This window comes from Pan troglodytes, chromosome 15, assembly GCF_028858775.2.
Source record: "Pan troglodytes isolate AG18354 chromosome 15, NHGRI_mPanTro3-v2.0_pri, whole genome shotgun sequence".
Classification (NCBI taxonomy): domain Eukaryota; kingdom Metazoa; phylum Chordata; class Mammalia; order Primates; family Hominidae; genus Pan; species Pan troglodytes.
In genome coordinates this window covers 93030779-93152674 of record NC_072413.2, presented here as the reverse complement: position 1 = coordinate 93152674, position 121896 = coordinate 93030779, and the positions used below count along the sequence as shown (strand labels likewise).

The window sequence follows — 121896 nt, the reverse complement described above, 5'->3', positions numbered from 1 at the left end:
GGCCGCTGCGCCGCGTCCGGAGGGGACGAAGCTGGGCTCTCGGTCCCTCCCGGGAGGGTCCTGTGTGATTACTGTCAGGGGACCAGATTGGGGCCCTGGGGGGCGGGCAGGGGCCGAGGCCATTCTTTTGCCTCTCCCCTCAGATGTTTTTGTGCCAAAATGCCTAGACCCTGCGGAGGACCCTTTCTTCAGGGTTTTTGATTTTGGGGAAATCAGTGTATGTTTTAAGTTAGCACATCAGATTTCTGTAGATTGTCCAGAAAAGCTGAGTTGCCCTGATGGCTCTGCCTGGAGGTCAGAGCCAGCAAACCACCGAGTGTGTCCTTAGGAACCTGAAGATCCGCGGAAACGTGGAGATGAGTTGGAGGGTCCTATTTGTGTAGTGTTAACTCCGTGCTTTTGTGGAGAAAGTTGTGGTTAAAGGGACACGTTACTGGTCTACACGATAAGTAAGTGTTTTTAGGACTTTCAGTTTTAAAAACATTCATCTGATGAAAGAGGATCACTTGGACGCCTATGCTTCTGTCTTCGAATATTCTGAATCTTTACAATCCTGATTGTCAGGTGTCTTCGTGGTGCTTGTTTTCAAACAGTGGAAAAGAACTCAGGTTTGGATTTAAGCAACTCGGAAAATATTGTTAAAAATGTGCTTTTAAAACAGGTTAGCTATATTGGATATGTATTGGTGTAAACGTTAAGTTTTCTAAATAAAAATATACATCCTCACCAAAAAACTCAGCTTATTAAAAGATGGGTTCGGGATAAGCCAGGTCCTAGAGAATAGTAATTTTCAATATTATTGATATCTTTGGAAATTAGGTTCTGGAATAGCCAGTTTATTTTGCAAAGTCTACTTTAAAGCTACCTGTGGCACGTGTGTATCATATGTAATATGTGCTATGTACATGCATATACATACATATACAATTATTTCAAAACTTCATTTTAGGGCATATTCCATAAAACTCAATAGATAAAAAAACAAAAAACTAAAGATTGCTTTTAACATGTTCACTATAAACATTGATCATGGTAACATAGGTTTATAGATTTACCCACGGCACCAAAATGCTGTTTTAAGAAAAGAACAGTTAGTCCATTTTAATTTGGGGAGAAAAGACATTTTCCTACAATCCTTTTTAGTAAGGGCCTGCTTTACTTTTTATGCTTCCATCTCATGTTTGAAGGGTAAGCCCTGACTGCTGTATTTTGCCCGTGGCTCAATGTGTGAGTTGGGTAGCTAGGTTGTTTTGCTATTATTGAGCTTTATTGTCTTGGTTTTAGAAGACATTGTCTTTTGATGTGGCTCATGATTCTTATTTGACAGTGATTTTGTCATATAGTGGGTTGTACAGTACTTGTAGTGCTATCTTCTAGAGAGGGTGACTTTTATGGCGTTGGGATGTTTTATTCTCTACCACTATCTGACACGTGAGGTGCTTGTTTCATTTGAGAAAGTAGATATTTCGTAGACAGTCTCTCACTTGCGACCCTACCATGTCATGATCACGTTTCCACTTGCTCATGGCAAAGGAGATAAGGGAAACGTGTTATTGAGTGCCTCCTTGTTATGCGCCGAGATGTTTCAGGTTCTACGTACATTCTCTTCTAATCCTCACTGTGACCCTGCGATCAACTCGATATTGTCCTTGTTTTACAGGCAAGGAAACTAAGAGTCAGTGATTATTACCCCAAGTTAGGAATCTCGAAGTGGCAGAGCCGAGATCGAATTGTGGTTTGGTTTCAGAATCTTTGGAGGCATGCTTTTTGTATTGCATTACTGTTCCAAATGGATTTCAGGGCTGCATCACGTGTAGTGACTCCTCAGTTAAGACTTGTGGAATGAATGAAGCTGTGTCTAACCTTAAATGTTCAGGTGAATGAATGGTTATTTGAATATTTCAGATAGTTTTTTTTTTTTTTGGCATGGTAAAATATACATAACACAACGTTGAACCATTTTAAGTGTACAACTAGCTGGCATACAGTACATTCACATTGTTTTTAGTCATTACCAGCATCCATCTCCATACTTTTTCATCTTTCCCAACTCAAACTGTCCTCATTAACACTAACTCCTGATTCCATCCTACCTTCAATGCCAGGGAACCACCATTCTACTTCCTGTCACTGACTACTGGAGAAACCTCAAAATAAGTAGAGTCATACAGTATTTGTTCTTTTGTGTCTGGCTTATTTTACCCAGCATAGTGTCTCCACGGCTCGTCTGTGATGATTTAGATGTCAGAATTCCCTTCCTTGGAAAAGCTGAATGGTATTTCATTGTATGAATATACTGCATTTTGTTTATCCATTCATCTGTCCATGGCCACTTGGGTAGCTTCCATCTTTTGGCTACTGTGAATAATGGTGCTGTGAACGTAGGTATACAAATAATTCATTGGAGTCCATGCTTTCCCTTCTTTTAGACATATACCTCAAAGTGGTCACATTGTTTCTTGATCCTCAAAACACTAGACTAGACTCAGAATTTATTGCAGTATGAGTTTTCTCAGGGTTCCTCCAAGCAGTGATAATTTCCTACAAACAACTCCTCTGTCAGTAAAATCTGTAATCTCTCTGAAGCCCAGGATTGACTCCTTTTTACGATCTTGGTTCCAATCATAGTGTCTGGCAGGTATTCAAAAAACTGATCAAACATGGAGTGATGTGCTTTATTGAATGCCAGAGGAAGATATTGGTGAGGTCTTTAATTTGTATAAAGAGAAAGTTGGAGCCAAGTGACTTATTTTGTTTACCTTTTGCTGTGCTTTTTGGACATTCAAGAGCTTAGTTCATCCTGAAAGCCTAATGTATGTATTATACTCGCTCTTATTCACAGGTTTCTTTGCAATTTACGACTTGCCAAATGACTGTAGTCTTCTGAGGCAGCATTATTTTCTTGGTATTCCACCTCCTTAGCCTATGGGGCTTGGATCTTTTGATTTTTTGATGGCTAGTTTTCACTTCTTCCAAATTTCTGCTAAGACTCTAGTATTAGTACATTTATTTAATAGTTTATGATGTCTATTTTGAGAAAGGATTTGAAATGGTCTTATAATAGGAAAGTATTAGAGTACTATGAAAATGGTAAAGGTTGGTAGTATAGAATGTGGAGGCAGAGAATTAGATGAATGATTGGGGCAAGGAAAGGTGAGTGCTGCATGTAACTCATGTTGATTAATGAAAGGAAGCATACCAATTAGAAGCAGATTTTTCTCTTGTATGAAGAATAATCAGTCTTTTGGATTATTACATTAAATAACATTAGCAATATATGGAGAAAATGTTTTACATTTTACAAACGATAGAGAAACATTTTTTCACATGCCATTTTAGAGAAACTGGATAAAAGCCTCAGGCATAATAGAAAAGCTTTAGTAATACAGATGTTCACTGTTCCAGTGGTTTGATTCATTAATTTCTTTTGGGTGGTGTCCCTCGAATATCAGTTGTCTCATTCAGGCTGTTGACAGATGCTGAATAACAATCCATTCAGGAATAAGCTCTCTGGACAACATGGGCAGTGAGGATTTTCCAAATAGGAATTCTCACCCAGTCTTTTTTTTTTTTTTTTTTTTTTGAGACGGAGTCTCACTACGGCGCCCAGGCTGGAGTGCAGTGGTGCGATCTCAGCTCACGGCAAGCTCCGCCTCCTGGGTTCATGCCATTCTCCTGCCTCAGCCTCCCGAGTAACTGGGACTACAGGTGCCCGCCACCACACCCTGCTAATTTTTTGCATTTTTAGTAGAGATGAGGTTTCACCGTGTTTAGCCAGGATGGTCTTGATCTCCTGACCTCGTGATCCTCCCGTCTCGGCCTCCCAAAGTGCTGGGATTACAGGTGTGAGCCACTGTGCCCAGCCCTCTCACCCAGTCTTTAGGAACGTGTGTTGGTCTAAAAAGTAAGACTGGTTGTATCGTGGTGTATACTTGATGAATTAATACAGAAAGAAAAACATTATTTTTGAGATGTAGCTGGTGAAATTGACATTTTCAGTTATGTAATAAAGCCTTTGTTAAAATAATTCTGAGTACAAAATGGCTTCCTCATCTAAAATTGTCAATGAATTGTTGGTACTCCTTTAACATGCAGTTACCTCAATATACATTTTAAATAAGTGACTAAGAAGATGCTACAAAACATTCTCTGAGGATGTCAGTAAGACTGTTACTAGAAGTAAGACATGACAGGCTTAAGTTTGGCCTTAGAGTTTTTTCTTTTTTTTTTTTAGGCTTATAACAGCATTACATGTTCTTGGCTGTGTTAAGGTTTATGGAATAGTAAGGATTAGATTCTTCATGCATGTTCATTACCAGACATGGTGCTTGACATATAGGAGACACTCCGATTTGTTGAGTGAGTAAGTTAATTTATAATACTTTTTGAAGTATTTAGAAGCTAACACAGTTTTGTGGGGAAGAATATTGCTTGCATATTAAGGCTTTTAAAAAGATTATTACTATTCTGCTTTTGGACAAATCATGCTACTTGGTCCTTTTTGCTTTGTGAGGTACGTATGATTATGTGCACAGAAACATTGCAGACTGAGGGAAGTGTTAAGAATCATGGGAGAAAATCGCCGTCAAAATTGGAGTTTTAACTGTATTGCAGACTTTCTCCTTGTTGGCACAGACTAACTCTGTTGTGCTTGTTCTTTCTTTGACAGCTCAATGTATGCCGTAAAGCAGGGGTTTTAACAACACATTTGAACAATTCTTGAGGATTAGAAAATGAGGTCTGTTAACCAGTTCAGAATTTTAAGAAAACAAACCGGTTGTACTTAGAGAACTTGAATAATGAGAGAAGACTCTTAGTTTAAAAACTGATCTTTGACATGATGTAGGAAGGTTCTTTGATTAAGAAGTTAAATGACCCTGTTAGAAGGGAAAAAGAAAGGTAGTAGTGGTATTTAGTCGTATTTAGTCGTATTTAGTCCTCTGAGATATTTCGAGATTGCAGGATTTCTGTCTTTCCTCTTTTGGTAACATCCTGGGAGGTGAGATTAACATGATGAACTCACAGCCTGTCCGCCTCTTATGCATCCTGCTGCCCAGCCATCACTGTCAGTTGCTCTGATTCATGGTATTTTAAGTTCTTTCCACTTTGCAGAGTTAAATATTAATGTTTTATCATAGCTTTTTAGGGATGCTTAAGAGCAAGTGTTTGGTGTCAGAGAGACCAGGGTTCAAATCCTGATTCTTCGACTTTATAGCCGATGAGCACTGGGCATATGGCAACGTCTCTGAGTCTCAGCTTCCTTGTCTATAAACTGTCGTAGTGGTGTTTGCCTCTTGAGGTTTTGAGGAAAAAAAGGAGTTTCTTAAACTCTCATGGTACGTGACTAGCATTTGATAAAATTTATGTAATATTTTTCTTTTAAATATGTGTATTAGAGAAAATTTTAACGTGCAATAGTCTTAATGTGATTAGATTATATTGTGAGCCCCCAAATTATCAATATTGAAATGTATGGTCTAGTAATATAATGGAGGATGAAGGAAAAGAGGGCTTGAGAACAGTATTTTACAGACAAGTTTTCGAGGAGGATTATCTATACTGGTTCAGCTATCTTAGTTGGTCTCTGTAGTAGTGATACCAAATATAACAGTGCCTTAAACGTCTCTTAACTTTCCCTAAGTAACACATTCTTCATCTGCTATGCATGAATTAACACATCATCCTTGAAATCATACTTCAATTCAGTGTATAAAGCCAAGTGTTTTGTAAAATAAACCTCAAGTTAGGTTTTATGTTTCCTTATGATTAGATTCAGGTTTCAGCTGGGCACAGTGGCTCACTCATGTAATCTTAGCACTTTAGGAGGCCAAGGCAGGAGGATCTCTAGAACCTAAGAGTTTGAGGTAGCAGTGAGCTATAATTGTGCCACTGCACTCCAGTCTGGGCAACAGAGCGAGACTCTGTTCCCCTCTTTCCCCCGGCAAAAATAGATTCAAGTTTTGTACTTTCAGTAGGAAAACTACATGAGGTATGTGTTGTCAGTTTGTCCCAATATTGGTGATCTTAGCTTTGTCACTTGGATTAAAGGGGTATCTATCAGGTTTTTCCACTGAATAAAAATACCAGTTTTCATTTGTAATTAGTAGGTAATCTGCAGAAAAGCTTTCAGGCTATGTAAATATTCTTTAGTAACCTTCACCCAATGGTTTTAGCATCCATTAATGATCCTTGCTTCAATCACTAATGTGATGGTTAAAAATGGTGACTTTTCTGTCATTCCTTCTACATTTATTAGTTGACATTCAATAGAGTTTCGCCTGAATTTTAAACCTAACAAAATACGATTTCTTTTTTGTTGTTGTTAATGCTGAGTCTTGCTGTGTCTCTCAGGCTGGAGTGCAGTGGCGTGATCTTAGCTTACTGCAACCCCTGGCTCCTGGGTTCAAGCGATTCTCCTGTGTCAGCCTCCTGAGTAGCTGGGACTACAGGTGCAAGCCACTACATTGAACTAATTTTTGTATTTTTTAAGTAGAGACGGGGTTTCGCCATGTTGGCCAGGCTGGTCTCGAACTCCTGACCTCAAGTGATTCACCTGTCTCTGCCTCCCAAAGTGCTGGGATTGCAGGCATGAGCCACCGTGCCTGGCCTACAAAATACAGTTTGTAAAATGAGAAACTAAGTTGAGAAATAATGTCTTGAGTTTTTGGGTTTTCCCAGTTGCACCTGTAACTTTAAGAACTTTAAAATTATTTCTGAAACATCTTCAAGGTTAGAGTCAGATTAGTTTGCATTAATATGGAAGAGAATTTTGTAGTGGTTGGAAGTTACCTGAGAAAACTAGGATGGGTATAGTCAGATGATACCACAATTATCATTGCATTAACTGATACCTCTCTAGCTTTGACAGTTTCTAGTTAGCCTCGAATTATTCTTTTGGACGTGGGTGCCAAGATCGAGGATGTTAAGCTTGTTGAAATAATTTGGGCTGTTTAAAGTCTTTTAAATATAGAAAGTGTCTAATTTGAGTTTTATATTTGACCTATAAAAAGCTGCTTTAATTCAATAGTTGTTAAGATCAATAAAGCTTATTCTCAACATCGAATTAATTAATAAAAAATTATTCATGGATATTTACTTTCCTACATTCCAAACTACCTAGTCATTACAAATTTACAGTAACATGAAAATCAAACAAATCATGAACTATGTAATATGAATGTGAGTATAGTATGAGATTATCTTTCAAAGATCTTAATACTCTTGAGGGAGATGGCAATAACAGCTAATATATGGGGCAGTAATATAATGAAGCCCGTGATGATTTGGGTGTTGTAGCTAGCCCATGTGTGCTAAATGAGAGGGGAGGGGACTAAAGTGATAGAGGTTTTTAGGGAAAGTTGTGGGGTGGGGTTCGTGAGAGGTGGCGAACTCTGTTGGTACACACTTGTTTTGGTGTTACGGGAAAGGCAGATAACATGAGATGTTGCACAGAAGCTATGATGATGTAGTGCGTCACACTCTTGCCTGGACCTTTTAATATATTTGCTTTCCTGTCTCAATAAACATCCATCTTAACTCAGTAGTCTCTTATGTTCATTTTGTCCCTGGATTGACCTCCCTTTAGTATTTAAGTATTCATGTTATATATCTTAAAACAGCTTGACAAAGAGAAAATTGTGGCTCCTTTTTCCCAATGGATGCTCTTTCTTGGTGTAAAGGTAGAGGATAGTCATGAATTGAATAAAATTCTAGCACTCGTTGCACAGTGTTAAGAGTAAAGTATGTGCCTGTAGTCTCAGCTACTCAGGAGGCTGAGATGGCAGGATCACTTGAGCCCAGGAGTTCAAGGCTGTAATGTGCTCTGATGGTGCCTGTAAATAGCCATGGCACTCTGGCCTGGGCAACAGAGTGAGACCCTGTCTCCAAAAAAAAAAAAAAAAAAAAAGAGTAAAGTACAGAAACTTGGAATCAAATATCAACCTTAAAACTCACCTTGAAAGCTAGTGATGTGTTAAGTATTTATGTCTCTTGAAACAAAACTGTAGGACAAATGTCATTATAGGTAACTTGAAGGGGAGGGGTGGGTATCTGTGCTGTTTTGATGTGTTGAAATGTCATCTTTCTGAGAAGTACTCCAAGAAGTAAGCGGACCTTTGGCTTGCAGCCTGGAGACACTTCTTAGATGGAGATCTTTGATGGGTGGAATTTGTTAAGATGGTATTTGACCTGTGTTCCACTTCAATTTTGGACCAATCTAATTTTAGGCATGATTATGTTGAAATCTAAACATAACATATTTATGTTAGAGATTTAGAGAAACCCAGAAATTTATTTGGTTCAGATACAGTAATGCATGAAAAGAAGGCTAATGAATTTGTGGTTTAAATTGTAGATACTATGATACTGTAAAATATATATTTGGTCTGTCCTCTACCCTATTCTTAGGCATACAAGGCTTGAAATCCTTAGAATCTCCAAAGTGATGTGTTTTTGTATGCTAATGATTGACTGGTGGCCAGTAGCTCCTGGTAGCTTCAAAACGGGGGCTGGTTACTGGGAAGACTAAGGCGTGATTAGAGGTTTGGACTCAGACCCACCCTCCAACCTCTGGGGAGGGAAGAGGGGCTGAAGGTTAATCATGCCCAGGTAATGAGTCTTCATAAAAACCCTGAAGGACAGAGTTTGGAAAGCTTCTGGATAGTTGAACACATGGAGGTTCCTGGAGGGCAGTTTGCTCTGGGAGGGCTTGGAAGCTCTATACCCCTTCTCCATACCTAACCCTGTGCATGTCTTCATCTGGATCTTTGTAATATCCTTTACCTAATTAATTTACTTATTTTTATTGAGATGGACTCTCGCTGTGTTGACCAGGCCGGTCTCGAACTGCTGGCCTCAAGCGATCCTCCCATCTTGGCCTTCCAAAATGCTAGGATTACAGGCGTGTGCCACTGCACCCAGCCTGTAATATCCTTTATAATAAACTGGTAAACATAAGTAAGTTTTTCCCCAAGGACTGTGAGCTGGTCTAGCAAGTTAAATCCCAGGAGGGCGTTGTGGGAACCCCAGTTAACTGATTGGTCGGGAGCACTGGCAAAAAATAACCTGAGGTTTGCAATTGACACGGAAGGGTGGGGGAGGTCTTGAGGACTGGAGCTCTCAACCTGTGGGATCTGATGCTATCTCCAGGTAGATAATGTTGGAATTCAGTCATTAATAGAAGACACCCTGCTGGTGTCTGCTGCAGAATTGATGGCTTGCTTGTTGTTGGGGAGAAACCCCACACATTTGGTCACAGAAATTTTATGTGGTGTGTGAGAACAAAGGAAAAACAGTTTGTGTGTGTTTTTTCCCACTCAGATATTCAGGTAAATGTTACCACATTTTGTGCCTTAACGGGGGAGGTTTTTACTCATTCATTCATTCATTCTAGAGACAGGGTCTTACTCTGGAGTGCAGTGGTGTGATCATGGCTCACTGCAGCCCCCCGGGCTCAGGTGATTCTTCCGCCTCAGCCTCCTGAGGAGTTGGGACTACAGGCACACACCACCACACCTGGCTAATTTTTATATTTTTAGTAGAGATGGGGTTTTGCCATGTTTCCCACGTTGGTCTCAGAATTCCTGGGCTCACGTGATCTGCCCACCTTGGCCTCCCAAATTGCTGGGATTATGGGTGTGAACCACTGCACACGGCTGGGAGGATGTTTTCAGTACCTAAAACAGAATTGTATGTCTCTAGCTTATCGTCACACAAATCATCCACAGTTTGAAAGTTTGTTTTCCAATTCCCAATTCTGTGTGTTCAAGTTGTAGGAAATTTAAAATGCTGAAAAGTTTAAAGGAAAAATACTCATCTAAGTAATTCATCATTAATTTTTGGGTAAACTAATTTTCTCTCACCTCCTTCCTCTTTTCCTTTTCCTTCTTATCCTTTCTCACTTCCTTTTCCTTCTTAGCCTTCCTCACTCCCTCCCTTTTTCCTCTCCTTTAGTTTTAAGACATAATTATAGTCTCACTGTAAATAAAAGTGTTCTACTTTTTCATTTAAAGCCATTTACACAGGATTTTTCTCAGTCACTTTACCAGCCGGGGACCTTTGGCTGGTGACCCCCCTGTCCGGGCCTTGCTTGGCTATGCTACCCTCCCACTTGGCCTGCCTGTGCCACACCTGGCTTGTGCTCTGGCTCAGCTAGTGGCTGGGCCAGTCATGCCCCAGCCTACCTGTGTTACGGCTCGTACCCGCGTTCGGCGGTTCCCGAGTTCTTGTCCTGCATCTAAGAAGAATGAGGATATGCTGACAACTGAAGGGTGAGGAAGGCAGACGTAAATTTTATTGAGCAATGAAACAGTTCTCAGCAGAAGGGGGATGCGGGGGTGGTTCCCCACCCGAAGTTGTGTGGTTTTTCCCCCAGTGTGGCTGGGTCCTGGGCTTTTACAGGCTCAGAATAGGGGAGTATGTGCTGATTGGTTTGTGAGTATGCAAAAAAAAGTTAAAAGCACCACTCAAAGGTGGGCTTGACAGTGTAAGAAACCAATTAGGGAAGTGTAGGTATATGTAAGATAGGTGAAGGGTGAGGATCAATCAGAGGAAAGTGTGCCAAATGGCAAGACAGGTTCTCAATCCGGTCCCTGGATTTATCTGGGACTTGTAGTTCTCTTGAAAAACAAACAAAAAATACTGTGTATCTCGACCTTCAGGCTTTAAACTGTCTTTGATTTGAAGGTGGGGTTTCACTGGGGACCTACCCCTGTCCGCCTAGGCATTTGTCTGCCTGCTGCTGCTCTCAACATAAGCATTTTTGTTCATTATAAACTTACCATTTTAAATGGCTGAATTGAACTTCACCATGTAAAATGAACCAGGGTTTACCAAACCATTTCCTCAATCATTGTTAGACATGTGAATTGGTGGCGGGGAGTGTTTCTTTGCTCTTATAAATGGTAATGATGAAGGGAGCATTTCTATATGAAGTTTTTTTGTGTGTGTGTGGTAATGACTAGGTTAATGTGCAGCGAATTTTAATTAAGAATGACAGAAATGTAAAGTGCATACCCATAGTGTTAGGGTAAACTAAAAAAAAAAACTTTTTAAAAAGACAAATGACAATTAAAAGTAAAAATATAAATAGTTCTCTGTGTTTTGTATTTAAATATGTAGAGATACCAGTGTTTAAATTCTTGAAATTATTGTTTTTTTTTCTCTTTAGTCTCTTAATCCTTGGTTTGACCTTAATCTTTTCATAGTCTATATTCACTAAATAATAGTTGATAAATCCTTGAAATACTTGTTTTATATACTGTGGATATGTTGGATATTTTCTTTTGATTTCTTTTTTATATTTTTGAAATATCCATGATTATTACTATTTCTTGTTTCTCTGTGAGACATTTTATTGCCTAAGAAACAGTTCAGTGAAATAATGTTTTCAGTGATGTCTGTCCAGCCAGTAAGTAGTACACAGTATTTTTTGTTTGTTTTTCAAGAGAACTAGTGAATACAAAACTGTTTAAATTTACTTTATGTTAGGTACCATATTTTGTGATTTAATTGCATTGATTTTCATCTTAATGTAAATGCATAATGGCTAGCTTGTTTGGAATGTAGGGGAGGAAAACTTTTCCTCCACCCACTTAGGCTCTATTGCTGGGATCTGTGAATTAAACTAACAAAAGACATTAACAGGGGAAGAGGTCTACAGCTTGTATTGATGTTAATATTTTTGCACGCACAGGGGCATCAAAGAAAAGATGTAAAATCCCAAAGAAACACTTAGATTTAGAGGCTCATATACCATCTTAACAAAGAGTGATAAATTGTGAAAGGACAAAGGAGGGGATGTTTGGATTTCTAGGGTTGATAAACTGTGGGAAGGTGATTAGACGGTGTACGGAGGAAACCATTGGTAGAAAAGGGTTATTTATTAAGGTTTGTTTATGCAGATTCATCTTGGTGCCATCTCTCTGTGCTGTGATAAGGATTGTTCTTTTCTTCCTGGTGTAGAAGAAGGGGGAGTTTATGCCTTACTCTTAAGTAGAAAAAGGGAAGGCGTAGAACTTTTCCTGAATCTGTTGATTCTTAATTGCTTTCAGCTCAAAATAATATACCAAAGTGGCATAGTTGGGGGTGGCATCTCCTGATCCCCATTCAGGAGTTTGTGGTTTTTCAGGTTAATCTGGCTATAAATTCTGTATAAAATCTTCTATGCATTATATGAGAATGCATTTTCTATGCCGAATCTTACGGTTAATGAAACATTTTAGGTTTTCTTTAAGGGTTTCATAAAATTTTAAGAGTTTAAGAATTATGCTAAAAAAAATGGTTCTAGGTAGAGGTATTTTGTATGATATGGATTTTGTATGTTCCAAGCATTTTATTTTCTCTCTACTAAGTTTAAGATCTTGTGTAATCCTCATAATAGTCAGGTGTTTCTGTTTTACAGGCAAGTAAACAATGTTAGCGAGGTAGTGGAGTCTGGATTTAAACCTTGGTATTCTGACACTGAACTGCTTGCTGGCATTAAGATAATTTTTAAAAGAAAGATAGGTACAAAGGAAAAAAAAAGAGGCTGCTTCCTATATCCCCAGTTGCCTTACTCAGTGCCTCCTGCATAGGGGGGGTATACATGAGAAGGGAGTGACAGTGTATAGATGTCACTGAAAACTCAGAATCAGTGTTTTGAGGCAAATATGTCCATTAAATACATGTTTATATGTATATATAAGTATATGTATAAATATAAATGTGTATATTAAGAGGCAAGAGCATCAATTTGCTTATTAAGTTAGCTAAAAACATCTGAGACTTTTTCTGCTCTACAACTTAGAAAAGGGAAGTAGGTAGGAGTTGTTTTCAAACAACTTGGATTCTGTGTGTGGATTCATTTTCAGTGTGGCTGTTTGCCCACTTTCATTTTCATTTTTAAAAATTCCTCCATGTAGTTGGCCAGCATATTTTAGGGCTTCTCCAGTATTTAAGTTCTAAGAAATGGAATTTTATTATTTGGTATGAATACTGTTTGAGATTTGGGCTATATTTAAAAAATAAAAAAGCTAATGTTAGGGAAATACAATTAAAACCAAAATCTCCCAACCCGGAAAATTGCTCCACAAAGGTAGAAAAGAAAGAAAACAATGTTATTATTGAATGAACATTAAATCAGACTGCTGTGCCCATCACAGGCAGTCACTAAAGGGATGGCAAAGGCAGAAAGAAATCTTAACTGTTTTATGTAACTAAATGGTTACAATCCATTACATCCATATTTTCAAGATAAAATTGCTAATTTTTTTTCACATTTTTATGACTAGAGGTAGGTTTTACATTTTGGAGTCAGGTGACAGATTAGGCCCATCTCCTCCTAGGAAACCAGGTGATTGAGTGTTATTTCCCATTTCGGAGATGGCTTTCAGGTCCTTAGGAAACATAGCCAAGTTATAAGACTAGAGACTTAAATTTATATACATTGAAAGGGAGGGAGAAATAAAATCTGGAAAAGAAAAGGGGAAAGGGACCTCTTCCCTTTTATTTTCAGCAGGAAGAACTATGCCTCTTATTTTTAATTTGTATTTGTCCTTATGTCAACAGTCAGTATTTTGTATCTATACCATGGCTGTCCTAAGTGATGTAGGCGTGATTGCAGTTAAAATAATGCCTTGTATCTCACATAGCACTTTTGTTACTAGGAACTTAAAGTGCTTCATACATTTTTTTAGTTTTCTCTGTTAGCTTACCATGAGTATTGCTTATAGTGTTTTAATGTCATTATATTGTGGTTTTTTTCCATTTGTTTATCCTGGAACTTTATAGAAGTCATGCATTTTGGGCTTTGTGAGAGTAGGAATGAAATCTGGATGGTAATATTTGCAAAGTTAATAATGTCAGAATCTGTGATGCATAATAACATGGATGAGTTGAAATTATTCTGTCACCAATTTTGAAAATTCACAGCAGAAAGTTCTAGGTGCCTTTAGGCTTCAGATCTCTGTGAAAGGATACAGCCTCATTACTGCATTTAGTTGCTAACGTGGATTAAGTTTGCTAGTTTGTACTAAAACTTGACTGTCTGATATGTGGCATGCCTGTTTCAGAGTTATCTTAAAGGGGCCTATGAAACAGGATTTTGCAGGTTTGTACTTTACTTCACAGTGATCAATTAAAATGAGAAAATGACCTATTAGCTTTGAATTACCAGTATAAAATAAGTTGCTATTATACTTGACATATTACCTTTCTAATGTATGTATGGAATTATCAATGGAAATAATGTGGATAACTTAGCAATAATTTTGTAATAGTTGGGTTACATTGAATTTTAAAGGATTATCAACTTAGTAATTTGATTATGGCATTTCTAGGAATGAGGTGAGTCTGAATTGGAAATCATCTCTAGAGGGTGACACAGCAGGACATGTTGGTGTGCGTGGTCTTTGCATCCTACTAGGTGGCGGTATAGAATGAAATTAAAAATTAAATGAAGTCTGAGGTAGCCTTAGAAAACACAAATTTGGCTGGTTGCAGTGGCTCACACCTGTAATCTGCAGTATTCAATACAGCATGTTACTGTACTGAGTACTGTAGGCAGTTGTAATGCAGTGGTATTTGGGTAATCTTTTGGGACTACAGCACTTTGGGAGGCCACGGTGGGAGGATCACTTGAGCCCAGGAGTTCGAGACCAGCCTGGGAAACATGGGGTGGCCCCAGCTCTACAAAATAGAAAAATAAAAATAAAAAACAAAAAGAAAAATGAAAACACAAGCACTGACATATTGGGAGATAGGAAGATATGCTCATATACAGCATGGTACTGATTTATCATAGTGTTTAAGTATTTTTAAAGCCAAGTTTTACTGAGGGAAAGGGTAATTTAATGCCAAGAGTTCTCCCTTCTATCTAATTGGATTGTACTAACAAGTTGTTTTTCCTGGCTGTATTAGAACATAATATCCCAATTTTAAAGGGCAGTTCTTTTAGACATGCATTGTCTTGTTGCCCAACAGATAAAGAATTTTATGAGGGATCTTAAAAAGTAGAACATTTCTTAAAGTTCGTTTTAAAAAATGAGTTGTCTCTTCTAAAATTTCTCTCTGATTGCTTTTAGGTTACCTAGGGTATGAATTAATACAGACTTGGAAACTCTGAAAGAACTTAGAATCAGCATTTTGAGGTAAATATGTATATGCCAAAGTAGTGATAAGGTTGCCCCAGTCTGCTTTGTTGACTTCTTAGCAAAACAAATTTGTGTATGAAATGAGAACTTTAACCTCCATGAGAATGTCTTTTAAAGGACTGGAAGTAGTAAAAAGAGGCCACTGCCAATTTGTTTTTCCTGAGCTTATGGTAGTGGAGACATTGCAGAAGGCTCAGACCTGAGCGCAAACCAAGTCTGATGTCAGATCTAACAAAATCAGTATTTGTTGATCAAATTGAACTTTTTATATCTACATTTTATGCTTTCTTAGTTTTTGATTTATAATCTCTTTTAGAGAGCCACCCCAAATTTAAATTTATGCCCGACATTAACATTAACAGTGTTCTTGAATTATTTTATTTATAAATTAATTCTATAAAAATGTATAGTGTAGATGTAACTGCTCTTTTGTGTTTTTAATTTCATTTTGGGAAATTGGAATTGCTGATGGATTTCATACCTGTGTTAAAGAGTTACTACTGGGTTATTTGGATTTCTCAGCCAAGTACGTCTTCTGGTGACCTTCTTTATTTCTTTCGTATATGTGAATTTAGGAAATAATAGCTATTTTTTTCATTTTTCTATAAAATACCATCTTTAGACTTTATTTACTTTGATTTCCTTATATTAGCTTTGAAATCTTTTTTTGAACTTTGCTCTAGCTCTTTATTTCTCCCAGATCTCTGGGAATTAGGCATGCTATTGTAGCTTATTCTCTTGTTCTTTGTTTTAGGGTAAGCCTTCGTATCCTAAAATAATCTAAATGCCTTTTGTTTAAAATTTAATTCAAAATAATGGCCTTTTATTCAACTCTTCATATCAATAGGGCTCTCTCATAGATGTGTTTCTGTTCAGTTTACAGGAATCTTAAACTTGGCTATTTTTGCATTTATTTTTAGAGCAGAAGCTTGGGCATGCTGTGATTTTCCAATAAACTGCTATCACAATGTCAAAATGCAGTTCAGACAAGAGCAACACAGAGATCTCAAACATTAAAACGGTAAATCTGTGATTCATCATGTGGAAAGAGGAAGAGAGTTTATTCTTGTCTTTCTTGTCTTTTGCTAAATTACAGTCATGCATTGCTTAATGACTGGATATCTTCTGAGAAATGCATTGTTAGGCTATTTTGTCATTGTGTGAACATCATAGAGTGTACTTAATTAACATAAACCTACATGGTATAGCCTATTATACACCTAGGCTATATGGTATGACCTTTTGTTCCTAGGCTACTAACCTGTACACCATGTTACTATATTGAATACTGTAGGCCGTTGTGACACAGTGGTATTTGTATATCTAAATATACCTAAGCATAGAAAAGGTACAGTAAAAATACAGTATCATAATCTTATGAGACCATAGTCTTATACGGGGTCAGTCTCTAAAACATTGTTATTGGGTGCATGACTGTATTTCTAAGTGCATAATATGTGGAAACTATGAAACAACCTCACTAGTTTCATGAGGGTAAGTTGTTTGACCAGAAATTTAAAATCTATAGTTGAAAAACAGTCATGTGGAGTTATTTTGGCTCTGCAAAAGCAGTTAATGGTAGCCAGTTTATCTGTGAAACTAGAACCTTTACCTGCCAGCGGAGATTCAGATCTTTTCATTAAGGCCAAGTTTAAAAAATCTGTTTAAACATGCCAAGAAAGTAAAAATTGGCAAAATTATAGGTTTTCCTGTTTTTATATTACAGATTACCTGTTGGAATTTTAAGTCTTGGATTTGTTTTCCCTAAATAGAAAGTGCATTACTGGGGCCAGTTATTGTCCACTAAATGAATGAAAATTAATTTAAACATTGTAACCTTATGGAAAATATAATTGGAAGGGTTAAATTGTTGTTCTTTATGTCCTTGTACATCCTCTCTCCTGCACTCATCTCTCAGGGCTGGTAGGAGTGGGATAGATGTGTGTTTCCAAACCGAATAGAAATATATCTTGATCCATCCATGATTCTGTTCTGTATATTATTGTGTGGACATTCATGAGTCTCTAATTCAGTTTGTCAAATATTTACTTAAATGTATATACAGAACATTGTAGCAGGAAATTTAAGAGGTGCAAAGAATGAGACTCATGTCTTGTTCTTATGGAGCTGTGCTCCAGTAAAAGAATAACATGTATGTTGTGTATGTGTGTCTATGAATGGCTCTGAAAATCTGTGATAGAAATTATGAAAGGCAAATAGAAGCTGTTTGAGGTTTTAATGTCACTCAGGTGGACATTGTTTTCATTCTAACAACCTGCAGTTTTTGTTTACCATGTCCTGGATGTGGTTCTGTACAGTGGGTAATACAGGTAAGGGTAAGATATGCAGCTCCTATATCCAAGGAAATTCTAGTCTAATTGGTCATATTTTAGTGAGAACAGAGTTTTAAGAGAAATTGTCTAAATAAGAATTCATATAAAATTACAGAAGTACATTTTATGGATTAAGACTATACCCCAAGCCTCTGTAGTATAACTGCTAGGATCACTTGGATTGAGCACATAGGATTGAAATACAGGATTAAACACTTTCAGTTGGTCAGTCAGGGAGGATGCATAATATGCTATAGGCTTTCAGCCAACAGGGATTACTCTTCTGTTGTGGAAATTGCTGGTGAATGGTGATGAGGCAGCAATAGGATAGCATTCTAAGCCGGGTGAATAATCTGAACGTAAGGTTACAGGTCGGCAGAGGTCAGGCAGTCATGAGTGGGGGCAGTACTTTTCAGAGTACATTTGGTACTAGATATCACAGAGCGTAGTGCTTTGCTTAATTTCCTTTTTAAATATCAACTTTTTAATGAATTCCATTCCAGTAGTTTGTATTATTTTCTTACACATGGTTTTTTGTGAGAGCTGATAGAAACCTTAATCTTTTCAGGTATTTTTGGTTAGAGATGTTATTTCTGTATTTCTTTATTGTTTGATATTTATTTTTACTATATAATGTATCTATTTTCTCTTTATTTAGAGCCTAAATGTTGATAAATGTAACCTTTCATTTCTCTGGTTTTTTTTTTTTTTCACTTTTTTCTCAGATTGATTCTTAGAAACCAGCTACGTATCATTTTTTCTAAACCCTGTGAAAGTTTTAGGGTGGGTTAGGGCATTTATGAGAAATGTTGTGTTTGCTAAGAAAAAAAAAATACTCTGTCTTTTGAAATGCCAGGAACAGAACCTGGACACTGAGTGAATTTGCAACTCCTCCTTTTCCAAGCTCTTTACCTGCTGGTTTGTAGGAATAGGATCCACATACTTGAGTGAAGTTGGTGTCTTGAGGTGAAACCGGGCCTGAGAAACATTGGAGGTCTAGGGCTTATTTTCCAGATAGAATTGAGTCTTTGTTGGTCTTGGGCCAGCTTCCCTGCCCTGCCTGTTTTCTCCTTTGTGATTTTATGAGAACAAAGGAGGAAATAGGCAGGCCAGGGAAACGCTCTCTCTCTCCCTCTCTTGTGCCGAGGAAGAACTGTCCAGAGTTTTCCTCAATTTGTTTCCGAAACAAGCGGCTTTGCAGTTTCAAAAAGAATTTACTGATAGCCGAAAGTGAAAAAAATATTCCTAAGGACAAATAAGGAGAACATTTTCAAAGTCTTAGAAGCTTCTTGGTAGAGCTCATCCCTGGTTTTTTGGAGTCTAAGACCCTTGACTTTTCCCTTACAAACAAAGCTTTTCACCTTGCTTGGGGTCTGGCTGCAGTACTTGTTCATTATCTCAGTATTTGTGGCCTGATGGCTTTCTGCTTTGGTCCCTGACTTTTTTCCTTTCCCCTTCCCCTTCCCCTTTCCCTTCTCCATTCCCTTCCCCTTTTTCTTTCCCTTTCCCCTTTCCCTTTTCCTTCCCCTTCCCCTTTCCCTTCTCCTTCCCCTTCCCCTTCCCCTTCTCCATTCCCTTCCCCTTTTTCTTTCCCTTTCCCCTTTCCCTTTTCCTTCCCCTTCCCCTTCCCCTTCCCTATCCCCATTCCTGTCCCCTTTTCCTTCCTCTTCCTTATTCCCTTCCCCTTTTTCTTCCCCTTCCCCTTCCTCCTTCCCTTTTCCTTCCTCTTTCCCTTCCCCTTTCCTCTTCCCCTTTCCCTTTTCCTTTTTCTTTTGCCTTTCCCTTCCCCTTCCCCTTTCCATTTTCCTTTTTATTTCCCCTTTCTCTTCCTCTTCCCCTTTCCTTTCCCCTTCCCTTTTTCCTTTCCCTTTCCCCTTTTCCTTTCCCCTTCCCCTTTTCCTTCTCCTTCGCCTTTTCCTTCCCCTTCCTCTTCCTTTCCCTTTTCTTTCCTTTTCCCCTTTCCCTTCCTTTCCCTTTTTCCTTCTTTCCTTCTTTCCCTTCTTTCCTTTTTTTCCTTTCCTTTCTGTTCATATCTGTTCTTTGCTTTCCTCTTTTCTACTTATACCTTTTACAGGAAGTGATAATAGTGATTTAGAGAGTGTCATTTGGTTTGCTTTTATCCCAGAATATTCAACTCAAGCTAGCTTGGATAGTTAAGGAATTTGTTGGCTCAGTTAATTGGAAAGTCCATTGTTAGGCTGGGCTTTGAGTTTGGTTGATCCAGCAGTTTATTGATGTCATCAATGACCCAGGTTCTTTATTTTTGCCATCTGCGGTGCTGGTTTCATCCTAAGGCTGGATCTTTTCATGGGTCTATGTAGTGTAATTGCAGCAGCAAATGGGGCTAATAATTTCATGAGTCATCTTTAGAGGGAAAGAAAGACAACTGCTTCTCTTCAACCATCAAATGAAAGTCCTAAATTTTTTGCTGTTGGATGAGCATGAACCAATTCCTCTGGCCAGGGGTAAGTTGTATGCCCATCAGCTTAGGTTTGGGTGACTGGCAGATGGCAGAAAATAAGAAACTAGAGCCTAGGCAGCATAGCGAGACCCTGTCTCTACAAAAAATTAAAAAATTAGCCAGTCGTGGTGATGCACACCTGTGGTCCCAGCTACTTGTGAGGTTGAGGCTGCAGTGAGCCATCATTGCGCCACCGCACTCAGCTTGAGTGATCGAGTGATTCTCAGTCTTGGTGAAAAAAAAGAAAAAAGAAACTGGATCCTTGATCAGTGAGCCACTGTTTGACTGAGACCACGCTGAGTTGAGCATGGCTATTACCTGTGGAGGAAATGGAGTATTTGAGAGCTAGCCAGAATCGCCTGTCCTTGTGCTTTTGAATACATAAAGGAATGAAGTATTTATTTATATTTGAGCAGAAAATGAAGAAAAAGATTTATGTTGCAAGAATAATAGGACAAAAATATGTGCTGTACCCATTTTGCCCCACTTGCTTTATCAGCTGTGTGTGTGTGTGTGTGTGTGTGTGTGTGTGTGTGCGTATCTACATGTAGATTCTTTTTCTGTACCATTTGAGAATAAGTTACGTGTATCATAGCTCTTTACCCCTAAATACTTCAGTGTATATTTTCTAACAATAAGGGTATTGTCTTACATAGCCACAGTCAGTTATATCAACTTCAGGGAATTTTAACATTGCTGTTATCTCGTTTTAAAAATGAATTCAATAATGTCCTTTATGAATGAGATCACTATTTATGTTCTTTGCAGCATTATTCATAATAGCCAAAATATTGAAACAATCTAAGTGTCCATCAACAGATGAATGGGTAAAGAAATTGTGATACACAAACACACATGGAGGAATATTATTCAGCACTAAAAAGAAGGAAATCCTGCCATTTGCAAAAATGCAGATGAACCTGGAGGACGTAATACTAAGGATAATAAGCCAGGCACAGAAAGCCAAATACTGCATGATGTCACATGGGAATCGAAAAAAGTAGAGTTCTTACAAGCAGAGTAAAAGAGAAGGCGTAGAATGTGGGGAGAATGGGGAGATGTTGGTGAAAGGTACAGAGTTACGGTTACATGGAATGAGTTCCAGTTACATGGAATGAGATCCAGCATACAGCACGGGGTCTGTAGTGGATAACAGTGTATGGAATACTTGAATTTGCTGAGAGAGTAGATCTGAAGAATTCTCACCACACCAAAAAATTGTAGCTATGTGAAGAGATGGCTATGTTAGTTAGCTTGACTATAATAGTTCACTGTGTATATGTGTGTCAAAACATCACACTGTATACCTCCAATATTGCCCATTTTAATTAAAAAAAAAAAGTCCTTTATGGCATTTTTCTCTTTCAGATAGGATCCAGTCTAAGTTCAGGTATTACATGTAGTTGTCATGTTTCTTTATAGTCTCTTTTTTTTTCTTTTAGATTCAGAGGGTACGTGTGTGTGTTTATTACACGGGTATATTGCATACTGGTGGGAATTGGACTTCAAGTGTACACGTTACCCAAATAGTGAACATTGTACCCGATGGGTAGTTTTTCAACTGTGTCCCCCTTTATCACCTTCCTCCCTTTGGAGTTCCCGCTGTCTGTTATTTCCATCTTTATGTCCATGTGTATCCATATAGTCTTTGTTAATCTGGAACATTTTCATAGTTTTTCTTTGTATTTTATGGCATTGACATTTTTGAAGAATACCCTCCCCAGCTTTAAAAAATAAAACATTCCTAATTTATTTTTAGACTATTTTTCTAAAGTTATTTATTGTTATTACTAATGTTATCTATATGAGAAGAAATGGTGACAGTTGTAGGGAGGAGGGGGTGCTGCTGGTTCCTGGACATACCTGGTTTCTGGAAGTGGGAGAAGATGTGTTGGGTATTTACATCACGGCCCTCTTTTCTCCTTTGTTTTATATTTTCATCCATCATCAGAACTTAGACTTGTTTCTTGGTACCTTCTACCATGTCTTCAATAAGTCTAGGATTAGCATTTGGGTTGGGTGAAAGTGAAGGGTCAGGCTTAAGGGTGAATAGTGCTAGACAGTATGCAGTCTGTAGTCATGAAGGAGAATTGTGGAGGTATCACGAGAGTGGATTCCAGGTGAGAAGGTCAGTGATGGGACCCGCAGATCTTAGCCTTGGGCCTTCAGAGTGGCCTCCTGATCTCAGGCATTTTGGTAAAATAGACTTCCACATAGGGTTCTTGGCAGTTGTATTAAGAAAAAAGTTTAACTGATGAGCCTGCAAGTCCTGAGAGCTTGCTGAATTTGGGAAAGTGGGTACTAGGCTTGGGTACTAGGGTAAAAGGAATGGCTGTTGGGGCTTTGATTCAGCAGAGAATTAGCAGATTATTTTTCGTGAAGAACATAGTTCTCTTTGATCCAGGGAAATTATGGGTTAATATTATCTCATAAAGTACTCTGTGGTACTTTGCTTGTTCCCTTCTGGAAAGATGATGAGCGTGATTGTGCTGTCAGGCCTACAGACGTGCTGTCTTACTGGGCTCTCAGCTCCGGCAGTGGGGTGCCCCTGCACTGCTTACTTGAGATAGTACTTTATGGTAGCTGAATGTTGAATTCTTGTCAACAGAATTAATTTCTCAAATCAGAATTCAGTATTGTGTTGTATAAGAGACCCTACACTTGAGACTTCTTGTTGAAATAGTTGCCACAACTTAAGTCATGTGTTGTACTTAACATGTCAGGAGATTCAAAAGTTTTGGTTGTTAAGTAACAGAGTTGAATTATCTCTTCCAGTTTCATAGAGTAATAGCAATGAACACTCCAAAGCAGTGCAAGAGAGGAAATTCCCTTCTGTGGGGCGAGGAAATCCTGCTGACAGTAAAGCCAGTGGTAGGCTTTCACACAGATATTTGAATCCCTGACCCTCTGTTTGAAGGGTAGGAATTTTAAAGATTCAGTTTTTATCATTTTACATAATCAAATTTATCTGTGGGAAAAACTATATGAAATATAGAAAGTGCTTAGATACCATGAAAAAATTTTTATTTCACAGAGTGGTGTCATTTGTTTTAATTTATCTAGGATATGTATAATTTTAAAGATACATATTTAAATAGTCAGTTGTGCATTTATAATAGGTTGTCAATTGAGAAAAAGGCCTGTGTTCATGAGCTATTGATAAAGTGACAATTTTAGCAGGTGTCTAAATCTTTCGTGGTGCAGGCACAGTGCTAAGTGCCTTCCATACATTATCATTTTATCAGTAACGTCATAGAATATACAAAGAATGTTCAAAATTTATTTATGTGTATATTTACATATTTTATATATGTACATATATTTAACAAGGCATCATGCTGTACATATTTTCTTTTAAAGGTTTATTATGGACATTGTTCTATGTCAGGAACTACAGAGATGTGTTATAATCTTAATGGATTCAAAGTATTCCATTATATAGTCATACCATAATTTATGTAGCTTATTTTTTACCAGTAGATTTTAAAGTTATTTCTTATTTTTAAGTGATAATGCAACAACAAATATTCATGTACATCTCTTTGTGCAGTTGCTTGATTCATTCTTTAAGACAAATTTCTAGGCATGGAATCACTGGGTAAGGTACAGAATGCTTGACTCCTAAAATGATCCTCTTAGATCAAGAAAAAGCTAAAACAATTATAGGAAGAGTTTGAATGGCTCATAGGAATGATATTCTGATGTTTCTCTTGTTTCTGTGCTTTCTTTGTTTTTAACCCTGCATGATTGTGTAATGGTATTCTTTTTCCCTTTTGTAGTAAGCTGTGCTAGAACAAAAATGCAATGAAAGAAACACTGGATGAATGAAAAACCCTGCTTTGCAACCCCTCAGCATGGCAGGCCTGCAGCTCATGACCCCTGCTTCCTCACCAATGGGTCCTTTCTTTGGACTGCCATGGCAACAAGAAGCAATTCATGATAACATTTATACGCCAAGAAAATATCAGGTACTAATGCGAACACTAATACTGGAGCATTCTACACTAAAATGGAATACATTAGCATATAGTTGACACAACTTATATAAAACTCATTTACCCTTTCAGGCCTCCCACTTCTGATTAATTTTCTCATTTAAAATACTTTTATTCTTAATAGTCCTTTTCTTTTCTAACATCTGCTGGGTAATTGGATTTGATAGTTGTATTTGTGAAGTTTCTTTTTTCCCCCTCTGAAAACCTCACTGTTCCTTAATATTCACTTGGATGTGTCTGTCCTAGTGAGCTGGGTAGGAACCTAGATTAGTTTGAAAATGTTCAGCCATGAACTGGCAGAACCACGGTTACTCTAAGTTTAGTCATTCATGTTATTCTAAAGAAGTATTCTGTGTATACAAAAATAATGCTTAAAGAAAGGGTAAATGCCATTTCAACACGTATTTACACAATACAGCTGTATATAGCAGGCATTTTATTCCTCTGAGTTATTCTCGTATAAAGACGTAGACTGTGGGGTTTTTTTGTAAATTTATTGGAGGACGATTTTAGAGAATAGTGAAATTTCCTGATTTAAAATAAAATCCAATTTTATAAATTTTGTACTTAGGTAAGAAGTGCATAACTTTTTTTTCACCATGTTTCTAGGTTGAACTGCTTGAAGCAGCTCTGGATCATAATACCATCGTCTGTTTAAACACTGGCTCAGGGAAGACATTTATTGCAGTACTACTCACTAAAGAGCTGTCCTATCAGATCAGGGGAGACTTCAGCAGAAATGGAAAAAGGACGGTGTTCTTGGTCAACTCTGGTAATAAAAAATTATTTTATCAAGTTGTGCAGGGGAAATTGGATGGGATTTTATGTTTAAACAGATTTTCTGTGTTTCTTAAGTTAAATTATTGAAGAAAGTTTGACAGATAATGTACTCATTTAATCTCTTCTGGCAGAAATTGTTTTGTCCTATTTCTTTTTGGTGTTTCTCTTAAATGTTCTCGTTCTGTATTTCTTTTGAATGGATTGCTTTTGGAACATAAGTATTGGAACATATGTACATTAGAACATAATCTAAGTTGTTACATTTATTTTTTTCTTGATGTTTTAGCTTCACCAAGTATGTCAAAAGGTGCTTAATTATGGATAATTAACGTTTGTACTTAATGATTTTGCTATATCAGTTGTATTAATAAAGTTACATGCTGCTTAGAAATTAGATATTCAGTTAAGAGTTTAAAATACTGATTTTTATATGCTTGGATTATATATAAAAATAAAAAATATAAAATGTGAACCTAAGCTGGTAGGGCACTAATATATTCATGTCACTGCTCTTTTTTTAGATTGTCTCAGTATAACTATCTGCTTTAAATACATGTTAGACTGTCTTGTTTCCATCTGATTTTATTGAAGAAAACAGGAGGGTGGCTTAGAGGAAATCAGCTATGAAGAAGAAAGGTGGTGTAGGGTTCTCTGAAGCGAGTGACAAAAAGTGAGGTGGCAAGTCTAGTAGGTGCCATTTTTTTGGAGGATAACCTTGGAACTGTGGTTTTAAAGAGGCTATCAAAAACATTGTTGGTTAGGTCTAATATAATAATAAGGATTTCTGTAGACTGTTAATCATTAGTAGTCCAGAGAGCCAACTAGGCAAGATTTCTCATATTTACATGGAGTATTATATTTGTAATTAGCAAACCAGGTTGCTCAACAAGTGTCAGCTGTCAGAACTCATTCAGATCTCAAGGTTGGGGAATACTCAAACCTAGAAGTAAATGCATCTTGGACAAAAGAGAGATGGAACCAAGAGTTTACTAAGCACCAGGTAAGACTTGTAGAGAAATTTCACTTTATAAATCCCTACAAGTTCTTGACTTGGTTTGTAAGATGATCTGTAGCCTTGGTTGTCTGATTTAGGTTTGAAAACTAATTTCCCATATTTAATCAGCCTAGAAGCTAGTCCTGATGTACTATATCTTACTGTAAGTCTTACCTTAAAACCAAATAAAGGCCGGATGCAGTGGCTGACGTCTGTAATCCCAGCACTTTGGGAGGCTGAGGTGGGTGGATCACCTGAGGTCAGGAGTTCAAGACCAGCCTGACCAATATGGTGAAACCCTGTCTCTACTAAAAATAAAAAAATTAGCCGGGCGTGGTGGCGTAGTAGTCCTAGGTACTCGGGAGGCTGAGACAGGAGAATTGCTTGAATCCAGAAGGTGGAGTTTGCAGTGAGCTGAGATCGCGTCACTGCACTCCAGCCCGGGTGACAGCGAGACTCCATCTCAAAAAAAAAACCAAAAAACAAATAAATTACTAATTTTTATTGCTCTTAACTTTGTAGAAAAGAAATAGCTTTCAGTATGATCTGCTTGCTTGAAAAACACAAATTCCTATGACCTATTTCCAACTTGCTGATAATGCGCTTTCAAAAAATTTTGTCGTGAGTTAAATGTCTTGAAACTGGAAAAATTTCTTGCTTGAGCTGTTTAGGTCTTTGACGGAGACTTCCTCTAACTGAATGTTTCCATGCAGCCAGCATGTGCTGGAGGCTCCTCTAACTTACATGTTTCCATGTAGCCAGCATGTACTGGGGCTTTTGGTGTGTTGGTCATTGGGGGATACACAGTGATTAAGAGGCGCTTCCTCACTGAACTGAAACAGCCCAGCCTACTAGTGTGCTTCACATACTGGGATAAGTCCTCATTAATAAAGCACTTAAATATCCACATAATGATAGGCTACAAAAATAACATTTATTCTGAGTTTTCTTCCAGAAAACCATGTCAGTTCAACAGAAAAAAATAAAAAGTGTGAATTGTTTTGTGATTTGCCTAAATTGACAGATCTCATCAGTCATAATATGGCTGTGGGGAGCTAAGAACCTGAAGTAAATTTAGATTTGTCGTCAAGACATGCTTTCCATTATCAAGATATTTTTTCTCTACTCTTTTCCCATGCTTTCCTGATTTCCTTCTTAGTTCTGATGTATAAAATTATATGTATTTAGTATTTTAGTTTTAATTTTGACTAATGAATTCCTTAATCCTCACTTATGATACAATGGCTCTATGATCTGATTTTATGTAAGTATATCCAGGCAGTGAATGCCATGTTTGTTTACTGATGTTGATTTTATTTTAGGTTCTCATTATGACTTGCTATGTCGCCTTGAATGTTTTGAAAAATGGTTACTTATCACTGTCAGACATTAACCTTTTGGTGTTTGATGAGTGTCATCTTGCAATCCTAGACCACCCCTATCGAGAAATTATGAAGGTAAGTTTTAGACCTAAGTCTTAGTAATTCTTGGTAAACTATTGAGTAAATGCAGATTTTTGTTTTTAGATTTCAAAAGCAATAATATTAGTTATCAATATTGGGAGTTTGGCTGCAGTGTATGAATGAATGAATATTAAATTAATGTTCATTTAAATCTATAATAAACTTTTAAACATCATAATAAATTCTGTATAATTTTCATAGTGTATCTAATTGAGCCTTTTTGAAAAACAGATCTTTTAAACAAACTACAGTAATTCTATGAGTAATTTTATGTTGTCCTTGGTATAGTGGCATTCCACCAAACAAATTCTTTTTTACTATTTGTTAGTGATTTTGATATGTTTTAATATGGCGATGTCTCTCTTGTTATGGCCTTGCAAAATGAAGTCTTTACTGTCAGTATCTTTTATTATGTTAGCTCTGTGAAAATTGTCCATCATGTCCTCGCATTTTGGGACTAACTGCTTCCATTTTAAATGGGAAATGTGATCCAGAGGAATTGGAAGAAAAGATTCAGAAACTAGAGAAAATTCTTAAGAGTAATGCTGAAACTGCAACTGACCTGGTGGTCTTAGACAGGTATGCACTTCCGATTGACTTGGCTTTAATGAGATTAGTTGAAAACAGTATTAAGTCTTTGGTGTTTTTTGTAGTACCTTGCAGAGAGTACCTATTTAAGTGAACAAATGGCAGTAAAAAGGAATGGGCAAGAGTAAGAATTCTCTATAAGTACCGTTACCTGTGAGTTCAAGAATCTAACCTTGTTTCCACAGAGAGTAGCAGACAGGCATTTCTGCCTTAAGAGAGTATGTGTCAGCTCTTCCTATTTGCTGTTGTTGCCAAGGACTGGGAACTTTGACAGTAAATTTGTATTTTTTTTCTGTCAATATGTGTGCTTTGTTGTTCTGACCTGAATGTCTTACATGATGCTTTCAAAGAACATTAAGTTATTTAGAGAATTCAGCAGTATACTTTAAAATGTTTGGAAATACTCCATTGTTTTGAAAATGGGTTGTAGATTTCAGAGAAAGTTGCTGTTTGTGATTTCTAGGTTTGACTCTTTTTGAGAGGGTTACTATTTTGAGTTTCATTGAAAAGCGCACACACACACAAAACCTTCATAACTTAGGTTGGTGGAAGGGAGCCTTTACAAATTAGGAAAATGGCTTTTCAAATGCAATGAATTCGATTTATGTCAAAATAGCCTTCCATTCTTACTAGATGTAGTCTTAAATAAGGCTAAAGATTACCTAGTGGTGGTTCTTAGGACAGTTACAATAAGTAGCGGAGACTGATTTCTCAAGTTGTGGAGTTAAGTCAGACGTGGGTTTGAATACTAGCTCCACTAATTGTAAGCTGTGTGACCTTGAGTGAGTCACTTATTTCCTTGAACTTGTAAAATGGCATTGACAGTGGTTTCATGGGATTCTTTGATGATCAATTACATTGACACATAGAAAAATCTGCAGTGTGCCTGGCATTTAGTAAGAATTTGAGGAAAGTTTTCTTTGGAGAGTGAGAAGGAAAGGTAATATTTGGGATCTATCAAACTTAGGTATCCAAATGCCATATGAAATATAAATCTTATGACCTCTAGAACGTGCTGTGTCTGACTTCTTGAGCCAACACTGTGGTGGTGAAGTAGAAGGCTGTGCTTGTGCTTTTGTCTGACCTGAGTTAGAGTGCTTCACTTGTATTGCCTAAAGGTTTTCTGAGAAGTAGAAGTAGTAGAGTGTTTAAGTAAAACTGATAAGCAATCTGTTGAATAAGCATTACCTAATTCTGCAAATAAGGACTCTTTGGTTGAGTATAAATTCTGTTTTGGGTTAAGAAAAATAAGAACTATAGTATATATGTTTTTGCTAGATTTCTTTTTTCTTATTAAAATTATCATATGTACTTTTAGGATATTATGTGCCATTCTGGTGGTCATTTTTTATGAAAGGCATAAAAGACCCAAGGAATGATATTAGAAATGAATGAAAGTTGGGGGAGTTTTCTTATGAGGATTTAAAAATACATTAAAAATAAAAGCGATATTTGCAAATATTAAAAATTCACACAGATATGGAAATGGATAAATTGAATGATAAAACTCCCAGTGATCAGTCTTCCCATTCTTCTTTCTGCTTCTGCGAAGTGATTGAGTTTCATGAGTATTTTGAACACCCTTGTTCCTCATTCTGGCAAATGCCTAAGGGGGCAAAAGATGGAAGTCTAAACCTAAAAAACAAAAGAAAACAAACTAATAATAATGAAATCTATTGGCAAAATTATTTGAATATCAGCCCCTGTGGTCATTTCTTGAGACCTAACAGGCAAGTGTAGTACAGATTGAGCAACCCTAATCTGAAAACGTGATATTCAAAATGCTCCAAAATCTGAAACCTTTTGAGTGCTGGTGTGCTGCCACAAGTGGAACATTTCATATCTGACCTTGTGATGAACTGAAGCCAAAATGCGATCAAAACCTGTTTCATTCACAACATTATTTAAAAATATTGTGTAAAATTACCTTCAAGCTGTAAGGTGTATATGAAACATAAATGAATTTCATGTTTAGACTTGGGTCCCATCCTCAAGATACTTCATTTTTTATATGCAAATATTCCAAAATCTGAAAAATATTGGAAATCCAAAACAGTTCAGGTCCCAAGCCTTTCAGATAAGGGCACTCAACCTGTGTAGATAAACATGAGTACCACTTTAGGAAGGCATGTTGTGAGCCTGCCTTTCATATTGATTAGATATACAAACTGAAACTAGGAAGCTTCTTTTTGGAGTTAGACATATAAATGGATCATAATGCTGTAGTGAGTTTTTTAGAAATGAAACAAAAGGTGTTCAGGGAGGCAGTAGGGTTTGGCTGAAAGAGCCCTCCGAGGAAGGCAGTCCTGAGTTTTGTTTAGGCAGAGTCATGTAATGTCTTTGAACCTTCATTTCCTTCATCATCCTCCCTGTGTGTGGATTCAGTTAGAAGGTATGTAAATTCCCAGCATCATGCTTGGGGGTGCAGTGGATGCTCATTTGTATTCTTTTCTTTCCCCTCTTCTCCCCTTGCCTTTTGAAAACATCTTTTAAACAACACTTTACTGGTTTATAAAATACATTATTTACTGTTTAGAAATATGGTAATATAGAAAAATAATAATTAAACACCTAAAATCTCACCCCACTGCTAACATTCTGGCATTTTTTTTTTTTTTTTTAGTATCCCCCTTTTTTTTTTTTGCTTTTTGGAAAACTTTTTTAAAATTGCATTCTCACTACTGCAGTATTGATACCTTTTGTTTCTTATGTTAAAGGTATACTTCTCAGCCATGTGAGATTGTGGTGGATTGTGGACCATTTACTGACAGAAGTGGGCTTTATGAAAGACTGCTGATGGAATTAGAAGAAGCACTTAATTTTATCAATGATTGTAATATATCTGTACATTCAAAAGAAAGAGATTCTACTTTAATTTCGAAACAGGTAAGCATATATCAAGTAGGTATAGTGATTATATTTTGAAAGCTTTGTTAATTTTTAATATTGAAATGAAAATATGCTTAATGCGGCTCTTTTCTTTGTATTTTAGTTTAAGGTCTTAATCTTTTTAGACATTTTTCATTGAACATACCATATTAGGTTGAGTTCATTGTTATCCAGTGCACATTTATATTAAGTGTAGACTTCCCCTATTTAAGGAGCTGAGCTAGGATTCATGTCATGGTTATTTAAGTATAAGGAGTGAGTCCAATTTTTGTTTCTTTTTGGTCAGAAGAGTTAGTTCCTGTTCAAACCCTTGAACTAAACAAATTCTTCCGCAGTTTCCTAGTGTGTGTAACTGGATATGAGCCTATTGTCTCTCAGTGGTACTGCTTTGAGAAGAGATCCCTTAGGACAGTGATCCTTCCATTGTGGGCCCCACATCATCAGCAGCAGCATCTGGGTGGGGTCCTCAGGACTGAATTTTACTGTTTGCAGAGTCTTCAGTTTTGAATTTCGATAAGCCCTCCAGTAATCTGATTCATTAAAGCTCGAGAACCACTGCCCTAGAACTTTGCAACCATTTGTGAATGTTAACACTGTATTAAATGTGGGTCTTAGTTTCTCTCCTGATGATTTTTTTCTTCTCGAGCAGCAGTGCCCACATTTTTCTCAATCTTTGCATTCTTTCTTCCTTTCCTTTTCCCTTCCCTTTCCTTTCCTCTTTCCTTTTCTTTCTTTTCTTTCCTGTCTTTTTTTCCTCTCTCTCTTTCTCTCCTCTCCTCTTTCTGTACCTCCCCTCCCTCCCCCTCCCCTCCCCCTCCTCCCCTCCCTGTCTTCCTCCCCTCCCCCTCTTCCTCCCCTCCCCCTCCTTCTCCCCTCCCTCCTCCCCCTCCCTGTCCCCTCCCTCCTCCCCCCATCTCTGCCTCCTCTCCTCCTCCTCCCCCTCCTCCTCTCCCCTTCTCCCTCTCTTCCTCTCCCCTCCTCCTCCCCTTCCCCCACCTTCCCCCTCTCCCTCCTCCTACCTTCCCCCTCTCCCTCCCCTGACCTTCTCCCTCTCCCTCTCTCCCTCTCTGCCTCTCTGCCTCTCTGCCTCTCTCCCTCTCTCCCTCTCCCTCAATTCCTCAGTTACACCCTGGCCATGGATTGACTTTCGGCTCTCAATTAGAGTTGTAAGATGCAGCACTCTGGGAGGGTCCAGGATCAGAGTCTGAATTTAGCTGAGATGTTAATATTGAGGAGCCCTGACCTTGTGGTGGTGTTTTCATTGAAATCGGATAACAGGGGCTTTTGGAGAACTGTGACAGAGCGTGTGGAGGCTGCCCCAGTGCAGCTGTCCTAGCTCCTTTTCCACTTCCAACCAATAAAGGCCTTTCCTACTGTTTAGAAAGAAAGAAAGAAAAAAGAAATGATAATAGAGACAGCTGTGCAGTGTTTTTACAACAGTCTCACCGTGGCATCCAGAGGTGCTGACTGTAGATCGACCAAAATTCATCCACAGTTTCTAGTCAGTATAGTGGAAAACATATAATGCTGGAGAATATTGTACATAAAGTTCAAGGAAAACTGTATTGCTATTCCTTGATGCCTAAAGTTAAATTACTGTGCTACATGAATTTTATGTAATTTGGCAGGAAGTAAATGACTCAGGTATAGTTTTAACTAATTACAGATCTAAAAATAAGCTTCATTAATGTCATACAATTGCATCTTTTAATTTCTGTTTGATTATTTTATTGAAAAAAGGAGATGGTTCTAGGCATATACATACGAAATGAGCTTGAAAAGGCTAATGGCCTCTCCCCCCACCTTCAGGGACTTAACCTAAGGCTGGGTTACATTTAAGGAGCCATTTGAGAACAACTGAAATCCCAGTTAAACCCCACATGAAAATGCTACATTATTATTATTTGGCATTAGGTTTTTTCTTTTCTTTTTTTTGTAGATACTATCAGACTGTCGTGCCGTATTGGTAGTTCTGGGACCCTGGTGTGCAGATAAAGTAGCTGGAATGATGGTAAGAGAACTACAGAAATACATCAAACATGAGCAAGAGGAGCTGCACAGGAAATTTTTATTGTTTACAGACACTTTCCTAAGGAAAATACATGCACTATGTGAAGAGCACTTCTCACCTGCCTCACTTGACCTGAAATTTGTAACTCCTAAAGTAATCAAACTGCTCGAAATCTTACGCAAATATAAACCATATGAGCGACAGCAGTTTGAAAGCGTTGAGTGGTATAATAATAGAAATCAGGATAATTATGTGTCATGGAGTGATTCTGAGGATGATGATGAGGATGAAGAAATTGAAGAAAAAGAGAAGCCAGAGACAAATTTTCCTTCTCCTTTTACCAACATTTTGTGCGGAATTATTTTTGTGGAAAGAAGATACACAGCAGTTGTCTTAAACAGGTAAATCTCTAAGTTGACTCCTTTCACATGAGAAAAGGGAGGCGTCCTGTGTTGTGATGTGATGCGCTGCAGCAGCTGTAAGAGCTAGCATGAGGGTTATGTAAGTGTCCTTGACTTGGCGCCATCATTGCTGATACGTCATGCTGTCCTGGGATTGACAGAGAGGATGTTTTCCAGAAGGCTGCTTTTCATATGGCTGATATTTTTTTCTTAAAGGATGCGAATCTATTCTAATCTACCTAAAATGGAGGACAAGTATGGTCTTTAAAAGAATCAGTATACATTTAAGTAAAGCATTGTTTTATATTCAATTTTAGATTCAATTCAGATATTTATTAATCCTTAACTATGTGTTAGACATTGTGTTAAGCATTTCACACCAAGTGTTCCCCTCAGGTAGTCTTAGGAGAAATTTTATCTGGGTATTGTGACTAATTTTTTAATGTTGATTTTTTTCTCTTAAAAATATGGATTCAACTTTTGAAGGCTAGGTTGGGCATGATGGGTTGTGCCTGTAATTCCAGCACTTTGGGAGCCAGAGGCAGGTAGATTGTTTGAGTTCACAAGGGGCAACACAACGAAACCCTGTCTCTAGAAAAAATATAAAAATTAGCCGGTGGTGGTGTATGCCTGTAGTCCCAGCTACTTGGGAGGCTGTGGTGGGAAGATGAGTTGAGCCTGGGAGGCAGAGGTTGCAGTGAGCTGAGATGGCACCACTGCACTCCAGCCTGGGCAGTAGAGCCAGACTTTGTCTCCAAAAATAAAGTTTTCAAGGCCACAGTGCAAAAAGTTTAGAACAATTGAATTTATTTTGGGTTGGTTCATAGACTGCATATTAAAATTTTGTGAATCAGAAGAGAATAAGAATGTTGGGGAAAGTTCTAAGACTATTAGCAAAGGTGATATTGAATCCAAATTTTAGGCCGTGGATTCCTACTCTTTCTCCCTTCTTCAATGAAAGATTTTTTTTCTAATTTAGAACCAGCCAGGGAGCTATACTTCAGATTTCTGTCAGATGGTCACTTAATGTATGGTCCTTTTGGTTTGTAGATAGATACTCTTATTTTTTTCTGCCAAAAAAGGTCCTTATTTTGTACTTAAATCAATTTACTTTTCTATGAGATCCATTAATTGGCCACAGTTGATCCCTAACTTTTCTGCAAGTAGTGATCTCTTAGGAAAAACTAAGCTTTGCTTCCTAAGGTAATTTGGGATTTTTTTTTTCTTTTTCTTTCTTTCTTTGTGTGTGTGTGTGTGTGTGTGTGTGTGTGTGCGCGCGCACGCGCGCACGCACGCGCACACGCGCTTAACTGCTTCTGAATGTTTAGGGGTTTTAAAAACTTTTTTGAGTAACGAGAAATTGGACTCGAGGGTCGTCATCTGGCAGTTTTTAGTCTGGTAATTTTCATAGTCATTGAGCCTGATCCTTCTGATGAATACAAAGGAAAATAACTTTAGGGACCAAATTACATTTAAATTAGAAGTTGAAGGTTGGAAGGGGACCTCACTGACTATCTAATCCAACCCACTTATTTTTGTAAAAATGAGAAAGAGCCTCAGGAGAGAGTGATTTGCTGTAAGTTAAATTTCTAGTCAATGGCAGAGACAATTCTAGAATCCTAATATCCTGACTCCTAGTTTCCAGTTCTTTCTATCATAGTAATGCCCCTGGGCATCACAGAACACTAAAAACCAGTGCTTTACAGCAGGAAGATTGCCAGGAGACGGACCTGGGAGAGCGTGACTAAGGAGGGATTATTTCTTAGGGCAGGGAAAAAGCATTTTGGGAGTCAAAAAAGTTTAATGCTGGCGCAATTGTAAGCCTAGTTATGGACATACTCCCCGTCTCCATTTAGGATTGTATAAGGATTAAATAAATTTTCTGGGGCTTGGAGAGAAGAAATGGGGGTGTATTTTCCGCCTTCCTCCTGTTTTCTGCATGTATTTTTAGGTAAAGATGTGCCAGTTTTTATTGCAGGAATATTAGCCTGAAAAGGTTTATCCAGAATCAGTCGGTTACTTCCTATTGACTTTAAGGGTCAGATTAATTGTGATCAACTTTCATAAAATGTGACTGGAATTTAGTGCTGTATGACGAATCAAGAGTGCTCTGAGGGTTGACTTTATGAGCAGCTAATTAAATATACAATAGAGGTCTTGTTCCAGTAAGCTTTTTAATAAGCTTAGAAAAACTTCCTGAAATCCAGATTCTTTCCTTCCATCAGTTTAATGGGAGGAAAAACCCTTCTATAGTGAATAGTTTCATGGGCATATAAGCTATTGTAATATACATGCAGTTTTCTACTCTCCTAATTAAAAAAAATAAATCACAGCCACTTCTATATGTAGTGTATGTGCACAGTCTTATGTTTATGGGTTTCTTTGTACCTTATATTTACATAGGGGTTTCTAAGTTACTTTTATATATATTTAAGACATATTCACAACACTCCATGGGGGAGGAAAGTAGATGTTCTTTCCATATTACAGAGGAAGAAAACAAGCATCAGTGTGTGACCTTCCCCAAATTACACACATATCAAGTGGCAGAAAATGGCTTCCAGTCTCAAGTCCAGTGTTCTTTTCTCCGTGTAATATACTAGTATTATGTGATATTGGCATTGGACAAACCTGGGTTCACATCCTGTCTCTACCCCTCCCCCTTTTTTTCCTAATAACTTTTTATTTTGGAATAATTTGAGATTTACAGAAAAGTTGGAAAAATGGTACGGAGAGTTCTCATATGCCCCTCACTTAGTTTCCCCCATTGATATTATCTCATGTCAGTGTTCGTCACAACTAAGAAAACTAACATTGGCCCATTACTATTAACTGCAGACTTTATTTGGATTTTGACAGCTTTTCTACTAATGTCCTCTTTTTCAAAAAATTTATTTTTATTTTTTTCTAACCACTAGACAGTAAGGGATAATGTCTTTAATCCAAGGTGTCATATCACATTTAGTTGTCAGTATCTACCCAGTTTCCTCTGGTCTGTCACAGTTTTCAGTTTCCGTCTTGTTTTTGATGACCTTGACAGTCTTCAGGAGTACAGGTCAGGTATTTGGTGAATGCCCCTCCATTTGGGTTTTTCTTATGTTCTTGGGGTTGTACTGGGGTGATCGGATATGGAAGAATACCATGGAGGTGACCTGCTCTTCTAGTCACATTATATCAGGGGGCTCTCATGGTATCAACCACGAAACATCACTCGTCATGTTCATCTTCATCAATGGATTGTGATAGTGTTTGTCTGCTTTCTCTATTGTAAAGTTACACTTTTTCCCTTTTCTTACTCTATTCGGAAGGAAGTCTCCAAGTCTAGCCCACCCTGGTAGGGAGGGATTAATCTCCACTTGCTGGAGAGGGATATATCTATATGTGTTTGGAATTCTTCTGTAAGGAAAACTTGTCTAGTTTATCCTTTTTATGTAACTGTCTACTTATATTTATTAATTGAATCATGTATTTCAATTGGTGGTTTCATGTTTATTTTATACTTTGGGCCATAATCCAATACTATGTTATTTATTTGTTGCTCAAGTTGTTGCAGCGGTGGCCACTGGGAGCTCTTCGAGTTTAGCACCCGTGTCCCTTTGACATACCCTCATCCTTTTGTTTTTGAGCACTTCCTTTGTGATACCACAGGGTGCTCTGGGCTCTTGTATTTCTCCCTGCCTGGCCCTAGAATCAGCCATTTTGCCGAGGAGACTTGGTTTCTTTTCTACCCACTTTTTGGATGTATATTTTGTGAAAGTTATTTAACTTTTAAAAGTTTCAGTATGTTCATTCGTAAAATGGAAATAATACCTCCCTCTCTTACTGGCTTGTTGGTAAGAGACTTTGTATTAAAAATGGCAGTTTTATCAACCAGCACACAGTAGATGCTAATTCTTCAGCCGCTTATGCACCCATCTAGGGAGTGCAATATCTGTATGCTATTATGTAACTGTCAGTGATCTTTTTTTAGTGAAATCATAGAGGAATTATATCTGGTTTTCTCCACATTGACAAGAAAATGTAAGGAGTAAGGGATACTGTTAAAGGAATTGTTGATAATGTATTTCAATAACCTGGCAGGAATTTCAAATAATGTGTTTATATCTTTGAATTTCTTTTCCTCTTATGGTTGTCTGCATTAGTTAGCATGTTTATTCAGATCACAATTTTTTGTAATACATCTATTAGTTTTCTGAACCTACCATACATATTTCCCATTTTTGGTTATGTTATTTTCATTCTAATTGGGGAGAATTAGATGTACATATACACACAAAGTGTAGGCTATGAATTGGTGCCAGAATTTACCTATGTCATGAGTTAAGTACAGAGATTGAGAAGAAGCATTTAGAAACTCTTAGAGCAGTTTGACAGTAATTTTATATCTGCTGAATACAATAAAATTGATGCTTGAATTTTAATGCTTTTTAAATTTCGTTTTCTTAGTCATTCACTTTTATGAAATTCTACAAAACTGCCTCTGATGGATTGGAAATTTAAAAAGAAAAGCTGGTTCTTCACTGCAGATCGTTTCAGAAACACTGTGCATTAGGGAACAGTATACTTTGCTGGTGAACAGCTTGCTGGTGAACAGCTTGTATAAACTAAGTGTAAAAACCAAAAGAAACAAATAATACATTGTCTTATTTTTTCTGTGGTGTTACAAACTCTTTAAGCAGTTTGCACTGTCCATTGTCCTCTGGGAGTTCACATGATGTGACTGCCTGGCTTTGTTTTCCCTGAAGCCTGTAGCTTTGTCCTGGGTACTGGTTAGGCATGGCCGAGATTCACCAAGTAGATAAATACATTTTTCTCTCTAAGCATTATTAGCATAGGTATATCCCATGTAATTACTGCTTACAAGAGATTTTATTTACTGTGCCTGTTGTCTCTTCTGTTCTCTGTGGTTTTGATGTGGGTTTCATTAAGGAAAAATGAATTGACTGTTGTTGCCTCTATTTCTTAGCTAATTGAAGTCTGCCAGATGGATAATTTATAATTTTGGCAAAGTAAAATACATTCTTTGCCTAATTGACAGTAACTTAAAACACATTCTAAATCTCTATTATATTCAAATTGATGCTTATTTATATAAAATTTGGAAGTATGTATTATTTCTAAGGTGATTTATTTTGTATTTTAGACTTTTGGACATGTTATTTGTTTGCATGTCACACTGCTTTCTGTTACATCTTAAATTTATCAAAATAATTAAACACATCTTGAAACATAATAAGGGAGCTCTGATTCTGAATATTTAAGTACTTGAACTGTAGAGCTTGAACTACAAGCTGTAGTTTGTAGACTCCCAAACTAACCTAGACACGCAAATGTTGTGCCGGTTGGGATCAAGAGAGATTCTAGATGGCCACTTCCAGCTCTTTATTATTAGTCTGTTTCATGTATTTTTTTTTTTTAAAAAGAATGATTCAACTTAAAAATGCAATTTTCTATTTGGAATTTATACTATGTAATATGACTTCAGAGAAACCATGTGGAATCGCTTATATCAGGTGTGGAACCATTTATCCCGTGTGCTGAGTTTTTGAATGTGGATATTTCCAAAATAGCTGTAATGGCAGCACTAACTGTTAACCTTCTGCACCCGTGTAATGTGATCCCGTCCTGTAGCTCTTTGCCATTTCTTAGCTAGAAGGCCAGCTTTCAGTTACAGGCACTGTGGGTTAATACAGAGGAGCAGGCAGGAAGAGAGACAGAGCTCGGGAATCTCCTCTTTCATGACAGGGAAGGGTGGGGTTGCCTTGCCATTTCTGTGCCCTGTACTATGCTGTGCAGAATTTTGGTCAGTGGCCTGGGGACAAGAAAGCATCAGGGATTGAGAGGATACAACATTTCTTTCCCATGGGCTCTGCTTCTAATGATATCAGGTGATAGGATAAGAGGAAAAGAAATCGCAGCTGGAACTCTTGTTACATTTGTTGGGGGTGAAGGTTTCCTTTGGTGTTGGGCTCACTGGTCCTTTCTGTATAAGCACAGTAGGGCCTGCAGCTCAAGCTGTGCATGGTCTAGAGAAGGGTGTTGAGTTGAGAGAGGAGCGAGTAGAACTGGTAGAGGGATGAGTCGAGCTTTTTTCATTGGACGTCCTGTCCCGAGGCCAAGATCTATGAGGATCCGTGTTTCTCTCTGACTAGCTCAGTCTCATCCTGGGCCACATTTCTATTAAATCACCGCGCCAAATCAGCTGTTGGAGGTAACGTGACCATTTCATTTGTCAGTACAAACCAATCTTGTATTTGGCATTATAAGTACTTGGTCCGCAGATCTATGTGGTGAAGAGTGACAGTGATTTCTGTTTAAGCAAGTTGGGAAAAAAGGACCAAGACCATTTTGTTAGGTATGTTGGCAAAAAATGCATGTACTTCCATTTTAAAGGAGGCTTTAAAAACAAAAGTTTATTTTCTCCCAGCAACATTTAACTTCCAAATGTGTATAATTTTCTTAGATTGATAAAGGAAGCTGGCAAACAAGATCCAGAGCTGGCTTATATCAGTAGCAATTTTATAACTGGACATGGCATTGGGAAGAATCAGCCTCGCAACAAACAGATGGAAGCAGAATTCAGAAAACAGGAAGAGGTAACTTAAATCAAAATAAGTGTACAATAACAGTTTTCGGGACATATACAGACAAAGTGCCCATAGGGTCTCCCTTTTTTCATAGTTTCCCAGAATTACTCTTATTTTTTGTATTATAGAATACTTCTTCATATATTAGACCAGCTGTCCCCATGAGGTAGCTGTAGAGTGATTTGTATGCTCAGAATTAGAATAGCTATCTGGCAAACCAATTTTGTGTCTTAATTGCCATCAACCAACTTATTTTCTGTGATTGGATTGATGTTACACAACTGCATTTCATGGAAAGACAAAGCATGTATGACCTTAACTCTTGTACATTCCATATGACTATGAATTAACAAACTGAAATCTTTTCCTAGAAAGTGTTTTCTTTTTTTCATTTAAAGGCCTATTTTGTTTCAATTCTTAAAAAAAAAAAACAGCACTATATTTTATAGATTTTAGCTTAAATATTTTTGTGCCTTGTAAGGTCTTAATACAGGAAACAGCATTGTAAAGATGCTAAAAACTAATACCATGGTCTGGCTTGTACACAAAAACCTATTTAAAGTTTATTATTTAACTTAAAATTAGCAGAATAATTCCTGTTGAAGGCCTTTTCTACATTGTAGCTTTTTGATAATTTCCAAATTTGGAGAGTCCAGGAGCCAGTCTGATAGATATAACTGTCTGAAAACTAGCTTATGTTACCATTTAATTTATCCTGAATTGGAGAGTCTCATTAAATCAGTTTCTTTGTCCATGTTTCCATGCATGCTGAGTTTTCTGTGATACTGTCATCTTCTTTAGCCTGGCCTTAAGGATTTAGAATGCCCAAGAGCATGTGTGTCAGAAATGACAGTTGTCATTTACTTTTACTATTTTTTTTGTTTGTTTGTTTTAGAAATTTTCTTAGAAGTGCTTTTCTTGATGGATTTTTTTTTTCAGGTACTTAGGAAATTTCGAGCACATGAGACCAACCTGCTTATTGCAACAAGTATTGTAGAAGAGGGTGTTGATATACCAAAATGCAACTTGGTGGTTCGTTTTGATTTGCCCACAGAATATCGATCCTATGTTCAATCTAAAGGAAGAGCAAGGGCACCCATCTCTAATTATATAATGTTAGCGGATACAGACAAAATAAAAAGTTTTGAAGAAGACCTTAAAACCTACAAAGCTATTGAAAAGGTAAGATCAACATATTAACATGTGCCGGCAGATTGGGAAAAAAAATTAATGTGGCTTCTTTGTTATTCTTTGTATCCATAGAAACAGATAATGAGTTTTATCTACAGGCAATAATCTCAAAAGAGGTGTACTCTGTGTACATTGTAAGGAAGTTGAGAATGATCACAAAGACCCAGCAGTGTTATACAGAGTGTTTGAAAGGGCACAATAAGATAACAGTGAAAATGATCATCACATATGTTATTGGGGATGAACGTCTGGGAAATTGCATTGCAAATATGGACAGTAACTGTTGACTGCTTAAGTTATTGAGTGATTGGAAAATGATGACATGGTAGTTACATTCAGAAAGACTAACAGTCGTGTGTGTGTGTGTGTGTGTGTGTGTGTCTGTGTAGGCACGGTACAGTATAGACTTTGTACCATATGGTAAGGGTCTCCATATGATTGGAACTGGGAGGGATTCATTGGAAGAAGGTGTCTGCAGCAGGTGACTTTGGAGTACTGAAGTATGTTTAGGAGAGAGAGAGAGATTTTCAGTAGAGTTTTTTCTGTAGGTACAGAGGCAGACAGCATACGGCAAAGAGGATGTGTTTTCATCATAAGTTCTGTTTTTTAAATGTTCAGATCTTGAGAAACAAGTGTTCCAAGTCGGTTGATACTGGTGAGATTGACATTGATCCTGTCATGGATGATGATGACGTTTTCCCACCATATGTGTTGAGGCCTGACGATGGTGGTCCACGAGTCACAATCAACACGGCCATTGGACACATCAATAGGTATGGCATCATATCATTTGTGTGGAAAACCTGGGAATGTTGCACAGTTTAAGTCTAAACCTGTACATTTTGTATTGTTGACATTTTGCGGTTACCAGTCTTTACTTAGACTTGCCATATTTTCGATAAAGAAAAGTTACTTCTTTTTTCATTTTTTTTTAAATCAAAAGGCAAAAACAGTATCGTGCAGCAATAAAAGTTCAGTATTCCTTGGCAAGGCTAACATAATGAAGGCATTTTAAATTAGGTTTAATTTAATTTTATAATTCTCACCAATTTTTTTCTAAATCCTGAAATTTTTTGTTTCGTGCCATAACCATTGGGTAATGTTGAATTTTCCCCTAGCAATAAAGTAAGATTGTGATAAACTAATTTATGTTTTTGGGTACATTGTAATTTACTTTGTCCAGAGCTGATAATAAAATTTCTAAGAGCTAAGAACAGCAAATGCATTCCTGGATTATATATCAGGATAATTTCTATTCAGAGACAAAAGAGCAAGTATAAGATTTTCTTTGTAACCTTTTATTTTGAAACAATTTCAAACTTTAAAGTGTTGTAAGAATACTAGAATTCCACATATGCCTTTCACCCAGACACCAAGAAAGACTCATTCAGTTTCATGAGAATGTTCTTTGTAGCCAAAGGATCCACCTTAGAGTCAGGAGTTGTCCTCAACTCCTGTTGTCACATCTTCCTAGTCTCCTTCAATCTGGAACCATTCTTTAGTCTCTCCTTGACTTTAATGACCTTGAAACTTTGGAAGATAGATAGGCTGCCATTTTGTAGTCTTACTCTCAGTCTGGGTTTGTCTGCTATTTTCTTATGATGAGACCCAGGTTACAAGTTTTTGGGCAGCACATCACTGAGACGATGGTGTCTTCTCCTCATCCTAGCTTACCAAGTCGCACACCATGTTGATTTGTGCCCTTACCGGTGGTAACTTAGATCACTTGAGTGAAGTCTGCCAGTTTTCTCTACTGTAAAGTTCCCTTTCACCCCTTTTATAATTAGTAGATATTTCATGGGGAGATACTTTGAGACGGTATAAAATTTGTTCCTTTTCCCAGTTTGACTCATTAGTGTAAGCATTCTTTGATATTTCTGGCCCAAATTGATTATTACTATGATGGCTACTAAATGATGATTTTCTAACTCCATTATTTCTGTATTTATTAGTTGGCATTCTACCATCCATTTCTTCTCTCCGTTTATTCATTCTTATATTATCATTTTTTAATGTCAGCGTGAACTTATGGACTCCTGTTTTATTTAATGGGTTATAATCTATCATTATCATTTACTGTTTGTTTTGATGTTAAAATTGTTTCATATTTGGCCAGTGGGAACCCCTTAAAGCTGGTTTCTTTGTCTTTTTAACATCTCACTATTATTCCTTGAATACTTCCTTGTTTTATGGCGCAAGACATTCTAGACTGCCCCAGCCTTGATGTTGGCAATTTCCTCAAATTTAGTGGAGAAAAAGTTGTAGTTAGAAACCAAGAACTGGATACTAGGTTTATTCATTGCTACCGGGGTGTTGCTGCTGCCAGGCATTTTAGTGGACAGAGCTAGAATGTTTGTTTGTTCATGTTTACATCTGTATTTGTTTCAGTGTCTATCTGTTGATATCTCTATTTTCAGTGTGACACTAGAGGTTTCATTCTAGATTTCCTCTTTTCTGTCTTTGTACCTCCTTTCTCTAATAATCAGAAATTTGGCTCCCATTGTCCTCAAAATAATTAGTGTTCAGTCTTCCTGTATGTAGCCAGTCTCCCTGCTCTGTAGGGCTGCAACTGTGGTCAGGTGCCCTTGCTGCACAGGTCGCAACCTCACAGGGCTGCTGCCCATTCCAGCACCCTCCTGATGTGGGTCCTGTCCCAGCATCCCTTTCTGGGCTAGCTTTCTGCCCTGTTCCAACCTTCCCTGGTGCTGTTGCTCAGTGAGTTGCTAGTTCTACTGTCCTTTTTGTGTCAGCACTGGGCTGTCCCGCCCTCTGCTGATGCCTTCCTTACACGTGTGCTGGTAGTTGGTGGGAAATGTAAGATGATTAAGGAAAAAACATTGGCAGTATGTTTTCTTACTGGATTCTGAACAATACTTTGTGCTCTATTATGGTAACACTCGACACATGTTGCTATTTAAATTCAAAATTCAATTTAAAATAAAATTAAAAATGGAGTTTCGTAGTTGTACTTGTCACATTTCAAGTGCTCACCAGCCACTGCCCTGTTGGGCATCGAAGATATAGAACATCTTTGCAGAAGTTCTGTTAGACAACACTATTCTGTCTTATTCGAAGTTTGAAGCAGTGAAGTTTAAATGCCACATATAAATACAAATTCAGTAGAGGGGAAGAGGCACATGACAAATCAAACTCGAGGTTATAAATATCAATATTTTCTCAGTTGTAGATTCAGCCTCAGAATTTCTTTTTCTTCACAGATACTGTGCTAGATTACCAAGTGATCCGTTTACTCATCTAGCTCCTAAATGCAGAACCCGAGAGTTGCCTGATGGTACATTTTATTCAACTCTTTATCTGCCAATTAACTCACCTCTTCGAGCCTCCATTGTTGTAAGTTTAGAAGAAGAAATGATTGTTATCTTTTAAAATATGTCATTAGTGGATTTTTTTCAGCTTTTCTAAGACTTGCAAGTTATAGGTAAATTTGATTTTAAAATCTTTCATGAGCAGGAGCCTTGTGTTGACAGACCAAAAATAAAAATAAAAACCAAATTTACTTTCAAAAGTAGATTTATAGATTGCTTTTGTAGTCATCTACATGTTCATATTTGTAATAGACTGTCTGATTTACAGATACTTAGAACTGGACTAGGTGATCTCTGAAGTTTCTTCTAAGGTGTTACTAACATGCACATTTTTGACAGAATCATTCAACTGTGGCTTAGACACTTAGAGTAATATAAAACTTATTATAGATCGTTGCGTTGTCCTAGTTATTTTGTTGGTGACTCAAAAATCTGCTTTTTGTAAATACTGTTCTTGGTCTCAGTACTGATTTCCAAATGTTCCAAGGCGACTAATTTCTATTGCACATAAAAAGCTGCTCAATACTATTAATGTTATAGCTATGTTTTGATAAATCTTTCTTTTTGTTACATATTTATTGATTAGTAAAAATAAGATACTTTAAAATCTTACTGAAATTTAAATTCATCAAAATTGTAAAATCTTAATTATGACTTAGTTTTTACTAGGCAGGACTTTTAAAGATGAATATTTCAAATACAGAGATTAGAATTTTTAAAAACTTGCTGGAATTTTTCAAAATAAAGAATTTTGTTTTGGTAAATTGAACTTTAAAGATGTTGGGGCAGTGGTTTCATAGGTGTTTCATATGCTAGAGGTAATACAGCGATGTGCATATATAATGGAAAGGTTTTTGTTATTTTCAGGGTCCTCCAATGAGCTGTGTACGATTGGCTGAAAGAGTTGTAGCTCTCATTTGCTGTGAGAAACTGCACAAAATTGGTAAGGATGTTTGAAAAGCATATACGAATGAAAATAAATTGCAACCATTGTAAAAAAAAAAAGCATATAGAGGACTTTATAGATCTCTAAGGATTTTGTAGAGCTATTCACTTGCTGATCTTAATGTGCTTTGGTGAATATAAACATAAGTGTTAGTAACTTGAAGATCCTACATGGTTGTGGGAGCTCTTTGTTTTCCATAGCTTGACTGCAAACAACTGTCATTTATTTGCTCTCTTTAATGACTCCTTTTAAATACATAAAGGTCTTTTCGTAATTGTTGAATCATGCACCATGAACACTTGTGTTTTAATATGTCAGTCTCTCAAATTAGTCTATACTAGTATAGAGATTAATCCTTTTTTAAAAAATGAACTCAGTTTCTTTTTTTTTTTTTTTTCCTCAATCCTGCTCCTTCTGTATAAGTGGACCCATTTTCTATGGCCATTTTATTTAGCATTGATATGTGGTGATGTCATGTTTAGATGTTTTTGTTTCTGAACCTTAGAACAGAATTTGCAGTCCAGCTCATATTGGAATATATGGATGCCAAAATAGACTTTGCCTGAAGTGTGAATCTGATTACTTTTAAATTGTAAAAGGCAAAGGTGCTTTAGTTTCCATTACTTTTCCAGGTCCTTCTAACATAGTTCTGTTCTAAATTCTTTACTAATTAATCAGGCAAAATCTGGATTATGTTAATTCTCTCTTTAAATTTGTTAGGCGAACTGGATGACCATTTGATGCCAGTTGGGAAAGAGACTGTTAAATATGAAGAAGAGCTTGATTTGCATGATGAGGAAGAGACCAGTGTTCCAGGAAGACCAGGTTCCACGAAACGAAGGCAGTGCTACCCAAAAGCAGTTAGTATTGGTTAGAACAGAGTAAAAACCTAGCATTTCTGACTTTGTTTTCCGCTACATCAAATCTCAGTTCCTCTGCTTGGCTGGCTTCCCACACCCTTACAGTTTGGCCCACTCTGGATCTCAGCTCCTTTCTCCGATTCACAGCTTCTCTCAGATCAGCCTCTTTCCTTCCTAATGTAGACTGTGTGCTCTTCCACTTCAGAGGTTGCTTTTGTTTTTCTTCTCAAAAGGATTCTTGGACCCATCTGTCATATTCTATCCAGAATGAGATTATTTCATTTAAATAGACATTCTTTGTTTCATTCAGTTTAGTGGTGTGATTCTTGTTTTACTTATGATTTGGGGCTAAGACAGAAGAGGATTTGTGTGATAAAATAAGCAAGTGAAAAGATGCCCTCTCAAGATGACAGGTACACTGGAAGGTAGAAGCACAAATATCTGTCAGGAGTTATGTCAGATTCCCAGTGTGGGCCATTGGGAATCGAAATAAGTTATTTCCATGGAGTGTTTCCAGCTCAAATCTGTGGGCATCCTAGCAGAGTTCACACATGAAAGCATCTCTAAATCTAACTTCTAGTAATAGACAAACTTGGCTGAAGTATTTATTTTTAAAATATTTGTTAATATTTTTACCTCATAAGAACCCCAAGCAAAAGCAGAATTTTGCTGTGTGTAGTAGTCCCGCTTACCCTTGGAGGGTATGTTCCAAGACCCACAGTGGAAACTGCAGATAGTACCGATCCTCCAGCAGCTCAACGTTGTTTCATTAGAACGTTGACAAGGAAAAAAAAAATCGTTCCCAGCCAGGGCCACTGTCTCTATGTGGGGTTGGCACATTCTCCTCATGTCTGCTTACTCCGGTTTCCTACTACATCCCAAAACTGTGCACATCAGGTGAACTGGTGTGTCTGCGCTGCCCCACTGTGAGTGAGCATGGGGATGCATGTGCGTGTGCCCTGCCACAGAGTGGTGTCCTGTCCGGGATGGGTTCCTGCATGGGGCCCTGAGCTGCCAGGATAGACTCCGGCACCCTTGGCCCTGAACTGGAATAAGTGGGTGAATAATCATCTTCCTTGTTTTTATTCATCTTTCTTAAGTGTATCTATAGCTCACATTTATTTTAATGCTTAATATTAAAAGTGTTTTTTTTAATTTAGAAATTTGGTGATGTTTTTGTGATCAGAAATGTGCTGGAGGAATTTAACTGATTCATGTCAATTAGCCTGTGGGAAAATTGGTTTCTTTCTACCAATTGGTTGTTTCCCTTAGCCAGTTTCTAAGAACCTGCCGAAGACATTAAGTGAGGACTTATAGCATATATTATGCTTTTTAAAATGTGTTTGTACATATTTATGATAGTTTAAGATATAAATTAGGCACAGTAATAACAAAATAGAACAATTGTAACCATATACTGTAATAAAAGTTATGTGAATGTGGTCTCTCTCAAAATACTGTACTGTACACACCTGTTATTGGACCGTGACTGACCTCAGGTTACTGAAACCATGGAGGCTGCAGATAAGCGGGGACTGCTGTGCCTGTATGTTAGCCTAAATATGTGTTTCTTTGGTTTTGCTTATGCAGTTTTACCAAGTTTTTACTTTATAAAATTTTGCACCCAGCTTAGCATTTTCAAGATTCAGAATCATGTTTTTAAAAAATCATGAATGTTACCCATTTTCCCAAAATGCATGTTTTCCTCATACCAAATTTTCACGTTGAGACTAGTTTCATGTGATAAAGTCGTTAATGATAAGTGTTTCTAAAAGGATAGTATTGGCTGGGTGTGGTGGCTCACACCTGTGATCCCAGCATTTTGGGAGGCTGAGGCAGGAGGATCACTTGAGGCCAGGAATCCGAGACCAGCCTGGTCAACATAGTGAGACCTTGTCTCTACAAAAAAAGAAAAGCATAGTACTGCCTGGCATCCTGTTTAATTAATAGATACATTCTTTATTTTCTGATTCTCTATTAAATATAACTGTCTCTTTTACCAGCATTTTTGTACCTTTTAACTACAGATGCAGTTCTTTTTCATTGAACCTCAGGAACTGCAAGACCATAATCTGAAGGATTGTGTTAATATTGAAAGCCTAGCAGCAATGTCCATTTAATTATGGTTCACTCACATAATGAGGTAGCCATTACAAATAATGATATTGGCTCATATTGACTCTGACAGATATTCTCTTTACAGTAACGGGATAAAAATCAGGCTATCTCACAAACACACACACACACATACCCTAATATACACCAGTGTTGTGTGATTTTATTTGTATTGAAAAATGTATATATGTTTCTATGTATTTATGCATAGAAAAAGAGTCTAGGAATTATACAGTGTATCAAAATGTTAATAAAGGCTGTCTTTGAGTGATAGGATTATATGTGATTTTTTAAAAATTTGCCTAACTTCATTTTCTGATACTCTACAGTTAATACATAAAAAGCCCAAGGAAGAGATGAGTTTTCTTGTCAAAAGAAATAGCTCAAATGAATAGTATTTTTAAAAAGGCCCTACAGTGTTGGATTGTTTTATGTATAATTTTGGTATTAGCTATGTAGTCAGCACTGCATTATAATGTATGTGAACTTGGGCCACTGTCAGCAGCCCTGTCCTGAGATCCGCTGACTTACCCAGCAGGGTTAAGTAATTAAGAAGTGTCATGCCTCGGGTATTTTCTTAGCTTATTCTCATCAGCTTTTAGTAAAGCCAGAATTAATTTGTTTTCTTGCTGACATCTGGAAAAGAGGCTAATATGCTTGAGCATGACGCTTAATTTTCCTTTCCAACTCTAGATTCCAGAGTGTTTGAGGGATAGTTATCCCAGACCTGATCAGCCCTGTTACCTGTATGTGATAGGAATGGTTTTAACTACACCTTTACCTGATGAACTCAACTTTAGAAGGCGGAAGCTCTATCCTCCTGAAGATACCACAAGATGCTTTGGAATACTGACGGCCAAACCCATACCTCAGGTAGGTATTTCATAATGAGTACTTATGTCAAAAATGTCTTGCTTAGGAAAAGGAAAAAAAAAAAAAAAAACTAGTAGTAAGTACCTTTTGTTACCTCAGTATGTTTAATATTTAAAGATCGAGGTGCCTCTTCTATTTCTCCACTAGAAAGCATCATTTCTGTTCTGAAGTTAACTGTAATGGAATAAAATACCTGTTAATTTTGAGGGGTGCTTTACGTTTCCTTTTGCTAAGATTCCACACTTTCCTGTGTACACACGCTCTGGAGAGGTTACCATATCCATTGAGTTGAAGAAGTCTGGTTTCATGTTGTCTCTACAAATGCTTGAGTTGATTACAAGACTTCACCAGTATATATTCTCACATATTCTTCGGCTTGAAAAACCTGCACTAGAATTTAAACCTACAGACGCTGATTCAGCATACTGTGTTCTACCTCTTAATGTTGGTAAGAAAAAAATCTCTTACTTTGATAACTCTAGACACATATACAAACATACAGCTTTGTTATGAAACTTACCTGTATCATGTTTTAACAAGCTAAAGAGTCGTTTTTCTCTTCTAAGTTAATGACTCCAGCACTTTGGATATTGACTTTAAATTCATGGAAGATATTGAGAAGTCTGAAGCTCGCATAGGCATTCCCAGTACAAAGTATACAAAAGAAACACCCTTTGTTTTTAAATTAGAAGATTACCAAGATGCCGTTATCATTCCAAGGTAGGTATTTAAATGGAAAGGAAAATGGTGGTGATACTTTGTTTTAAAAGATGCACTAGGTCAGGCGCGGTGGCTCACGCCTGCAGTCCCAGCACTTTGGGAGGCCAAGGCGGGCAGATCATGAGGTCAGGAGATTGAGACCATCCTGGCCAGCATGGTGAAACCTCGTCTCTACTAAAAATACAAAAAATTAGCCAGGCGTGGTGGTGCACGCCTGTAGTCCCAGTTACTCGGGAGGCTGAGGCAGGGCAATCACTTCAAGCTAGGAGGCGGAGATTGCAGTGAGCTGAGATCGCTCCACTGCACTCCAGCCTGGAGACACAGCAAGACTCTGTCTCAAAAAAAAAAAAAAGAATTCACTTATTCACATGGGAATATAAGTGGGCTGTGACTTTAGCATTGTAATTACTAATAGGAAATATATTAGTCAGTCAGGCATGGCGATGCGTGCTGTAATCACAGCTACTCAGGGCTGAGGTGGGAGGATTGCTTCAGCCCAGGATTTCTAGGCTGTGCAGTAAGCTGTGATCACACCACTACACTCCAGCCTGGGCAACAGATCGGGGAAAAGAAAGAAACTCTTAAGGTCGACCCGTTCTCTCCAGTATACCTGCTTAAAAAATAATACCTAAAACGTTATAGATAAGGAATTTTCCTTTGTAAGGGGTCAGATAATCTAATGTTGATGGGCTTTCTTCTTAAAATCTCCATCCTTTTAGTCTCCAGAGTCTTATAGAATTTGATTATAAATAATGATTTCATTTCTTAAAATTTTTATAAGGAATATTAAGCTCTGTGAAAATAGTAAATCCAGAATGATTTTTTTCCTTATTTTATAAAAATTTAGGGAATGGAGTTTTGGGGCAATACAATACAGGCAGTTTTCAAATAATTATAATACTAGTTGTAATTCAATCTTTGATTTTTTTTTTCTTTTTGCACCTCAAAACCATATTTTAAATGTTAGTTATCAGGACCATCACTATCATAGATGATGCAGTAATACGTTTTATATGACAAGTGTCTTTAATGTTTAGCATTAGTAATATACAAAGTATTTACTCTTTGGATAGTGTAAATTTTTTATACTATTTATATAGATGAAATAGATATGTAAAGGTGCCATTTAGCTTCATGTGTTATCAAAATGTAGATATTTAGAACAAGAATAATAATAAAATGGGACAATAATGTGTCCATTTTTACTTGATAAAAATACAGTTCTTACATACTTGAAATATATTTGGAATACAAATTTTTATCGTTACTTATTTTTAATCTTTTGAATTCTTAATCATCATTTCCATACTACAAGCAGTTGTATTTTGAGAATAGTTGATTTAAATCAAAAAGCAACTGATTTTTTTTTGTTTTTCTTTTTTAGATATCGCAATTTTGATCAGCCTCATCGATTTTATGTAGCTGATGTGTACACTGATCTTACCCCACTCAGTAAATTTCCTTCCCCTGAGTATGAAACTTTTGCAGAATATTATAAAACAAAGTACAACCTTGACCTAACCAATCTCAACCAGCCACTGCTGGATGTGGACCACACATCTTCAAGGTAAGGGGCTTCAGAGATGACACTTGGATTGCACTTGAGGGATTCTTACCAGACATCACTAGACATGCAGAGGTTCACTGTCCCCCTGCCCACCCGTGGACTATCTGAAATCAGGAGATGCTTTGCACACAAACTTGCCCAAGGGGTAGCCCAAGAGGCTGTAGTTGAAATGAGCTCTTCAGGTGGTTTTTGGAGAACCACTGTGAATATGTACTCATTTTTGTGTGTTTGATAAAATTGTTTTGGAATTCTTACAGACTTAATCTTTTGACACCTCGACATTTGAATCAGAAGGGGAAAGCGCTTCCTTTAAGCAGTGCTGAGAAGAGGAAAGCCAAATGGGAAAGTCTGCAGAATAAACAGGTAATGAGTTAATTGTACTAGAATAACTTAGTATTTGAGTATTAAAGATTATTAAAGATAAGTTTGAATTTTATCTTACCAAGTTAAATGCATGATTCGTTAATTTTTTAGAAGTTACCTAATCCTCAAATTTTGTTTTGTTCTGTTTTAATTAGTATTATGTGTTGAATGTTATTTGAATGTTCTTTTTGGTAAGTATTGAGAGTTTTGTTTTTATACTTGGCCCATTAATATATCACAAAATCATTCTCATAAATCCTGTGATAAATCCCATTTGGCCTTAGAGGATTATTTTTACAAATATTTTTTTAAATTAAGTTTTACTAGCATTTATGATTTTCTTTATCCATTAGTGAAATTGGTCTTTTTTTTTTCTTTTGTGTGTGCGCTTTGTATTTATCTGTCCGTTTTTCCCCTTACTTGAAGATACTGGTTCCAGAACTCTGTGCTATACATCCAATTCCAGCATCACTGTGGAGAAAAGCTGTTTGTCTCCCCAGCATACTTTATCGCCTTCACTGCCTTTTAACTGCAGAGGAGCTAAGAGCCCAGACTGCCAGTGATGCTGGCGTGGGAGTCAGATCACTTCCTGCGGATTTTAGGTATGCCTGTGCAGTCAGCCAGAAAGAACACAGATCATGAGATCCTGTTTGCAAAAGAATAGAATTAAGTTAAAATTGTATATAAAATAGTTCTTAAAAGAGTAAAAAGAAAATAATGGATATAAGATGTCTTGTCAAGTCTCAGAGGGAGATGAGAATCTGAGGTCAGAAATAACCATTACTACTTAAGCCATAACAGTTGGAGTGAGAATGAAATTGTTCTTTGTTACTGCATCAGCATTTTCAGTCTGTTTTTTCTTTTAAAAATCCAAATATATGTTAAAAAGCAATAGCCTTAGCATGTTCTTTGTCTTCATTATTTTCTTCCCATTAGTAAAATCTCTGCATTCTAAAGAAACTATTGGCTTAAACACTCACATTAGTTCTGGTTATCCAATTGGCAATATCAAGACTGTTCTAGGGATTGAAGGAATTTTAAAATATAATAGGAATAACCACAATATTTATTGGTTAGTTGCTATAGTGCCAAACACTAGCTTAAATGCTGTACCCTGTGTTAGTTAGCTCATTTAATCATTAAGACAGTGCTATGAGATAGGAATTGTTAGCCCTTTTCTCAGGTGCAGAAGCTGAGGCACAGAGAGTTTATGTAAGTTGCCCAAAGTTACTCAGCGGGTTAACCAGAGTGCCTGGGATTCCAACCCGTGAAGCTAGGCCCCAGGTCCTGCAGGATGCCTGCAAGCTTCGTGACCTTCTTAACTACCACACCTAGAGTCTAGGGCCAGGGATTAAAGCAGTAGATAAAACCATGTCCCACTTTATAATTTACACTGTAAATTAAAAATTTGGAAACTTGCTTCTATTCTAAAGTTTAGGAGTACATTTTTGGGATCTTTGTTTTTGTTTTTAAATTCAAATTGCTGTTGCTCTCAGCCTAGCTGTTTTGAAGAATCTGATGTAAAGTTATAAAAATGTCTTTGCAGATACCCTAACTTAGACTTCGGGTGGAAAAAATCTATTGACAGCAAATCTTTCATCTCAATTTCTAACTCCTCTTCAGCTGAAAATGATAATTACTGTAAGCACAGCACAATTGTCCCTGAAAATGCTGCACATCAAGGTGCTAATAGAACCTCCTCTCTAGAAAATCATGACCAAATGTCTGTGAACTGCAGAACGTTGCTCAGCGAGTCCCCTGGTAAGCTCCACGTTGAAGTTTCAGCAGATCTTACAGCAATTAATGGTCTTTCTTACAATCAAAATCTCGCCAATGGCAGTTATGATTTAGCTAACAGAGACTTTTGCCAAGGAAATCAGCTAAATTACTACAAGCAGGAAATACCCGTGCAACCAACTACCTCATATTCCATTCAGAATTTATACAGTTACGAGAACCAGCCCCAGCCCAGCGATGAATGTACTCTCCTGAGTAATAAATACCTTGATGGAAATGCTAACAAATCTACCTCAGATGGAAGTCCTGTGATGGCCGTAATGCCTGGTACGACAGACACTATTCAAGTGCTCAAGGGCAGGATGGATTCTGAGCAGAGCCCTTCTATTGGGTACTCCTCAAGGACTCTTGGCCCCAATCCTGGACTTATTCTTCAGGCTTTGACTCTGTCAAACGCTAGTGATGGATTTAACCTGGAGCGGCTTGAAATGCTTGGCGACTCCTTTTTAAAGCATGCCATCACCACATATCTATTTTGCACTTACCCTGATGCGCATGAGGGCCGCCTTTCATATATGAGAAGCAAAAAGGTAAGAGATGATTTTTTTATTTTGAGCAGTTAATAATTCAGTGTGCCTGAAAGTGGTTTGCAGTGTTGGATAATCTCAGAGGATGAGAACGTATCATGCTCAGAAATTGCTACACCGGCCAAGCACAGCTGCTCCCTTGTTCTACCAGGGCCAGCGAAAGCCTGTGGCAGAACTACCTGGCAGTTGATGAGTATTGCTTTACACCAATCCCACACTCAGGTTTTGGGGCTTAGCTGATCTCCACGTGCCTTACTTTTTGATTGAAAGTCAGTTCAAAGGAAGCTATGCAAGTGTGTACACCTCTTGATCCTGAGGGGGATATGAAGAAATGTGCGTTGTAGTCAGTCAAGGAGCTTCTGCTTTGTTGAGTTAAACATTTATTTGAGAGGGTACGTCTTGGCTTACAAGGTGTACAGACATGAGTAAGACACAAGTCTTGTGGAGGAGCTCATCTCCAAAGTTTTGGAGAGTGGAGCGGAGAAGAGTAACAAGCTTCACAGAGCTTGGCTGCTCTCCAGTGTGAAGAGGGTGACACCAGAGTTCTGAGTAATAAACGCTCGATAGCTCAGAGAAAGGGCGGGCTCTTAAACTCAGCATGGACTAAGACTTAAGAAAAGGAATGAAGGTAAGATATTCAAGTTATGGGGGGAAAATGGAAAAAAGAAGTGTCACAAGGCAACATGAGCCTCCTGGACAAATACCTTAGAAAGCTGCTGATCACTTGCAGCACTCAGAAGGAAGGAGCATCACTGTTGAATCAAGGATGGCATTAATGGAGGAGGCAAGTTGACAGTGCATAAGCAAAGTGAACAGATGGCAGAGCATGTCAGCGTCAGGGAAGCAGCCGTGGCAGCAGTCAGAAGTGTGGAAATACCTGAGAAAAGGCTTGAAAAGGCAGGTGGGGTGAAGCTGTATCGTGGAAGGCCTTGAATGCTGGGCTAAGGAGTTTGCACGTGTTTTGAATGTTGTAGGCACTGTTGAAGGAATTTAGAGCAAGGAACTATTAATGTTAATAAAGTGGTAGTTTAAAATGATTAATCTGGTAGCAGAATGTAGTGTGAGTTGAAAAGCATATCCAAACCAACAGCAGAAGCAGAGAATGGGATAGAACTAGAGTTCTGGTAGAGAGGAAGGGGCTGAGGTGAGTGAGAATTTCAGAAGAAATAATTTTAGCTAACAATTTAAAAGTGCTTACTCTGCACTACTCTAAAAGATAACCATATACGCACACACGTACACTCACACACATATATGCACATATATGCATATAAACCTAATTTAATTTTTATAATTCTGAGAGGTAGAAACTTTTATTTTCCCCATTTTATAGGTGAGAATAGGCTGGAGAAGTTAGCTTGCCCAAGGTCACTTGGCAAGTAAGTGGCAGAGCTTGGGTCGAATCCAGACAGCCTGGCTTTGGAGACCTTCCCCTTCCCCATCATACTAACTGCTCCGGATAGAACCATCACACCAGGCAGCACACCAAGCATTTCCCAAGTGCTCACTCATTTACTCTTCTCTAAGCCTCTGGGAAAGAGACAACACATCCCTGTTTTGCAGATGAGGGGACTCACACTTAGAGAGTCGAATGGGCTCCTGTCAGGTCACCTAACTGTTCATCTGGGAGAGTCAGGAGTGTGTCCAAGGCCTCCCAAGATGATCTTGAGGTGGACTGGAGGTGCAGTCATAACAACCACGTAAACTGGCAACTTGGGGGCAGTGGCAGTAGCAGGGAGGTAGGGAGAAATGTGGGAAGTCCATGTTAGAGTTGAGATTTTAGACCTCATGGAATATGAAGTGGAAATATTCAGATAATTGAGGCTGTAGGATTCAGATATGGTTTTGTAGAGTAGTCACCATACGGAAGCTCTGAGAATGGATGAGATTTCCAAGAGGTGGTTGCAGGAAGAAAGTATCAGAGGCTTGGACAAGTGTGGCATAGGCAATAGGATAGGATACTCTGTTAGACAAGACAGAGGTGACTTTCTATTACAAAACTCGTCCATTTGTCTGCTCAGAAACCTTCTACTCCTTATTTCTGCAGAAAGAATGATCACTCCCTCAGCCTGCTGATGTTCAGGCCCTTTCAGCCCTGATGCGTTTTGGATCCTAAGCAGGTGGAAGCCCCTTGCAGCTCATTGGACAGACTCCATGCTCAGACCCCCAGCCTTGGGGCCCTTGCTCTGTCCTGCCTTCTGCAGAGGGCTTGCCTCCATCTCTACCTGTCCAGAATTTTGCCCCATATTTGAGACCTTACGTAGCTCTTTCTTCATCCTGCCCACCGTTTCTGTCAACTTGGAATGTGATTTCCCTCCCATGAGTCCACGTTGTACTTTATCCTCTTCTTGGCGCTTGTGATGCTTTGTTCTCTTAGCTTGGAAAGGGAAGCTAGCATTTATTTCAGCCTGCTACGTTTCAGGCAGAGAGGGAGAGTACTTTTGGCTATAGTGGTCACACGTACCCTCCTTTTCCCTGCTAGCCTGTGTGTCACGAGGACTGCCCCTCTGTCCTGCTGCCGTCGTTCCCTCAGGGTTGCCCAATCGAGTGCCTCTCATATGGGGGGTGTCTATTAAACAATAGTTGAGTTACATGGGAAGAGGGCTAATGAAGTACTTAATAATAAGGAACCCAGCTTTATGAAAATGAAAATGGGATTGACAATTCTAGACCCTAGTTTCCAAGTAATAACTTGACAGAAATGCAATGATGTGAGAAATTAAGAAGGAGATAGAGGCATTAGGAAAAACAGACCGGAGTAGAGGATAAGATAGTAAAGCTGTTCCATTAATGTGAATAAACAGAAACCTTTTGGTTCATTTTTTTTAAGTTGAATAAAAGTGTCTTGAAATGCCTGTAAAACAAAGGAATAATATTTGAGAGAGCATTACAGTTGAAATCCCGTTTGTGGCTTCGATTCTAGGAATATAACATTGTTTCAGTTTTGTTCGGTGCCAGTTTTCACTTTGCAGCTAGAGCTCATGGCATCCTCCCCCCATTTCATTGAAAATATTGTGACATCTTGACTTTTTATATGGGTTCTTTTCTACTTTGGTAATTCCAGTTAGCAGTTTGCATTTTATATCATCAGGTTGTATTTTCAAGGGTTTGATATTGTCTGAGGTGTTTCTTCTCAGTCATTCATAAGGAGTATGCATAGTTATATACATTATTTTTTCTGCTCTGCATCTTATATTCAGAAATATTTACACCAAAAAAGCATAGAATATGTGGGAATTTAATATTCTTTTTATAACATGAATGGGTAGAAAAACTGTAGAGCCCTTATAATTAATTGATGACATATAATTAATTGATTAATTTTAAGAACATTTAACTGAGGATATGTTAATATGCCTTGAATGAATTCCAGCAGTGATCATTTATGGATAAGTGTCCTAATATTTTCTGCTAAAGGTCAGCAACTGTAATCTGTATCGCCTTGGAAAAAAGAAGGGACTGCCCAGCCGCATGGTGGTGTCAATATTTGATCCCCCTGTGAATTGGCTTCCTCCTGGTTATGTAGTAAATCAAGACAAAAGCAACACAGATAAATGGGAAAAAGATGAAATGGTAAGTTTTTGTGTGTGTGTGTGTGTGTGTAACTGGAGGGATTTACTTTTTGGTGAGCCAAATAATTTTGTTTTATTAATTTTTTGTTTCATTTTCTTGGTATGTTTATAATAGAGTAGATATTTGATATATTTAATTAATTCCTTTAATTACACTGTCTTTTCACTGAATTCAGAAATAGTATTATAATTTTGATGGAGGCAAATTTCTATTTTTATTATTTCTTTTCCAAAGGCATAAGAGTATGTGATGTTTTGACTTTGAGTTTTGCTCTTCTTTAAAAAAATTTCACTTTGCTGTTATTACAATTTATCCTAGATCCTTAGCTCTGTTCAGTGAAATGACTTTTCAGTGACCTGTGATCTCCAGTCTGTCTGTGAAATAATTAATTTCAGTAAAATCTTGCTTTTGTAGCTCAGGGTTTTCCCAGTCAGGACTCCTGTGAACTTAAAAAAAAAAAGTCATCCATAAAGATTGTTATTTTCTGGAAATAATTTAAATCTTGCCAGTGACTTAAGAAGACTCCAAATATCAGCAACAGCCGCTTCATTTTGTCTTGTCTTGAAGGCCACCAGAGGGCACTTGGGAGGGCCTCCGAACTGCAGGAACCAGCGCAGTGGTGGTTGACTGGGAGAGTTCTAGTGCCTCTTCCGAAGTTAAAGGCAATGCTTCAGACAGTTTCATTTCTTGGAGATTTATTTTGCATTAAAAATAAATTGGCTCATTGTTACTTCATTTTTACCTCAGGCCAACAATGATAATACCGTTTTTTTCTTTCAAAGGTTATATTTTTAAATATCCATTTTCTCCATGTCTTCTTTGTGATGCATGTATCCTATATATCTGCCTTTAAGTATTTCCAGGTAGCATGTTCAGTGACACTATTCGGATTTTTACCTATTTATTGAGGATGTTTTTAACTCATGTAGTATTTGTCTTATTACAGAATTAGAACTTATTTGGAAAAGCATTAAGGGAATATTTTAACGCAAGTTAGGTCCGAACAATTATTTGTTATTAATTTAGAAATATGTAGAACCTTAGAGGAAAATGTATAGATTTTCAACTTTAGAAATGGTATGGTATTTCTATGAATAACATTCCAGTAACGGTCATCCTCCTTTGTTAATACCGTTTCATAATGTTTTTGGCTCTTTTTAAAAACTTGTAGCATGAAGGTGACATTGGCATGTCATTGATTTTTTTTTTTTAAGATACAACACAAAGTTCAATTTATTTTTCTTAATGTTTCTGATGGCACTTTGGTTATTGGAATTCATTAGAAATACTGTTCAGATTTTTATTTAGTAAGTTACTTTTATTGAAATATAGGCCCTTGCATTATATTGAAAAGATACACTGTGGTTTTGGCTGGTTGCATTGCCATTCTCCCTACCTTGCTCTGGCCCTTCAGCAAATGGGCTTAAGTGGAAACCTTTGCATGCTAAAACGCCTCTTAATAGACGAGAGTATCAAAGTTGACTTGAATGATATAGAAAAGGATTTCATGTGGCTGTTTTTTCTTAAAAGGCTTGAAGTGCTCTTGAAAAACATTTTATGAGATAGAACCCCACTCTTTTGTAGATGAAGAATCTGAAACCCAGAGGCACTAAAAGGCTTTGCCCAGGATCACACAGTTTGTGATAAAAGTCAGCCCTTTGTGATTTTTGTGCTCTGCCACTTTTGGCTTATGGTGGCACCCTTCTAAAGATACAGAAGGTTTTTTTCAATAAAAAAAAATATTGTCCGATTTTTTAAAAATCGCAGTTTGGCCCTCTTTTTCTTAAGGACCAATCAAAAACATCTTCATGTTGCCTTGGAAAGTCTAAGATTGTTAGCAGGAAATGTTCCTTGAGGTCTGCCGCTACAGTTGCTTTTGGTGTTCCTTATTCTTGAAAAGGTGTTTCTTTCTTAATTAAAAAAATGAAAAGATAAATAGTTAGAGATATGGCTTGGCTTACTGCTATTTCTTTTCAGACAAATGTAGTGTTTATATCTTGAGTCTAGTTTAAAATATTTGTAGTATTTAAAAAATGCTTGAAGGTTGCAACTTTTTTTTGTCAGAACACTCTGGAAAGTTGTTACAATCAACATTGAATTGATGCACACCCTTCGTCTTCCCCCTTCACAAGTAAAGTTTTTTGGTTTTTTAAAAACTTGCATAACAGAAATTTGGCATCTTTCTAGGATTGCAAAAAAGTTACATCATTACTGAAATCTAGCCCATTATTAAGGTTGTCACTCACAAATAAGCTTTTGCCAAAGAAATTGGAATTAGCAAAGATCTTTTGACAGAAATTGGATTGTTGTGTTTCATGTTAGTCTAAATTTTCTTCTATTTTTGTCAGTTATGCTATAATCTGTTCCCCTGATTACTGTAGTTCAGAGTGGAGGGAAAAAGCGTAACTTTTCAAATTCATAGCTTAGTGCAGTGATCACTTTTATTTTTTAAGGAAAGCAGTGTAGTTTTTTTGTGGCAAGTATACTTTGAAGTGGAAATAGGGACAAAAGCTTTATTATAAAATCCTATTGTACATTTTAAAAAATGATTTTATCTGTTTTTATATTATATTCTTAATTGCAAAGGTAATGCTTTTCTACATCTGGAATTTCGTTTTATTAGTTTGAAAATCTTTTTGAAAATCAAATTACCACATTTTCAAATTTTGTCAGCAAAATTGAAGATCTGTGTGATCAGCATATGAGTGCTTTCATTGTGTGTCCTACCAGAGTTAGACGACTTAGTTGAAGTTTTGCATTGTGGACATTAATTTTAACTTTATATCCATGTTCAAAATCCTTAACTTAAAGCTTCATACTGGATAAAGGTCATTTTATAACTTAGAAAACGAACATTCAAAGAACATGTTTTACTTTGTTTATATGATTAAATAACTTATTTTATGTTAATTGAAAACAAATGGCCATGATTTTAAAGTTGCCTTTTAGTATTTGTGGTTGTCATTTGAAATTATCCATAACCCTTGCTTTTATTGAGTTTCAAACCCTTTTAAAAACAGCAGCTATGTTTCCCCTCCTTCCCCATTCCCCCTCGTTTCAGACAAAAGACTGCATGCTGGCGAATGGCAAACTGGATGAGGATTACGAGGAGGAGGATGAGGAGGAGGAGAGCCTGATGTGGAGGGCTCCGAAGGAAGAGGCTGACTATGAAGATGATTTCCTGGAGTATGATCAGGAACATATCAGATTTATAGATAATATGTTAATGGGGTCAGGAGCTTTTGTAAAGAAAATCTCTCTTTCTCCTTTTTCAACCACTGATTCTGCATATGAATGGAAAATGCCCAAAAAATCCTCCTTAGGTAGTATGCCATTTTCATCAGATTTTGAGGATTTTGACTACAGCTCTTGGGATGCAATGTGCTATCTGGATCCTAGCAAAGCTGTTGAAGAAGATGACTTTGTGGTGGGGTTCTGGAATCCATCAGAAGAAAACTGTGGTGTTGACACGGGAAAGCAGTCCATTTCTTACGACTTGCACACTGAGCAGTGTATTGCTGACAAAAGCATAGCGGACTGTGTGGAAGCCCTGCTGGGCTGCTATTTAACCAGCTGTGGGGAGAGGGCTGCTCAGCTTTTCCTCTGTTCACTGGGGCTGAAGGTGCTCCCGGTAATTAAAAGGACTGATCGGGAAAAGGCCCTGTGCCCTACTCGGGAGAATTTCAACAGCCAACAAAAGAACCTTTCAGTGAGCTGTGCTGCTGCTTCTGTGGCCAGTTCACGCTCTTCTGTATTGAAAGACTCGGAATATGGTTGTTTGAAGATTCCACCAAGATGTATGTTTGATCATCCAGATGCAGATAAAACACTGAATCACCTTATATCGGGGTTTGAAAATTTTGAAAAGAAAATCAACTACAGATTCAAGAATAAGGCTTACCTTCTCCAGGCTTTTACACATGCCTCCTACCACTACAATACTATCACTGGTAAGGAGCCCACGACCAGACTTCATTTCTGGGAAAATGAGACTTTGTGTTGATCTCATCGTGTTGGCCTTGTAAAAGTGATCTATGCATGTACAGTGTTCGTGCTTAATATTCAAGGGATGGGGCGGGGAACAAAAGGAATAGAAAGAATTCTTTTCCTTGTTATTTGGGGAGCACGTATTGCTTTATAACTTTGGTTATTGGGAGTATGGCTATCATATACCCTCATCAGTGTCATTTTATATCTGCCTAATTAGAGAAATTTTAGTATTTTGATGTGTTTTCCCCATTTTATCCTCCCCAAATATCTTTCTCTTGCCCATTCAGTGCTGCTTTTGGTTTTTGATTTAGTTGTATATTCTGGATGTATTTCCACAGCCTTTTATTGTTCTTCCTGGACAAAAAGACCCCTCCTTTAGGGTCTTTTTAAGATGGATAGATTAAAAGATTAAAAGCAATGATTTCACAAGAAGGTTGCGTGGCCCTTGCTGTGACTCTGCTGTCATCTTCTACTTCTCACTGTGCTCTGTATTTGCCCCTCTTTTAATAGACTGTCAACCCATTAGATTAGAAGGGAGAACAAGCCCCTCACACCCAAATCAGCTTCAGGCTGTGAAACACAGCTGAAGTTTACATTTCAATTTCTGTATCAGAAAAATAAGTGCCTGAATTCAGAACACCAAAGCAAAGTATAAGGTTTGTAGTTTATATAATAAAAGCAGTGTAGGTTAAGGTGATCAGCAAAATGTAAAAACCAAAAAGTGAAAAACTATCTGACTCTGGACTAGAAAGACTGATGAAACTAAAGCCTAATTTTCGTTATGGAGGAAAAATGATCCGTGGCTTTCGACTACATTCTGCTGGAAGTTCCGAGACCTGGGTTCTCGCCTAGCACAGTCCCTGCTTCTTAATTCCTTGCTTATTCTGGGACAAGTCACCATCGGTCCCTGCCTCAGTTTCCTCAGCTGGATATATTATTTTAATCACTGTGAGAAAATAGAGGTGTTGATTTAACATTGATCATTTTCACATTTTGACAACCAGTTTACCTGCCTTTGCTCCCTTTCACAACTCTTCTTTCTCAATCTCTTGGTTTGTGGTAAATTCATTTCTATAATAGCTCAAGTTAAGAAGAGGGTCTTTTCCTGTCATCCTGTGTAACAAAAATAGCCCAGGAATAGTGAGGAATGGTATCACTTATGCACAGATTCCAGAGTGTGAATGAGACTTTAGCGATGGCAGCACAGTGTAGCCACATGGAGAGGTGTGTGCGGCCCTGGTTTCACTTAAGTGATGATGTGTGAGGGAGACTCGAGAGGAAGGCCCCAGCACCTGCCCAGACAGCACAGTGCCAGAGAAAAGCATTCAGTGATCGTGATAGCACCTGGGAGGTTTTGTTTTTCCTTCTTAACAAGCATTAGTCTTTTGACCACTTGAAGATTTTATGACCCCAGTTTATATAAGAAATGTACTTAATTTGTCATTAAAATTTAGTGTCCAGAGGCTTTTTAGTATGATATGTCAGATATCCTTTTTGAAGAATATATGTATGAAAATGATTGTAAATACAAATCTTCTTCGGATTTGGGGATCAGTTGCTATGTGGGGATAGTGTAAATGCTTCTGCACAAGCTTACGGTTCCACTTCGGATCCCCTCAGATTGTTACCAGCGCTTAGAATTCCTGGGAGATGCGATTTTGGACTACCTCATAACCAAGCACCTTTATGAAGACCCGCGGCAGCACTCCCCGGGGGTCCTGACAGACCTGCGGTCTGCCCTGGTCAACAACACCATCTTTGCATCGCTGGCTGTAAAGTACGACTACCACAAGTACTTCAAAGCTGTCTCTCCTGAGCTCTTCCATGTCATCGATGACTTTGTGCAGTTTCAGCTTGAGAAGAATGAAATGCAAGGAATGGATTCTGAGGTTAGTGCTGTTCAAAACGATGTTGAAAAAAGTGGTCTAACTAGGAGTCTCTGTAGTTTCAGAGTTCTGATGGCATAGTGGTCTAAAGGGACAGCAGGAGGTCAGGGGTGTGGGACCCAGTGTGCTGTGTTCTCTGGGAGCACGAGTGAACTGCAGTTTGCAGGTAGGCCTCTTAAACTTGTCTGCCCCCACTGTGGGCTGTGTGTTCATTCAGGTGAAGAGAAGGAACCAGGCCTTTCAGTTAGGGACCCTTCCCACGCCTTCATGAGGGCTTCCAGCATTGAGGCATGCCAAAGAAGTGGCCTCCACTGCCGGACCCCAAGGCAGGTTTAGCTTTAGTAAAAGCCCAGTGTAGCTTATTCTTCCTTTTTTAAATGGATCAGAAATATTTGCTAATATCTCAGGGAAGCATCGTAAATATACATTCTGCTTCTACTTGAAGTGGGAAAATCTAATTTAAAAAACAAACTTCTAAATTTTTGACCATTGGAATTTGGGAGGCTTCTATTGTAAGTTCAGCCAAAGGCTGTCTGGTGACAGAGCTAATTCTAATGTGTTTGTGAGCTATTTCAAATTTTTGTAGGAAAGGATATTGCTTAGATCTTTCCAGTCTGTTAACATTCATCTGCATACCTGTGTCCCCCAGAGAGACTCTCATTTCCTCCTCTTCCCATTTCATTTCCTTTGATTTTCTTATTTTTGTAGATTTTCTTATAAGGAGTCAGGAAATACAGCCTTAATACTAGTAGCTGTTTTAGTTGTCATTGCTTTAATTTGTACCTTCCCCTTTTTAATTGCACCAAACCTTTGTTGGGGAGTAGTGACTTTCTATGAGAAAAATTAAGAGTAGGTTTGAAGTCTAGCCGCAGAGCCGAGTTCACGCCCTGCCAGCTGCCCAGATGTGCACTGAAGGAGTCAGTAGGCCCTGCTCTTACTTTAACGCGCCTCTGTGCTCTTGTCCAAGATGAACAGCCTGAGCTGGAGCGTGGCAGGCTGTGAGGCGAGAAGGTGGGACCAGCTCGTAGACTTCCAAGTGTTACCTAGTCTCATTCTTTAGAAATAGCTAAGCTTGAAATTTGAGGAATTAGTTAAAATTAGATTTAAGCTCTCTTTGGATGCCAATGGGGCATATTGGTTTTGTTAGTTTTTGTTCATTCTTTTCCTTCCCTTTGTTTATATAAACATATGTATAGAAGTTACAAGAACTGATTGGAAATGTCATGGTCTGGCATTTCTAACTTAACTATTTGATCTTAAGAAAGTCTCTTTACCTCTCTGGGCCTCCGTTTCCTCAGCTGTAAAAAGAGAGAATTAAACTTGGTAAGTTTTAAAATTCCTTTCTATCTCAAAACCATAAATATGAACAATAAGTCTGTTTTTTTAAGTAATCAGCAGTATAAATGTATTATATGTAACTTTGTATGGCTAAACAACCTATTAGAAATTAGTATTTTCCCACTTTCTCTTTATTTTTTTCACAAATGATTTGTGTTGATTTTAGAAAAGTTAGTACAAGTAAATAAGAAGAAAATTAGTTAAATTTGCCTGATTATGCTACCTCGGAAATAACCAATATTAACATTTTGGGAGGAATTGTGGATGTGTATAGATATAAACATATCTAAAATGTAAAATGGAATTCTATTATGTATAGGATACTGTCACCTGTTCTTTTCACGTATAATATATTGTGGCTGACTTTCCGTGTATTGATGTACCGTATCGTGATGCTCAGGAGCCACACGCTAGTCAACACGTGGCTGATTGATTTAAACGCTTCTTTATGGCCGAGTAATTAAGTAGTTTTTGGTTAGGATGTTTAATAACCATGGAGGTGATAAATACACTTATGTATCTAGTTACCTCCTTAAAATAAGTTCTTAGAGATGCAATTGCTGCATCAAAGAATTGTGAACTTTTCAAAGGCTTTTGATGCATGATTTTCTTTTATTAATTTGCATACCTGCTATGTCAGATACTCGGTTATAGTGAACACATATCTAGTGGCTTAATGAAGAGGGAACTTGGAGGAAAAAATCTTTCAAATATAATTTCCCTATTTCCCTACAACAGCGATTTCTGCTCCCCAAAGCAGCATACACCCGTGCCAGCACCAGACCAATTAGTACTATTGAATGCTTGCCAAGCAGCTAGGGAGTAGAACTGTTTTAAAGTATAGTTCTTTGATTACGAGTGAATTTGAATTTTTTTCATACTTTTATTGACTATTTCTAATTCTTTGTTAAGGTTGTTTAAAGTTAGAAGTAATCTTTTTTCTTTTCTGGGTATATAGAATAATAAATGGGGTGGGGATATTTTTTCTTTTTTTCTTGAGAAGTTTGAAAAACTTTTTTTTAAAATATAACATTTGTTTTACTATTACAATATAGTAGGCATACCATAAATGGTATTTCCCCCCTTATTAAAGAAGTAACAAAAGTCATATATCCAAGAAAAGAAACTACATCTGTGGACTGCCTGTAAAAGTGGCCTCTTGCTTACAAGTCACTTTTCCCTCTATAATAGCTTAGGAGATCTGAAGAGGATGAAGAGAAAGAAGAGGATATTGAAGTTCCAAAGGCCATGGGGGATATTTTTGAGTCGCTTGCTGGTGCCATTTACATGGATAGTGGGATGTCACTGGAGACAGTCTGGCAGGTGTACTATCCCATGATGCGGCCACTAATAGGTATTGTTGGCTCCCTTTAGAAAGAAAAAAAACCCACAAAATTAAAAACAACTTCAGAGATATTATTCATATTATTCTTTCATTTTGATTGCAGAAAAGTTTTCTGCAAATGTACCCCGTTCCCCTGTGCGAGAATTGCTTGAAATGGAACCAGAAACTGCCAAATTTAGGTAAGCAAAAAATGTACATGGAAAAAACATTAACTTAAAAACATCAAAGGGGAAAAGTTCACAAAGATATTGTAAACTAATGATTCTGAAAAATATTTACACTGTGGTGTGCTGTTGTCAGATTTCTGTTTGTAATCTGATTGACTTCTCTTTTTTCCTTCTGTTTTTATGAAATAATGCTGTAATAAAGACTAGACGGCAGCCCTGTCTGTCGGGGGTATGCAATTGCAGTAAGTCGTAACGCGTGTTTCCTTTGTGTGGTGTCAGCTTATACATGGGACTCCTGGCCTGAGAGTGCACACTAAATGCTGATTGACAATGATAATAAATACTTCTGACTTCTAATTCAAGCTGTTTGGGTTTTTTACAGCCCGGCTGAGAGAACTTACGACGGGAAGGTCAGAGTCACTGTGGAAGTAGTAGGAAAGGGGAAATTTAAAGGTGTTGGTCGAAGTTACAGAATTGCCAAATCTGCAGCAGCAAGAAGAGCCCTCCGAAGCCTCAAAGCTAATCAACCTCAGGTTCCCAATAGCTGAAACCGCTTTTTAAAATTCAAAACAAGAAACAAAACAAAAAAAATTAAGGGGAAAATTATTTAAATCGGAAAGGAAGACTTAAAGTTGATAGTGAGTGGAATGAATTGAAGGCAGAATTTAAAGTTTGGTTGATAACAGGATAGATAACAGAATAAAACATTTAACATATGTATAAAATTTTGGAACTAATTGTAGTTTTAGTTTTTTGCGCAAACACAATCTTATCTTCTTTCCTCACTTCTGCTTTGTTTAAATCACAAGAGTGCTTTAATGATGACATTTAGCAAGTGTTCAAAATAATTGACAGGTTTTTGTTTTTTTTTTTGAGTTTATGTCAGCTTTGCTTAGTGTTAGAAGGCCATGGAGCTTAAACCTCCAGCAGTCCCTAGGATGATGTAGATTCTTCTCCATCTCTCCGTGTGTGCAGTAGTGCCAGTCCTGCAGTAGTTGATAAGCTGAATAGAAAGATAAGGTTTTCGAGAGGAGAAGTGCGCCAATGTTGTCTTTTCTTTCCACGTTATACTGTGTAAGGTGATGTTCCCGGTCGCTGTTGCACCTGATAGTAAGGGACAGATTTTTAATGAACATTGGCTGGCATGTTGGTGAATCAACATTTTAGTTTTCCGATGCCACATAGTCTTGCATAAAAAAGGGTTCTTGCCTTAAAAGTGAAACCTTCATGGATAGTCTTTAATCTCTGATCTTTTTGGAACAAACTGTTTTACATTCCCTTCATTTTATTATGCATTAGACGTTGAGACAGCGTGATACTTACAACTCACTAGTATAGTTGTAACTTATTACAGGATCATACTAAAATTTCTGTCATATGTATACTGAAGACATTTTAAAAACCAGAATATGTAGTCTACGGATATTTTTTATCATAAAAATGATCTTTGGCTAAACACTGCATTTTACTAAAGTCCTCCTGCCAGGTAGTTCCCACTGATGGAAATGTTTATGGCAAATAATTTTGCCTTCTAGGCTGTTGCTCTAACAAAATAAACCTTAGACATATCACACCTAAAATATGCTGCAGATTTTATAATTGATTGGTTACTTATTTAAGAAGCAAAACACAGCACCTTTACCCTTAGTCTCCTCACATAAATTTCTTACTATACTTTTCATAATGTTGCATGCATGTTTCACCTACCAAAGCTGTGCTGTTAATGCCATGAAAGTTTAACGTTTGCGATAAACTGCCGTAATTTTGATACATCTGTGATTTAGGTCATTAATTTAGATAAACTAGCTCATTATTTCCATCTTTGGAAAAGGAAAAAAAAAAAACTTTTTTAGGCATTTGCCTAAGTTTCTTTAATTAGACTTGTAGGCACTCTTCACTTAAATACCTCAGTTCTTCTTTTCTTTTGCATGCATTTTTCCCCTGTTTGGTGCTATGTTTATGTATTATGCTTGAAATTTTATTTTTTTTTTTTTTTTGCACTGTAACTATAATACCTCTTAATTTACCTTTTTAAAAGCTGTGGGTCAGTCTTGCACTCCCATCAACATACCAGTAGAGGTTTGCTGCAATTTGCCCCGTTAATTATGCTTGAAGTTTAAGAAAGCTGAGCAGAGGTGTCTATTTCCCAGCACATGATTCTGAACTTGATGCTTCATGGAATGCTGCATTTATGTGTAAGTGACATTTGAATACTGTCCTTCCTGCTTTATCTGCATCATCCACCCACAGAGAAATGCCTCTGTGCGAGTGCACCGACAGAAAACTGTCAGCTCTGCTTTCTAAGGAACCCTGAGTGAGGGGGGTATTAAGCTTCTCCAGTGTTTTTTGTTGTCTCCAATCTTAAACTTAAATTGAGATCTAAATTATTAAACGAGTTTTTGAGCAAATTAGGTGACTTGTTTTAAAAATATTTAATTCCGATTTGGAACCTTAGATGTCTATTTGATTTTTTAAAAAACCTTAATGTAAGATATGACCAGTTAAAACAAAGCAATTCTTGAATTATATAACTGTAAAAGTGTGCAGTTAACAAGGCTGGATGTGAATTTTATTCTGAGGGTGATTTGTGATCAGGTTTAATCACAAATCTCTTAATATTTATAAACTACCTGATGCCAGGAGCTTAGGGCTTTGCATTGTGTCTAATACATTGATCCCAGTGTTACGGGATTCTCTTGATTCCTGGCACCAAAATCAGATTGTTTTCACAGTTATGATTCCCAGTGGGAGAAAAATGCCTCAATATATTTGTAACCTTAAGAAGAGTATTTTTTTGTTAATACTAAGATGTTCAAACTTAGACATGATTAGGTCATACATTCTCAGGGGTTCAAATTTCCTTCTACCATTCAAATGTTTTATCAACAGCAAACTTCAGCTGTTTCACTTTTTGTTGGAGAAAAATAGTAGATTTTAATTTGACTCACAGTTTGAAGCATTCTGTGATCCCCTGGTTACTGAGTTAAAAAATAAAAAAGTACGAGTTAGACATATGAAATGGTTATGAACGCTTTTGTGCTGCTGATTTTTAATGCTGTAAAGTTTTCCTGTGTTTAGCTTGTTGAAATGTTTTGCATCTGTCAATTAAGGAAAAAAAAAATCACTCTATGTTGCCCCACTTTAGAGCCCTGTGTGCCACCCTGTGTTCCTGTGATTGCAATGTGAGACCGAATGTAATATGGAAAACCTACCAGTGGGGTGTGGTTGTGCCCTGAGCACGTGTGTAAAGGACTGGGGAGGCGTATCTTGAAAAAGCAACTGCAGAAATTCCTTATGATGATTGTGTGCAAGTTAGTTAACATGAACCTTCATTTGTAAATTTTTTAAAATTTCTTTTATAATATGCTTTCTGCAGTCCTAACTATGCTGCGTTTTATAATAGCTTTTTCCCTTCTGTTCTGTTCATGTAGCACAGATAAGCATTGCACTTGGTACCATGCTTTTACCTCATTACAAGAAAATATGCTTAACAGAGAGGAAAAAATGTGGTTTGGCCTTGCTGCTGTTTTGATTTATGGAATTTGAAAAAGATAATTATAATGCCTGCAATGTGTCATATACTCGCACAACTTAAATAGGTCATTTTTGTCTGTGGCATTTTTACTGTTTGTGAAAGTATGAAACAGATTTGTTAACTGAACTCTTAATTATGTTTTTAAAATGTTTGTTATATTTCTTTTCTTTTTTCTTTTATATTACGTGATGAAATTTAGAATGACCTCTAACACTCCTGTAATTGTCTTTTAAAATACTGATATTTTTATTTGTTAATAATACTTTGCCCTCAGAAAGATTCTGATACCCTGCCTTGACAACATGAAATTTGAGGCTGCTTTGGTTCATGAATCCAGGTGTTCCCCTGGCAGTCGGCTTCTTCAGTCGCTCCCTGGAGGCAGGTGGGGACTGCAGAGGATCACTGGAATCCAGATCGAGCGCAGTTCATGCACAAGGCCCCGTTGATTTAAAATATTGGATCTTGCTCTGTTAGGGTGTCTAATCCCTTTACACAAGATTGAAGCCACCAAACTGAGACCTTGATACCTTTTTTTAACTGCATCTGAAATTATGTTAAGAGTCTTTAACCCATTTGCATTATCTGCAGAAGAGAAATTCATGTCATGTTTATTACCTATATGGTTGTTTTAATTACATTTGAATAATTATATTTTTCCAACCACTGATTACTTTTCAGGAATTTAATTATTTCCAGATAAATTTCTTTATTTTATATTGTACATGAAAAGTTTTAAAGATATGTTTAAGACCAAGACTATTAAAATGATTTTTAAAGTTGTTGGAGACGCCAATAGCAATATCTAGGAAATTTGCATTGAGACCATTGTATTTTCCACTAGCAGTGAAAATGATTTTTCACAACTAACTTGTAAATATATTTTCATCATTACTTTTTTTTTTCTAGTCCATTTTTATTTGGACATCAACCACAGACAATTTAAATTTTATAGATGCACTAAGAATTCACTGCAGCAGCAGGTTACATAGCAAAAATGCAAAGGTGAACAGGAAGTAAATTTCTGGCTTTTCTGCTGTAAATAGTGAAGGAAAATTACTAAAATCAAGTAAAACTAATGCATATTATTTGATTGACAATAAAATATTTACCATCACATGCTGCAGCTGTTTTTTAAGGAACATGATGTCATTCATTCATACAGTAATCATGCTGCAGAAATTTGCAGTCTGCACCTTATGGATCACAATTACCTTTAGTTGTTTTTTTTGTAATAATTGTAGCCAAGTAAATCTCCAATAAAGTTATCGTCTGTTCACTTTGTGTCCTTTCATCTTTTTTCAATTCAAGTGGGTAATAACATTTAAATAGTGGTAGCAGAAATGGTCTTTATAATGTTTCAATTCCATGGTGAATCATATGAAAATGCATATTTTAATATAAAATTTTGTTTACCAAGTTCTGCTTCATGTCCACCTGTAGAATTATATAGTAACAACTGTCTTTTTTGAAGACTTAATTCCAGTCTGCTTTTTGGAAATTCTGTCACATTGATTGATGCATTCTAGGTCTTGGATTATTTAGATGATATGTTTGACACATTCTTGAGGTGAACTTGGCTTTTCTAAAATCAGGTGGACAGAATGTTCAGCTTCCAGGTTTTTAGGACACATTTCCAATATTGTTGATTAAGAAATAATTCTATCATTTTAGCCTTTTGACCCAACTTTTTTTGTAACTCAGTAAACCAAGCACTAATACGAATCATTTGGTTGTAGAAACAAGATGGTAAGAAGTTTTTTAGAATGAGAAAAAAGTTTAGTTTTCCTTTGTAGGTTTAAATTAGTCCCTTCCTTTCCTCTCTCTCTGACTGCCCTAAACTAGATGAGAAAAAAGTATATTTTAATCCTAAGGAATTTGGGTAAGTGCTACATGCTTGTGTGTGTTGATGTTACTGCCCTGAATTCTCTAGATAGTTCAGGCCAAGCCTCAGGGCCACAGGTCCTTCCTGCCACCATTGACCCTACCCTCCAAGACAAGCAACTGCTCGCGTCTGCAGCTGTCACGGCTAGCAAGAAAGAACACAGCCAGGCTGAATGTATCATTTTGCAGATCGTGATGTGCGTGAAAAGAATCCAGATGGGATTGAATTTTTGTGTGTGTGCAGATCCATGAGCACAATGTATGTTTTAGATGGAATGGTAAATGCTGGGTCCCAGCCAGCTCAGGTCTGTGCCCCTTGGAAAGATGCAAGGAGCAGAGAGATGTGCAGGCCAGGAGAAGTGCTTTATAACTGGTCTGCAAGGCAGTTTATGAACAACACATATGTAAAATACACATAAAGTTTACCATCTTAACCATTTTTAAGTGTACAGTTTAATGGCATAAAGTACCTTCACAGTGTTTTGCAATTCTCACCACCCTTCATCTCCAGAAGTTTTTCTTTTTCTTTTTTTGAGGCAGAGTTTCGCTCTGTCACCCAGGCTGGAACGTAGTGGCGCAATCTCAGCTCACTGCAACCTCTGCCTCCCGGGTTCAAGGGATTCACCAGCCTCAGCCTCCCGAGTAGCTGGGACTACAGTCGCCCGCCACCACGCCAGGCTAATTTTTTGTATTTTTAGTAGAGAAGGGGTTTCACCATGTTACCCAGGATGGTCTTGATCTCCTGACCTCGTGATCTGCCTGCCTGCCTCAGCCTCCCAAAGTGCTGGAATATAGGCGTGAGCCACCGCGCCTGGCCCATCTCCAGAACATTTTCTTTATCCCAAATTAAAACTCTACCCATTAAACACTAATATTCCTTTCCCTCCAAATCCCTGGCAACCTCATTCTACTTTGTGTCTCTGAATTTAATTTTTCTAAGTACCTCATATAAGGGGAATCTGACAATGTTTGCCCTTTTGTGTCTGACTTCACTTAGCATAACGTCTTCATGGTTCATCCATACCATGGCACATGTCAGAATTTGCTTTTTGAGGTGAATAATATCCCATTATATGCATAGACCACATTTTGTTTATTCATCTGCCAATGGACATTGGGGTTGCTTCCACCTTTTGGCTGTTGTGAACAGTGCTGCTGTAAACATTAGTGTAGACATACCTGTTTGGGTCACTGCTTTCAGTTCTTTAGAGTATATACCCAGAAGTAGAATTGCTGGATTGTATGGTAATTCTGCTTAATTTTTTGGGAAGTCACCATATTGTTTTCTATAGTGACTACACTATTTTACTTTCCCACCAGTAATGCACCAAGTTCCAGTTTCTTCACATCCTCACCAATACTTGTTTTATGTGTTTTTGCTAAGAGCCATCCTAACGGATGTAAAGTGGTATCTTATTGTGGTTTTGATTTACATTTCCCTAATGATTAGAGATGTTGAGCATCTTTTAATGGCTTATTGACCATTTGTCTCTTTGGAAAATTATCTATTCAAGTCCCTTTTACCCATTCTTGAATTGGGTTTTTTTGTTGTTGAGTTTTAGAAGTTCTGTATATATTCTGGATAAGAGTTTTATAGTTTTAGCTCTTACATTGGGTCTTTGGTCCATTATGAGTTAGCTTTCGTACAGAAGCTTCTCTAGTCATGATGGAGTTATGTCCCAGTAAACCCATCGTAAGTTGAAAATATCTTAAGTCAAAAATGCATTTGCCGCGGCGCAGTGGCTCACACCTATAATCTCAGCACTTTGGGAGGCCAAGGTGGGCAGATTGCTGGAGCTCCAGAGTTCGGACCAGTCTGGGCAGCATGTCAAAAGCTCATCTCTATAAAAATACAATTAGCTGGGTGTGGTGGCACATGCCTTTAGTCCCAGCTACTCAGGAAGCTGAGGTCGAAGATCATCTGAGCCTGGGGAGGTCAAGGCTGGGGTGAGCCATGATCATGCCACTGTACTCTAACCTGGGCAACAGAGTGAGACCTTGTTTCAAAAAAAAAAAAAGTATTCAATCCACCCAACCTACTGAACATCATAGTTTTGCCTAGCCTAATGTAAATGTGCTCAGAACACACATTAGCCTACACTTGGGCAAAATTATCTAACACAAAGCCTGTTTTATTATTTTTATTTTTTTGAGATGGAGTCTTGCCCTGTTGTCAGGCTGGAGTGCAGTGGTGCGATCTTGGCTCACTGCAACCTCCACCTCCTGGGTTAGAGCGATTCTCCTGCCTCAGCCTCCCAAGTAGCTGGGACTACAGGCGTGTGCCACCACGCCCAGCTAAGTTTTGTATTTTTGGTAGAGATGGGGTTTCACCGTGTTGGCCAGGATGAGCATTGATCTCTTGACCTCGTGATCCCCCTGCCTCAACCTCCCAAAGTGTTGGGATTACAGGCGTGAGCCACTGTGGGCGGTGTGGGGGGAACCGGCTGGGTCCTCAAAGTATGGTTTCTACTGGATGCATATCAGTTTTGCACCATCAGAAAGTCCAAAAGTCATTAAGTTGAGCCATCATACGTTGGGGACTCTGTGGTATAAGGTAATGGTCCAGCCTCATTCTTTTGCATGTGAATATCCAGTTTCTCCAGCACCATTTGTTGAACCCTCACATTTTTCTAGTGCTCTTCTATTGAAATGGTGCTCTGCAAACAGTCCCTCCACCCATCTCAGCTGCCCAAACAAAAAGCTTACCAAGGGTCATCCTTGGTTCCTGTCCTTCCCTCGTAGTCTTGCATCCTATCAGTCGTCCGTCAGCAAATTCTGTTGATTTGGCCTCCTAGATAAAGTGTAATCCCCTTTCCACTGCCAGCACCCTGATCGAACAACCATTGCTTTTACCTGGACTGTGTCACAGCCTCCTAACGGGTCTTCCTGCTTCCACCCTTTTCCCCTCTCTGATCTGTTTTCCACATTGTAGCCAGAATAGTTAAAATAGAAATCAAAATAGAACTAAGCTCCTCCCATGGCCTACAAAGCCTGTGTGATCCGGCCCCTCCACGGCTGAGTCGTCTCAGTGTGCTTTAGTCACGAGGGTCTTGCTGGTTTCACTGAGCACTAAGCTCATCCTAGTACAGAGTTCAGGGGAGGCTCTGGGGTCGGACTTCGTGTGTGTAAAGGCTTCTCTGTCACTTGACTGTGTGACCTTGGACAAAATGCTTTGTTTCTGTGCACTCCTCTACAAGTGATGATAGTAATAACTGGAACCCAGAGGGTGGTCATGAGGATTAAGTGAAAGGATACAGGGAAGGTGTTTGGTGCAGAGCTGGCATCCAGAAAACACGCATCTTTAATGGAAATGTGTTAGCATGGTTGGCTCCTATCATTCAGGGTCCCATTCAATTACTGCTCAGAGGACATCCCGTATTAATATAAGGTAGCCCCCCATAACTATCATGGATTTAACATTGCACTCTATCACCTTGTCTCTAGCTGTCCCCCACACGTTACTAGAAGGGATGCTCCATGAGGGTAGGACTTCGTCCTGCTTCCTGCTGTAGATCAGTACCCAGCACACAGCCTAAATTTGACAAAATGAATATATGGTCAGTTATCTAACCCATGTGGCTAAACCAAACTTAAAGAACATTGTATCACCACAGGACCAAAAATGATTTGTTTTTATATTTTGCCTCTCTGACCCTAAAGCCAACCATTTTCAGAAGTTAGCATTGGAGGTCGGCAATCACCTTCAGGGTGCTGAGTGGAGAGGAGCCAGGAGCAACATACACACACGTGTGTGCACATTATCCCTTTACACATTTACTCAAAACCTATGCTGAGCTCTGTGCCCCTGCCTGATTCATACCTCCCTGACCTTGCTCGTAGGGCCCCACAGTTTGGATTGGGCGTTCACACTTACTCATCCCGATCTTTGGGCCTGAGATCTCAAAGCTCCAGTTTATCTGCACGTTCTCCCCTAACTTTGGAAATTATCACAACCCTAGTGCCACTGTAGTCAGTCACCTTGCCCTTCCCTGGATCAGGGAGAGAGGGTTTGGAGAACTTGATAGCTCAATCTCAATAGTATAGGTAGTAAGCTTTTCATTGTTTTTTAATTTTAATTATTTTTTAAGGCAGGGTCTCACTTTGTCACCCAGGCTGGAGTGCAGTGGTGCGAACACGGCTCACTGCAACCTCAACGTCCTGGCTCAAGTGATCTAGCTCAGTCCTCCAAGTAGCTGGGACTACAGGCGTGCACCACCACACACAGCTAATTTTTGTTTTATTTGTAGAGATGGGGTTTTACTATGTTGTCCAGGCTGGTCTCGAACTCCTGGAGTCAAGCCATCCGCCCACCTCGGCCTCCCAAAGTGCTAGGACTTCAGGAGTAAGCTTTTTTTAAGAATATTTTTCCTATAGGAACTACAACCACATGGTTAAAATGAAAACACCTAAAAATGTACAAAAAGCTCTACCATGAAAAGTATTTCTCCTTGTGTAGTACTTTTCCTCAAAGGCAACCAATGTTACTTAGTTTCTTTGAGTATTTTTTTCAGAAGTTTTACACAAATAAGTGACTGGCTGTGTCCTTACTGCTTTTACATGGTAGCACACTCAGCACACTTCTACCTATTGCTTTTTTAGCTAATGTATTTGAGAATATTCCATATCAAATTTTAGGATTTTTTCTTTATAATTGAAGTTAAAACATACAGTAATATGCATAAAGTGCACTAATCTTAATACATGTAGCTCAGTGACTTTTTACGTATGTATATATGTCTGTGGACACACACTTGTAAAGCCAAGTGTTTCTCTGTAACATTCACATACTATTTCATTGTATGGAGGTTCCCTCACTGGTTTAGCTTATTCTCTGTTAGATATTTGTAACGTTCTCACATTAATTTGTTAGGAGCAAAGGTGTAGCTAGTACCCTCACACATACTTCCTTGTGCATATGGAGGAACACCATGTATCTTGGGCACTAATACAGGCTCATAATTCTGAAGTCCAAAACACATTGAAAATCAGGTTTCCAGAACTTACTTGGCAGCAACACCTGACCTCTACTGAGTTGAGCCTATATATAATCTCTATCCCATTTAGCATGGCTAATCCTAGGTTTGGCAACAGCAATATTAACATGCCTCATTACTGGTCCTGCTGCAGATGCTGCTGGGGCCATCACCTAATAGATGACTTACACACTGAATTTTCTAAAATTCAGAAAACTCCGAATTGCCAAACACATTGGTCTCAAGGCAAGGATTTTATATAGGGACTTGTGGCCCACCTAGCTAAGATTTGTCAAACATGTAATAAGTGCCATGTCTGTGCTCAACGTTTTATCTGTTTTATGCCATTCACTTCTCAAAGCAATTATGAAAATGGTGGTTTTTGGAGGAATGTGGCTCGTACAGATTCTGATTGAGGACTAGAGTCAGGACGCCTGGTTTCCAGCACTGTGGAATTTGGGCAAGTTACTTAACCTATTTTAGTCTCATAACCTTGCCTGTACTATGAGGGGCCAAGAATCATTCAGATTAAATGAGAGTGCACGTAAAACGCTGGGTGCAGTGCCCTGACAGTTGTCCATAACAAGTGCTAATTGTCACTACAATCCTCACTTTAGAGATGGTCAAAACGAGGTATGGAGAAGTGAAGTAATTTGCCTGAGATCCCAGTAAGAGGGTTGAACCCATGTCCATCCAAAACAAAAGCATTTGAACTGTCATCCAAGAATTTCCCGGTTTATGTGGGTCTTTTGAAAGAAAGGTGGTAGAATTAAAATATGTGTGCACGTAGATCTTTCATGTTGAGAAGAAAACCAGATGGTGACTCCTCTAGCCAACATAGGCAGCAGTTGCAGGCCTCTTTGTTTTATATGTGACCCTAGTATCATTTCTGTGTTTCAGAGGAGGAAAAGATCTATCACACTCTTCCTCATTGGAGAACTGAAGGTAGGACCTACACTTACTCTGTTCCCTACATCCCCTTAGCCCGAACAGTTAGCGACTCACCCAATGGCCATTTCAGGGCTGTGTGCACCAGTCCTGGTAAGATAAGCCATGGGCATGTCACTTTAAATAATGCTCTGCCAAACCCCACTTGCCAAAGCAAGTGTTGGCTTTAACCTCTTTGCTTTTTTCCGTCCTGTTTTTGCAGTCACTTTTTTTGAAGAAAAAGAAGCACTCCTTTACCTCGGTAAAACCACTCCTGTTATGCTATAGGGCATCATGGTAGCAGGATGGAAAAAGCAGGGAGGTTTATCCAGTCGTGCCGTCAGGAGACAAAGTGACTTTAGGAAGGTAGTGGTCTCTTCCACTCAGTAAGAGAGTGATGCTGAGGCTTCACGTCCAAAGTGTGTGTTCTGTACTAGTTTTGTGTGTCCAGGTGTTGACCCCTGACAGTTGCAGAGAAGAATGTAATTCACGAAGTTCTCCTCCCGAGAGGAGTTACACCCCACCCTCCCAGGGTAATGGGCATTGTCTTCCTAATGACCCCACATCTGCACCTCTCTATGTGCTGTGGACTCTGCCTGAGACACTCCCTTCCCTCCCCCTCCCACCACCTTTCCTCATCCAGTCCTGCCTATCCTCCCACACCCAGCTCCACCCTCAGCCTGAGCCTGTCCTCTGGTCCCTGCTACAGTCCCTGGCCCTTCTCACAACACATCTCGCCCTGTTGACACCATCTCTTCACATGTCTGGGAGCCACTGGAATACAAGGGTCATGCCAGTCACCAGTGCACCCAAACACTGCTCCTCTGCAGAAGAACCTCAGTCAGTGTGGATCTCCAAGCGCTGGCTTGTGCATTATCTGTGGTCCACTGACATGATGGGGGGCAGAGGGCAACCAGCAGAGTAGAGAGGATGGGGAAATTTTCTGGTTTTTTTTTGTTTTTTGGTTTCTTTTAATAATGTTTGAACCAAGGGGCGTGGGACCTGGGGCCCTTCTGAATGTTGGTGTGTGGCAGTCCCTGGTGCCGGGCAGTGTGGCAGGGGGGTGGGGGGGATCTCCTGGTTAGTCTGACACAGTAAACTGGGACATGTAAAATCAAGAGGGTCTGGTGGAGAAATGTCCAGAAAAGCCTGTGCTTTTCCTAAAGATTTGGTTTGAATGGACACTATGAATCCCGTAGCTGACCTTTTCTTTTTATGCCTTGACTACTAGGTAACTCAGTTCACCTATTCACTTAAATATTTATTAACCACCTTCTACGTGCAGACATTCTTCTGGAACAATGAGTAATGTGGCGTTCCTGCCCTTGTTATAGACATTTACATCCTACTGGGGAAGATGGGCCACAGCCAAGTCCACCCATAATTATCAATATGATTTGGCTCTGTGTCCCCACCCAAATCTCATCTGGAATTGTAATCCCCATAATCCCCACACGTCGAGGGAGGGGCCAGGTAGGAGGTGATTGGATCATGAGGGTGTTTTCCCCCATGCTGTTCTCATGATGGTGAATGAGTTCTCACGAGATCTGATGGTTTTGTAAGGCAGTTTTCCCTGCTCTTGCTCACACTTCTCTCTCCTGCTGTCATGTGAAGAAGGTCCTTGCTTCCCCTTCGACTTCTGCCATGATGGTAAACTTCCTGAGGTCTCCCCAGCCATGTGGAACTGTGAGTCAATTAAACCTCTTTCCTTTATATGCAGTCTTGGGTATTTCTTTATAGTAGTGTGAAAACAGACTAATACAGTTATCCTATGGGAATACAATCCAGTATTTTTATTAGTAGTACTCTCTCATTTTCCCCTTGCCCCATTCCCCTAACTGTCCATGCTCTCCTGTTACGGCATCAGTGATGTTATGGTGGTTGTGTTGTTGCCATCCCATTCTTCTTGGGAATGAGGTGTGCTATGACCAAACACACTGATATTCATTGGTTCAGTTTATTTATGAGGCAGTGACTAAGTATTGGGCATGAAGTGGACCTAGGGGAGCCAGGTAGTTCGTAAGGAGGCAGAAAGCACTCTATGATCACAGCTTTGAACTCTGCACCTCCCTGTGCTGCCAGATCCCAGTGGGCCGACCTGTTAGAGGGGAACAGCCCCAGTTTACACACTGTTCTGTGAAGACAAGCAAGATGACAGCCCGCCAGCTCTCACACAACAGGCAGCATCGTGCTCTTAGATTTTTCCCATTGAGAGCCCAGGCTCAAGTGTGGGCAGACAGTGGGACGTAAGTGGCTTTTATGGGAAAGTGTGTTTGAGCTTTAAGTTTTTTTAAGAGCCGTAAGGCCCACTTTGGGTTTTGTTTGGTGGTTGGTTTTTTTTAAACTTCTGTTTACCTTTTTGGAATAAAGGGCTGAATCAGTCCTCCCAACAAGCCAGAATTCCAACTTGAGGTTATGTTTATAAATAGAAAATCTAGGTTTTCCAGAACTGAAGCTTGCTAAAGCCAATTTTGTTGACAAAAGGGAGGCACTGGCAACTCATGGTCTGAGCATTTCTAGGCATCTGGAACTCCTGCATCCCAGGACACTCTGACTTAACCCTCCTGTACCAAGGACACTGAAAGGAGCATCAGCTGGTGCCTGGGACCCTGCACCTGGGGTAGCCCTGGAACTGCCACTCCCCAGCCAAGTCATTCGCCTCTTGTGGCCTCCATCTCCTTCCTCATCTATAAAATGGAGTTGGCCCCTAAGATCCACTAACAGAGTATAATACTCAAAGCCACAAAAATTCAATTTGTGAGTGCAGAAGTACGGGAGATTTGGGCCAGGCATGGTGGCTCACACTTGTCATCCCAGCACTTTGGGAGGCTGAGGTGGGAGGATCGCTTGAGCTCAGGAGTTTGAGACCATCCTGGCCAATATGGTGAAACCCTGTCTCTACAAAAATTAGCCGAGCGTGATGGTGAGCGCCTATAGTCCCAGCTATTCAGGAAGCCGAGGTGGGAGGATCGCTTGAGCCCAGGAGGCAGAGGTTTCCGTGAGCCGAGATCGCGCCACTGCACTCCAGCCTGGGTGACAGAGACAGACACTGTCTCAAGAAAAAAAAAAAAAGTAAGGGAGATTTGAATAATGTCTGGTCAAGACTATGTTCCTATAAGCTGGGGTTATGATCTTGCCGTTTTGCTGAACATATTTCTTCGTTCATTCACAAATAGCAACTCAGCATCCTCGACGGTCAGACACTGCAGAGTCAATGGGATTTAGTGCAGTAGACATGTCTGTCACATGCATGGAAGCTTACATCCCGGGGATGGGGTCAGGGAGTGAAGTGGGAAGACAGATCTTGAGGAAACCTGCTAGTTTTGGAGAATATTTGCCTTAAAGACAATAAGATAGGATGATATGATTGAGTGACAGGCACAGCCAGTGTAAATAATAATGATAAATAACAATGATTGAGTGCTCAGTGTTCTAAATACTTTTCTCTGTTTTGTATAAGAGTAGGTACTGCTATTATTCCCATTCTTCAGATGAGTAAAGACATATAAGGATGTTAAAGATATCGCTGAAAATGAATCATGGACCTCATCATATTCAGGGCTCAAATTATGATGGGGATCATTGTGTATAACCATATAATTTTAATCCAGTGTCCCTTCTAATAAGGACTGATCAGGGTACACAGAAGAAGGCCAGAAGGTGAAGGGAACATTCACCGCCGGGGTGATACTTGAGCTGGGTTTTGAGGGATGGGTAGGAGTTCTCCTTATGGTGTCTCACCATAGTGGTTGTTGGTTCATGCTGCCATGGAAATTTGTGGTCTCTTCAATAGACCAAATTATTCTTTAAATGATGGGTGCAGAGACCCTCCTAAGATGTTGATCATGTAATTTGCCTATATCATAAAGACCTGAATACTTTTGAGGAATTATTTAAGGTATGTGATCACTACAAATCTTCAAAACTTACTCACAGATTTCAACCCAAAGTTACAATCTCAACATGCATAATGACATCCTGCGAACATTCTGAGGACTGGCTCAATGATTCAGGCTCTATGTTCCTGGGTTGTAGTTTTAAATCTGTACTCCCTTTAGCAAATCTTTTTTCTCTCTTGGAATCTCAGGCTCCTCAAACATCACATGGGGCTCAACCAGACTGGTGAATGCCAAAGAAATCAGAGGCTCTGGGGTGAAACCTGGGCATCTACCTTTTAAAAAATGCTTTCCAGATGATCTTAATATGTAGTCAAAGTGGGGAACCACTAAGTAGAAACAGGGTCTCCAACAATGGGCTGCAGAATGCCAAGGGGGCCAGAAGGGAGGCACTGTGGGGACTGGGTCTTCCTCTCTTCTCCCTAACTCAGCCAGAGCTGTTTCTTCCAATTGTATCTGTTCCATTGGTTGAGACTTGTTGTAACATTGTATGGGGAGAACGCGTTCTGCCACCAAAAACTAATGTTTGAAACCACTGGGACCAGAAGCCTGTCAGGATGGCCCAACTCCACCCCCGTGGTTCTGTGTGGTTTTTGCTCCCTGTGATCTAGATCTTGGTACCATTTCTGCACTCAGCAAAGCAGCGGCTGCCTTCTGTCCCAGCCCTGCCTACCCTTCCTTGATAGGTGAGTTAATCCTCTCATGTGGCGGTGGCTGCCTTACAGTGAAGTATTTGATTACCTCGTTATGAATTACGGTGAAGTGCCCTGGTGAAGGGTCGAAGGTATTTGAGATCCTTTGGGATCGAATGTGAGATATTACTAAAACGAGACTCCATTTTATAGGTGATAAATCTTGATATTGTAAGTTTAATACAGTTTGATGGTTGTAAATCCAGTGACTCTACTGCAGGAATTTGCTGTGTGTTGCACTGATGAAATATTTAGTCAGGTGTTTCTAAAGGTACGGCTTTTCTCATAAGGTACTAACGTTTATGGGCTTAACAAGAAAGCCTCATACTGGTGTCAAGTATGCTGCTGTTCAAGGCCCTTGGAAAAGAAAAACTATCATAGTTTCTTTTTCTGTGTGTTATAAGAAAGCTCTTTGATAACACTGAGAGTCATAGCCAAATCAAGAAGTAGATTTTTGTATCTACGAGAATATATTTTAGGATAAGAAAATAGTAGGATAGAAGCAAATTTAAAGTGAGCTTTATTGCATGTGTAGACTATAAATACCAGAAAGGAGTTCACAAAGGGGGTCGGAATGGCCACAGTGTGGATGTTAAGGCAAGTCTACTTGATTGGTGATCACACGTGTATTTGCTTTCTCTTGCTATGTAACAAATTACCGCAAATTTAAAGGCTCAAAACACATTCATTATGTCACACTCTCTGTGGGGCATGAGTCTGGGCACAGCTGAGCTGGAGTCTTCTGCTTAGGATCTCACAAGGTTGCAACCGAGGTATTGCTGGGGCTGAGGTCTCCTCTGGGCTCGAGATCCTTCCAAGCTCATGTGGTTCTTGGTAGAAACCATTTCCTTGTAGATGCAGAACTCCTGGAATCTTGCTTCTTCAAGACCAGCAGGAGAGCTGCTCTCTCACTTTAAATTTCCCTTTGCAAGGAAGGCCTGGATTCTCTTTTAAAAGACTCACCTGATTAGGCCAGGCCCACTTAGGGGAATCTCCATTTTGATTAACTCAAACTCAACTGATTAGGTATCTTAATTACATCTGCAAAATTCTACCACCTTTGCCTTATAAGGTAACCTTACAATAGCGGGAACATCTCATCATATTCCCAAGTCCCGCCTGCCCTCAAAGGGTGGACATGCAATGCATGCTTATTAGGGAGCAGGAATCTAGGGCCAATTTAGATTCTGCCTTCCATGCCATGAATGTGATCTCAAACTCTTTGAGCTTTATTTTTTATGGCTGTCCAATGGGCATGGTAATTCTTACCTGTCTTGGAGGGATGTCATCAGCTGCAATGAGATGACGTATTAGAAATCTGGGAGTAAGCTGAGAAGCCCCTGGTGCAGGCAGGAAGTACCTGGATAAAAGAATAAGATGTAGGATTGTTGCTAAGACTACACTTCTGCTTCGGCCCGAAGATACAACTGCATACACTGGGTGGATATAAAAAGGAAGGCACCACAGACAAATATTCAATTATCTTTCCTGTGAGCAAAGAGTAGAATGAGTGGGCACTGAACCTGCTTCTAGTTCACTCTTCATGAGAGTTGACTTTCCAAATTCCCATATTCTCAACGGACATCTTTTTTGGATTAGAAATGGAAGCACTGCTCCATCATTGACTCCTTAGTTTCGTTCCCAAGCATTTCTCAAGATCAGAAAGATGATAAAACTTTGATAATACTCAGAGTCATAGCCAAATCAAGAAGTAGATTTTTGTATATATAAGAATATATTTTAGGGTAAGAAACTAGTAGGATAGAGGCAAATTTAAAGTGAGCTTATGTTGGATGTGTAGACTGTAAATATCAGAAAGGAGCTTGCATAAGGAGTCAACAATCCCATGCCTTGCCACGTGAGTGCCCCTCAGTGGAACCACGTTTTCCCCTGCTTCCTACCTACCCTGTGCTTCCCTGTACCTGCCTCCTCCAAATATTCCCCCATGGATCACTTTCCATTTCGCAATTAATGTAGAACCCAATTGGAGACAGGTAAGCAAAGACAATTTTTTAAACAGATGCTGTGGGTCGCTGGGAAGTTATTGGTCAAATAATATTTGGAGGACAGATAACTGCTTTTGCCATTGTAACCCAAGGTGCACGCAGCAAGCCATAATTACAAATGCAGGGAAATGGAGGGAAAATCCATCTTATTTAAAAGTGTTTTAGTGTCAGCAAACACGTTGAGATGCCATTAAGAAAGTTTTTGTTAAGGACACGTTCGACTTGAGGTTTTTAATTTGTTTGAAGTATTTTGCTAAAACAGAATTATATTGGAGTTTACATAAAAGTAGAGAATGACATGAAAAGTTTTAACTTAAGCAGCAAAATATAAAGGCTAATCTTATTTAAAAGTAATATGTATGTCTTGATTGAGTGCCCAGATACGTTCAACTGGGACTTTTTAGTGGAATCGGGTCTAAGCTGTTACACTGAGTTATACCGGGAAGGTTTTCCTGAGCTTATATAGCCAGACCTGAAATACTCTTGTGGCTGCATTTAATAAAGAAACGAAAGTCTTGAGTAAGGGGATATGATTTTTTATGACAGAAGGAATGCAAATAACTTTTAGTCTCATTGCCTTGACCGGGTTTGGTTTGATTTGATGGAGTTTAATAATGACTTATAACCTGTGCTGACAATATGCAGGCCCGCACAACGTCATTTAACTCATTTATTCTGCTTGCTGTAAAAACAAAGAGATGGCAAATAAATATATGGAACGTTCATTGTTTGTCAGAGGGCCCAAGCCAAGAGTTTTCAGTGACCTTTTAAAATATGGTCCCAGGCTAGTACTAAAATGTCTGTCACTCAGCACACACACTTGCATGCTCTGGCCTTTTAACCCATGCATCTTGTGTTTTTCTCTTTCAAATGGGTGTATGAATTTCCAATCAGCTGCAGCGATTTAGGCTTTTGCATCGGAGGATTACTGTAAATTGCAGCCTGACAATTACAATACGCAGGGCACTGGCGAGTTATTAATGGGTTCGCCTACTGATGGCTTTTCAGCGCAACCTCAGACCCGCTGAGCCGCGGTCTAATTGGATCCAGGGGTGGAGGCCCCTGCGGATGAGGATGGGGAGCGGGGCTCCCCGGGGCCCCGCCTCCAGCAGAGGAAGATATCAATTGATTATGGATGGCTCCTGTCCCCCATGTCGGATCTCTAATTCACCTCCTCCTTAATGACTTGTATTGGCTTAAGGGGCTCCGCATTATTTGACAGCGTCAAGCTCTGCTGACAAAGACCAGCAGGTGACTTTAATTGAGGACTTCTATTGCTAGAGATTTTATGCAAGACAGAGCAACAGTTCAACAGACACAAAAGAGGCCTGTTTAAAAAAAAAAATTCCGCAGCAGTGCTGGGAGCAGACCTGGAGCGAGCTACTTTACTTTCGTTTAGTTTATAATATTTTTTTTTTGCCCCTTCAGTGATGGCATCAAGAGGGAGACCCCCTCTCCAACTCCCCTACCCCTGGAAATTCTGCAGCCGTCTCTCCTCTCTTGGGTTTCAATATTTATCTTTAGGGATGAATTATGTCCAGGCATAAATTATGTTTGACACATCTTGATGCTGGGGGAAGAAATTAAATTTTTCACTGCTCTGAAAAACATTCCGCAGAACATATCACGCTCAGAGTGCATCCTGAAAAAACCAAGCGTGCTGTTTAGTTTTACAAAATTAAACGGACGGCCTGTCTGAAGCATCGGAAGGGTTGGAGGATAATGATCAGTGAGTGAATGAAAGGAAAAAAAATGAAGGCTGATAGAATCACAGACTTGGAGCCCCCACATGAAGGAGGACTGAGCTGGGCCCAGCGAGAAAGACCCCCTCTGTGAGGGGAGGTTAGAAAACTCTGCAGAGGCGCCGTTGTCGTTTGCGGGGTGGCTGAGCCAGCTGAGGTATGTGCCGTCCAGAAGGCTGGGGAGCCAACGGGTGTCTAGGGCCGGGCAGGACTGGATCCACCTCCTTGGCACTAGATGGGCAGTCCACCTTGATTTAAGGCCTGGGCCTCTATGTCCTCTTTAACCTCAACCCCACACTTTTACCTCACCCAACTTCTTACCATCACCCAAATATGCCAAGTATTTTCGTGCCTGCAGTATTTGCTCATGCTACTTTCTGTACCTGAATTTTCCTTCTCTCTCCCTCCTTTGTCTTGCAAACTCCTATTCGCCCCTCAAGACACAGTCTGGTCACCTCCTCCAGGAAGCTTTCCAGTTTTTCCCTCCCCCTTCCCAGGACATTATGACCACTGCCCACACTCTCATCCACTGAGCTGTACTGCCTGCCCCAAAGGGGTGAGGAAGCACTTGAATACCCAGAATGGCCAACCAGAACACAGTTTGCACCCCATAGAAGGTACTAAAGGTGTCCCAAAGTTTGAGAGGAGGGAGTGATGGTTTCTGGAGGAGGTGGTGGGGAAGAATCAGGAGGGCACCTTGGAAGGCAAGGTGGTCCCTCAGGCTGGGTAGGACTTTGGGGCCTTGGTGGGGGCAGGGTGCTCTCCAGGCAGAGTTCAGACTCAGGAAGTCGACTGGGTGCCAGTGCCAGTGCCAGATGGTTTAAGGCTGGGAATGTTGCCCAGAAGGACTGCTGATTTGAACTAATGACGCAAGTGGGAAACCTGGGGTCTGATCAACTCAATAGCCTAGCTTAGTGTATATGTTATGAACAGGTTGGCAGATGTCCCCAAATGAGCTAATCCATACACTGTCACAGCTTCAACCCTCTCTGCCTCTGGTCTGCAGAAATGCCTTCTCCTCCACCTGGCTAACCCTGTCCAGCTTGCAAGACAGTGCCTCCTCTGGGAAGCCTTCCTGGATTCCTCACATTGGTTGAAGACCAGGTCATTCCTCAGTGCACCTGTCATGTTATCAGCCTTATTCTTTACATCCCTGGTGCCCCATGCAAACCACTTGGGGGCAGATTCTGTGTCTCTGGGTTCTCTATTGCCCAGGATGGCCATAGTCTGCTGCAGAATGAGTAAGAAAGCAAAATGGAGGTGCTGGTTCCAAAGAACTCTCTTCGTCTTCAACTGTGGGAAGCTGGGTTGCTTTGATTTGTTTTTTAAAAAATTACCACTTGGCATTGTATACAGGTATCGAAATATCACAGGTACCCTCAAAATATATACAACTATTATATGTCAGTAAAAACTTAAAAGTTGGAGCCGTTTCGTGACTCTGTCGGGATCTTGTGTAAGGTGCCTGGGCATGCTAGGGAAGATGATCTTTGACTTTGGGGCACCTTCGGTGCACTGGGCCCTGTGTGGGGGTTGGTGGTTCCTGCCACAGAGGGGACCCAGTTCAGCCAAGGACGTGGTGTACCCAGGCACACAGAGAGTGATGCAATGGGAGAAACCCGCACCCAGGGCAGAGGTGAGGGCTTTCCGAAGGGTTTGGTCCAAGCAAAAGAGATGTGGGGCTCATATCAGAGAAGCCAGAGCAGCCCCCAGATCTGAAGGGAACGGTTGGGGATGGGAGAGTGGGCTGGATAGACAGGGGGCTCCTGGGTCCCTTCTGAGAGGAAGAAAAAGGCGAGGACTCTGTTCTGTCTCCCATGGGGCTGGGACAATCTGAACTCCTGCTGTGCAAGGACCATTCTCAAGACACTGCCTCCCTCAGCATCTAGTCCAGAGCCTGAAACAGGAGATTTTCCACACGTGATTTATGGAATGAATAAACAAATGAGTGCGGAATGTGTCGCGTGGATTCTGAAGCCACATCTCCAGCCTGGCCTTTAAGCCTGGTCTTCCCAAGGCCTACCCAGCTCTTCCCTGAGCCCAGCGCCTGCGAGGGGCTCCCATTGTTTCCACCGCTTTTCCTGCTTGGCTGGTAGTTCTGCTTTTCTCCATCTCTAGAAACCTCAGGCCACCTTCCCTGTCTCCCTTAGCCATGGCTCTCCCCATGTCCCTCCACCACCATGGCCTGGGTTCTGCCCTGCCTCTGATGACCTGGACCTCTGTCGTAGCTCCCAACAGGTCACCCCGTCCTCAGCTCTCCTCTCCTCCCAACCCTGTCCCATGCAGCTGCCAGAAGTTTTGCACACAAAACATGGCTCAGATCATGCCAAGTCCCCCATCATTTGATGACATCTCTCCTTCCTCTGTGCCCCTCACCCCTCTGCCTGCCTCTTTGCCCAGCTTTTCAGCTGGTCCCCACAGCTGTCACCCTGCTCCATCCTTCCTCCTTCAGCCATCTCTTCCCCAGGCTCTACCCACATTCCACGTGGACCGCACAGCACTGGGCACCTCCATTTGCTGTAGGACGTGGGCGAGCTACTTACCCAGGGACTCTTAGTTCTTGTGTTGCTATAATGAGCGGGCTGGTTGGAGTGAATGGTCCGAGCTCTGCATAACGGAGACATGCAGAGCTTTGCAGTCAGACAGGGCTGGCTGGAGTCCCCACTGTGCCACTTCTCACCTCCAAGGTGGCCACAGCCACGGCAGCACTGGCCTGAGCTCTCAGCAGTGAGCCTGGCAGGCAGGGCAGGTGCAATAGACAAATCTGTCATTCTCTCACATTCTGGGTCTCACAGGTGATTATCTACCCCCCTGCTAGCTGTCCCCCAGTCCCCAAGTGAGGGAAAGGGGCGCTGCTCTTGGCTGTGCCCTCATTTATTTTAGGGCTTCCTTGGATTCATTTTTCCCAAATGTCTTAGCCCTCGGGAGCCATGAACACCAAACAGAGCTGCCCAGAACCGCCAGGCCGGACTGGGAGATGACTGCTTGGCCGAGGCACAGCCAGGTCCGTTATTCCATGACTGAGCAGGCCCCTGGATGTCATCCTGGCTTTGGCCTGTTCTCAAGAAGGGCTTCATTAGGGGAAGGCGGTCTGGCCAGGTTGTCAGGTTTGCTTGCTCTGCCGGGCATAACTCAGGCCTCGGCTGAGTCACCGCCCTAGACTCACAGGGGACCTCACAGGGGCCCTTGGGCATCTTGAAGTCATCTGTGTCCCTTTGCTCATTACGCTGGGGAGGGAATGGGACAGAAGGGGAGGGGAGGGAAGCCAGCCTTCCTTGCTGCTGGGAAGCTCGAGGAGGAGGGTTTTTGAACTTGAAACTCCTTTCAAAGACACAGCCGTGACGGAGGGACATTTTCTGGCCAAACGCAGCAGAAGTTGATCCTGCGTTTCCAAGTGTCAGGCTGCACAGAGGCTGGAAGGATGGAGAGTGGGGATGTAGTGGGGAAATTGGGTGGGAGGAGGAGAGGCTGGGGATTTAGTGGGGCAGAAGCTCACCCAGGAGGGTATGTGCCTGGAGGGTGGCACTGTCGGCCTGCCTGTCCCCTACTGATGTCAGGCACAGGTGCCTCCCATGCGTAAGCCGGGCTGGCCCCACCCAACAAGGCTCCAGTGAGAGGTGCCCAAGAAGAGAAATGACCTGGCAGGAGAGCTGGCAGCTGAAGCCGCAATCTCTCAGAGGGGTGTGGAGATGCAGCCCAGGCCCAGGCTGAGCATGTATTGGGACCTGAGGACTGCGATGAGTGTTTCTTCTGCCCTCCTTAGGGGATGCCTGACTTGGGGCCTCCACCCTCCCCCTCATGCTGCTGGAATTGTGGAATGTCAGAGCTGTACAGGGCCTTCAGATCCTCCAGCATCAACCTTCCCACCCTTCTCCAGACCATTCTCTAAATGAGGAGACTGAGGGAAGTGAGCAGAGAGGGCAAGTGGCTCTGCTCCTGTGCCCCGCCTGCCTGACGGTGGAGACGAAGGAGCAGTTTGCCTGGGAGTCTTACATTTCATTCCACACACCACTTTCATCCTGTCTGCTGTTTTCCCCTCATCTTCTGTGCTTTACATTTTTCTCCTCTGGAATCCTCCTGTTTCAGTTCCACTCTAAGCAAAAGGAAGAAGTAAGGACAGAGGGGAGTTTCAAAAGCAGTGCGTATGCAAGAGAACTAAGTGGGAAATGGGTGGGAGAATTGCAGGGAAGACCCTAGATGGTAGAGCCAGCTCCTGTGTGGAGAGGGGGAGAAGGAAGAAGAGGTGGTGTGAGGGTGGGGATCTACAATGGGTGCAGGAGCTGAGATGGGGAGGAGGAGCCTAAGGAAGGAGTCTGGAGACCCAAGATCTTGCGGTGGCTATGACACTCTAAATTTGGGGGGAATAATGTTGGATATAAACAAACAAATGATGATAATAATGATGGTAATAAAGAAATGATGATGGGGTGGTAATGGTGGTGATGGTGATGATGGTGATGATGTTGATGGTGATGGTGATAAGGGTGTTGATGATAATGGTGATGGTGTTGATGATGATAATTATGGTGATCATAATGGTGGTTGGTTGTGATGATGGTGATTGTGATGGTGATGATGGTGATGACAATTGTGGTGATGATGATAGTAATGATAGTGATGATGGTGATGATGGTGGTGGTGGTGATGGTAGTGGTGATGGTGATTGTGATGGTGATGGTGATTGTGATGGTGGTGGTGATGGTGGTGATGGTGATGGTAGTGGTGATGATTGTGATGGTGATGATGGTGATGACGATGGTGGTGATGGTGATGGTGATGGTAGTGGTGATAGTGATGATGGTGATGGTGATGACGATGGTGGTGATGGTGATGGTGACGGTAGTGGTGATAGTGATGATAGTGGTGATGGTGATGACGATGGTGGTGATGGTGATGGTAGTGGTGATGGTGATTGTGATGGTGATGATGTGAGTGATAGTGATAATGGTCATTGTGGTGGTGATTATGCTGGTGGTGATGGTGATGGTGATGGTGGTGGTGGTAATGGTGATTGTGATGGTAATGATGGCGATGGTGGTGATGGTGATGATAGGGTGGTGGTGGTGATGATGGTGAAAATAATGAGTATGATGGTGGTGATGGTAATGATGATACGATGATGATGGTAACAATAATGATAGTTATAATGATGATGGTGGAGATGATAATGATCATATTAACTAACTGTAACATTGGATAAGTTCTTTATCTTCATGGACCTTGGTTTCTGCATTTATAAGACAAAGAGGTAGAACTTTAGCCTCCTTCTCCTTCTGAGATTCTGTGATTCTAAGAAAGGATCAAAAGGATGTAGAAAAAATCTTTTAGAAAAGAAAGAAAAAGGGTTGAGGGAAAACAGGCAAGTTGGGACCAAACAGGAGCAGAGGGGGAAATTTGTCCAGTCCCAAGACAAGAGAGCCCTCTCCTAAAGCCTCTCTCTTATCCCTAGGCTGGGAAGCCTACCCCTACATTGCCGGGAAATGAGAGGAAGAGGCGTTTGAAGTGGGTTAACGGCAAGGGCCATGCCTGTGCTGACAGCACCTGATTTCCCAGCCCATGGAATCCTCACCTGCTAATTACATCTACCAGGCCTACCTCCACTGGGAATTCAGCTCCACAAAAATCACCTCCCCACCTCCTAAAGGGTCTGGAGCAAATCATTAAAATATCAGGTTTCCAGCCCCTGGGGGATGAGTAGGTGCTAAAAAGAGGCCAAGCTGGATTTGTCAAAAACCAATCAGTTCTCACACGCAAATATCCCACTTGGTCCATGCAACTAGCCTGGTGTTTAGGAGTGTGAGAGGTGTGGGAGGGGGTGCAGAGCTGGGCTCTGGGAAAGTGCTTAACCCCAGAGCACCAATTAGTTGCCCTATTTGGCCCCCAGGGCCAGACAGAGCCGCAGGGAGCCCAGGAAGGGCCCAACAGTTATGCAGGATTAAGGCCAGAGAAATTACTTAGTGAAGCACCTACAAACTCAGCTCTCCACCCAGCCGCTGCAGTTGATGCTGGCTTGGGTTTTCAGTTTGTAGCGTGGAATCAGTGTTGCTTGCCTCTTATAACAGTCAAATGGGCCTGTGGTTATGGTAGAACTTGGAAGCTGCAAAACACTATGAAAATGCAATTCATCCATGTATTTCTTCAACCAAGAAAGTTTTATTTTTATTTTATTTTATTTATTTATTTTTGAGACAGGGTCTGGCTCTGTTGCCCAAGCTGAAGTGCAGTGCTGCGATCACAGCTCACTGCAACCTTTCTCTCCTGGGATCAAGTGATCCTCCCACCTCAGCCTCCTGAGTATCTGGGGCCACAGACACATGCCAACATGACTGGCTAAAATCTTTTTAGAGCAACCACTGTATGCTGGCCCCAGGGAGGCTCCAGGAGCCTAACACTCTGCTCTTGGCGGCCACATCCTCCTTCCTTTGGGTTCTCCCTGGGCCTCTGGACCCCAGCATAGCCTCCCACACGGAGACATCCTCTGCCTGGCCCTGGTTGAGGAGGCTCCCCAGGCTCTGTCCTGGGCATTCCTCTCCTCCCCTCCCCTCCCTTCTTCTCTCTGGTGACATCTTCTACTCCTATGGCCTTAATTACTCAGTGGATCCTCAGATACAAGTTTCCAGGATGGAGAAATTTCTCTCATTTCCAGACCCCTATGTCTGTCCTGAACATCTCCCCGTGGAGTCCTCCAACATCATTTCATTGAGAACTGATCGTCTTGCAGCCCCTCCACAGCCACGCCTCCTCCTCCTCTTGCTTCCTGGAGTAAAGGGCCCCACCATCTTCCCAGTTGCCCAAGCTGGAAACTGGGAGTCATGCCTGTCACCTTCCTAATCATTTCCTTACTCCTTACCCAAGGATCCCCAGGCCTGGCCAATTCCTCCTCCATCACAGGCCTTGGTCTGGCCCTCCTCCTCCTCAGCCCAGCCAGAACTCGCGCCCAGACAGCCGCCTGTCTCCCTGGATTATGAAGCTGAGTCCTGCCACTCTCCTGTGCCAGCTCAGTCTGTTTAGATCCCTTCCCTGTGCAGGGAAGACCCCAGAGGGGTCTTTCTAAGACCTAAGTCAGCTTTCACTACTGCTACCTCCCAGGAGACCTCTGATCTCACAGGGCTATTTCCCTGAACAGGATTCTAGGGGATCCACTCAACAGCCTGGGCTCCACAGGGTCTTTGCTGCTAAAGGGCCATTGTCTGGGGGTTTCACCTCCTTACCAGTGTGAACAAATTACTGAACACCCTAGGCCTCAGTTTTCTTACCTGTGAAATGGGGATAATGCATGCCAAGTGCACAAGAGGGACAGGGGGTTCAAATGAGATAAGGTACACCCCGTTTTTCCACACTGGGTCATGGCTTTCTCAGGTGTGTTTGTGTCCAGCAAGCATGCCAGGGAGTATAGGAGATGCAGGGCAAGCACAGCCATTTCTATAATACCAGCTTTCCTCCATTCTTGGTGGGGAGGGGGAGACCAATATATTTTTATATTACACCCAGCATGGGGATATGATGGAATCGAATGCAAATTTTGCGTCCATGTAAAAGACAAGCATGAGTCTAGCAGGCATTCTTGGTACCCTGTCCAGATCTCCGCACCCTGAACACTTCAGGACTCACCACCCAGCTTCCAAATTTGGAAGCATCCTTTCTGTATTTGAGGGCTTTCTCTGCCGCAGAAGAGAAAGCCCCAGGAGATGAACAACTTGTGGCAGCAGCCTTCACCCACTGAGCGCTGGGAGTGGGTGTATCAATACCACAGCTCCCTTGCTAGTAGGCTGGGGTGCATGGAGAACTCTGACTTGTGAGTGCTTTGTTGGCTGGAGCTCTCCAGCACAATTGGATGTGAGTTGTCACAGAGGTAATGACAACACAGTGGTTGTGACTTCCTGGCTGCTTTGCCTTCTTTGTCCCACTTTCCCACTCCTCTACTGGTATTTCCTGGAATCCTGCCTCCTCCACACATAAAATATCTGCATTGAATTCTGGTCTCAGAGTCTGCATGTGGGAGAATACCACTGAGACATAAGCCATCTAGCAACAGCAGCAATAGAAAAACAACCGTAACAACACAAATAGCTGCCAATCAGCACGGGAATCGTTTTTCATTCGTTGTCTTCACTTCACTCTCTCATTCTCCTATGCATAGGTGCTGTTTATAGATGAGGAAGCTGAGGCTTAGGAAGGTTAAGCAACTTGCCTGAGGCCTCACAGTGAGAGAGTGCAGTCTGGGGTTCCCACTCCTAGAGGAGCCTGGAGCCTGTGCTTGAATCTCTAGCAAATGGCCACTTTGATCGGTGCACTTTGGTGGAACCTTCCAGAAGCATGACGCTGGGGAAAGCAGTGGGTGGACTGTAACCTAGGAGGTCTCCATACTGATGCTAGGCTGGCTGGGTGGCTGATGAGAAGTCTTATGTGTCCATAAAATATCTAGGCCATTCCTCCCATCTCACCAGTCTTTTAGAAACTCTCTGCTTTTTGGCCGAGTGTGGTGGCTCACACCTGTAATCCCAGCATTTTGGGATGCTGAGGCGGATGGATCACCTGAGGTCAGGAGTTTGAGACCAGCCTGGCCAACATGGCAAAACCCCATCTCTACTAAAAATACAAAAAAATAAGCCAGGCGTGGTGGCGGGTGCCTGTAATCCTAGCTACTCAGGAGGCTGAGGCAGGATAATCGCTCAAACCCAGGAGGCGGAGGTTGCAGTGAGCTGAGATTGTGCCATTGCACTGCAGCCTGGGCCACGAGAATGAAATTCCATCTCAAAAAAAACAAAAGAAACAAACAAACAAAAAAATAGAAAAGAAAAGAAACTCTCTGCTTTTAAAACTGAGCTCTTGCTTTCCTACTTGATAAAGATCCACATCAGTGTCTGGTGATAAAGAAACAGCAGCAGAGGGGCAAAGTTGAGCGGGGCTGGTTTTCGGGCCCAAGGAACCTGGAGAAGGGGGCCTGGCACGTGCCCACCGAGAAGCAGGTGCCAAACCCAGCCCAGAAGGCTATGTCGGCCCCATGCTGCCAGATGCGATTTTTCCTGGAAAGCTTGAGATCCAGATTTTTCATATGCAATTTCCCCATTTTAAAATACAGGCTACTATTTTTGAAGCATTTAAAACCCACCCTTTGGTAGCCCAACTAACCCCATCTGGGGTCTGAATTTTTCGCACAGGTGGCCACCTTATGACCTGGGCTGTAAAGGAATATCGGCCAGATGCGACACGGGATAAATCAGCCATCTGTCTTTTTGATAGGGAAACTGAGGTCCCATGACTTCCATCATGGCAAACAGAAGGGCTCGTTTCCAGGCCCAGCCCACCTGAGGGGATGAAAATCTTCTCACTGAACCATCCCATTACAGGCCTGAACTGGACCTCTTTGTACAACATGGGAAACTGAGGCTGGCAAGGGAAGGATGCTGAGTTCCCACCCTCCAGGTAGCATCTCAGCCAGAAGAGGAACGTGCCCCTCCCCGCCTTCCTCAGTTGCATCCCCACATCCCCACAGCTGGTTTGGCCCTGGCAGGGTGCTAGGAGGGACCTTGATTTGGGCTGTCGCCATGGGAACCCTCCTCGCGGGCCTCTGTGGGTGGCTCTGCCCTTTGGTTTGTTTTCGGGGTCTGAGGCTGTGGAGTTTGCTGACAATTGCCAAAGCCCCGAGTGAGTGTTGAGTCACCAGACTTCAGAAGGGCTGTAAGTGTTTATTTAAAACCTTACAAACAGTTTATAGCCAATGGGCCAGAATTTACAGGCAAGGGGTTCACTTCTGGATGGCCCTGAGAGGTGGAGCAGAGGGCAGTCCTCTAGCTAGTCCGCAGATGTCGAGGGCCGGCAGGTGATGTGCTTGTGAGTGGGCCGCCTGTCTGAGCAGTGTGGGAGGCTCCTGGCCCCTCCTTGCTTTGGGTTCCTCCACTGTTGTGGCTTGGTGGTGTCTCCTTGAAAGATATGCTGAAGTCCTGGCCCCGGGCACCTGTGAATGTGGCCACATTTGGAAATAGGGCCGTTGCAGATGTAGTAAAACTAAGACAAGGTCATAGTGGGTTAAGGTGGGCCCTAAACCCAGTGTCTGGGGTCGCCATAAGAGGCTGTGTGAAGACAGAGAGGCACACAGAGAGGAGAGGCTGTGGGGAGACAGAGACAGAGACTGGAGCGAGGCTGCCATTGGCCAATAATTGCCATGGAATGCCAGGAACTGGAAGAAGCAAGGAAAGATTCTTTCTCTAGCCTCCAGAGACAGCATGCCCTGCTGACGCCCTGATTCTGGACTTCCAGCCTCTGGAATTGTGAGAGAGTAGATTTCTATTATTTTAAGCCGCTCATTTTGTGTTTTGTTTGTTTGTTTGTTTACATAGCAGCTCTAGGAAACAAATGTCCTCCACCTCCAGGGCCTCTGCCAGGATCTGTTCATGGAGCGCCTCCTGCCCAGGGCTCTCCTGGTCCAGACCCTCATGTGCCTCATGTCACTTGGGTCTGTCTGCCTGGATGCCCCTCAGAGCCCACCAGCTGAGCTTCACTGTAGCAGGGCCCAGGAACTCCTTTAGGGTGGCCTTGAAGGCCTCAGGAGTCTTAATGTCTTCAAACCCTGGGGCCCTGGAGCAGGTGGGCAGGAGACATGGTCACAAGCATGCCAATGACAACCTCACAGGACTCCTGGGGACAGCTGAGGACAGGATTGAGAGAGAGAAGCAGAACTTCTGCCTTTGAGTGTGGGATGGGCTGGGGGAAAACTGCTTGGCGGTACTGACTACACTCCTGGTTCTACCATGGGTTGGAAGCTTGGGGTGGTCTCTGACTTGGTACAGGGAAAGCATTTGCATAACCCCTTGCTACTCAAAGTGTGGTCTAGGATTAACAGCATCAGCTGTTAGACTGCAGCTTTTAGGGCCCACCCCAGACCTACATAATGACAGCCTACATTTTACCAAGATGCCCAGGTGACTTGCATTCACGTTCCGTCAGAGAAGCGCTGGCTGGGTGGGGAAGGGAGCAAGGGATCTGGACTCCCTTCTCCAACACTCCTGGGTTTAGCCCGGATTTCAACAGGGGCTAGGGTGACCACACCAAACAGGTTCTGCAAATGCTAGTGTTCTGTGTTGATAACAGAAAAGGACATTTTGCACTTTAGAGGCCCCCAAACATCCTCACTCAGATGTTTCATGTGGAATTTTGGGCATCATCCTGAATCTCTCTCTGGACCCTCCACCTCTGCCTGGGAAACAAGTCCCAGGGGATTACACCTGCTAGTGAGAAGGGAATAGCATGGGGTGGTGGCAGGAGGATGGAAAAACCCAAACAACAGCTAAAACAATACCTTGGGAAAGAAACCACAGGATATCAGAAAACCCAAAATAAAGGAGAGAAAACAGCCCAAATCCCGGTAAAAGTGACACGTCTGTGACTCTCCCGGGCAAACCCAAATAAGGGAGAAAGGCGGCAGTAACCGGGAACTGGGGGTCCCTGAAATCCCCTCCTTATCCACAATACTTAACGATAATCTAATGATGATTATCCACCTTTTTTTTTCTTTTTTTTGAGATGGAGTTTCACTCTTGTCACCCAGGCTGGAGTGCAATGGTACGATCTCAGCTCACTGCAACCTCTGCCTCCTGGGTTCAACCAATTCTCCTGCTTCAGCCTACCGAGTAACTGGGATTACAGGTGCCCACCACCACACCTGGCCATTTTTTGTGTTTTTAGTAGAGACAGGGTTTTGCCATGTTGGCCAGGCTGGTCTCGAACTCCTGACCTCAGGTGATCCGCCTCCCAAAGTGCTGGAATCACAGGCAGGAGCCACTGCACCCGGCCCATTACCCACCCTTTAACCAAAGAATCAACCACAAAATAGGAATCAACACTGGATGGTCGCAGGAGAAGTGTGAAAATATCAGGCAGCAATTTCACAGAACAGAAAGAAAGGAGCTACAAGGACGGGGAGGAACCTGGGCTGATAAGACCCTAACAAACAGGAGCGTGCTGAGCTGGGTGAGACCGGCTGAGTCTCAACCGAGCCCCACCCCAAACCAAATGACATGCTCATTACCATACACCTGCCTCCCCCAGCACCCTGACAGATCCCAGCATGCCCATATTTAGTATAAAAATGGATGGCACCATGATTCTAAGAAACCTCTGTTTTTTTTTCCTAGAAAACCTCATGATGATTCTACCCCCTAATAAGAAAAGCCCATAAAATTAGAAACCCCAACTCCTTCGTGCCTGATGAGTTCTCATGAGTACGTTAACATTTCTGTCTTAGGTGTGTACTTTCGCTTTGCAAGAAAAGCTTCTTGCCTGTCCCTTCATTCTGATTCATCCCTGAATTCTTTCTTGTGACAATGTCAAGAACATGGACACCAGCTGAGATTGGAGTGTCTCACCAGTGTCTGGAGACCCGCTTAAGCCCTCTGGCAACAGTAGGATGACTGAAACCCAGTCTCTGTCCAGCCCATGCTTACACCCTCCTCCCTCTTGGCTGGATGACTCTTACTGGTTCTGGAATTCTCCTGCCTGCTTCCTCTAAGCCACTCTCTACCTGGAGGCCAGAATGAGGTGGTAAGACCTCTAATTCTCACCAAACCGGGCTCCTGCTTAACCCTCAGAGCCCTCTGAGCCTGTCCCCACTGCTCACACAAGGACCCAGATCCTTGCTGAGGCCTCGGGGCCTGGCCTGAGTGGGTCTGGCCTCATCTCGAGTTTCTCTGCACCAGCCCTGCGCCCCAGACCAGCCTCATCTTGTTCCTCCGTGCCTCTGCTCAGCACCTTTGACATGCAGCTTCCTCTGCTTATGCACTTTCCCCAACCCCCTCCTGCCATCTGGTTGATGCTGCCTCGTCCTTGAAATGCCTGCTCCTCTTGGAGTTCTCCCTGCACTGGCAGACGAGGCCAGGCCTCCCTGACACCTACATCCGTGCATGATTTTTCCTCTTGGCGCTGCTCACAGCAGTGACCGTGAGTTTGGCACTGTGCACTTATCGGGAACTCCCTGCCCACCTCCCAACGTCACAGGCCATGAAGGCAGGGGCCAGTCGTGTCTTCCTCACCAGGTCCCAGCACTTAGCACACTTGCTGCTACATCGTTCTGTTAATGAGAAAGAAAAGTAGCAGGACTGACGTTTTGTACAAAAGGGGAACTCTTGCCTGTTTTTTGTTTGCTCATTTATGTTTTAATTCTGGGTCTATCCACATGGATCCAGCCCAGTGGGCTGCATGAGTGGCCTTGGGCCAGGCCCAGCTTTCTCTCCACGATGACCTTCTGGGTCCCTCCAAATGTCCACACCTGGAGGCACATGAGAGACACCTGTGGCTGGGAAGAAGTGAGGGCCGTGGTTTCCATGGCTGCCTCTGCCGTGAGCAGACCTCGCTGAGCATCTCAGGTGGTCAAATAGTGAGCAGGAGAGCTTCTGGTAGGACTCTTGAGGTGAATGATCTAATCGGAGGGACTTGCCAGGAACCAGCTGAAGACCCAAGACCTTGCCTTCTAATCTCTTCCCGGCTGGACTGGCCTCCTCTCCTGTCCCCTCCCTCCCCCTCCACCATCCCCGCCAGGGCCAGGAAGGTTTTGCTGCAATGCCCGCCAGATCGTGTCAGTGCCTGCACTGAGTGCCTTCTTTGGAGCCCCACAGGTGTGCTGAGTGAATAAATAAGTGAATACATGACTGAGCTACGAATGAATCTACCTAGTCATTCAGTCAGTCTGGAAGTGAAGGGGCAAAATGTGTGACTTCAAAATGCTGATCAAGACAACAACAAAAGAAGTGTTGCGCTGCCTTCTTACCACGGCGTAATCCACCTCTGTGAAGCAGGCACTTTTGTCATGATTGTTTTATTTTATTGTCATTATTTGTGTGGAGGCCTGGTTTACAATTATTAAATAGCATGGATCTCTGGGGGTGCAGCCGGGTGAATTTTTGCCTATGTAGACCCCAGATTACCACCCCCGACACCATGAGGTGGGTTGTTTCTTGTGCATCCTTTCAGCCCCTAGCCCACCCCAGACGCAATCCCTGTTCTGGCCTTCATCACCCCAGGAGTTTTGTCTGCTCTTGAACTTCACATAAATGGATGTGCCCGGAGAGTGCTTCTCTGCCTGGCATCCTTCCCTCCATGTGATGTGTGTGAGAGTCAGCCAGGTTGCAGTGTGTGTGCTCATAGTTGGTTCCTGTTTGTTGCTGCGTAGTATTCCACCACATGGACCTGTCACTTTAGAGGATGACTGTGGATATCAGAGACCCTTCCTGGGCTGTCCATGACTGCACACTTACTAAATGATGATGCTGGGAACCCTGTTTTTTTTGTCAAGACTTCTGCTTGTTCTTTAATTTCCTACCATCTCTCTGGACAAAGTCAGCTGATTGGAAAACAGGGCACAGGCTTCCCAGCTGCAGAGGGAAGGAAGGAAGCTGGAGGCCCCAGCCCGTGTGTACATGACCTGGGGCATGCCAGGTGACCTCCCCAAACCACATTTTTCTCTGGTAAAAAGGGATGGCACTGGCTTCCTCAGACAATTAGCATGTGCTCAGTAAATTATATTAGACACATCTAAACAAACTAACAAATATGCCCACAGAGTCTTGCCGTGTGATTTGAGTAGGTTGCCTTTCCACCCTGGGTTTTGTCACCTGCTCTGAGAAATGAAAGGTGGATGAGTGCCCTGGGGCGCTGGCGGCTCTCCAGGCTGTGAGGCTCTGTGCTCAGTGGCCTCCCAGGCGACGCCAGGAGGTTATTTAGTCTGCTGGGTCAGGTGACCTGGTCTGAGGTTCTGCTGCCCTGATGGGTGGGGCGGAGGGGGGTACGCTGGGGTCTGACGAGTGGCACATTGTTTGATTTGAGTCCATCCCCTAGTGTCCACAAATTCACCTTTGTTTATTTTCCTGAGACACTAAACAAGCCAGTGAGACTGAGCAGTTCCAAGCCAGACATGCATTTCCACTGTAAAAATATTTTTGCGGGTCAGAAAATTGCACCAAAATGTTTTCACAGGCAAAATGCTGCTGTGTGCCGCTCAGGCCTGCGGCTGGCCGATTGCTAGAGATGGGTGCTGCACACACGCACCCTGGGAACACGTTTCAACAACACCAATAACAATAAGCAATGTAGGAAGCACTTATTATGTGCCAGGCAGTTGCCAGTATGTTCTTTTCTTTTCTCTTTTCTTTTCTTTGAGAGGGAGTCTTGCTTTGTTGCCCAGGCTGGAGTGCAATGGTGTGATCTTGGCTCACTGCAACTTCTGCCTCTTGGGTTCAAGCAATTATCCTGCTTCAGCCTCCTGAGTAGCTGGGATTACAGGTGCCTGCCACTATGCCATACTAATTTTTGTGTTTTTAGTAGAGACAGGGTTTCACCATGTTGGCCAGGCTGGTCTCAAACTCCTGACCTCATGTGATTTGCCTGCCTTGGCCTCCCAAAGTGCCAGGATTACAGGCATGAGCCACTGCACCAGGCCACCAGTAAGTTCTTTACTTGTGTGATTAGTTTTCACCCTCACCCCTCCCTGTGTGGTCACTGTGATTGTCATCTGTTCTGCTTTGCAGATGAAAGTAATGAGGCCCAGAGAGGGTAAGTGATTCCTCCAAGCTCAAACAGCCTGTAAGGAGCAGAGCCAGGATTAGAAACCAGGTCTGTCTGATGTCAGCGCCTGGGCTCGTACCTATCATGGTGCATCTCTGAGGCCCTAACTAAAGGCTGGGATCAGCCATGGGCTCTGCCATGAAGCCTTCCTGTGCCATTTCATGTATACAGGAGTGATAGCGCTGGGATGGGCCGTGGAGGTGGCCTCCCATCACCTGCTCCTTGTACAGACTCCAAGGAGATTAGTGTCATGGCCATCCTCACACTCAGTGGGTGGTGGCCTCCATGGCTGTCCTTGTCACCTTGCTCTGTGCGGTTAGATATTTTGTATAATGCAGCTCTCATGGCGTAGCTGCACGGCTGAAGCCCTTGGCGTGCACATTCATACACAAAACATCACAGAATAGATGGTAGACCCATATAGACCCATACGGAACTGCAGCCCACATCACAGAACACAGCCCTCTGAACAGGGATTTGGGGACTTACAGTGTCATTGCACTCTCTGGTCATTATTTTACACTCACATTCAGCTATGTATGATCAGCGAAAAATGAGATTAAAAGCCAATTTAAACACTGTAGGGGATTCCTCTCTCCCTCTCTGCAGGTGCCAGGGGTGATGCCTAGGGCTGAGTGGGAAACAGCAGCCGAGAGGCCACTGTCGCTCTCACAGACCTCGGTCTCAGGAACTTCCTGAAGTGACAGCCCCATGCACTCCTGGGATTATACACATCTTTTGCTAAAGGCAGCTCCAAATGCCAGCTGGTCCCCGGCCTGGTGCTCCAGTGGAGAAGAGTGATTGGTTGGGAGGTAAGAGCTGGGCTTGCTGGGAGGCATCTGTGAGCCTCAGTCTTGGAGGAGACACCCCACAGGGTGTGGAGGTGGAGGGTGAGCACATTTGATCCAATGCACTGACGCAGTCTCTAGCCTGGGAGGGTAGATCTGCTGGGTGGGTTTGTTTCTCATCCTTCTCCCTGAGGGCAGGGCCATGGTGACACCTCTTAGTGTCCCTGGGCCTGGCACAGAGGAGCCCTCACATGTGCTTGGTGACAGATGACATGGAGTTAGGGCCCTGCTGCGTTCAGAGGGAGGGAGCCACTCCTCTGTCCGTGGAGAAGCATTCCCGGGGTCACTGACCAACCATGCCTGAAGCTGGGGCTCTAGCAAAGGTGGGATAGGGCAGGACAGTCCTCGGGCCTGTCCAAGGGGCAGCTCATGGCCAGGACAATGACCGCCAAGCCCCCTATACACTCAGGGGCTCAGTGTGAGCCCTCAGGAATGAAGGAGCGAGCCCCGCCTGTCCAGGCCCTGGCCTGGGATGACCCGGGTCTGTGTCAGGCATCCATGTGGCCCCTCAGCCGGCGCGGTCCCTGCAAGTATCATCAGGAGACCACGAAGAAAACGCCGCATCTTTCTCTTTTTGTCTCTGTATGGTTAGAATGCACGCAGTGTCTGGCTCAGGGGAGGTGTCTGTAAACAATTTTTGAACAAACTTATATAATTTTTAGAACTACATTCAGGCATCCAATAATTACATTTTGGTAACAACATACTGAATATATGAGAGTGATCTCCTGAGGTTATCGTGGAGCTGAAAACTTCCTATGGCCTAGTGACATTGTAACACGAAGCATTACTCACATGTCTGCGGCAATGCTGGTGTCAGCCGACCTCCTGGGCTCCCAGTGGTATAAAAGTCTAGCAAGTGTGATTAGAGACTGTATATAATACTCGATAATGATAATAAACGACTATGCTACTGGTTTATATGTTTACTACACTATACTTTTTATTCTTATTTTAGAGTATACTCTTTTTTATTTTTATTTTTATTTTTTTTGAGAGGGAGTTTTGCTCTTGTCACCCAGGCTGGAGTGCAGTGGCGGGATCTTGGCTCACTGCAACCTCTGCCTCCCGGGTTCAGGTGATTCTCCTGCCTCAGCCTCCAGAGTAGCTGGGATTACAGGTGCCAAAGACCACAGCCGGCTAATTTTTTTAATTTTTAGTAGAGACGGGGTTTCACCATGTCTCGAACTCCTGACTTCAGGTGATCCACCCGCCTTGGCCTCCCAAAGTGCTGGGATTACAGGCATAAGCCACCACACCTGGCCTTGGAGTGTACTCCTTCTACTTATTAAAAAAGTTAACTGTAAATCAGCCTCAGGCAGGTCTTCAGGAAGTACCCAGAAGAAGGCACTGTTGTCAGAGGAGAGGACAACTCTTTGCATGTTACTGTCCCTGAAGACCTTCCAGTGGAACAAGATGTGGAGGTGGAAGGCGGTGACACTGATGATCCTGACCCTGTGTAGGCCTAGGCTAATATGTGTGTTTGTGTCTTAGTTTTTAACACAAAAGTTTAAAAAGCAAAAAAAAAATATTAGAAATTTTAAAAATAGAAAAAACTTATGGAATAAGGATATAAAGAAAGAAAACAGTTTTTACAGCTGTACAATGTGTTTGTCTTTTCAGCTAAGTATTGTTACAAAAGAGTAAAAAAGTTTTAAAAAAGTAAAAGTTTATAAAGTAAAAATGTTACAGTACACTAAGATTAATAGAGTATTGAAGAAAGGAAAATATTTTTGATATAGTTAGTGTATCGTAAGTGTCCAGTGCTGATAAAGGCTACAGCAGTGAGCAGTAAGTCCTAGGCCTTCCCAGTCACTCACCACTCATTCACTCACAGACTCAGCGAGAGCAACGTCCAGTCTCACAAGCTCCGTTCCTGGTAAGTGCCTTAGGTGGACCATTTTCTATCTTTTAGACTATATTTTTACTGTACCTTTTCTGTGTCTTGAGATAGATACATAAATACTCACCATTGCATTACTATCACCTGCGGTATTTAGTATGGTAGCATGTTGCCCAATGCAATAGGCTAGACCGTATAGCCGAGGCGTATAGTCAGCTACGTAGAGTGTAAGTCTTCTCTATGATGTTCACACAAAGGAATTGCCTAATAATGAATTTCTCAGGATGTAGCCCCATCGTTAAGTGATGCGTGACTGCTTTTGGTCCAGGAGGGAGGTCCTCCAAGAGGTGCAGCCCTTTTGTCACCATGGAGACAAAAAGGTGTTTTACACACCCCACATGTTCTTTACACATCGGGAGAGCTGCTGATCCTGGCCTGTGTGCTTGTGTGTATGTGTGGGTGTGCATGTGTGTGTCTGTGTGCCTGTGTGGTGAGGGGTAGGGGAAAGCAGCCCCCGGGGGGCTGTGCTGGTGGCCGTGTGGACCATGTGGGCAGGTGCCAGGAAGGGGTGTCTTCAACACAAGGGGTAGCTTAACACAAACACTTCCCCAGGGCTGAGCTGAATCAGAAGCCAGTGGTGGGAGTATTGGAGAGTGAGTAGAGAGGGTAGGCTGCAGCCAGCCTGCTTCCGACGAGGAGGAGGGCGGGGGATGGAGCTCAAGAATCAGCCACAGGTGACAGATGCAGAGAGGACCACCAGCAGCTGAAAGGCGGGGCCTGGGGGGTGGCAGGCAGGCCCTCTGCGTGGCAGCCTAAGGGGCACGATGCTGTTGAGTCTCATCTCCTGGTCGCCGCCGCATGCCAGCAACTCTGCTGAGTAATAAAGGGCACCGTCCTGTTTGATCCTCGGCCCAGCCTCAAGGTGGGGGACGCTTAGTCCCATTGTCAGTGGAGGGCACAGTGAAGACACATGAGGTGACTTGTCCAAGGTTCATTAGGGCTGGCGAGGGGTGGAGTCCTGTGTTTGTGAGGATCCCAGGAGCTGCTTGTGGGATGGGTGTTTTACCTTCTGTGACAGTTAATCTCACGTGTCAGCTTAAATGGGCCGCAGTGCCCAGATAGGGATATGGTCAAATATTATTCTAAAGGTTTCTGTGGGGGTGTTTTTGAATGGCACTGACATTTAAATGGGTGGACCTTAAATAAAGCGGCCTGTACTCCATCCCATGCGTGGGCCTCATCCAATTGGTTGCTGGCCCGCATAGGACAAAAAACCAACCTTAGAGCAAGAAGGGATTCTGCCGCCCACGGCCTTGAACTGGGCCTTGAACACCAGCTCTTCCTGGGTCTCCAGGATGCCAGTCTACACTGCAGATTTTGGATTTGCCAGTCTCCATAATCATGTGAGCCAATTTCTTAGAATAAATCTCTTTACACACACACACACACACACACTCACACTCACACACACCTCCTATTGGTTCTGTTCTCTGCTCTCTGGAGACCCCTGACTAATCCGGCTTCTCAGGAGTGAATGTCAGTAGGAAGCACCCAGGATTGTGCAGCTTGAGGCTGACTCAAATCAACCCCTCTGGGCACACAGTGTAGCCTAGGAGGGGCTCAGCCAGGGAGCTGGGAGGGGTGAAATGGGCTTCAGTGAAGGTAGGAGCAGAACAGCAAAACAGGGCGATGTCAAGGGGACAGGACACCTACAAGCAGGCCACTTCTGCCACATTCTTGTTTGTGACCATGGCCAAGCCGTTTCTCTGCTATGTGCCTTAGTTCCCCTCTGTGCAGGACCCTCCATGTGCCAGGTAGTCGTCGGAGCCCTCCCTGCCTTGTCTATTCAGTGACTTCCAGAGGAATGAAGGGGAAATGAGAGCCCGGTAATGGCCCACGTTGTCCTGCTATCAGCCCCTTCTGCACGTAACTGCTGGCGGCTCACCTCTCATTCCTTCAGCTGTGGAGGTGCAGAGACAGAGCCAGGCAGGAGACCTGGGTTCAAGTCTTGCTCCACCATGAACTAGTTATGTGGCTGTGGGCAAACCAGTTTCAACTTAGCTTCCCTTTCCCCTATGCACAGAATGGGGGTGGTGATGCTGGTTTGTTCTGGGAGTTAAATGGTTGAAAATATGAGCCTGGTACTTAATACATTGTGGTTTTTAATACACACCAGTGCTGTCTTTCTTGATGAACTCTTGCAATGGGCAGACGTGAAGTATATGACTTTGCCTTCATTTTAAGGGGCTCACAAGCTCCAGCTCCTCTTGGCCACCCCGTGAGAGGCCCCTTTTGGAATGGAGTCACTACTGAGTGAATGTAGTACAGCAGGTGTGGGGACCCTGCTGTGGGCTGGGATATTGCTGTCCTTTATGACCTCAGCCTTCCTTCACCAGATGTTTCCTGGTGTCCTGAGCTTTGTGCTGGAAATTGAGAGCCTGTGGTATTAGGGGGAAAATGCACCCAACAGGCTACAGCCCAGTAGGTGAATGCTCTACCAGAGGTATTAGTGGGGAGCATAGAACAGAGGAGGAAGAAAAAACTTTGTCACTCTTTTCTCCTGCCTGCAAACCTATGGAAAAAGAAAAGAAGGAAGTTCTTGGGCAAACTAATTCTGTAATACAGGGAGATGCACATCAGTGCAGCTCCAAGAAGGGCTTTTTGCCTGCCAGTTCCCTCCAGTGACCACAGGCTGCCTTGGAATGGGATGAGCTCCATGTCACTGATTTTCATCCATCCATCTGCCCCCATCTACATTTTCTTTCTTCCCTCCCTCCTTCCCTCTCTCTTTCCTTCCTTCCTTCCTTCTTCTTTCCTTCCTTCCTTCCTTCCCTCCCTTCTTCCTTCCATCCATTTTCCTTCCACCCATTTATCTGTTTTCACTCATCCATCTGTCCATCATCTTTCCTTCTTTCCTTTATTCCATCCTCCCTTCCATCTAGCCTTCCATCCATCCATCCATTTTTCTTCCTTCCTTCCCTTTTCTTTCCTTCCTTCCCTTTTCCTTCCATTTTTCCACCTATCTATTCATTTTCTATCCACCTATCCATCTATTCATCATCTTTTCTTTCTTCCTTCCATCCATACACTCATTTTTCTTTCATCTATTCATCCATTTACCCATCCATTTTTCCATCCATCCATCCATCCATCCATCCATCCATTTTATTTTACTTTCACCAATATATCCTTCTACATCCTCATCCATCCATCTATGCAACCCAATCTATATCAGACTCTTTACTGGAATCCAAGAACTCAAAAGATGAGATGCCTTCTAGGGCATCCTAGAGCAGTGGGGGAAGCTCAGCTCTTGAACCTGAGGGCAGATGGACCCTCTGCTGGGCAGAACCCCAAGGGAGTTCCTGTGTGGATTATGTGGGACAAGGCGATCCTGAAGCGCCTTCTAACTCAAACATTTTCTGGTTCAAGAACCACAGGAATGACTTTTTTCAGGTCTCAACCTCAACCACTGATCACTCAAAATGCACATCTGCCTATTCAACCACATCTATGTGTATATGTCCCCCTGTGCCAGCCAGAGCTGGGGATGCAGTGGGAAAAAGATGGACCACATCTTGTTCTCACAGAGCTTACATCCTTGTGGGGAAGATAGAATATCAGCAAATAAGTATACATCAGACAATGATAAATCCCATGCAGAAAAATGCAGCAATGGAAGAGGATGGAGAGGTGGAGGGAGCTGCAGATGGAGGATTGGGTTGTAATTTAGGTGGTGTGGTCAGGGAGGAACTCTCTGACTAAGGGGCTTTTCGGCAGACTCCTGCAGGGAACTAGTTTCTGGGGAAAGTGTGCAGAGGGACAGTGAGGGACACTAAGGGAAAGGCCCTCTGGGTGGAGCATGTTTGGCATGTTCCAGAAAGAACTGGAAGGCCAGTGTGAGGAGAAGCGGGTTTTTGAGGAGTGAATGGCAGGAGAGGTGACAGCTCTCAGGGGTTAGAGCACCAGGGGTCTTTAGGCCACCAGGAGGCTCTCTCCATTGGGACCAGACCTGATTTGCATTTTAAAAGGAGCATGCAGGCAGGTGAGTGGTGAAGACATTGCAGAGGGGCCCAGAGTGGAAGCAGAGTCCATGGAAAGGATTTGACAACCCAGGAGGAGGGTGCACGCAGTAGGCTTTGCCGGTGGAAGAAGGGGCCAGGAGCCACAAGTGTGGGCAGCCTCTAGAAGCTGGAGGAAGCAAGGGAATGGATTTCCCTTGGAGCCTCCAGAAGGAACCAGTCCTACCGACACCCTACATACAGACCCGGGAGACCCATGCTGGACTGCTGACCGCCAGAGCCGTAAGAGAATACATGTGTGCTGTTCTAAGCCACCAAGTTTGTGCTAACTTGTTATAGCAGCAACAGGAAAGCATCACAGTCCAGTGAGGGGTTAGGAGGTGGCAATGATGATGGCTGTATGAGGATGGTGCCTTGGAGGGGGCAGAAAGTGGCTGGATTCTGGACATGTGGTGAAGGGGAGCTGACGGGATGGTGGTGCCAATGAACTGGGAGTGGTTGTGGTGGAAAGAGAGGAGTGTGGGAGAACTTCCAGGTATTTGGCCCAAGCAATGAAATGTGCCATTTCTGAAATGGTGACAGCCACTAAAGGGAGGAGGTTTGCAGGGTGCTCGGGATTGGGGTTTTGGCCACCCTGGGTGGGAAGGACTTGTAGGCACGCAGGAAGGCCTGTGAAGCAAGCAGTGGGATGTTTGCTCTGAGGCTGGGGGAGAGGGCTGGGCTGGGGTAAAACATTTCGGGGTCCTCAGTGGGTGTGGGATGGAATGAGGTCATCAAGGGAGGGAAGACACCAGGGTCAAAGGTTTCACCTTCAAGGGGAGTGAAAGCCTCTTGTACTGGCAGTCTCCTTCAGTAGTCTGGGCAGGAAAGGCACCTTCCCGCAGACAGCGCTGCTTCTAATGACAAAAACATAGTCAAACAAGGCTGAGCAGTGTCCATGGATCCTGGAACCGCCCAAGACCCTTTAGTGTTAGTTATCCAGGGCTGTCAGCACCAAGGATCCTAGACCAGGGCACTTAAACAACAGAAATGTGTTTCTCACAATCCAGGAGCTAGAAGTCCAAGACCAAGGTGTCGGCAGGGCTGGTTTCCTCTGAGGCCTCTCTCCTTGACTTGCAGACAGCTGTCTTCCCCCATCTTCACGTGGTCTTCCCTCTGCGCATGTCTGTGTCTTAATCTCCTCTTAGAAGGACACCAGTCAGATTGGATTATGACCCGACCGTATGAGCTCATTTTACTTTAATCACCTCTTTGAAGGCCCCATCCCCAAACACAGTCACATTTGGAGGTGCCGAGGTTAGGACCCTAACATAGACTTTTTGGAGAAGGTGGGGGCTGGGGCGGGGGAGGCGGACACAGTTCAGCCCGGAACACCTCCTGAGGCACCAGGCTGGCTCTCCACTTATTAATTGGGAACTAAGTCTTCGAGCAACAAATGAACTCTCACGCCCGTCACCGAGCGCATGGCTGGGCCAAGTCCTATTCATCTCTCGCCAGAGCTCTTCCTGCCACCAGCCCAGGCTGCCTGGAAAACAGAGCGTCTCATTTCCCCGCCGCTGAGTCCCATCCCTGCAGACGCACCTCATCAGGACAGGGGCCTGGCTGCAGCCCCGCTCCCCGGTCTCACACTACATCATGTGTCACCCTGTTGGTGGTGGCCTCCATGTAATCAAACACCCCTGAGTCAGACATCGCAGAATTAACAATCCTCCACATGGTATAAACAGAGCCTAAATCAAATGCCAGCAAAAGGATATTGCCTTTTAAATGGGTCCTGACAGCTGTGGAAAATATTATAGAATAGAATCCTTACATATGACAGACATGAATTCTTAAGGAACCCCTAAACGGGTCCTCTGGATCGTTTGTGAGATTGTATTTTATTATGGATTGGATGTATTGAAGTAAGACTATAATCTTACTGTGCTCTGACCTCTGTTTTTATAGCTCTGTATAAACAGCAGTTACCGTATTAGATGGAGAGATGTTTACAGATGGAGAAATAAAAACACGCCGATTTACTGTGTTGTAGAAACCCGAAACCAGTCCAAGGCAGGGCCTGGGTTTTGTACGTCAGAGGCCCCGTCCTGATGGGAGCGGACAGCTTCGGGGGTGGAACCCAGGCCGGGGGTGTGGAACCCAGGCAGGGCATGGGCCTTTGGCTCCTGTCGGTGGGCGACACAGGCCCCGCAGCCTCAGAGTATCAGGTCCCTGCTCTCCAGAGCTCTGAGATCTGGACCTTTGGGACCACTGGGTGGGACACGGATGAGAAGAAGGCTCACACCCTGGGATGGTTTGGCTTCTGTTCTGCGCTTTTGCTGCTTCCTAGATGTGGAGGCTGGGTCTGAGAGAGGGCAGGACTTCGGAGTGGGGCGCACCTGAGGTTGCCCTGGCTCTGCGTTAAGGAGCCGGGGACCTTGAGCTTAAGCTCTCCAGGCCTTGGTTTTTCACCTCTCTGGTGTGGGAGTGAAAACACCTGTCTCATAGGTTCTTGTGAAAAATGGCTGAAATAGTAGAAAATTCCAGCACTCAGGAAAGCTCCCTTCCTGCATCTTTCCCCTTGCCTTTTAAAATCCTGTTACATTTTCCTTACGGTGGACTTAAGAGTTGTTGGAGAACAGCCTTCTCCTGGGGGCCAGGGTCACTCCACGGAGTCCCTTTGGGGTCCCCAAAGGAGTCTCCCGGCCTGCGTTCTTCACTCACTCACTCAGTCTGTGGGATGCAGCTGGAATAAGCACTAAGGAGAAGACAGGGCCGAGGAGAGGGATGGGGTGTCTGCAGTGGAGGTGCTAAGGTTTTAGAAAGGGTGGCCAGGGAAGGTTGAACAGACCTGCGCAGAAAACCCAGAAAAGCTGGGGGCCCCATTCACGTAAACACTCGAGGAAAGAGGACTCCAGGCAGGAAGAAGAGCCGAGGCAGAGGCCGGGAGGCAGCATAGGAGGGGGGCTGGGGCTGGAGTGTGGGGCAGCAGTAGGGATGGGGTCGGAGGTATGAGGGGAGTCAGACGGTCTCGTACGTGTGTCCAGGTGGGCAGGAGCGGAGCTGCCATCCACCTGCTGGCCATAGCACAGGGGTGGGGCCCAGGTCCTCGTGGCTCTCACAGGGCAGGCCGCTGGAAGAGTTGGGGATTCCTATCAAATCATGGCTCAGAGAGGAGCATCAGTTAGGAACAGCCATGTCGAAGGATCACCCAACAATTGCTGAAAACAGCCCTCCATTGGGTAATTGCTAAAAGGGTTTCCTGAGCCATTTCCACTACAGTTAATATCACCTAGTTTCTATACCACACACATTAGAACAAACTAAACATCTTTCGAATTCGTATTTCTGTATTGACTAACATTAATTTACGTGGTCATAGCAGTTGATAAATACATCAGCACGTCTCAGGAAGAGAGGCTGGGTGCCCCCAGATTCACTGCTGCCATTAGCATTGATCTGTCTCCTCCTCCTGCCCCCTGATGATGTGTCTCAAGCCCACATCATCAGGACTCCGAATGGCTGCTCTGTTTGACCCCGATCCTCAGGACACAGCCCACTGGGCTTCTCCAAGCCGCACACCATGGGGCCTTTGTTCTAACTTTGCTGCTTCCCCTGGACCACTGCCCATGGTGAAGGAAGGATTCCTTGTTTGCCACAAGGAGTTCTGTTTTGTGTACTCTTGTCACAAAAGGGTACTACACATCTCTCAGGGGACATGTTGTCGGGGTGCTGGGGAGACGGTGTGAACAAGGCAAGGAGCTTGCCTCATGGGACCAGCACTGACCTGATGGGGAAGACGGAGAATCACCGAGATGAAGGGACGCAGTGGATGCTCCCTGCTGGGTGACAGTGAATGCCAGGCATGGGCAGGGACAGGGACTTGGGGTCATGAAGGACCCCTCTGATATGGGCTACTTCCTGCAGATAAAGGACTTCCTGGGTTGCCTACTTCTTATTCCGGATCAGGGGATTTTAGGTGCAATCCAAAGCCCGGGGAGAAGAACCACCCTGAAGGGATAGGACTGTTTGTACAGTGTTTTCGGCTTCTTATTTCTGGAGCCTCACAGCATGTGTGGAGGGCGGGGCAGGCAACTGGCAGGTGAGGACGCTGAGCCCACCGGCATGAACTCAGCAGGAGGCAGCAGAACCTGCCGCAAGGCAGGGAGTTGTGGGGAGGCCTCCCCTTCCCAGAGCCTGTGGGTGCTCTGCTTCCCCGATCCCGCCCTCCTCCCAGTGGCATGCACCTGCCCTCCCCCAGGGGCGCAGTGGAGAAGATAAGGGTTGTCTTCAGAGAGCCAGTGGCCTGGGACACAGGGAGAGCCTAGGCTGGTTCTAGATGGTTTCAAACAGTGAAGAACGCTGCAGCTCAATCCAAAGGGAACTTGAGAGCTTTGGAATAAAGAGTGCTGTCCTGGAGGGGGCCCCTGTCGTAGGAGGGGCCAGAGCAGAGCTGGGAGCCAGAGAAGAGCTGGGGGCCAGAGTCTCGGGGGAAGGTGTACGGCTTCCTCTGGCAGGCAGGAGTCCTCAGGGCCTCCTCCCTCCTCCTTGGCTGGAGGGTCCGTGAGTCTGGGGCAGGGCAATTTTACCCCCCAGGGGACATTTGGCTGTATCTGGAGATCTTTTTGGTTATCACACTGTGGGATGGGGAGAGACACTGCTCATCCACCAGTGGGTAGAGCTCAGGGGTGCTGCTAATTGTCTCACAGTGCCCGGGCGGCCCCCATCAGAGATTCCCCAGGAGCAAAGTGCCCACAGTGCCCACAGTGCTGTGGCTGAAGAATCCTGGTTGGGTAAACATTTACATCTGACGAATACCTCAGAAGTCAGTGCACTTTGAAAACGGGGAAACTGAGACCCAGAGAAGGAAAGGGTCTCGCTCAGGGCACACGGTGAATCAGGGGGCAGAGCCAAGACTAGTATCCCATGGACTCTCATCCAGGGCACATTCCTCTATACCAGGCCAATCCAGTTACCTAGTTCACCTGAGACACTCGCTGGTCTCTGCCAGCCTTTTGCCTGTGCGGACAGTCAAGGCACAGGGTCTAGCCAAGGGTTAAGACAACACTGCGCTTGCACAGTCTCGTCTTGGAGTAAACGCAGTTGCTGCTTGCTGTGTGGCCGCAAGTTGGAAATTGTTTTCTTTTTCTTGCTTTTTCCTACCAGAGTCTGGACTGAGCTCAAACCAGACTTGCCATCTCATCCCCAAGCCACAAACCCCAGCAGGCTTCCTAGTGCATCTATCTTAGGTCTAACACAGCGATCATTGGCACAGTTTCTACTCTTAACTAAAACCAGCATCTTTTCTGCCTGTGGCCAACGGCACAGTTGATAGATGAAAGGTTTGGCCTCTTTGGTTCAATTAAAGATTGCCCATCTCTGGGTTTATGAGGATGAGTGTACAGAAGATTTCCAGCGTGGGCTTCTCATCTGGCCATCTCTGCCAATGCGTCCTTTAAGATGTAGAGAGAGGGCCCCAGCCTGGGTGTAACAACTGATTAGAGGCTGATACATGAAAACGTACTGGACCCTCCCTCAGAATCTGGTGCAAAATGAGGCACCGGCGTGGGTGCCTAACTTGTACGTGTGCATTACCCAACCACACCAGAGAGGTGTGGCCGTGGGTACCCGTCTCTTCTGTCCATGGGAACAGTGGGATTGGTCCATGGCTCTGTGTCATTTGTAGGTGTCCTGGCTGAGAAGTAGCCATCTGGGGCAGGTACTGAGGGGGCACTGCAGTGGGAGGAGCAGAAATTGCCTGGGAATTCATGGGAACTCATGAAGTAGGGCAGATGGGGACGGAGAGTCTGACCCTGGGGTGGCACATGGATTCCATCTTCCTTTTCTTTTTCTGTCTCTTTTGAAATAATTATAGACTCACAAGAAATTGCAAAAACAGTACCAAGTGTCATGTGCACCCTTCACACATCTTATATAACTCTAGTGCTTCATCAAAACCAGACATCATTCTTCACAATGTAATTAACCAGACTACACGCTGTACTTGGATTTCACCAGTTATTATGCACATTCATGTGGTTTTATTTTTCTGTATGTCTTTGTGTATGGCTCTGTGGCATTTCATCCCACCTATAGAGTCATGTAACCAGCATCACAATCAAGATACAGAATGTTCGGTCATGAGAAGAACACTCCCTACTGTGTTCCTTTTATAGTCACACCCGCCCCCACAGGCCTAATTATCTCCTCTCCATCTCTGTGATCTGGTCATTTTGACTATGTTATATAAACGGAGTCATGCGGTATGTAACCTTTTGAGACTGGCTTTTTTCACTTAGCATAATTCCCTTGAAATTCGTCCAAACTGTTGGATGCATCAATAGTTTGTTCCTTCTTATTGAGTAGTAGTCCACGGTATAGATATACCAGTTTGTGACCTGAATTACATCAAACTTGTCAGCTCCATTGATTTGGGAGTGGCTGCCTGAGACACAGGGATAAGGAACGACTCCTAGCTAGTTAGCAGAGGAAACACCACGGTGAGTAGCAATGCTGTTCCTATTCATTAATTCATGCATTCACTCAAGATATTTATTTTGCATCAATGCTGCATCATGAACAACACAACGGTGAGCAAAACAGATCCAGTTCTAGATGTCTTTGAGCTTATGTCTTAGTGGAGGGGACAAATATTTAATAAATAAACAGGAAAACATATATAACTTTAAGGAAAAAGAGCAGGGTTCTGGGAGAGAATGAAACTTTGGATGGGATGATTGCTGCAGCCTTGTCCAAGGAAGGGAAGAAGATGAAGAGTCATTGACTCGTGGAGGGGAATGGTATTCCAGGAACAGCATGTGTGAGGGCTCTGAGGTTGGACAAAGGCGCACGGATTGAAAGAATGAACAGAAGGCAGAAATGTCGAGGCTATTCAGTGGTCCAAGGCGAGGACAGCCAGAGAGGTGAGCAGATCATTCGGGTCCTAGGAGTAACATTTTTTCTCCAGGGCAAGAAGAATCCATTAGAGCATTTTTAACAGAGGGGCGGCATTTTCAGGTTTGGGTTTTACAAAGACTGAACTGACTGTTGTGTGGAGACGTGACCTTCGTGGGTGAGAACGGAAGCTCAGAGCTATTTGGAGGTCATGGTGGTCTCCTATGACCATGACCATGGGGGCCTGTCTAAGATCTCATCAGTGGAAATTAAGAGAAGTGGACAGATTGGACATGTTGGAGGGGTTGGCGTCCAGGAGGTGGAAGTGCATGGGCAGTACGTGGAGGGAGTGCTGAGGGCTGGGGTGTGTGTGAGAGTGGAGTACTTGTCCAGTGCCTGCTGATGTCTCTCTAGGTTGTGGGGAAAGGGGTGCCTGGGGTGGCAGAAGTAGCATGGACAGGCCCTGGAGAGAGGGCAGAGTTCGTATTCTGGCTCCACCATTTATTGGCTGCCCGTGCTTGGAGCAGTAACTTAGTTTCACCCAGCCTTTATTTCCCCATTTGTAGAATGGGGATAATCATTATTCAGTGCAGCTGATGCCAGGATCAAATGGGACATCACACACATGACACCCAGCTCAGTGGCTGGTACAAAGGCACTCAGCAAGTTACAATCATCTTTTCATCTCCTCTCACTGAGGGCAGGGATTGGGTCTCATTCAGTCTTGTCATGACACCATCTGGCAAAGTGCTGACATGGGGCCTGTGCTCCCTGTAGGCTTGTTAATTTCCTGCCTTTCCTTGAGAGTCCTCTCATCCCGGGACATGTGGACAGTGCTGGATGGCTATGGGGATGCTCTGTGAGGTGGGTGGCAGTGCAGGGGGCTCAGAGGACAGACTGGATTGTGTCTAGCCCGGAGTACTGTGGTTCGTGCTGAGCTAGCTGTCCAGGGCCCTTAGATTTGTTGGAACTGGAGTATTCTTTCTTTTTTAGAGTGGGTGATTCATACTACATGTTGATCTTTGGAGCTTTAAAAAGCATGACCCCAGAGAGAGGGCTGGAAATGATGACTTCGCAGGTCTCAAGGGGCAGGAATCTGCCATATTTTCTTCATACAAATGGCTGTTCTTTCTCTTCCCTCCACTTTTTACCATTTTGCTGGTGCAGATACGTCTTCCATCTTCGTGTATGTTTGGCATTGTGGAGTTTTTTTGCTCGCCCCCTCCCCCTTCCAAAAACTGTTGTTAAATCTTTCAGTTGATGGGATTTTACATGGAGGAAATCTGGCTGTGCCTGGCTTCCCTGCCCTGCCAACCCCTTCTGTGATGTATGGAGTCACCGTGAATAAGGCTGGACAAGCCAGACAGAATCTGTCTGAAGGTTTTCCGAGTCCTGGCGGTCTCTCTTTGCTGTCCAAAGCTTCTGAAAGTAGATGGGGATATTTTATTATTTGGTAGCATATAACTTCCTCAGCATGGTCTCTTGAGGGGTTATTACTGGTGAACTCAGAGACATTTGCTACACATCAGATTTTACCCTCTGACAACGCAAACCACTAAATGAGAAAGAATTCACGTCAATAACTCGTAGAGTATGGAAAGGATATAAAAGCAAGATGTCCACTGTAAGGCAAGTAAGTAGTCAAAGGAAACTGATTCCCTCCCACCCTTTCCCCTTATAGTGAATAGTCATTGCTGTGTTTTAATGAATGGTGCCAGGTCTAGGTGTTGTCAGAGATTGGCTGGTGGCTGACAAAACATGACTCCACACTCAGTTCAACACTAGCGCAGAGCACAGGAGTGGGCGGGCGGGAGGGGAAGTTCTCTGGGCTGTGAAAGCACGGGTTTCAGGGTAGGTGGGAGCCATCTGGCCTTCTGGCCTCCCCTTCCCTGTGCTGCTCCAGGTCAGGAGTGTTGGACACCCTGGGTGACAAGCAACTCACCACCTGCCAAGGACACCGGTGCATCTGTGGGTGGGTCCAATGTGTGCGCATAGCTGCCTGTAATGCTGGCCCTCCAGGTCTCCGATCTAGGGTTGGGGATACACTGGACCTGTCCCTCCCTTTGCCCAAGGGCAGCCCTTCGGAGAGGTGAGAGATGATATGATAGGATGGTAGTGCCAGGTGTGGGTCTGAGTCTTGGGCTGTCACTGTTTGTGTCCTTCTCTGGGACGTGGGAATGACCACAGGGCTCATCTCATGGGATGAAGAGAATTAAAGGAGGCAGCACGTGCCCGATGTCCAGTGCAGGGGGTCTCACAGGACAGGGAAGTGACCCTGGACTTGGTTCTTGGGATGGTATAAGGACGCTGGTTGGTGCCTGGCCGTATGTCCTGTGAGTACCCAAGCACTGGGACTCTTGCCAAGCAGCCATGGGGGAGGGGAGCCTGGGCCGGAGCAGCCCATTCCCATCTGTTTTCCATGCTGTGGTTCTTCGGGGAGTGACTTCTGAGACACGTTGGCTGCTTGACTATTCCAAGCCTGATCCCCCAGGACCAGGGTTTTGGGGGCCTTGCCTCATGATTGTTGGCGTGCTTCAACTTGTTCCTCCTGCCCTTGTTTCCCCTGGTTTCGTCCTGTCATTTTCATATTGCATTTTATGTGTCTTTTCATGCTGCCCCAAGCCCTTTTGGTTTTTGAGCCAGGCAGGATGATCAGACCAACTGACAGCACAATGTTTGCACATTCTCTCCGTCACTCCCACCTGGAGGGTGCAGGCCCGGGGCTATGAGAAGCAGTTCAACGTGGATGCCGGGTGGGGTGGTCTCTGGACACCACTCCCCCGCCACCAGCATCTCTCTACCCTCTCGATGCCCTGCCACATATCCTGACCCCCACGTCCCTCATGGGCAATGTCCCCCTGGCCCTACTCCATGCGTACTCCTTGTTCCTAAAGCATCTGGAGGCCACAGGCTTCTAGAACCCTGCCCCAGGTGGACCAAACCCCTTTCCTAGAATGGTTGCTTGATTTTTTTCCCCCTCCTGTAAACGAGGAGCCCAGGAGCATGGGAGGTGCTGCTTAAAGAGAAGCAAAAGATGAGTCTGCAGTTCGGGGGTTAGGGGGTGGGATTTAGGGGATTTAGGCTGGAGCTGGTCTTTTGGGCAGAGGCTGAAACCCCCAGTGGAAAAGGGAGGGATTTGGGCTTAGGAAAGTGGTAGTAGAAATTGGCACGGGGATCCTGGGGCCATAACCCGAGAGATGCTCTTCCCCCAGGCTTCCTCTTTGGGATGAGTGAGGACCCATTTCCCATTCTGGGACGCTGACCAGTCCCAGGGGACAAGGCAGGGGCAGGCAGGCACTTCCCTAAATCAGGTCACAGCTCTGTCCTTGAGCCCCTTAGCCCTAGCGTAACCTTGGGTGGCATGGCTGGTCTTGCCTGTTTAACAAGGGGGCATTTTGTGGAACTTGTTGATCCCCACGGTAGCTCCACTTGCTGGCACCTGGCTTGTGTGTGTCCTCCTGGCTAGCCAGACCCCACTCACTCTGTGTGCACCCATAATCACTCCAGGCTACCCTCCCAAGTGCACCCTTCTTTCCAGACACTTACATACCCACACTTACCCCACACCCAGCCGTTCAAACACACCTACACACCCACAGGCACACAAGCTCAAATTCAGTGCCACGTATTACCAAGTCCCCATATGAATTTCCACAAACACTCAGACCCACACACGCACACACACCCCCCTCCACTCACTCTCACATTCTTTTCTTCTGCAGGGAAGAGTGAGGATGGGCGTCTATGGTGTTTAATCTGGGCAGACCCCTCCTGGGCTCTGCACTTATGTTGAACTTGGTGTGGAGTTGTACTTTGTCAGCCGCCAGCTGATCTCTGCGAACACCTAGACCCTGCAGCATTCACTAAAACACAACAATGAGTATTCACTGCATGTTACTGGGATAAGGGGTGCCCAGAGGGCTGGTGAAACATTGTTTTGGGTGAGCCTATGCGTTTTTGGAAGAGATTAGTATTTGAATCCTTAGACAGAATAAGGAAGATCTGCCCTCACCAATGTGGTGGGCATCCCTGATCCATTGAGGGCCCGGATAGAACAAAAAGATGGAGGAAGAGCCAATCCTTTCTCTCTCTCTCTCTCTCTCTCTCTCTCTCTCTCTCTCTCTCTCATCTTGAGCTGTGATATCCATCTTCTCCTGCCCTCAGACAACTCCTGGCTCTTTGGCCTTTGGACTTCGGGACTTACCTCAGTGCTCCCCACCCTCAGTTCTCAGGCCTTTGGCCTTGGACTCCATGGACATCACCACTTTCCTGGGTCTCCATCTTGCCAACTACAGATGGTGAGACTTCTCTGCCTCCATAATTGCATAAGCCAATTCGCATAACAAATGCCCTCTTACATATCTCTCTATCTATCTATATCCTATTGGTTCTGTTTCTCTGGAGAACTCTGACTCACAGTCCTACAGTGTCCTTCCCTGAAAACACCACCATTTTACATGTGGAGCGGCAGCTTCCTCCTTCTAACCCAGCTCTCACTTGTCCTTCTCCTGGTATCAGTAACCCGAATTTCTTGTGGGGACCTGCCCTTTCCCTGGTCTCAGTTCACAGGGTTCATCCAAGGCTGACCCCACCCTGGGCCCTGGGAAGTGATTCAGACCAGGCCAAACAAAGGCTAGCTTCCTCTGGCCATGGCCACAGTGCGGAGATGGACATGTGAGCCAGCTTGGCCAATGGGAATGCTGTTTTGCCTGTGGCTGGAACTTTCCAGAAGGAGACCATTCCCTTGGCTGTACTGGGGGATGGTGAGTCCAGAGCTGTTGGGGCCCTGTGTGAGGTGGGATACACTTCTTTGACACTGGTGCTCCTAAGTCAGCTGTGCCTAGAGGGTGGCCATTCTTGGACTCCCCTGTGCGCACCAATAGCCCTCCTTTTGCCCAAATTAACTGGTGTTCAGCCTCTATACCTTGCACCTAAAGGCACCTGGAGCAATACCATGGGGAGTTGGGGCAGGGGTGCCAGGCCTTGAAGTCATCTGGGGTGGAGTGGGAGCTCAGGAGTGGTCAGGCTCGATGAGAAGAAAGTTTCGTCACTAGAGAAATGGTGAAGCCAGGATTAGAACTCAAGGCCCCCCCTTTCCAAATCCCCACTCTTCTTCCTGCAGGCTCTGGAGTGAGCCTTCTTCACAACCATCAGTGGCATTGTAGGGGGAGCCAAGGGGCCTCCCCTTTCCACAAGTGAGGCTGGGAGGCCAACCCTCCTTATCCCTCCCTGACTCAAGGCAGAGCTTGTGCCAGCTTCCCTTAATGATGCCCGTCAGGCTGCAAGTGTCCCTCTGAGAGTAACCCATGCTTAGAAGTATGGCAGCCAGGGCCGGGTGCGGTGGCTCACGCCTGTAATCCCAGCACTTTGGGAGGCCGAGGCAGGTGGATCATGAGTTCAGGAGATCAAGACCATCCTGGCTAACACAGTGAAACCCCGTCTCTACTAAAAATACAAAAAAAATTAGCTGGACGTGGTGGCGGGCACCTGTAGTCCCAGCTACTTGGGAGGCTGAGGCAGGAGAACGGCGTGAACCCGGGAGGTGGAGCTTGCAGTGAGCCAAGATCGCACCACTGCACTCCAGCCTGGGCAACAGTGCGAAACTCCATCAAAATAAATAAATAAATAAATAAATAAATAAATAAATAAAGGATGTATGGCAGTTGGACTCCACATTGGGAAGGGGCCCAGCATGGCGTGTGGAGAGCTGGGCTTCTCTGTGGTCTGATGGCTAATAGGTTTACCATGGCTCAGGACAGGGAGGTTGCAGGAAGGTCCACAGGGTTCATGGGCAAGTCAGGTGGTGCCTGGTATGGTGCCAGCTTCATTTTACTTATACAGATTGTTCTCATTTCTTCCTAACAAATAGGACCACTTTACATGTAAATAAAGTAAAGCAAAACCCACCCTCCCAAAACAGATGTCACCTCTTCCAGGAAGCTTTTCCTGGTCCTCTGGGCTGGGTTAGAAGGCCCTTTCCCCTACCTTAACTTCTGTGCTTATTTCTAGATGACATTTGTCACTCAGGACTAGCGGTTTGTGTTTGACATCCTGCATGCATAATGTCCCTGGGGACAAGGACTATGTCTTATTCATATCTGTCCCCCCTGTGTCAGACACAGCGCAGATGGTGAGGAAATATTTGTTGAGGTTCTTGGTACATTTCCTAGCTGGACAAACTTGGACAACATCTGGCCATTTTTCTAAGCCTCAGTTTCTTCTACCGCAAATAGAGTTCATAAAAATACTTATGCAAAAATTGTTTTGGAAGATTCTATTGATGTCTGGCCCCATATCTCCTTAGCCTGTCTCCGAGTTTACCTGTGGCCACAGTGGGCCATTCCAGCTGAGGACAGTTTTCTTTCTCAGGGTCCTGGGCCATCTACTGCTCTGACAGAGGGTGTTCACTGGCTCACAGGTCACCATAGGGGTTTGTCCCCAGCCTGAAATTGCAATTCAGGACTGCAGGGGAATTACTATCACTAGTGGTAACCCCCCAATCAATGGGGATGGAACCCAATGAGGAAAAGCACCAGCCTCCTCCTCCTTCCTTGGATGGAACAATTCTGAGTTGCCTTACATAGTTTCCCAAAGGGTCCCCCTCAAGACAGAGCTGCAATTGCCTACAGAGGTGACCAGCTCATTAGCATACCATTCACTGGCCCAGCTCCTCTCTGTTCTCCAATCCATTATTCCTCTTTCTGGGACAATCTTGACTGCACCTAGTCCTTCTCTTTGAGTCTGCTTTAGGAAAATGCAAATAGAGACAGTTTAGAGAGCAAAACAAAACAGTTCAGAAAACAGTTCACCTGCAGAACTTAGCACTGTGCCTGACATATGGTAAGTGCCTCATCACTGTGGGCCATTGTAGCTATTATCATTACTCTAA

The 121896-nt window shown here is 42.2% G+C and overlaps 1 protein-coding gene and 1 non-coding gene across 2 annotated transcripts; both read left to right on the top strand.

Annotated features, from left to right (window-relative positions):
* Positions 1-18482: 18482 nt before the first annotated feature.
* On the top strand, positions 18483-18594 carry MIR3173 (microRNA mir-3173). Its single transcript, NR_106621.1, has one exon. It is a non-coding gene; the product is annotated as a microRNA mir-3173 (primary transcript).
* Positions 18595-23707: 5113 nt separating this feature from the next.
* DICER1 (dicer 1, ribonuclease III) lies at positions 23708-71025 on the top strand. The gene is given in 27 exon segments (XM_016926683.4): positions 23708-23769; positions 23771-23890; positions 24527-24689; positions 25567-25697; positions 27014-27148; positions 27573-27733; positions 30460-30628; positions 32571-33043; positions 39507-39639; positions 40570-40812; positions 41440-41594; positions 44040-44172; positions 45015-45090; positions 45814-45953; positions 48762-48941; positions 49176-49389; positions 49508-49661; positions 51046-51228; positions 51486-51591; positions 52018-52193; positions 53138-53918; positions 57333-57488; positions 60550-61438; positions 63099-63367; positions 65894-66056; positions 66151-66226; positions 66597-71025. Coding segments are annotated over 27 exon segments (5772 nt in total). The 5' UTR covers positions 23708-23742; the 3' UTR covers positions 66763-71025.
* The last annotated feature ends 50871 nt before the right edge of the window (positions 71026-121896 follow it).